This window comes from Anoplopoma fimbria, chromosome 15, assembly GCF_027596085.1.
Source record: "Anoplopoma fimbria isolate UVic2021 breed Golden Eagle Sablefish chromosome 15, Afim_UVic_2022, whole genome shotgun sequence".
In the NCBI taxonomy this organism is placed as follows: domain Eukaryota; kingdom Metazoa; phylum Chordata; class Actinopteri; order Perciformes; family Anoplopomatidae; genus Anoplopoma; species Anoplopoma fimbria.
In genome coordinates, this window is record NC_072463.1 from 2,281,742 (window position 1) to 2,425,920 (window position 144,179).

The following is a 144,179-nucleotide window of genomic DNA, read 5'->3' on the forward strand; positions in this document are numbered from 1 at the left end:
TTTCACAGGATTCCTGTTGCCTTCACTGAAGATCTGAGCACACAAAAGGAGCCTACAAGACCGTGTGACAAGCCTCAGGTCTCAGCTGAGGTAGGATTCACTTCCATTGAAACTTTATTCTCTTTATATTAAACTCAATGTTGTTGTTTTTAGAGAACATTTGCAGACAATGCTAGCACTTCTCCAGTTACAACTGTTTCACATTCCGATGTAATGTATACCTTTCAAGCATGTACTGTCTCATACAGACCTCCACTGATCAGCTCCAGAGGTTTGAAATAACAGAGAACATGCTCTTACTCTTTCTTCAGGTGTTTCCAGTGACAATGAAGACAGTTGTTGTGGAGAGGAGGGAGGTTGAAAAGCAGGCGTCTGTAGAGGAAGAAATCGCCAAAAAAGAGACTTTGGAAAGGTAAACTGAATTCAGCGCAGTATAGGCTTAAGGAACAAACAGTGCATTGATCAAATAGTTAGCAGATCATTATATTAAGTCATTAATAACATGTTGTCTTTGTTTGTTTTAACTTATAAAATCTCCAGATATGAGAATTGTAAGAGGTCTCTGCAGGCCCAACTGGCTAAAAATGACCAGAGCATCAAGGATGTCCCCTCTGACTCCGTCTCTCTGAAAGGCCTTCACACACGGCTCCAGGAAATACAGGTACAATATACTGTATGCTTGTGTATCGAAAACAGATATAGACCACAGACTGTATATAAGGAGTGCAAGCTCTAATTACCAGGTAACGGTAATGCTAGCTCGCTTGGTTAGCAAATCAAAAAGTACTTTTGTGCCGACTCCTTCAGAGTATCTTCTAGTGCATAGCTGTGGTAGCGATGCCATCAATCACAAGGTAGCCCCGCCCTAAAGCATCCCCTGCTTTATGGTCTGTTTGACTCTAAATGGAGCATCATTTACTAAATGAACATCATGCTGTATTGAAGAAGACTTGAAACTAGAGATTGAGACCATAAACTCATGTTTACAATGTTTACTGAGGGAATAAATCAAGAGAGAAGTAGAGTCATTTTCTCATAGACTTTCATACAATGGAAAGTATATCAGTCCCCATGACATGACAGTAATCTCGAGTTGACTCCCTTTTCTTCCCAGTTCTTGAGGCAGGAGACAGAGTCTCTGTGGTCTGAGTATGCAAACCAGTGCTCCCAGTTGAGCGGCACCACTGGTCTGGAGCAGAAGAAGGCAGAGCTGCAGGAGCAGTGGCGCGACCAACAGTCCAAACTCCAGAGAAGGGGCAGCTCGCTTGGCGCCGCCCTCAGACAGATCGACTCCACCGAGAACCACATGGTGGACTTCACGGACCGTCTGGACCGCTACCTGAGACAGCCCAAAGACATCACAGCCTTCACACTGGCCAACACCAACATCCTGAAAGATATCAAGGTCTTCTGTCAGCCATGAATACTTCTCTTTTGGGTTTTCAGTCTGTCACAGAAAAGTCATGTGTAGATATTATTTACAGAGAAGGGTATGCAAAAAAACAAAACTATAAGCAAAAATATATACTTTAAAATAACCAAGTCAGAAAGCTAAACTGATCCCTTAGAATAGCAATGTGATGATTTAAACTGAAGTGATAAACTTAACACATCTCGCACATTTCCATATGAGTCCAAAATTGATACATTTGAGTAAAAACATTGGTGCAGAAACAGATACAGAAACTCTGAAAATGGCAATTTTTGGGAAAGAACTAGAGTTAATTAAATGAAACAAAGGCTACAAAACACTTAAACACAGGTAGAAAGATGTGCACATTGACCTTGTAAACAAATCTCACACCTAACAGCCATCTCATCTCACACTACACTTTGTCTCCTTTTGCAATAGGAACTGGATGACAACATCCAGAGCGAGCTGGACCAGCTGTCCCGTCTTGACCCTGAATCCAGCGATCTGGACGCCAGAAACTGCCTCCCTCTGTCCCGTGAGGTGGAGACTCACAGATCCAGCCTGGACCAGCTTCGACAGCAGGTCCGGAAGAGTGAGGCAGCAGCCCGCGCCCTCGACCGCTTCCTCATGTCTCTGCGTACCGTGGACGAAGACATCTCCGGAGTCCAAGGGGCCCCCTGCAGCGACACTGTGGTGCTGCAGGACTGCCGCTCCAAGCTGGCTCTGACCAGGCAGAGCATCGACAGTCTGAAAGAAAAGGCTCCTCAGCTGGACGTGCTCCTGCAGGGGGCCAGGCTGACAGTCACCAGGGATGGAGTCCCGGCCTCCTGCCTGGACATGGTGACCACCCTGCTGAGAAGGCTGGAGGAGGCTGACGGCGGGCTGGCCGGCCAGCAGAAGGGCCTCCAGAAGGAGACGCAGAGCAAATCACTGGGCCTGAGGAAGAGGACGCTGCTGGGGGAGCTGAGGAAGCTGCAGGAAACAATCGAGAAACAAGGCCTGAAGGAGCCCACCATACCTGCTGTGCAACACAGGTGTGTGTTTTGTATCTTTATGCTGATGCAACAACTCTTAAGCTTTCTTTGTTGTTTCTAATTAGAGATGCACTGATTACAATTTTCTTTGCAGATTCAGATATTTTTAAAAGTCTGACATGCCAACTCCAATTTTCTTTCTAAGAACTTTAACCGACAGCATACACAAAATGTTTTTGTGGAAAATGTAATTGTATGTATATAAATTCCAAATATGAGAGAAAATCTGAGAAAATATAATTTAATACTGTGTCTGTAGGCAGTTTATAAGGAATCAACATTTTATTGTCCATGGATTTATTTATTTATTTATACAAAAACATTTAATGAATCCATATCCATTCACAGTAATGTAAATGTATTATATTATATTATATTATATTACAATATCTCCCAGCATCCTCCTGATGATGAATTGCAATATAATATAATTTAATACATTTTTAGATAAATGTGTCCTGAAATAACATCTTGATAATAATCCTGTAATATTTTACAGGCTTCGTGCGCTGTCAGATTTGGAGGGTCAGCTGCAGGCCCAGCACGCAGATCTCCAGAACCTCCAGGAACTTCAAGAGAAACAGGGAGGAGAAGAGCACCTCCTCGAAGAGCTGGAGACTCAGTGGAAGGACACCCAGAGAGCTTTTTCTGACAGGTGGGTTAGGCAGGGGAACCATGTTCAGCTCAAGTAACTCAATAAAGGGTGATTAAATAAATGAAGCTCTGTTTAGATGAATGTATGTCCGACAGCAGGCGAGACGTCACTTAAAGTCCCTATTGTTACTTTCTTCCTCTTGCAGGAAGAAGCAGTCCAACGTCCTGTTAGAGCTTCTGAAGAAGTTCCAGAGTTGCCGCAGTCAGCTGAGCAACACAATGCAGAAAGCAGAGCAGACCATCAGCGACCAGGCTTCCTACCTGAGCAAGGACAACCTGCAGAGGAGCACAACCAGGGTTAGTGCACAAAACCAACAATGTTTGTCTGCAGAAGTCCTTCATGTACTGTGGAAAGGATTCACATACGAGTGTATGGACACACAAGGTTTAAGTTTAGGTTCATTTATTATCATTGTACACAGGGTTCCACAACAAAAGGCACTTTTTAAATTTGCATCAGACAGAAGGTAAACAGTCTCAGGCCACATAATAAGGCCGGCAGCTCACATAAAACAAACAACATTAAGGAGACCTTGTCCTTCGACTACGTTTGAGACTTTAATTATAAAACACTTCTTTACAAACATGATTAAAACAGCTTAAGATAATGAACAAGAAACAACACGTAAAATACAGCAGTTTGGACAGTGGCCTCTAGTGGCTGTAGTTATGGTGGAAGTAAATGGGGGAAGTCGGGTGCAGTGATATAAACCGTGATAGAGGCTGTAATGGGAAGAGGTAGGGGTGTATGGATGGGTCAAACAAACACAAGACTTTAGACTTTTTAAGTCTTTTTGAATTAAAAAGTTAACTTTGACTAATTTTAAGTTATGTACCTTACAGAACTTAGCTGGCGTACGCAACATAGCCTACTTAACAAAGGTACTTATTCAAATCAAAAAATATAATGTTTCCCCAAACCTAACCAAGTTGTAACACAGATGTTTATTTTGTAAAGACAGTATGTACAAGTAACAAGGACAAATTGAAACCAAAGACATTAGAGAAGCACATAGAGTGTCATAGTTTGAACCACTGACCAAGCTGCAGTACTGCCTAAGACCTGTTACATACACAGTAAATGTAAAGAACCAGTAGATGGACACATTCTAAAATAAGTGTGTTACAGGTAAACTCTATGTTCACGTGTGTGTGTGTGTGTGTCTCTCCAGGTCAGTGATATTAAGGAGGGGCTTGGTGGTGTTATGGAGATCATGGACGAGATGAGGGGAGTTTGCAGACAACTCCAGTCCCAACTGAAGAAGTTCCCAGACTGCAGTGAGACTCCCTTTGAAGCCGAGGCCGACGCACTCATGGACAACTGGCTGGATGTAAGAATCTACACGTCTCCTATCCCTAGAAATGAGTTAGGAACTTATAGATAGTGTACTTGTAAAGCTTATTAACATAAAGGTTTGTACATATTCGACTGAACTTGTAGTGGGTCCAAGGAAGAAGCAAGATCAAAAAATATTGTTTTATTGTTAAATCTGCGGCATTCAAATTATGATTACTACAATTAATCACATTGCTTTATCACCAGCTCTGTCTGTGATACAATTGCAAAGCTGCACAAGTAAAGAAAGGGACTAAAGTCTTGTTTTGGAACTTGGATTGGAACACTGAGTTGACTTTTGCTGGACTTTTTCAGGTGACAGAGAAGACAGATGCCTACATGGACAACCTGAAGGTGGGGCTGGAGCTGTGGGAGAAGCAGCTCATGATGGGCGGAGAGGTGGACAGCTGGGCGGGGTCCAAACTGGCCCTGTTCTCAGAGAGCCATCCCTTCCACAACGAGCAACAAGTGGTCGCGATGAGGGTGAGATTCCCATAGATGTAAAACTCTTAATGCTCCAGCGCCAACATGAGAAACCTCCTAAAAAGTGTCTGCGTCAGTGATATAGATGGAAAACCTTCAACCATTGTGACATTTTAAGATTTAACAAGATTAATTTACTTTGTAGGATGAGATCAAAGCCAATGAGGAGAACATTGAGCATTTCCACAAGAAGTCTGTAGAGATCCAGGAGATGCTGCAGAGTCCTGAATCACCACTGGAGCTGCAGGTCAGTCTGAAACATTTCTGCTATTATCTCTAAAACATGATATCCACATTCAATGCTCACAGTACTGTGTTCTCACCGTGTACCCATTCTACAAATGTGTCAATTAGGTGATGGAAACCCAGCTGAGGAAGAGGATGGAGCAGGTGAAGGAGCTGTTTGCCGACTGCACCGACGTCTTTGAGGAAGTGGTAGCTGTGAAGAAACACCTGGCGGAGAAGATAGAGGAGTGCCAGTCAGCTGTAGAGAGCTTCCAGTGTTCTGTCAGTAAAGTCGATGCTTCACATGCAAAGTTTGAAGTCCAGATACAGGTAACGACTGTAGCTTAGTTTGGTTTAATGCCTTATGTTATAGAACTTACTATGGAATTAAGCCATTATCTAGAAGTCACGTATACCCTTCAGTATAGTACTGTGATTCCATACCTTCCTGACTTTCAGATATCAATGTTACTTTTGCACATTTTTCACAATTTGATTTGGTTAGAAAAAAGGGACATAATAAGGTCCCTAATTTCACAAAATGATATGTCAAATGGGTTCACTGTCATTGGCCCTTTGCACTCGTGTTGTATGTCAGTATATCAGCATCTACATTGAACCACTGAAGTGTCCTAAAGGGAGACACTGAACCCAAAGTTTCTCTCTGGGTGCTTCACAGCAGCCCAGGGCTCCTGAGTTGCTTAGAATGGGTTGAATGCAGAGGTCAAATTTCATGTATGCAACTGTATGTACATGACAAACTTGTTTACGCTCTTAGGGATATACAAATACAAATAAAAATGTTATTCAGAAAAGGGAAATTGGAATGTAGTTTAAATACGTTTTGAGCTGATTTCATTCATTTCAGGTCCTTTCAAATAGGGCTGGGCAATTTGAAGTAGATTAAATATCGTGATCAGAATATTTTTGACGGAATATCATGTTAACAATATTGCGAATATATTGAGCATTGGTTGTTTCACAAAATATTTACACAATGAAATGAGATTTTTGAGTAAGTAATGTGGATATAATGACTAATAAGTAATAATAATAGAAATAGAACAGCCTTTAAAACCAGGAAAAGAAAACACTTATGACATATCACGATATTCAAAATCTTAAACGATATTTAGTCTCATATCACAATATCAGTGTTATATCGACCTACTTTTAAATCAGCTTTACATTAGTGAGTTTGACTCTGACTCTTTTCCTTTGGTCCTACTGTTCAGTATCTCACACACTGTTTGATCTTTTGTCCTCGCCAGCGTCTGTGTGATGACCTGGAGGATCAGGAGGAGCAGGCCGACGCTGTGCTGAAGGAGGTTGATCTGATTTCCAGTGTGGCCAGTCCTCAGGTGCTGGAGGTGCTGTCTGTAGACTGCTGCAGGCTGAAGGAGGCCATCGCCCGCACCAAGGACATGATCCACCTGAAGAGAGAGGAGCGGGACAAAGGCCTGCTTAAGGTTATCCAAGGTCAGTGTGGAGTTTGTGTCTCCTGTTTGAGCAGATGTTATCTACTTATTTTATTTTATTTATTTTATTTATTTTATTTATTTTATTTATTTTATTTTATTTTATTTTATTTTATTTTATTTTATTTTATTATACTATACTATTTTATTTCACTAAACTATATATTTTTTTATTCTATTTTTTTTATTTTAATTTTATTATCTTAGTTTATATTTTATGTCATATCGATTGTTTTTATTTTTTCATCTATTTCATGTTTTGTCATCATATATGGCTCTTATATTGTTCTCATTTCCCTCCAGATGAGAGGCAGTCGTTTGAGGAATGGTTCCAGGACTTGCAGCTGTCAGTCAACGAGTGCTTTGAGCACCCTGAGAGCAGAGCAGACGTGGAAACGTCCCTGCAAAGACTCACTGTAAGTGGATGTTATACATTGATGTCTAGATAGATTGTTGGATGATGAATGAGTCCTCACAGTGTCTCTCATGTCCATCAGAGCTTCTTAAAGTCCAGGGATGCAGAGAGACGTCTGGACCAGCTGAAGGACCAGCTGGAGAGAGGCAGCCAGCAGGTTCCTCCACAGCAGCTCTCCGAGTTCAACGACTGGCTGAAGGAGCAGCAGAAGGAGGTGGGAACGTTCAGTGCACACTGCCACAAAAGGCAGAAACAAATGGAACCCCTCCTCAGTGACTTGAACAGGTAATGGCTTCTTTTGGTTCCCTAAACATCAAGCAAGCAAATTAAGATTAAAAGAAAGAGGAGTGTAAAATCTGCCATTTTGAGCAGGAATCCTACAAATGATGTGGGAATTTTAAACCGCTATGAAAACGTGTTTATTTGACCTGTGTCTTTTGTTCTCCAGTCTGCAGAAGCAACACGATAGCTTCAGTGAGTGGCTGCAGAACAAAGAGAAACAGTCTGTGGAGCCGCACAAAGTCAAACGTCTTCTCAAAGACCTTCAGGATGAGAGGTGATCATCATTCTGATACTGAAAACTCATTAAAACGTTGTGAAAAAGATATTTTACGGATAAGACAACAGTAAATGTTCAACAGGTAACTCACCTGGCAATAAAAAGATTATATATTCAATTATTAATGAATCAAAACACAAATGCAACAACACATTAAACTTGAATCATAGAAAATGTGTTGAAATGCAAAACATGCAGCTTGTAAAACATTTCTGCTACCAAATACACCAGTATTGATAAATTATAGTCATAATTGGACAATAAAATTGTCTCACCATTGTAATGGGTGGTTTAAAAAATTGGAGACACATCAAATGATTACTTATTATTATTATTATTATTATTATTAAATACTTTGTGTTGATAGGTTACATATTTTAAATAGGCTTAACCCCCAAAAACTGGAGCATGAAGCCTAGTTTCCACTTGTCTTTTCTTCCTTCTATCTCACTTTTAATGTGTTTTTATATTGCCTTGTGTTTCCTGTATATCTGGTCACTTGACCTGTTGTCGTAAAGCCTTTTCTCCATGTGACAGTGGCAGAGCTGACAGCCTCAGTGATCTCTTAGCGTCCGTACGCAGACAAGGCGTCAGAGCTGAGAGCCTCCTGAAGGACGGCGATAACTTGATTCAGCGCTACAGAAACCTGGAGAGCAGACTGCAGACACAAGCAGACACCCAGAGCGCTCTGGAGGGGGAGTTTGAGAAGTTTAACAGCCAGGCTAAGAGCACCAGGACCTGGATAACTGACCTTGTTCAGCCCCTCACCTCCCCAGGCAGAGACACCCAGGCAGAGGAGATGAAACACAAAGCACAGGTGAATGAAACGCCTTTCTTTGACACCTCTGGTGGGGAATTCCCTTTTTCCCCACTTTTTTCTCTTTCTTTTTAATCTAGTGATTTATGCCACATTCTTGATTTTGTAAATATAATTTAACTAAACAAGAATAGGCTGAAACCAGAAAGTATCTATGAGATTATTGTAGTATGAAATGACTATGTGACAAGCTCATTTGAATGAACCAGAACATTGAATGTGGAAGAAAGAAAGAGGAAATAAATTGAAAAGAATAGACATACAATTGTTAACTTGCACAACCTCACTCATATTCATGTTAGCATATTAGCATAATAGTTTTAGCATTTTTCCCAAATTACAGAGCGCCTTAGGGGCAAGTGAGAAATGCTCCATTCACTTTAAACACAAGGTACATATATTGTGCAGCTAAAAAACTATGTTAATTAAACTTCCTTTTCAGAACATGGAGTAGTCATACAAAGTACAATTGAGGCTGAAGTAAATTAAGACATCGGAAGTATTTCATCATAAACAAGTTAAAGTGTTTTGACCTGTTCGTTGCATTAGATAAAGTCAGGGATCATCAAAGTCATTAGGATGCCTAATTTAGAAGCCTCATCCTCTGAGGACCATGGATGTCAGTGACATATTCCATGGGTATCCATCCAAAATTGTGTTGAGATATTTCAGCCAACAGACTGACATGCTGATATTTGTACGTCAGATAGACAAATGCTTAAATCTCATTTCCTTTCTTTTTGTCACCAGGCCATCCTGAGCTCCAGACCTGAGGGAGACTCTAAAGTGAACAACCTGAGAAGACAAAGTGAAAGTCTCTGTGAGCAGGAGGACCTGCAGGAGAGCAGGAAACAGGAAGTCCAGCAGACGCTCAGAGAAGCGGAGGAGCAGTGGAGGACGGCTCTGCAGAAAGCTGAGGAGAAAGTGAGCAAGGCGGAAACACAATCCCTGTTACACAAAGACTTGGATGCCGTCAAAACCCAGAATGAAACCGTCCAGTCCTGGATTAGAGACCAGGAGCAGAACATGCAGGCGCTAGGTGGTTGCATGCAAGTTAAAGAAAAGCTCCAGACTGCACAGGTAAGTTTAAAATGTGCATCAGTTTGTTTAGTGTGTCGGGTTCTCATGTGTGGAACATCTTGTAGAGGCTTGGTTTATGAGGATGGAGGCAAAATAGTCTCCTAAAGGGATGTTTGTTCTCTTCAGGCTACTCTGAGCTCCAAACCTGACGGAGATTCAAAGCTGCAGGATCTGAAGAGACAATGCCAGAGTCTGTGTGACAACCAGGGCTTGGACGAGAGCAAGAGGCGAGAGATCCAGGATGCCGTCAAACAAACGGAGGAGCAGTGGAGGAAATTGTTGCAGGCCGCCGAGGAGGGTCTCAACAAGGCCGAGACTGAAGCTGCAGCTGAGAAGGACTGCGACGCTTTCAAAACCCAAAGCGAAAGCATCCAGTCCTGGATCAAAGAGCAGAAGCAGAAGCTGTTGTCTCTCGGTAGTCACATGCAGTTTGAAGAACGGTTACAGGTCACACAGGTGAGTTTACAAGTCAGGGTCAAAATCACAGGTTTTGTAGGGCTCTAAATTGTTTTTCTTCCTGTGTTTATGACTTGAAAACTATCAAGTTGTAGGACGCATTTCAGCCACAAGAGGCTAAATTGCACCACTACTCCATGTTCTGAATAGGACTAAAAACATTCATGTTTTCTTCCTGGTGAAAAAAACATCTGGAAGAAAACATTTATGCTTTTAGTGCAACAGATTGTGTTTAGAGCGTAGGGTAGTGGGGCCTCCTGTGGCTGAAATAAGTATTACATCAGGCAACACTTAAATTATCCTGATTAGAAACAAAAACATGTCGCCCTTCAAAACTATTTTTTTCTCCACATATTTCAAAGATGGAAAAAAATAAAGAGGCTTGGAAGGATTATCTTGGGGAAACTTTTGTTTCCGAACAAAAGAAAACACCTTCGATCAGACTTAGAAAATGGATCACCAGACATTTTTCTCAACATGCCTCTCTTGGATTCCGTATTTTTTTACACAAGCCTTTTTCATTTTGCAGATACTGCTCAGAATATTCTGAAGCATCAGATTTGATAAAATAGTTACATTTAAAATGCTCATAGCTGAATTTCATTATCATTATTTTGTCAATTTCCGTGAGCAGAGTTCATTCTAATCTCTTAATCTATTAGTTTCACTACAACAAAGAACACTGAGCTGCTACTCTTTGCACAAAATATGCTACATCATGTTTGACTTTCTATCTATCAGTGTTGACTGGTGACGAGCTTGTCGTTGGAGTAAAATCTAAGGCAACTTCTAAATTGTTCCCACACCTCCATTTCTGGTTCTTCACCTTCAGGCTGTTATGACCTCCAAACCTGAGGGAGAGTCCAAGGTGCTCCAGCTGAAGACACAAGGTGAAGGTCTGTGTGAGCGTCTGGAGGAGAGCAGGAAACAAGAGCTTCGGCAGTTGGTAACAGACACAGAGCAGCAGTGGAGAGGAGTTCTTCAGGCCGCCAGACAGGCAGAGCTCCGGACGCTCTCAGACGACTTCGACACTCAGAGTAGAAACACTCAGTCCTGGATCAGAGACAGACAGCAGCAGCTACAGTCTGTGGGCAGTCACACACCACCTGACGACAGATGTCACACAGCTCAGGTCTGTTTGAACTTATTGTCCTGAATATGTTTTCTGAATATTGGTAATTGGGGGATATGGGGATTGATAGTCAGATTAAATGCTCAGTATCTCAATCAAAATATTAACAAAAGACAAAGTTTGGGACGTTGTGTAGAATCATGGGAGTTGACTTCGCCACCATATCTGTCAGATTCTCCCGATGAGGATTCCTTCAGTGTTCATTGGTCAAGAAGTTTTGCAGGGAACCGCAGAGGTCACCTCCTCTCCAAAGCAAACAGACCAACTAATTAAAACCACTAAAAACACAAAATAAAGCACCTTGGAGTTAAAAATCAGTGTTTCTCTAACGTTCTTCGGCAAACAAAGGCAACCTTGAGAGGCTGCGAGCTGATCTACCGCTAACGTTTGCTCAACTTGTTCCTCTGATAACTTAGGATCTAGACATTTAGGATGTTTTTAACGAAAGCTGAATTAACCGCAAAGGTCTCCTCCTCTCTCCAAAACAATCAGACCCATTGATTAAAACTAACAGAATAAGCAGTATCGTGTACATTTTATTCTGTGTTTCTACGACACACTGTGGACATTTGAAGTCTCTTTGAGCGACTGCAGCTCACATTTGTTCAACTTGTTTCTCTCATGACTTAAAAATCCTTCAGCCGATTAAAACATATAGTTATAGAGAACCAAGAAATATAGTTGTATCATAAAAAATGTGGCAACAAGATGAACTTTACTTTTTTCATTCATCAATTTGTTGTATAATTACCTAACTCTTTCTTTTTAATGTTAATAAAGTTTGAATGAATCAACTTTTGCATTTAATGAATATTTTGTGTTTTGTTCGCAGACCATCTTGAGCTCCAAACCTGACGGAGACTGTACGGTGAACAACCTGAGGAGGCGAGGCCAGAGTCTGTGTGACCACCAGGACTTAGACCAGGGCAGGAAAGTCCACGTTCAGAAGACCATCAGAGACACAGAGGAGCAGTGGAGGACGGTGCTGCTCGCTGCTAAACAGGTGGACGCCGCTGCAGGAGCTGAGATCAGCCAGAAGACCGAGACCAGAACGATGGAGGTAAGATCCAGACGGACTTATACCGAGTGCTGCAATAGTATAAAATCATGTGATCTTTTATGGTTTTTTTTAGTCCATAAGGTAGAACTACTAAAAAGTGCACAAAGCATGTTTTTCAAACTATAAAACATTCTTAATCTTGATCTACAGTGAATGCATATTTCTAAGATTATCTTTAATAACTGAATGGCAGTGGGAGTGAACGTATGATGAAGTGTTCTGGAATCTTCTCCTCTTCAGCTGAGAGGGTTTGACACCCAGCAGCAGGACACTAGCAGCTGGCTCACAGATCTTCAGAAACGACTGGACTCTCTGAAAAGCCAAACCAAAGCTGAGGACAGACTGCACGCCGCTCAGGTGAGCTGATGGGTCATGTGACAGGGAGAGATGACATCCTCCTTATTAACACATGTTAATAATAATGTTTTTTTTACAATTTTCACTCTCAATGTCAGTAAACAATAATGCTGTGTGAATTCAGCGACTATATTAATGACTTCAGCCAGACAATATAAGTCTTAAAAGGAAGTTTCGGTATTTTTCAACCATGTTTTCTTGTCTAAGTGACTAATGGGGACAACAATATTTAAGTTTGGTCCACTGTTAAAGGTGAACGCTGCAGACAGCAGGACGTAAATCACCATTAATGTACGTCCACTAAAAGAGCTTGTTGTTGCCACTGACTTTAATAATTAGATTGTCATTATAGGAGTCTGACAACATTATGGAAACAGAGAAATAAAACCTCTTTATTAACCTTAAAATAATCTGCTCTGTTTGTTATTGTGTGTTACACTGAGAAGCCTCCTTCTGAAATTTTGCGTCTCATCCATTTAGTTGAAATCAGCTAAATATTCAGCCATGACATTGAACATCTTTTTAGATAACACAAAGCTACATCAAACACCAGCTCTCCTCTCTCCAACTCTCATTCACATTCACACCGTTGTCTTCCGGCAACAAGTCACATGACACAATAACAAACAGAAAGGTAAATAAAAAATGTTGGATTTTCCTGTAGGGTTCTTTTCATAATGTTCTCAGACTCTTATAATAACAATATGAGCCTGTCGGGGGCAGCAACAAGCACTTTAAGTGGACCTATAGGACATAGAAAAACCCAGTTTGTAAAATACAGAAGTTAACATTAAACTATAAGATGATATAACTATGACTTCCGTTTCTAATCCCCAGACCATTCTGAGCTACAAAACTGAAGGAGACTCCAAGCTCCAGGAGCTCAGGACACGAGGCCAGACTTTGTGTTCTCAGGACCTCGAGGAACCCAGAAAACAAGAGGTTCAACAGAAAGTGAGAGGCGCTGAGGAGCAGTGGACCAGAGTCCTGCATAATGCCAAAGACGCCGTGGATCAGGCCGAGAAGCTTTGTGCTCTGGAGGGCCAGCTGAAGGACTACGAGGCCGCGAGAGACGACACCAGAGCCTGGCTGCAGGACAAGCAGCAGAGCCTCGTCTCTCTGGACAGTCAGACCGACCCAGAGGAGACGATCAGCACCGCACAGGTCAGTGTGAGCTATGAAAGGGTTGGCAAAAACATATCACATGTGCTGATCCCTTCACTTATGGAGGATGCATGCTTTTTGATCATGAGAAAAATAGGTTTGTTTTTCTTTTAGTCTTTTTGATGAATTAATATTAATATTTAACCACCACTGGTCAAGGTGATTGTAGGTATTGCCCTTGTTGGCTCCTTTTACAAAAATGTCAGGAGCACATTTCAGCAATATTCAGTCACTAGATCTCTATTTTTTAAGAATATATTTTTACAAAATGAGTTTTAGAAGGTAAATTTAATTATTATTATTATAACTAAAACTGAAATCCTTAATTTGAGCATTCATTTTTTCATCGAGTGACTATTTAATCACAAAAGACTGACATTTTTCTCTATATTTCGTCTATATTTTATTTAACCGGCCTTTTAACAGTATTTATTTTGTTTGCAAAACATTTTCCGATGAAACTGTGTGATTTCTACCTCTATCCTCAGACTATCCTGAGCCGTAAACCCGAGGGAGACTCCAAGCTGACAGAACTGAGGAGGAAGAGCCAGAGTCTGTCTGACCAGGAGGAGCTGGAGGAGAACATGAGGCAGGAGGCTCAGCAGACGGTAAAGGACTCTGAGGAGCAGTGGAGGACGGTCCTGCAGAACGCCGAGAGCACTCTGAAGAAAGCCGAGGTCCACTACTCGCTGTCCAGGGAGCTCGAGGCGTTCCGCTCCAAAGCAGGGAGCACCAGAACCTGGATCACCAAGCTGCAGCAACAGGCCAAGTCCAAAGGGAGCGGCACTGAGGGCAGCCGGGCTCAGATAGAGGACCGGCTGAACACAGCACAGGTGAACATCTAATACCAGGGCTCTTTACCAATAATACATTATATGTTTTAGTTTGTGTAGCTAAATTTCATCTGTCATTGTTTCCAACAGGGACGTTCATTCAAAAATATAATTTGCTTAAAGGCTTAGAGCAAAATTGAATCATAATAAGATGATTTTTCAGATAGTGGATATTGTCTTTTCATAACACATTTGTTAAATCTGGACCGTGGACACATGAATGCTGTTTTACAAAACAACATATAAGTAATACATTTGTTCATTATTGTGTCTTTAGGCCATCTTGAGCTCCAAGTCCAGGGGTGAGGCTCAGGTGATGGAGCTGAACAGACGAGCTCAGAGTCTGTGTGAGCAGAAAGACCTGCAGGGAGACAAGAAACTGGAGGTGGAGCAGACGGTCAGAGACAGCGAGCAGCAGTGGAGGACGCTCCTGAAGGATGCTGAGGACACACAGAGGTACAGGAAGCTGCTTTTTAAGCTTTTTTAAGGGGAAACTTTATATCTGTTTTTTCTTTTAAAACAAATATAATGTATCCATATTTGTTATCTCTTAAATTTGAAGGTTGAAATGAGACTGAATAATAGTTGGGTCGATCGTGGAGAGCTTAAACCGGTTAGATTTTTTGCAAACAGGCTAATTTGTAAAAAGTCATTATGACACATTCTGGCAAATAAAAAAAAATGACCTAAATCAACAATGTGTGTTGACGGCTTCACGGCACTAAATCCAGATTGTATTGCATTAGTAATAAGCAATATGACAACGCCACTAACATGATATATGATGATGCTGGCCTCGGCTGTAAGCATAAAGGAGCACATATTTCAGTAGAGGTGGGAGGGGGAAAGTTGTGTACATGTTTTTTGAGGTGAAGACACCAGACATGAGTTAGCCTCAAAGAAAACTGAAACTTTTTGAATTTGAAGCCAATGAAAGAGGTGATCCGAAAAACAGAGGAGGTAACGAGTTGCTTCACTCTCATTCTCATTCTTTTACACGTCAAGTGCGACACCTAGTGCTGAAATTCTGTAGCTCGGTCGGGTGATCAGTCAAACCAGTTAGAAATGTTTACACCGACCCATCCATAGGCTGAATTAACTGTGATGCTCATTTCTAACGTTACCCATCATCCCCTGTCACCCATCAGGCAGCTGAAGGGTGTCGTGGAGCGCATGGTGTCCTGTGAGTGCCAGCGAGGCCAGACTGAGGCCCGTCTGTCTGAGTGTCAGAAGCAGACCTCCAACCTGCCGCGTCTCTTCCCCTGGCCGGGCCTGGGAGAGCGGAGGCAGGCGGTGGAACAGGCCCGGACCCTGCTGGACCAGAGCACAGCGTTGGCCCCCGTCCTCTCAGCCCTCCGCACACAGGTAGAGATCCTCACAGTCCACCACATGTTTCAGAGTGTTATTTATGATGAGGTCAAAACAAAACGGGTGCTTTGATGAAGCTGAAAGAATGTGATCACAAGTAAAGAAGGTTGAGTTGACTGTGGTTCACTGTTCTCCTCCAGGCGGCAGAGATGTTTGAGACCACAAAGGATCCCAGCTGGTCAGATCCGTCCTGGTCATCCAAGGAGGAGAACATTCCTCCTCTGCTGAAAGAGCTCACTGTGAGTTCAGCTCTTGGTGGTGACGAGATTTACAGTAATGAAGTGTGAAGGAAATTATAAGGAGTGTTTTTAAGTCTTAATGTGTTGATGTAATCATGTTTAAATGAGACATAACTATTATGAATCGGTAGTTGCTAAGGGATAAAATGTTTTTTATTCATAATGTCTACCTTTTTTAAATCAACATATCAATTTCTAACATCTTTTACACTTCATTACTAGTGTGCCCTTTTATTTATGGGCACTTATTGCTTCCTAACACTGGAATGATATATCATAAGACTATGTTTGCTCCTTTATATTCTTGATAAAAGTTAAAACTCTATTTATAAACTTCTGTATTTAGCACAACCACCACATCATCATTTCCCCTCCTACTCCATTATCCCGTTGTGTCCCTTTATCTTCCCTTTTTAAAAGTAGAGCACTTGTTTGACAAATGGCCGAGTTTCTCTGTAGAAACACTGCTGTTGTTTTCAGGAGGCGGTAGCGGACCTGGAGCGGGGCATGCAGACGGAGAGGCAGTGCACCCAGCTGGTGGAGCAGCACGAAGCAGCCCAGGACTGGCTGAGGGAGCACGTTAAAGGACAGGGAGCTCCTCCAGAGGACAGACGGGGTCTGCACAACGCTGTCAACACGCTGAAGGTCAGGAGATGAATCACATACACACATTGTTAGTTGCAATTATGAGAAAACCCAGTGGCACCGATTTTGATCTGACAATGACATCATTCATGTTTTATAGCACCAAACTGAAGGAATCCCTTTAACAAACCAATACATTTCAAGGACATTTAAGGAAGACATGATGATTCATGTTTGGACGGTGTAATAATAAAAATAATACATTTGATTTAATAATCGCTTTTCAAAAAAAATTGACATTTTACAAAGGGGATAAAATATAGAGAAATATTTTAAAACATACACAGATGTGTATGCATGTTCAGTTTTTTACCACTTAAAACATCACCAACTCTTTGACTTTTCTCACAATTGATATATTGTCAAACAGTGGAAATCCAACGATCAATCTCATTCTATGAGTTTTTTGACAGTCAAACTTACACACATGTGCTTCATGATGGTTCTACGTCGAGCACATAGCAACAAAAACAATAACGTCACCCACACACACACACACACACACACACGCACGCGCGCATCATGTCGTCGGGTGGATGTTCCTCAGAGTAAGTGAAGAAGATGTAAGGTTTGTTATTCGTAACACCTGCAAGTCCAAAATAAGCCTTGGAGGAACAACCATAAAAACATTTGTAACAAATCTCAGTGAGAGAAGGTTATTTAATGGTCATTGAATTTGAATTTACCATGAAAGTAAAGTTACAAAATGTTTTTGTTTGCTGTCATTTACGTTCTTAGAAAGAAAGAAAATCAGGTCAGACTTTAAAAAACATTTGGTGCATTGCTAAGAAAATATAGTTTTTTTTTCCATTTTTAACCAAATAGTCAAATGCTCTTTCATAGGATGTGAAAATTGTTCTTTCTGCATTCTAATAATCCAGTTCTCCTTATTCTCTCTCCTGTAACCAGGCTTTGCTCCAAACGGTGGACAGGGAGAAGCGGGAGATGAAGGAGCTCGACGCTGCCAGAGACAGTTTGCTGACCCTCTGCACCCCCGGAGGTCAGGATGCCCTGACCCTGGAGGTCAGCCATCTCCACGACCTCTGTGCCACCTCGGAGAAGGAGGTGAGGGAGCGCCTGGCGGCCTGTGAGACACGGCAGGAGGAGCTGGACGGTCGGCTGGCGAAGAAGGCCCAGGGGCTGAAGGACAGAGCTGCTGCCCTGCAGTGGGAGCTCCGCTCTCTGGATCAGGCGCTCAGCTACAGCGAACCGCAGAACATCGCTCAGCTCCAACAGCACTGGCACAGCCTTCAGGTTATTACTACTTTAATTATCCTGATCTTAAAACTAATGTAGCTATCCCTTTTATTATTTAGTATCATAGTACATACAATGATTGCTCACATCAGAAATGTAAAACTGCTGAATATTACTGCCGTGACATTGTTGTATTTCTTCTGTTAGAACTGTGAGAAGTCCCTAAAAGGTTTGGGCGTGAAAGTTCATGACCTTCTCAATGACGTTAAGGATACACCAGCCACTGACGAGCTGCCGCCAGAAATAATGAGTGTGGTGCAGTCCCTATGCCAGCAACATGACAGGTACCACGTCTCACAACTAATGATATGTTCTTATTGTTGCAGTAGAGCGGTCGCAAATAAAAACAAAATATGACTGATTGTTGCAAATGTCACAAGACAGCCAGCAGTTCTGTTTGATTCTTATATTTTAGTTTCACTCAAGTTATAAAACAAGAAAGAGGTGGTCCGACACAAACCTGACATGCGGTAGCATCTGTCCACTTCACCACTGGTTGTTTTTTTAAACAAAATATAGCTCACTTGAACAGATTCTACAAGACAAATCCTCAGCTGGCATCCTTCTATTTCAATTTAGTTTTCAATCATCCTTACATACCAGAAACATGCCTTAGCGGATCATTCTGCTCTTGATAAATGACATGGAAACACAGAGTTCTCCTGATTTATAACCTGTTTGAAACATCCAGGGAATCTATGTTACCTAATGCCTGTTTCTCTTCAGCAATAGGACTCACATTTATACATAAATATTTATCTGTTGTTATTTGTTCTGTGAATCTGTCCTTCTGCACACTGTTTTATGCAGCAAGAAAGTACATTTTAGCCTCTTTTTCGTGTTTATGTCATCTAGTATAATGCATGCAGATACCATAAAAAATCTTGTATATACAATAAATATGATTCATTTATGTCTACAGTCTCAAGTCCAGGCTGGGTGAGCATAAGGAAACCTGCTCTATAAACACAGCTCGCTGTCTGATGGACTGTCTTCACGGCCTGCAGGAATGGAACCACAGCAAACCGTCAGAGTCCATTTCTTCTGTGCAGGTCTCTTTCTTTTAATCCAAGTACTGTTTTGCCAGTCAATGCAAGTACTTTTTTCAGTAAACATTTGTGGAGTTGAATACAACTGAGAGCTGCCTAGTTCATCTTGTCTTCTACTGTTGTTGCATCTTGCTGGGAGATGTTTGACACATGAAGAGTGTTATTCATTCTTTCAGTGCCCAGATTTTCTATTGTCACCCTTAACTATAATCAGGTAAAATTATGTTGCAAGTTAGTTCTGAAAATATACATTGAATGAAAAAAACATTTTAACTCTAAAGTAGAATTTGTCAGGGGCTTATTAATGCTCACTTGGCAATGTGTTTCAAACGTTGTTACGACATTGTCATCACTACACACATTATTTTCTTCCTGGTGTTAGGCGACCCTAGAGGAAGGTGAAACGTTGCAGGCCAGCCTGAGGGAGGCGCTATCCCACCAGCTGTTTCTTACAGAATCCATGATGCCAGTCTTGTATGAGAAACTGAAGAGCGAGGGTTCAGAGACACTCAGAAAAGCAGACACACAAAAGGCTTCTCTCAACCAGAGCCTAAAGGTATTGAAATCATGATTAATTTCATATTTAATTCATTAAATGTTATATTTAAGAAACCGTTAAGTAACTCTGTAGTAATTAATGCTGTTTTTACTTTTTCATTCAAGGATCTTGAGGGAAAGAGCAAACAAAAGCTGCCTGATGTCCTTGATGGTAATCAAGAAGAGACAAAGACATCTGTAGTGGCACCACCACGAAAAAGCAAGCGCTCACCTGAGAAAAAACATCAAGATAAACTACAAAAAAACATTCCCTCAACAGAAAAATCTACATCTATCGTGGATGAATTGTCAGTTTCAGCTGAGCTGCAATTTGAGGCTAAATCATTAAAGCCTACTGTGACAGCAGTCATTGAAGACATTACAGTTACTGGTGTGGAGCAAACCAGAATCGAACCAACAAAAGATAAATCTCTGATTCAAACCAATCCTTCAGAACTTTTTACAGCTCAAGGTTACAACCCTACTCAAGACGCACCGTTCAAAAGTATAAAGATAGATACCACAGCCGAGCCAGTTGGTGCTGAGCAACCTAAACCTTCTGTTGAAGAACCTGTACTGATCCAAAAGGTTATTGAGCAGTCTGCACCTGGTGTAAGTGAGAATACTACACCTGTACCATCCAGGAGAAAGTCCAAGAACTTGGCCACTGGTAAAGAGCCTTCCCAGACTAAGGTGGAGCCCAAAGTGGTGAAAACTATTATTGCTCAAGGTTCACCCAGAAATCCCATCGGAACTGCTGCTGTGGAAGAAACAAAGTGTGTCAAAACCATTACCCTAGATGTATCAGATTCATATACGTCTGTCCCTGTAACAACTGATGTTGCAGTTGAACTCACCACTAAGTCAGTCACAGAGCAACCTGAGACCAAGGTTGTTGAGCAGGCCAAGCTTGGACCTACCAGTAAAGAGTCAAAGAGTGCAGACGAGTCCTTAAAGATCACTGTTGCAAAACCTGAACAGATCAAAGGTGACGCTAAAAATCTGATGTCTCTTCAAACTTCAGCGCCTATTACTGAAACAGATGCTGAGCAACCGAAGTCTGGACGAAAAGGGCAAGAGTCAAAGAGTTCAAAAGTCTCCACAACTTCGAGTAAAGCTACTGAATACTATGCAGAGTTTGGGGAAACTAAGAAAGAACCTGAGAATGGGAAGACTTCTTCAACTGCTCAGGGGATCACACAGCCAGAAGAAAGTAAGCTCTCACCAACCAAAAGAAAGTCAAAGGGTCCAAAACTTTCCCCAGAATTTTCTAACAAGGAGAAAACACACTCCATGGAAAAGTCTGACAGTCAGATATCTTTACTGAGATCCAAGGAGCAAACTGAAGCAGCTGTTGTGGAGGTAGAAGATAAGGTGATACCAACTAGAAGGAAATCAAAGGGTATTGAGGTTTCCACAGTTCCAGAGCCATCATCTCCCCTTGGTAACATTACTGGTGTGGAGCGTAAGGAAACAAAACAAGAACCTGAAAATTTTCCAGCAACCCCAGAGTTTGTTCAAGGGCAAGCCAAAACTGCTGTTTTTGAGATTCTACCACCCGGGAGAAGGCCAAAGAATATAGAACCCCCTTTTCATTTTGCCACTGAGACACCTCAGACAAACATAGAAACTGAGAATCAAGGTTCCAATGACCAAAACAAAAGTGTTGTTAAGGAGGAAGCAAAGTTTGTACCAACTAGAAGAAAGTCAAAGAATGGTGACCTTTCAACAACTTCCGAGACAGTTGTTACCCATAGATCACCTGATGTGGAGCCTGAAAAAAATAAGAAAGAACTAGACGGTCAAATGTCTTCAACTCCTGATGTGGTCAAAGGGCCAACTAAAAGTACCGTTGTGGAGAAAGGAGAGCTTTCACCAACCAAAAGAAGGTCGAAGGGTCTAAAACTTTCTCCAACGTTTGCTACCACAGAGCTGACAAAGACCGCGGAACAGCCTGACAGCGAGAATCAATCTTCAACTAAAGAGTTTATCACAGGAACAACTGAAATTACGGTTGAGGGAAAAGGAGAGCTTTCACCAACCAAAACTAAGTCAAAGGGACTGAAACCCTCCCCAGAACATGCTACCACAGAGCTGACAAAGACCGCGGAACAGCTTGACAGCGAGAATCAATCTTCAACTAAAGAGTTTATCACAGGAACAACTGAAATTACGGTTGAGGGAAAAGGAGAGCTTTCACCAACCAAAACTAAGTCAAAGGGACTGAAACCCTCCCCAGAACATGCTACCACAGAGCTGACAAAGACCGCGGAACAGCCTGACAGCGAGAATCAATCTTCAACTAAAGAGTTTATCACAGGAACAACTGAAATTACGGTTGAGGGAAAAGGAGAGCTTTCACCAACCAAAACTAAGTCAAAGGGACTGAAACCCTCCCCAGAACATGCTACCACAGAGCTGACAAAGACCAAGGGAGAGCCTCACAGTCAAAAGCCATCATTAACTGTGGAGGTGGTCAAAGAAACTACTGAAACACCTGTTGTGGAAAAAGGAGCGCTTTCAACTACAAAAAGAAAGTCAAAGGGTCCTAAACGTTCACCAGAACTTGCTAACACCGAGTTGACAAGGACAAAGGAAGAGCCTGCCAGTCCGAAGACATCTTCAACTCCAAGGGTGGTCACAGCAACAACTGAAGTTACTGCTGTGAAACAAGGTGAACTTTCACCAACCAAAAGAAAGTCAAAGGGTCTGAAAGTTTCCACAGAACTTGTTTCCACTTCGCTGACAAAGACTAAGGAAGAGCCTGACAGACAGAGCCAATCTTCAACTCCAGAGATGGTCACAGCAACAACTGAAGTTACTGTTGTGGAAACGGGAAAACTTTCACCAACCAAAAGAAAGTCAAAGGGTGTTAAACCTTTCACCGAACCTGCTAGCGTGGGTTTATCTGAAACTAAGAAAGAGCCTGATAGTCAAAATATCGCTAAACATCCACATTCTGAGTTTCAGGAGCCTAAAGCTTCATCTAAAGAGGCCCAAGAACAAGCCGTTACCCAGTCTACAGAAAGAGACTTAAGTACAATGCCTCAAACACAACCACCTCTCACCAACAAGCCCAGTGGCTTGACAGAGTACATAGACAACTTGTGGGAAAACACAGTCGAGAGTCAGAAGAGATATCTTGTCCTCGATCTGGCTGAGATGGGTACCACCCAGACATGTGAGATAAAGCAAGACCAGCAAGAGGCAGAGGGTGTGGCTGAAAGTGACACCACTCAACCTAACACGACCGTTATTGCTGTATTACTGCCTCATAAGGTAGAGACAGAATTTTCAGAAAGGAGCTCATCCAAGCAAGACATAAGCAAACCAAGTGAAACTGTGAGTAAGCGGAGGCTCACGCAGGAAGGACCCAAAGAGAAAAAGGATTGTGATGTCAAGGAAAAGCTTGGTAAAGTGTCTACATATGATGTGCATGATGCACCTAAGAGTCTGGATGAAATGTCTGTTAAGAAAATCCACCTGGAGCCTGAAGTGCACATTTTACAACTAGATATACAGACCAGTCCAAAGGAGGGTGAAAATACATCCTTCACAAGAGCAGACACAATTAAATCACTTCAAACAAGTATCCAGAGTGAACGAGTATCAGAAAACAAAGATATGACCGCTGCTGATGTAAAGCCAGAGAAGGCTGCAGTTAAGATGACTACCATAGAGGTGCGAGAAAGTCAAAATGAATATCAAGACAATGTTGCTAAAAGGGACTCGGCCCAACCCTCTCCTGCTTGTGAAGCGTTGCCCTCAGATGAAGCCGGGACAGAATTCGTTGAAATAAGCATATCTGAGCAAGATCTGGTGACACCAAGTCAAACAGGGACTCAAAGAGGGCTCTTAAAAACCACACAGGAAAGAACCAAACCTGTCAAGGACGATGGTGTCAGTGAACAGTGTTCTACACTCTCGACAGATGGCATAAACAATGAACCCAGGAGCTTTGATGAAAAATCTGTGAGGTTGGAGAAACTCCCCATGGGTACTGAAGTGTGCATCCTACAACTAGATATACCGACCAGTCTGGAGAAGGATGAAAAAACATCTGTCACAAGAGCAAAAGAGCTAAGAATCGATATTGTTCAAACAAGTATCCAGAGCGAAAGAGTGCCAGAAAACAAAGATATCACGACCACTGATGTTAAGCCAGAGAAAGCTGCAGTTGAAATTACTAAGATGAAGGTGCAACACAGGAGTACTGAACATCAAGACAATGTGACTCAAAGGGGCTCTGCTCAACCCAAACCGTCTGGTTCTGAAACATTGCAACCACATCAGATGGAGACAGAATTCATAGAGATAAGCTTATACGAGCAAGAAACGGTAAATCCAAGCCAGTCTGAAGCTAAGATGGAAGTCATGAAAACTGCACAAGATAGACCTACAGAGGTCAAGAGACATCCCAAAGCTTCAGCAGGTGTTATCCACGATATACCCCTATGTCTGCATGAAGAGTCTGTTAGGATGGAGAAAATCCACATGGCGCCTGAAGTGCGCATACTACAAATAGATTTACCGTCCAGCCTGGAGAAGGATGCAAACACATCAGTCACAAGAGCAAAAGATGCACCCGAGAGCCCGGAGGAAGAGTCTAAGATGTCTCAAGAGTTGGTCAAAGCAACAACTGAAATTACTGTTGTTGAAAAAGGAGAGCTTTCACAGACAGAAACTAAGGCGATGGGTCTGAAACTTTCCACAGAACATGCTACCACAAAGCTGACAAAGACCAATGAAGAGCCTGACAGTCAGAAGCCATTTTCAAGTCCAGAGGTGGTCACATCACCAACTGAAATTACTGTTGTGGTAAAAGATGAACTTTCACCAATCAAAAGAAAGTCCAAGGATCTGCAACTTACCCCTGATATTGCTACCACAGAGCTGACAAAGACCAAGGAAAAGCCTCATAGTCAAAAGCAATCTTCAACTCAAGAGGTGCTCACACCAACAACTGAAACTGCTATTGTGGACAAAGCTGAACTTTCACCTACCAAAGGAAAGTCAAAGCCTTCTCCAAACGTTGCTACCACAGAGCTGATGAAGACTAAAGAAGAGCCTCACAGTCAGAAGCCATCTTCACCAACCAAAAGAAAGTCCAAGGTCCTCAAACCTTCTCCAGAACTTGCTACCATGGATATCGCAGAAACCAAGGAAGAGCCTGACAGTCAAAGGCCATCTTCAACTCCGGAGGTGGTCACAGAGACAATTGAAATTACTGATGTGGGAAAAGTAAATCTGTCATCAAGCAAAATAATGTCAAAAGATCTGAAACTTTCCTCAGAATTTGCTACCAAAGAGCTGAGTGATGTCAAGAAAGAACCTAATGGTCAGAAGTCATCAGAAGATTCCAGAGAGCCATCTGAATGTCCAGTTTTGGAGGAATTTACCATACCAGCCAGAAGGAAGCCAAGGTGTGTTGATGTTTCCACAGCTGTGGAGGCAGTCTCTGTTCTTGGTGGAAGTAGTGATGTGGAGTCTAAGGAATCTATGAGTATGAAGTTGTCAACTGGACAGGTAAGCACAGGAGCAACTAAAACTGATGTTGTGAAAGAAACTAACCCTCCCCTAACCAAAAGAAAATCAAAGACTGAAAAGGTTTCTTTAGATCTTTCTAGCCAGGAGCTTACAAAGACCAAGCATGAGACTCATAGTCATAAGCCATCTTTAAGTCCAGAGGTGGTAACTGCAACAACTAAAATTACTGCTGTGGAAAAAGGAAATCTTTCACCAACCAAAAGAAAGTCAAAGGGTCTGAAAAGTTCCTCGGAATTTGCTACCACAGAGCTGATGCATGTCAAGAAACAACCTGTTGGCCAGAAATCTTCAGTGGATTCCATAGAGCAAACTGAAGGTGCACTTTTAGAGAAAATTACCATGCCAACCAGAATGAAACTTAGGGGTATTGATGTGTCCACAGCTATAGGGGCAGCCTCTGCTCTTGGTGGAAATATTGATGTGGGCTCTAAGGAGTCTAAAGAAGATTTAGACAGTGGGAAGGTTTCAACTGGACAGGTAAGCACAGAATCAATTAAAACGGATGTTGTAAGAGACACTAACCTTTCCCCAACAAAAAGAAAATCAAAGGGTGCAAAGGTTTCATTAGAACTTTCTAGCAAAGAGCTGCCGAAGACCAAAGAAGAGTCTCACAGTCATAAGCCATCTTTAAGTCCAGAGGTTGTCACATCACCAACTGAAACTACTGTAGTGGAAAAAGGTAAGCTTTCCCCAACAAAAAGAAAGTCAAAGGGTCTTAAACCTCTCGTGGAACCACAATCCCCTGATCTTGCTACAATAGAGATGACAAAGCCCAAGGAAGAACCTCAAAGTCAGAAGCCATCTACAACTCAAGAGGTGCTCACAGAAACAACTGAAATTACGGTTGTGGAAAAAGGAGGGGTGTCTTCAACCGAATCTAAGGTAAAGGGTCTGAACATTTCCAAAGAATTAGCTCCCACTGACCTGACAAAGACCAAGGAAGAGCCTCAGACTCAAAAGCCATCTTTAACTCCAAAGGTAGTCCCAGAAACAACTGAAATTACTATTATGGAAAAAGGAGAGCTTTCACCTACCAAAGGTAAGTCAAAGAGTCTTAAACTTTCTTCAGAACTTGCTAAGACAGAGCTGAAAAAGACCAAGGAAGAGCCTGACAGTCAAAAGCCATCTTCAACTCCAGAGATTGTCACAGCAACAACTGAAACTCCTCTTGTTGAAGGACATGAACTCACACCAACCAAAAGAAAGTCGAAGGCTCTGAAACTTTCCCCAGATCTTGCTACCACAGAGCTGACTCAAACCAAAGAAAAACCTGAGAGTCAGAAGTCCTCTTCAAATCTAGTTGTGGTAACAGCACCAACTGAAATTACTGTTGTGGAAAAACCTGCTCCTTCACCAACCAAAAGAAAGTCGAAGGGTCTGAAACTTTCCACAGAGCTGACTCAGACCAAAGAAAAACCTGACAGTCAGAAACCATCTTTATCTCCAGAGATGGTCACACTAACAACTGAACTAACTTTTCTGGAAAAAGGAGGCCTTTCACCTACCAAAGGAAAGTCGAAGGGTTTGAAACATTCCCCAGGCCTTGCTACGACAGAGCTGACTAAGACCAAGAAAGAGCCTGACAGTCAAAAGCCATCTTCAACTCCAGAGGTGCTCACAGCAACAACTGAAGCTACTCTTGTGGGAGAAGATAAACTTTCACCAACCAAAAGAAAGTCAAAGGGTCTTGAACTTTCCCCAGATCTTGCTACCACAGAGCTGACTCAGACCAAAGTAAAACTTGAGAGTCAGAAGCCATCTTCAAATCTAGTTGTGGTAACAGCACCAACTGAAATTACTGTTGTGGAAAAACCTGCTCCTTCACCAACCAAAATGAAAGTCAGAGGTCTTGAACATTCCCCAGATCTTGCTACCACAGAGCTGACTCAAACCAAAGAAAAACCTGACAGTCAGAAGCCATCTTCAACACCAGAGGTGGTCACAGCAACAGCTCAAATTACTATCTTGGAGAAAGGAGATCTTTCATCTACCGAAATAAAGTCAAAAGGTTTGAAACATTCCCCAGAACATGCTACCACCGATCTGACAAAGACCAAGGAAGAGCCTGACAGTCAGAAGTTATCTTCAACTGAAGAGGTGGTCACAACAACAACAACTGAAACTACTCTTGTTGAAGAAGATACACTCACTCCAACCAAAAGAAAGTCGAAGGGTCTGAAACTTTCCACAGATCTTACTTCCACAGAGCTGACTCAAACCAAAGAAAAACCTGAGAGTCAGAAGCCATCTTCAAATCTAGTTGTGGTAACAGCACCAACTGAAATTACTGTTGTGGAAAAGAGATCCTTCACCAACCAAAAGAAAGTCAAAGGGTCTTGAACTTTCCCCAGATCTTGCTACCACAGAGCTGACTCAGACAAAAGTAAAATCTGAGAGTCAGAAACCATCTTCAACTCCAGAGATGGTCACACTAACAACTAAAGTAACTATTCTGGAAAAAGGAGGCCTTTCACCTACCAAAGGAAAGTCGAAGGGTTTGAAACATTCCCCAGAACTTGCTACAACAGAGCTGACAAAGACCAAAGAAGAGCCTGACAGTCGAAAGCCATCTTCAACTCCAGAGATTGTCACAGCAACAACTGAAACTACTCTTGTCAGAAAAAAGCAACAACTGAAACTACTCTTGTACAAAAATAAAGTCAAAGGGTCTTGAACGTTCCCCAGATGTGACTACCACAAAGCTGACTCAAACCAAAGAAAAAATTGACATTCAGAAGCCATCTTCAACACCAGAGGTGGTCACAGCAACAGCTCAAATTACTATCTTGGAGAAAGGAGATCTTTCATCTACCGAAATAAAGTCAAAGGGTTTGAAACATTCCCCAGAACATGCTACCACAGAGCCGACAAAGACCAAGGAAGAGCCTGACAGTCAGAAACCATCTTCAACTCCAGGGGTGGTCACAGCAACAACTGAAGCTACTCTTGTGGAAGAAGATAAACTTTCACCAACCAAAAGAAAGTCAATGGGTCTTGAACTTTCCCCAGATCTTGCTACCACAGAGCTGACTCAGACCAAAGTAAAACTTGAGAGTCAGAAGCCATCTTCAAATCTAGTTGTGGTAACAGCACCAACTGCAATTACTGTTGTGGAAAAACCTTATCCTTCACCAACCAAAATGAAGTCAGAGGGTCTTGAACATTCCCCAGATGTGACTACCACAAAGCTGACTCAAACCAAAAAAAATTGACAGTCAGAAGCCATCTTCAACTCCAGAGGTGGTCACAGCAACAGCTTGAAAATTACTATCTTGGAGAAAGGAGATCTTTCATCTTACCAAATAAAGTCAAACTGTTGTGGAAGGTTTGAAACACTTTCCCCAGATCTTGCTACCACAGAGCTGACTCAGACCAAAGTAAAACTTGAGAGTCAGAAGCCATCTTCAAATCTAGTTGTGGTAACAGCACCAACTGCAATTACTGTTGTGGAAAAACCTTATCCTTCACCAACCAAAATGAAGTCAGAGGGTCTTGAACATTCCCCAGATGTGACTACCACAAAGCTGACTCAAACCAAAGAAAAAATTGACAGTCAGAAGCCATCTTCAACACCAGAGATGGTCACACTAACAACTAAAGTAACTATTCTGGAAAAAGGAGGCCTTTCACCTACCAAAGGAAAGTCGAAGGGTTTGAAACATTCCCCAGAACTTGCTACAACAGAGCTGACAAAGACCAAAGAAGAGCCTGACAGTCGAAAGCCATCTTCAACTCCAGAGATTGTCACAGCAACAACTGAAACTACTCTTGTCGAAAAAAGAGAGCTTTCCTCTACAAAAATAAAGTCAAAGGGTCTTGAACGTTCCCCAGATGTGACTACCACAAAGCTGACTCAAACCAAAGAAAAAATTGACAGTCAGAAGCCATCTTCAACACCAGAGGTGGTCACAGCAACAGCTCAAATTACTATCTTGGAGAAAGGAGATCTTTCATCTACCGAAATAAAGTCAAAGGGTTTGAAACATTCCCCAGAACATGCTACCACAGAGCCGACAAAGACCAAGGAAGAGCCTGACAGTCAGAAACCATCTTCAACTCCAGGGGTGGTCACAGCAACAACTGAAGCTACTCTTGTGGAAGAAGATAAACTTTCACCAACCAAAAGAAAGTCAATGGGTCTTGAACTTTCCCCAGATCTTGCTACCACAGAGCTGACTCAGACCAAAGTAAAACTTGAGAGTCAGAAGCCATCTTCAAATCTAGTTGTGGTAACAGCACCAACTGCAATTACTGTTGTGGAAAAACCTTATCCTTCACCAACCAAAATGAAGTCAGAGGGTCTTGAACATTCCCCAGATGTGACTACCACAAAGCTGACTCAAACCAAAGAAAAAATTGACAGTCAGAAGCCATCTTCAACACCAGAGATGGTCACACTAACAACTAAAGTAACTATTCTGGAAAAAGGAGGCCTTTCACCTACCAAAGGAAAGTCGAAGGGTTTGAAACATTCCCCAGAACTTGCTACAACAGAGCTGACAAAGACCAAAGAAGAGCCTGACAGTCGAAAGCCATCTTCAACTCCAGAGATTGTCACAGCAACAACTGAAACTACTCTTGTCGAAAAAAGAGAGCTTTCCTCTACAAAAATAAAGTCAAAGGGTCTTGAACGTTCCCCAGATGTGACTACCACAAAGCTGACTCAAACCAAAGAAAAAATTGACATTCAGAAGCCATCTTCAACACCAGAGGTGGTCACAGCAACAGCTCAAATTACTATCTTGGAGAAAGGAGATCTTTCATCTACCGAAATAAAGTCAAAGGGTTTGAAACAGTCAGAAAAAATTGACAGTCAGAAACCATCTTCAACTCCAGGGGTGGTCACAGCAACAACTGAAGCTACTCTTGTGGAAGAAGATAAACTTTCACCAACCAAAAGAAAGTCAATGGGTCTTGAACTTTCCCCAGATCTTGCTACCACAGAGCTGACTCAGACCAAAGTAAAACTTGAGAGTCAGAAGCCATCTTCAAATCTAGTTGTGGTAACAGCACCAACTGCAATTACTGTTGTGGAAAAACCTTATCCTTCACCAACCAAAATGAAGTCAGAGGGTCTTGAACATTCCCCAGATGTGACTACCACAAAGCTGACTCAAACCAAAGAAAAAATTGACAGTCAGAAGCCATCTTCAACACCAGAGGTGGTCACAGCAACAGCTCAAATTACTATCTTGGAGAAAGGAGATCTTTCATCTACCGAAATAAAGTCAAAGGGTTTGAAACATTCCCCAGAACATGCTACCACAGAGCCGACAAAGACCAAGGAAGAGCCTGACAGTCAGAAACCATCTTCAACTCCAGGGGTGGTCACAGCAACAACTGAAGCTACTCTTGTGGAAGAAGATAAACTTTCACCAACCAAAAGAAAGTCAATGGGTCTTGAACTTTCCCCAGATCTTGCTACCACAGAGCTGACTCAGACCAAAGTAAAACTTGAGAGTCAGAAGCCATCTTCAAATCTAGTTGTGGTAACAGCACCAACTGCAATTACTGTTGTGGAAAAACCTTATCCTTCACCAACCAAAATGAAGTCAGAGGGTCTTGAACATTCCCCAGATGTGACTACCACAAAGCTGACTCAAACCAAAGAAAAAATTGACAGTCAGAAGCCATCTTCAACACCAGAGGTGGTCACAGCAACAGCTCAAATTACTATCTTGGAGAAAGGAGATCTTTCATCTACCGAAATAAAGTCAAAGGGTTTGAAACATTCCCCAGAACATGCTACCACAGAGCCGACAAAGACCAAGGAAGAGCCTGACAGTCAGAAACCATCTTCAACTCCAGGGGTGGTCACAGCAACAACTGAAGCTACTCTTGTGGAAGAAGATAAACTTTCACCAACCAAAAGAAAGTCAATGGGTCTTGAACTTTCCCCAGATCTTGCTACCACAGAGCTGACTCAGACCAAAGTAAAACTTGAGAGTCAGAAGCCATCTTCAAATCTAGTTGTGGTAACAGCACCAACTGCAATTACTGTTGTGGAAAAACCTTATCCTTCACCAACCAAAATGAAGTCAGAGGGTCTTGAACATTCCCCAGATGTGACTACCACAAAGCTGACTCAAACCAAAGAAAAAGCTGACTCAAACCAAAGAAAAAGTTGACAGTCAGAAGCCATCTTCAACACCAGAGGTGGTCACAGCAACAGCTCAAATTACTATCTTGGAGAAAGGAGATCTTTCATCTACCGAAATAAAGTCAAAGGGTTTGAAACATTCCCCAGAACATGCTACCACAGAGCCGACAAAGACCAAGGAAGAGCCTGACAGTCAGAAACCATCTTCAACTCCAGGGGTGGTCACAGCAACAACTGAAGCTACTCTTGTGGAAGAAGATAAACTTTCACCAACCAAAAGAAAGACAATGGGTCTTGAACTTTCCCCAGATCTTGCTACCACAGAGCTGACTCAGACCAAAGTAAAACTTGAGAGTCAGAAGCCATCTTCAAATCTAGTTGTGGTAACAGCACCAACTGCAATTACTGTTGTGGAAAAACCTTATCCTTCACCAACCAAAATGAAGTCAGAGGGTCTTGAACATTCCCCAGATGTGACTACCACAAAGCTGACTCAAACCAAAGAAAAAATTGACAGTCAGAAGCCATCTTCAACACCAGAGATGGTCACACAACAACTCAAATAACTATCTTGGAAAAGGAGATCTTTCACCTACCAAAGGAAAGTCGAAGGGTTTGAAACATTCCCCAGAACTTGCTACAACAGAGCTGACAAAGACCAAGGAAGAGCCTGACAGTCAGAAACCATCTTCAACTCCAGAGGTGGTCACAGCAACAACTGAAGCTACTGTTGTCGAAAAAAGAGAGCTTTCCTCTACAAAAATAAAGTCAAAGGGTCTTGAACGTTCCCCAGATGTGACTACCACAAAGCTGACTCAAACCAAAGAAAAAATTGACATTCAGAAGCCATCTTCAACACCAGAGGTGGTCACAGCAACAGCTCAAATTACTATCTTGGAGAAAGGAGATCTTTCATCTACCGAAATAAAGTCAAAGGGTTTGAAACAGTCAGAAAAAATTGACAGTCAGAAACCATCTTCAACTCCAGGGGTGGTCACAGCAACAACTGAAGCTACTGTTGTGGAAGAAGATAAACTTTCACCAACCAAAAGAAAGTCAATGGGTCTTGAACTTTCCCCAGATCTTGCTACCACAGAGCTGACTCAGACCAAAGTAAAACTTGAGAGTCAGAAGCCATCTTCAAATCTAGTTGTGGTAACAGCACCAACTGCAATTACTGTTGTGGAAAAACCTTATCCTTCACCAACCAAAATGAAGTCAGAGGGTCTTGAACATTCCCCAGATGTGACTACCACAAAGCTGACTCAAACCAAAGAAAAAATTGACAGTCAGAAGCCATCTTCAACACCAGAGGTGGTCACAGCAACAGCTCAAATTACTATCTTGGAGAAAGGAGATCTTTCATCTACCGAAATAAAGTCAAAGGGTTTGAAACATTCCCCAGAACATGCTACCACAGAGCCGACAAAGACCAAGGAAGAGCCTGACAGTCAGAAACCATCTTCAACTCCAGGGTGGTCACAGCAACAACTGAAGCTACTCTTGTGGAAGAAGATAAACTTTCACCAACCAAAAGAAAGTCAATGGGTCTTGAACTTTCCCCAGATCTTGCTACCACAGAGCTGACTCAGACCAAAGTAAAACTTGAGAGTCAGAAGCCATCTTCAAATCTAGTTGTGGTAACAGCACCAACTGCAATTACTGTTGTGGAAAAACCTTATCCTTCACCAACCAAAATGAAGTCAGAGGGTCTTGAACATTCCCCAGATGTGACTACCACAAAGCTGACTCAAACCAAAGAAAAAATTGACAGTCAGAAGCCATCTTCAACACCAGAGGTGGTCACAGCAACAGCTCAAATTACTATCTTGGAGAAAGGAGATCTTTCATCTACCGAAATAAAGTCAAAGGGTTTGAAACATTCCCCAGAACTTGCTACAACAGAGCTGACAAAGACCAAAGAAGAGCCTGACAGTCGAAAGCCATCTTCAACTCCAGAGATTGTCACAGCAACAACTGAAACTACTCTTGTCGTAAAAAAGAGAGCTTATCCTCTACAAAAATAAAGTCAAAGGGTCTTCAACGTTCCCCAGATGTGACTACCACAAAGCTGACTCAAACCAAAGAAAAAATTGACAGTCAGAAGCCATCTTCAACACCAGAGGTGGTCACAGCAACAGCTCAAATTACTATCTTGGAGAAAGGAGATCTTTCATCTACCGAAATAAAGTCAAAGGGTTTGAAACATTCCCCAGAACATGCTACCACAGAGCCGACAAAGACCAAGGAAGAGCCTGACAGTCAGAAACCATCTTCAACTCCAGGGGTGGTCACAGCAACAACTGAAGCTACTCTTGTGGAAGAAGATAAACTTTCACCAACCAAAAGAAAGTCAATGGGTCTTGAACTTTCCCCAGATCTTGCTACCACAGAGCTGACTCAGACCAAAGTAAAACTTGAGAGTCAGAAGCCATCTTCAAATCTAGTTGTGGTAACAGCACCAACTGCAATTACTGTTGTGGAAAAACCTTATCCTTCACCAACCAAAATGAAGTCAGAGGGTCTTGAACATTCCCCAGATGTGACTACCACAAAGCTGACTCAAACCAAAGAAAAAATTGACATTCAGAAGCCATCTTCAACACCAGAGGTGGTCACAGCAACAGCTCAAATTACTATCTTGGAGAAAGGAGATCTTTCATCTACCGAAATAAAGTCAAAGGGTTTGAAACATTCCCCAGAACATGCTACCACAGAGCTGACAAAGACCAAGGAAGAGCCTGACAGTCAGAAACCATCTTTAACTCCAGAGGTTGTCATGGCAACAATTGAAACTACTCTTGTCGAAAAAAGAGAGCTTTCCTCTACAAAAATAAAGTCAAAGGGTCTTGAACGTTCCCCAGATGTGACTACCACAAAGCTGACTCAAACCAAAGAAAAAATTGACATTCAGAAGCCATCTTCAACACCAGAGGTGGTCACAGCAACAGCTCAAATTACTATCTTGGAGAAAGGAGATCTTTCATCTACCGAAATGAAGTCAAACGGTTTGAAACAGTCAGAAAAAATTGACAGTCAGAAACCATCTTCAACTCCAGGGGTGGTCACAGCAACAACTGAAGCTACTCTTGTGGAAGAAGATAAACTTTCACCAACCAAAAGAAAGTCAATGGGTCTTGAACTTTCCCCAGATCTTGCTACCACAGAGCTGACTCAGACCAAAGTAAAACTTGAGAGTCAGAAGCCATCTTCAAATCTAGTTGTGGTAACAGCACCAACTGCAATTACTGTTGTGGAAAAACCTTATCCTTCACCAACCAAAATGAAGTCAGAGGGTCTTGAACATTCCCCAGATGTGACTACCACAAAGCTGACTCAAACCAAAGAAAAAATTGACAGTCAGAAGCCATCTTCAACACCAGAGGTGGTCACAGCAACAGCTCAAATTACTATCTTGGAGAAAGGAGATCTTTCATCTACCGAAATAAAGTCAAAGGGTTTGAAACATTCCCCAGAACATGCTACCACAGAGCCGACAAAGACCAAGGAAGAGCCTGACAGTCAGAAACCATCTTTAACTCCAGAGGTTGTCATGGCAACAATTGAAACTACTCTTGTCGAAAAAAGAGAGCTTTCCTCTACAAAAATAAAGTCAAAGGGTCTTGAACGTTCCCCAGATGTGACTACCACAAAGCTGACTCAGACCAAAGAAAAAATTGACAGTCAGAAACCATCTTCAACTCCAGGGGTGGTCACAGCAACAACTGAAGCTACTCTTGTGGAAGAAGATAAACTTTCACCAACCAAAAGAAAGTCAATGGGTCTTGAACTTTCCCCAGATCTTGCTACCACAGAGCTGACTCAGACCAAAGTAAAACTTGAGAGTCAGAAGCCATCTTCAAATCTAGTTGTGGTAACAGCACCAACTGCAATTACTGTTGTGGAAAAACCTTATCCTTCACCAACCAAAATGAAGTCAGAGGGTCTTGAACATTCCCCAGATGTGACTACCACAAAGCTGACTCAAACCAAAGAAAAAATTGACAGTCAGAAGCCATCTTCAACACCAGAGGTGGTCACAGCAACAGCTCAAATTACTATCTTGGAGAAAGGAGATCTTTCATCTACCGAAATAAAGTCAAAGGGTTTGAAACATTCCCCAGAACATGCTACCACAGAGCCGACAAAGACCAAGGAAGAGCCTGACAGTCAGAAACCATCTTTAACTCCAGAGGTTGTCACGGCAACAATTGAAACTACTCTTGTGGAAGAAGATAAACTTTCACCAACCAAAAGAAAGTCAATGGGTCTTGAACTTTCCCCAGATGTGACTACCACAAAGCTGACTCAGACCAAAGTAAAACTTGAGAGTCAGAAGCCATCTTCAAATCTAGTTGTGGTAACAGCACCAACTGAAATTACTGTTGTGGAAAAACCTTATCCTTCACCAACCAAAATGAAGTCAGAGGGTCTTGAACATTCCCCAGATGTGACTACCACAAAGCTGACTCAAACCAAAGAAAAAATTGACAGTCAGAAGCCATCTTCAACACCAGAGGTGGTCACAGCAACAGCTCAAATGACTATCTTGGAGAAAGGAGATCTTTCATCTACCGAAATAAAGTCAAAGGGTTTGAAACATTCCCCAGAACATGCTACCAGAGAGCCGACAAAGACCAAGGAAGAGCCTGACAGTCAGAAGCTATCTTCAACTCAAAAGGTGGTCACAACAACAACAACTGAAACTACTCTTGTTGAAGAAGATACACTCACTCCAACCAAAAGAAAGTCAAAGGGGCTTGAACATTCCTCAGATGTTACTACCACAAAGCTGACTCAAACCAAAGAAAAAATTGACAGTCAGAAGCCATCTTCAACACCAGAGGTGGTCACAGCAACAGCTCAAATGACTATCTTGGAGAAAGGAGATCTTTCATCTATCGAAATAAAGTCAAAGGGTTTGAAACATTCCCCAGAACATGCTACCACAGAGCTGACAAAGACCAAGGAAGAGCCTGACAGTCAGAAGCCATCTTCAACACCAGAGGTGGTCACAGCAACAACTGAAACTACTCTTGTTGAAGAAGATACACTCACTCCAACCAAAAGAAAGTCAAAGGGGCTTGAACATTCCTCAGATGTTACTACCAAAACTCAAACCAAAGAAAAAATTGACAGTCAGAAGCCATCTTCAACACCAGAGGTGGTCACAGCAACAACAGCTAAAATTACTATCTTGGAGAAAGGAGATCTTTCATCTATCGAAATAAAGTCAAAGGGTTTGAAACATTCCCCAGAACATGCTACAGATCAAGGAAGAGCCTGACAGTCAGAAACCATCTTCAACTCCAGGGGTGGTCACAGCAACAACTGAAGCTACTCTTGTGGAAGAAGATAAACTTTCACCAACCAAAAGAAAGTCAATGGGTCTTGAACTTTCCCCAGATCTTGCTACCACAGAGCTGACTCAGACCAAAGTAAAACTTGAGAGTCAGAAGCCATCTTCAAATCTAGTTGTGGTAACAGCACCAACTGCAATTACTGTTGTGGAAAAACCTTATCCTTCACCAACCAAAATGAAGTCAGAGGGTCTTGAACATTCCCCAGATGTGACTACCACAAAGCTGACTCAAACCAAAGAAAAACCTGAGAGTCAGAAGTCATCTTCAAATCTAGTTGTGGTAGCAACACCAACTGAAATTGCTGTTGTGGAAAAACCTTATCCTTCACCAACCAAAATTAAGTCAAAGGGTCTTGAACATTTCCCAGAACATGCTACCACAGAGCTGACAAAGACCAAGGAAGAGCCTGACAGTCAGAAGTTTTCTTCAACTCAAGAGGTGGTCACAGCAACAACTGAAACTACTCTTGTGGAGGAAGATAAACTTACACTAACCAAACGAGAGTCGAAGGGTCTGAAACCTTCCCCAGATCTTACTTCCACAGAGCTGACTCAAACCAAAGAAAAACCTGACAGTCAGAAGTCATCTTCAACTCTCGATGTGGTAACAGCACCAACTGAAATTACTGTTGTGGAAAAAAGAGAGCTTTCCCCTACAAAAATAAAGTGTCTTATACCTTCTCCAGAACTTGCTGCCACAGAAAAGACAAAGGTCAAGATGAGCAAGGTCGAAGTGAAGACTAAGGAAATGCCCAAAGAGGTCAAGGATCTTGATTTGCAAGAAGTGCTTGTTAAAGTGTCTGCAAAAGACATGCATGATTCACCTCTGAGCCTGGATGAAAAGTCTTCTAAAAAGGGAAACATCCAAATGAGTGTACATGAACACAAAACTGTCACAACAGCAAAGGAACCAAGTATTGAATCAAGTATTCAGTTTGAGACAGTTTCAGAAAGCAAAAAGGTTACCACCACTGACCTTCAGCCTGGCAAGTCTTCAGTTAAGATGACCAGAGTAGAAGTGCAAAAGAGCTTTACAGAACCCCTGTCTGAACCCAGTGTGGTACCTAGCCCCCTAATGGAGAGACACACAACAGATGCAAAGGAAATTAAGAAGGAAGAACAGAAGGAGGGGAAGAAGAAAACCATTCAGAAAGAGGAAAGGGAAAGGAAGGTCAGTGTAGAAACACAAAATGTTCCACTCTCAGGGGCTGGCGCTGGTGAAGTGAGGCTGCAGAGAACTGATAATCAACAGGTGAGACACATTAGCGTACTTATCTGCTGTATTATTGAAAAAGTGAAATTACTCTTTGAACTATTCACATTGAGGCTACTATCTTTAGTTTGTTTTATGGGGATCAACTTGTACATTTTGGCACAGTATGTTAATTCCAAATGGAATACGGTCCAAAGAAACTCTTGTGAAACTAATGAAACATAATTAACTCACCACTATGATGCATGTTCATTATCTGTCCTGTTTGATACCGCATGCATCATCACTGGTTTACCTACTCAAGTCAAATGTTTCACTGTAACAGAGAAATGGACAACCACTTCTCCTCTTAATCTTTATTTTTTCCCCCTCCAGGAAATGTCAGTTAAACAATGCAGCATACTTTTGTAACTAAAATAGAAGATTATATTACATACTCAAAGACAAGTTGAGTAGACAGAGTGAGAGAAAAAAATATCCAGTGAAATGGAAGATGAATATCAAGTATTTCTTGCTCCAGGGCAGTTTTATAGATATATAAAGCCTCTAATTGGCTCGGTTTCTTGCATTTACCTGTTTGGACCTGCTCCAACATTCTTTACAGGTGTATTGATGTCTTAACAATGTACCTTTAAAAGTACCTGTAAAAGCTTTCAATTCTTTAGTTCCTCATATTAAGGGCTGTACAAGTGGCATGCACCGCTACATTTTATTAGCATTACATGGAAAGCAAAGACATTTACACCTGTGCTGTCAACGTATTCAGTGCCTCAGGGTTGTAACATGAGCCTCCTTATAAATGTTATCACTGACAATCAAAGACAGTCAGGCTTGGTGACCTTCCAGAGAAAAACATAGTATTCAAAAAATGAGAATAGACTTGTTCCACAAAGAGTGACAGAGTTATTTTCTTAGCCCAGTCAGCATTTTTCCTGCATTAATGCAGGAACGTGGTGTTTTGTTTCCGCAGTGGGAGGAGGTGTGCAGCGCTGACAAGATACCACCTGCATCACTGCAGGCGGTTGAGAAATCTTCAACTGACGTTGTCCGGGGGGAGGTAACTCTGGTGGAAGGATTGCCCTCTCGGGAAAACGAAGCTCAAGCAGAAGCAAGTGTCGTGCAGACTGAGGAGCTTCTCCTGGAGGAACCAGAGGGATCAGCCATGAGGAACATCTTCCGTGAAATACAGCTGCTCTCTGGGACAGGACCCAGCAGTCAACTCATTGAGGTATTATTATTACTGTGTGCCACAGTGTCTTTTTTTAATCTGCCACTAGGAGTCCCCATAGATAGAATTTGTCAAAACTTGCACATACAGGCTTTACATGCAAGGTATACTTTTTAGAAAACCTGTCTAACTAAGATACAATTAGTTTTGTGCATGTGCCCTAAATGGGCTAAACAGACTAAATCCACATTGCTTTTTGTATTGATCATGCTAGGGCCTCACAAAAAAACCTTTTTAGGCCTCCACTGGATTTTTTTAACTCATGGATCTTATGTGCTTCTGTGTAAACAGTTGGAAGATGCTCCAGAGGCTCTGATAACATCCGCCAGTGATCTGGACAACCGTCTAAGAAGGCTTGTGTCTAAAGTCCTGAGCTGCAAAAACTACCCAGCTGAGCTCAACCCAACGGCGATGGCTAAGCAGCTGGAGGAGGTTCAGGTGAGATTCAAAATGACAGTGTGCATTACTCACTAGATAATCAAAAAAAAAAGATTTATGGTAGCAGATTTATAGATACTGGTGGAGTTGGACAGCAGGATGGGTAACAATGCCAAAGTACATCCTAAATTGGTCGTCTCTAATGCTCCTCTCTGCCAGCCTGTTCCAAAGAACATTTGTCCAAATAATAAACAGTTGAACTAAGCCAGGGATTATTACTAAACACATTAAAACCTCATGGTCACACTAACATTTTCATTCAAACCACAGGATTTTAATAATTATGTTTACCTCTGCCTGCTGAGTTACAGGAGTGCAAAGAGACCGCCCAGGCACAGGTGTCACTGCTCTCTCAGCTGAGAGGAGCTGATGCTGAGAACAAGGATGCTGTGGAGCAGCTGGAGGACCAGTGGAGTACCGCTGCTCAGGATGCAGCTGCTGTCATCCAGAGCAAAGAGGCCCAGCTGCAGCTGGTGAACGATTACTGCAGACAGACCCAGGCAGCTAAGACCACGCTGCAGAGACTCACAGCAGAACTGGAGGCTGGCAGAATGTGAGTTGTCATCTATGGTTTCCTTTTTTAATTTATTAACTGAAGGTTGCAGTTTAATGCTATACAATATGTTGCAATTTGAAAGCAAGGAGGAGCAAGACTGGGTCAAGGCCAAAGGGGGTCAGAGACCAGAATAACACAAGTTTTAAAGCTTTTCTAAAGCTATATTTTATAGATTAACATGGAATGTAGTTTAAATTTAACGCTCCTGCTCAAAATTACATCTTGTACAATCTGTAACATTGTAAATGCAGAGACTTGACTGTTGTTCTTTCAGGTCCCCGGATGAGAGCAGCTCCAAGGAGGCAGAGCAACTATGCTCCTTACAGAGAAGTATGGAGGAGAACAGAACAGTACTCGGGGAGTTGCTCCTGACCCATATCAAGTTATGCCCCCACCTCAGCTGGTCTGAGCGAGTGAACGCACAGACTGAGCAGAAGAACCTTCAAGAGGGGTGGAGAGACCTGGACAGAGCTGTGGAGATGACGTTGTATCTCACAAATGTCCATTCTCACAACACCAGCAGCCTTCTGTCGACGATATCGGGTCTTCAGGAACATTTGGAGACAATCAGCAAAGATCTCGAGTCTCCTTCAGATACTCAGTGGACCTGCAAGAAGGCGCAGACGCTGATGGTGGTAAATGCTGAGGTTAAAGCTGCCCGGCAAAAATACCTCTATTTGCAGCAGCTGTCTGAGGCGTTCCTCCTCAGCTCACAGAGGGAGAAGGATACATCAGAGGTACAGCAAGGTCTTCAGAGAGTCAAAGACAAACTTTGCCACACAGAGGAACTAGTGTCCTCTCAAACTCAGAGTAGCAGCAGCCCCATCATGGAGAAAATTATCCTGGTGATGAGGGATGGCCTTGCTTGGGCGAAGCAGACAGAGAGTGACATCGAAGGCAGGAGGAAGAGGGTGGCTCTCCTCCCTGAGGAGGTGCACCGGCAGCTCAGAGATCTGAAGAAGCTGCAGTCCGAGGTCATGGCCAAACAGGGCCAACTGGAGTCACTGGCGGAGGAGGTGACGGAGCTCCTTCCACAGCTGGACGAGGCCGAGGAGGTGCCCATGGTGCGCTCCTCTCTGAAATGCCTCGAAGAACTCTCAAAGTCAACCACTGAGAAGCTAGCCAAGGCTGTGAGAGAGTTAGAGTCAGGACTGCAGACCAGAGAAAAACTATCAGAGCAGATTGTCGACCTGGACTCCTGGGTTTTGTCTCATCTGCACAGAGAGGTCTGCAGGAGTCCAGACAGTGAGCTCAGGAGCCCGTCTGAATTTGATCGAAGAGTTCGTCAGATCCGAGACACCCTGGCCGAGGCTGAGAAGCAGGCCGCTGTCTGTGAAGCTCTTTTAATGAAGAGCAAAGACATTGCCCCTGAACTCAGCATCAAGGAGAACCGTCAGCTGTTTGACAAGCTCACCAACCTCCAGGAGGACATCAGAGCCATCAGCAGCTACGAGAAGGCCAACAAAACAGAGCAGGACGAACGCACCCAGACTGTGGATTCGAGCAAGCAAAACATGGTCACAATCGAAACGAGCTTGAGGCAGATGTCAGGAGATCTGATTAGACACAGATTCCCCATCACGAGCGAGTCCCTGCAAGCTTTGGAGCCTTTCAAACACGTCATTCTGGAGCACAAGTCCCAGGTTGATCTTCTGCAACCGTGGATTCCCAGAGAAAAGACGAGGGAACTGCACTCAGTCATTTCAGAACTTCTCTGCAATATTGCCACTCTGGAAATGAAAGCCAGGTGTCATGAAAGGTACCTGAACAAGAGGCAGTGTGTGGAGGACCTCAGGGAGAACGTCCAGGAGCAGGTCTGTCAGACCAAAGACGACAGCAAGGCGCTGGAGGAGAAGTACAAAGTCTGTCAGAGCCTCCTGGTCCAGCTTCCTCTCATTAGGTATATGTCTGGTGAGGCGGGCCATGAACTCCAGGTGATCTCTGCCGATCTTTACCCCTCACAGCTGACCACAGAGCAACAGAGACTGAAACAAAACGAGGAGACCCTCGCCACGTTGGAGATGACGCTCTACAACAACCTCAGCATCATCGAGTGGAACCTGCTGAAGGAACTGGACCTCGACGCAGAGAGGGCAGCCACTCGAGCCTTCCTCGGGAACACCAAGCGGGAGCTCCAGAAAATCCCCATGCTGGATCCCAACGAAACCGTGATTAACAACCAATACCAGAGAATCATGTCTCTGAAAAAGACTGTAGAGTCAAGGATGAAAGCAATGGAGGTTCTAGAGAAGAAGAAGGGAAACAGACAAGGAAGTGGATCCAAAGATCTAATCGACTTGAAGAATGCAGTCTTCAGGGAATGTGACACGCAAATGGCAAGTTGAATATTTTGTTTGTCTTGTTATCCTTTTTTGTGATGTTTTTTTATGGGTTTGTCAATGAACTTTTCAATAAGTGTAGACAATCATGTTCTGTGTCTGAAAACGTGCATTATTTTAATCATCATGCTAAAGTGAAACACACCCTTCCTACACTGTTGTTTCAAGATCATGTTCAAATCATTTGACACCAAGTCAGAATCAAAGCAGGACCACATTCAAGTCATGACAAAGATAGAATTCCTGCAGAAATCTTGATTATTAGAAATCTGTAATAAAAAGATTATGTTTTTGACCTTCAGTATTGATAAACGTGTAAATCTGAGGATGTGTCAACACTGCTAGGACAGGAAGAAGGTACAAGTGGTTTTATAATAACTTGTACAGTTATAATACAGGACGGGCCAGGGCTAGCTGGTTAGCTAGCTGGTTAGCTAGCTGGTTAGCTTGCTACAATACATAGATGCCTTTGGCATAACGTCAACACTGTAACCTCTTCATGTTCTGTTGATAATGTTTGTTAAATCTTTGAATGTTTTAAACTAAAACTTTTGCCAGATTTTTTTTCAAAAACATCTCGAAAAAGGACTGAAAAACAAAACTGGAATGCTTTAGTCCTACAATATAATTGGAGTATGTAGTAAAGTTGTGTTTATATATTTTAGGAGAACATCACTCAGGCCAAGGAGTCTCTGAGAAGCTACACATGCGCTGTTAGACAAGCAGCGCAGTTCCTGAGGGACGTCGAAGTCCATCTGCTGCCGCCGCAGGGCTCTGCTGGACTCTGCTCCGAGAGGCTGGAGGAGACCCATCAGGCTTTGGTCTCGCTGCAGCAGCAGTTCCAGACCCACGTGGAGCAGCTCCAGAGCCAGGACGCCCTGCATCCTTACCTGTCCCCAAAAGGTGGAGCAGCTCCAGGAGAATATTCTGAGCCAGCTCCTGGTGAGGATGTCCACTCTGCAGGCCAAGGGACACTTGCGACTGGAGTCTCTCAGCAGGTATCTTCATCATGACATCTTCATAATTGTATGAACAGAAGCAATATCTCCTTTCTTATTGGATAACCGGTCAAAATTTCTGTCTTTCAGTTGTGCAGAACATCACAGAAAATACACCAAGAGCCAAGATGAAATCATCCTGAGTGTGAAGAGCGCAGTGAACAGCCTCTCACAGTTCATCTGTCAAAAGGTCACCTGTCTCAATGACTGCACTGACCAGCACACCAAACTCAGAGTACGTATGAGACTGATGCTCCAGGGACCTGTACTTTTAACCACTTTGTTATGTTTTGAAGTTAAAGTTATGTCAGAACATGACAACAGTAAAGCATTTTGTTGGTTTTTGTTGAGGTTTTCTTCTTGCAACTGTTGATTTCTTTCTCTTTTTTAGATTTTAAAGTTAGATTGATTCCGGTTGCTCTTTACCCACGACGGCATATAAGAGCCACTGTAGGGAAAAAAAAGAAATTATTAAAATAATAATTAAAAATGTTCGCGATAAAAGTTGTAAATTTACGAGCAAAAAACACAAATCTGAATTTTGTTTCTTTCTAATTTGGCCCAATTCACATCAACGTCTCTTCAACGTCTTGATTATAATGCTTATAATGTTATGGTGATTCTATTCAAAAATCCCAAATATTACCTTATTGCTTAGTCTGATTTCAAAGTATAATTTTAGTTTTTTGTCACAAAATTATGACTTTATAATCTCAGAGAATATTTATATTTTGTTTATTTACATTTCTTAGAAATTCAGATTAATTTCCCTGAATTATGCCCCAATCCCCCGGCTCTGTATTTATTATCTTTTTATATACAATGGTCCCAATACGCTGTCATGCTTACCACTTAATCTCCATTTAAAAAAAAAAAAACATTACTTTGATTGTGCAGGTCCTGTCTGAGGAGGTGGAGTCCCTGCAGGGGCGCCTGGAGGAGCTGAAGGAGTGGTGCCCGGAGCAGAGCTGTCGTGGAGGCCGGGAGGCCGCCGTGGCTTCTGTCTGGAAACGAGTGTCAAGACTACGTCGCTGCACACGAGACCTGGCGACTCGTAGTGAACAGAGGGTCGAAGAATGGATCCAAATCATCAACAGTGTAAGTGAAACTGCAGTACAGTAAAAAAAATGGGATTATAAATAAAAAAATGTAAGCAGTGACTGATTTAGTGAATATTCAGTAAGATTTAAGAATAAAAAGCATGGATGAACCATTTTAATTAAACTAAAATAACATTTTATCATGCAAACGTCAACATTCTCTTTAAACTATTATTATGAAGAGTGTTAAGTCTGTGTGTGGTCACTCCTCTCAGGTGGAGAAGGCCTCCGCTCTCCTGGAGCAGGTGGAGGCAGAGCATCCCGATGGCTCCCGGGTGAAGGCCTCCACCGAGGACCTCCAGGACCTGCTGCAGTCCTGGGAGCAGTACCAGGACAGGCTGGACTGCGAACATCGAGCCCTGTCCGCTCTGGAGCTGCGCGCCGCCAGGCTGCTGGGTGTCCCCGCCCACCTGGAGAGGGCTCCACCCGCTCCGCTCTGTCAGCAGCTGCAGGAGATGCAGGGTCGATACGGCAGGTAAGATGGAGTTTTTGAGGTTTCACATCGTAACTGTATTTACATTAAATTCGTTATAGAGGATCATTCTCCAAGTGAAAATGTCCTGCATCACAGCCCAACAGTCACTCTCTTTGTTATGGATAATAGACCCTGTTCATAATGATTTCCACTCTTAAAAGATGTACATTTAGAGGAAAAAACTCAGTTACCCATAAGCCCTGCTACGCCCGAATAAGCAATCAGAGGAATGTGGGTCACACATTGCAGTGCCTCTGAGGTGCAGCATTTAAACCAACGATACATGAAGCTCTGTGCTTTAAATTGAATGGTTTTTTATTTTATTCTGAATGCAAAACTCTCCCTTCTTCATGGATTAAAGGTAAGAAGCTATAAAGTTGTTAAATTGTTGGACTTGTGTTTTGTGTGTGTTTTTTTTTTTCCCCTAGTGTGAAGCAGAGGAGCAGGGAGGGTTTGAAGGCGGCCAGGATGGAGCTGGAGGAGAGGGAACGGGTTCGGAAGGAGCTGCAGGGCGTCCGGGTTTGGCTGGAGGCTGCAGATGATCTTCTGTCAGAGATGGAGCAGAGCAGCAGCACACAGGAGCTTCAGGTGGGACGCTGAACCAGGGTTCATCAGGGTTTCATCACACCTGTTTCTTTTCTTTGGTCAGAATCTTAACGAAAAAGTCTCATAGATACTAGTTTAACACAAAGTATTTTGTACTACCAGATGCTTTTGCCTTCATGACGTTGGTGTGTTCATACATTCAGTGCAAATGTTGTTGCTCTCCGAGATCAATTCACAAGGGCTCACAGAACGTCATTAGTTTAAAAAAACTAAAATAAAAGAAATGACAGAGGAAGGGGGTTGATATTTAAAAACTCTGTTTGTTTTACACTGTTGTTTTCTTCTAAATTGGCACAATTCAAAGCAATGTCTCTTCAGAGTCAATATTTTTATAATAATATGGCGACTCTGAGTTAAAATCATAAGTATTTTGAGTTTTAGTTATTGCTAAATCCGATAAAAAATTATTATTTGATTAGGAAATCCACTGCGGGCATAAAACACAGCGAGCGTCAGCGTCTGTGGAGCCATGAGGTTAATTAAACCTTTCAAATTGGAGCAATGTGGTTCAGTTTTCTTGTTTTTTGGGGGGCGGGGTTTGTCTCTTTAAACTAAGAAGATATTGGAGATTTTTTTTCTCCCAAATTTACAACTTAAATCTGGGAAATTGAATCCAGTTTTCCTTCAATATCCCCCGACTCCGTAATGAGCTCATTTTTTACCTACAATGGCCCCAATACGCCGTCGAACAGATTTGTGTGCTGTAGCATGAAAAAAATAATTTCTGTTGAACTTTAAGCATTTCTCAATAACACTTGAGGACCATCTGAAGGTCCTCTGAGTGTCGCCAGGTCCCACAGAGGTCCTTCATCCTAACAGCACATCACAGTGTGCTCAGAGTTGGAGTGTGTCTCTCCCTCCACCCAGTGGAGTGTAAATAACGAGTCTCTAATGAGAGAGGACAGTTTCATCGTCTGAACTGAAAACACAATGAAGCATTTGTACTCTGGTCAGCATGATAGCTCATTGCTATTTTTATAAACAGCACATGAAGTACACTTTTGCAGTGAGAAATGTCTAATATCTTCTGAAAATGATGCATTATAAACATTGTGACAGTCTCAATACAGTTAGTGTTAATGATTCTCATGTGCTCAGCTGGTAGCTAGCTTACAGATACTGCAATTAAATGTTTTGCACAGGTTTTGGTCCCAGTATTGCCATTGAATATTTAAAAAAAACTAGTGGAATGAATACACAAGGCTCCTCAGATCTGCAGATCTAAAGCTTTTAATAGTTCTGCAGAGGGAAAGAGGCTGCTGACCAGTAAATATGAAACGTCTGAATCTAACCGTCGGCTTGGCCTCACGCCCGAGAGGCTCGTTGGTGTTTGTGTTCACTTCCATGAACCCACCAACCCGCAGAATCACTCCGCCCTTTGTCCCCAAACCTGAGCAGAGGCCAACATCTCCCCATCCACTCCAGCTCTCCCTCCAAACACACACACATTCCCCTTCCCCTTTTAGAGGGTCTGTGTTGATGAAAGACCTGAACACTCCCCTCCATCACCCCAACACCACCCTCACCCCTCCTCTTGTTCCACCTTTTGTTCAGTGTTCAGTGTAAGTGGATCTTCCAGGTGGCCTTTGTAGCCGAGTCATTCCATAGACACACACCTACACACACACACACACACACACACACACACACACACACACACACACACACACACACACACACACACACACACACACACACACACACACACACACACACACACACACACACACACACACACACACATTTCTACGGTACTTGTGAGGCCACTCATGGACATAATACATTCTCCAGGTCCTGACCGCAATGTAAACCCTAATTGTAACCAAGTCTTAATCCTTAAATAACACTTTCAAGAAGTGAGGACCTGAAAAATGTCTTCATCTTCATAAAATGTTTCTAAAATCTTCTAAAAACATATGTTTAATGTACCCACCTTCTTAAAATGGACAGACTCTCCTAAAATATCCCCACTTTATTCAAATGTACAGACTTGCCTTAAATGTCCTCAATTTCATAATAATGTTCAGATTTTCATAAAATGTCCTCACTTTATTAAAATGCACCAACTTACTTAAAATGTCCTTGTTTTTTTTTTTTTTTAAATATACCCTATTTGCCCTACCTATATATGCCCTCACTTTCTTTAAGTTTTCATAAAATCTACTCAATTTCATAAAATGTTCCTTCACCTAAAATATCCTCTCATTGATTATATGTACAGACTTTTCTAATGCGTTCTAATTCTCCGTTTTTTTTTAATGCAAATTGGTCCTCACAAAGATAGACCGACATACAAACACACACACACACACACTTTGCCCTCACCATGTCCCACTCTCTCATGCAAAACAAACCGCCTCCCCATACCCGCTCTTCCTCCCATCCTTTGTATCTCACACACACACACACACACACACACACACACACACACACACACACACACACACACACACACACACACACACACACACACACACACACACACACACACACACACACACACACACTCTCACTTTCCTGTCTTGATAACAAGATGAACCTCCCTCTTCATCCGAGCATCGGACGTATTCAGACCCAGGTAGTCTCCTCTGTTATTATCTATCATCATTTTTACACATCTACATTTAAGTCAGGCTGTTGTTGTGAAGTAGATTCTGGTTGACGTGACTCACTGCTGTGTAATTGAACTGCTTTGAAGAGGCCGGCTCTGTTTGATGAAAGCAGCAGAGGAGTAAAAAGAGCTGACTGCTAAACAAAGCACTGAGATCTTCCAGGCGGTTAGATCCATGTCTGTGTGCTTTTGTTCCAAACACCATTTGAAGTGAAACTGTTACATTCAAATTACAACCGTCCTGACTAAAGTGATGCAGATGTTGATGCTTGTTGGAATATGTTTGTTAACCATCCGCTTACAAGTTAGTTTTTTTGGAAGAATGATTGTTTCTTTTCAGTGTTTGCCCCCAAAACTACTAAAGGACAAAAAAATAATCTAACTGTTTTAAAAATTGTTTTCTCTTCTGCGTTTACTAAAGAGAAAAGTAGAAGGAAAACACTTTTTGTTAGTACATTTTTTTCTGAAATTCCTTACATTATTTAATCTGTGAAACAATTAGGTAAAAAAAGTGTTGGCAGGTGAACAAAGATGCCTTTTTGTTTGGATAAATGTTTTAAGGGAATGTGGTTGTAGTACTCATTTAGGCCACAAGAGGCCAAAGTGCACCACCGCCCCATGCTCTAAATGGGACTAAAAATAGGATTTAATTCACATAACTTGCTAACACACAATATGTGTACTGTTTTGAAGATGAAAAAAAAATTAAGGAACTTAAAAAGATCATCCTGTCAAAGACCTTTTTTTTACCTGTTAAGTCATAGAGAGAGAAAACATCCAAAAGTGGATCACCAGATTTTCTTTTCTAGATTTTCTCCAAGGGCTTCCTCACAAAAAACCCCAGAAAATATTGAGATTCAGACTTTAGACTCATGTTTAATTTTCCGTGTCCCTTTCATTAACACAAATCTTCTCTGTCTGGTTTTAGGAGGTTCACAGCCAGCTGTGTAACCAGAAGGCTTTGCTGCAGCGCATCATGGAGAGCCTGAAGATGAAGTACTCAGACATGTACACTCTAGTCCCGGTGGAGATCGACAGCCAGCTGCAGGAGGTCAACCAGTCGCTGCAGCAAGTGGAAGTAAAGGTAGAGAAGCTGATGTAAAGATTCAGAATGAATTGGCCTTCCAGGGAAATGTGGTTTTAGCAATAAACACAACACGATTAATCACAGAAAACAAAGTATGGAAAGCAGAGTAGTAGGTTTGATATTACAGTGTTTGTACTGTAATACAGGGAGGGGTGTTTCATATTAGAACTACTGCACAAAGTACTTCTTTTATTATACTTTTGGTAGCTTGAGCCAATAATCTGATGGGATCACATCTGTATATGGCTCAGATATGACTAAGAGAGAGAGAGTAATTACTATGGAAACATCCTGGCTTAGAAATCATAATAAATTCTACTTAAAGTTAAAGATAATTACAAACAGACATTATTTCTAATACTGGACACACAATAAACTAATAATTAACACATAAACATGCATTTTAACAGTGTGAACAGGAATAAAATGATTGATAATCAAAAGTTTGGGACAATAATAGGACTTTTATAGACCTGACTGCTAAAACAAAAAACGTTTTTTCCTACTGTAATTGTTGCTGTTTGTACTCGATTCATCCGTCAGGTGGGGGAAGCTGTGGAGAGGAGCGGCCCCGTCTACAGGCTGGGGGCAAAGCTGTCTGAGATCATGGCTGGACTGACGTCAGTCCAGAAAAGACTTGAACAGAAGAGTCCCAATGTGATTCAAGCTAAGATGTACCAGAAGGTGGGCAGCTGATTATTACCACTTGTTTCAGATAAGAGAATGAAACGACTTGTAATGTGTAAAGTGGTAGATAATAAGGTGTAGAGACAAACTTTGATTTCAGATGCTGACATTTATGTCATCAAAAACTTCTATCAAGATAGAAAAAGCTGCAAAAGATGAGGAAAGTTGAGTTGTTCGAAAGGCCATGAAAAGATTTATACTTGGTACGGATATTTTTACAGGGCCAATAAAGATTTCCATTTGGTTTTTGTAGTGTATTTTGGAGGCTTTGTCAAGAACAAATAGGAACATCTAATACGGGACATTGGTTTGAGCACAGAGTGCACCTGATTCTGTTTGAAGAGGCTCACATTCTCCGGCTGTTAGTCATTCATACCAACATGGTAATACAGGAATCCTCTCCCAATGCTGTCTGCTTGAGTTTAATGTTTACCTTATCGAATGATTTTATAGGTTTGTGATCAATAACATGACTGATTCTTTATTTTTGTGCCCAACCCTTGTGGGTTTTATAAGACACTAAAGACATACCTTGAATGGTCAAAAATGTCTTTACATTACAAAATGATATGTTATTTTACTGCTCGGACTTTAACAAAATATTCTGCCTTCTCTCCCAGACTTGGCTAATAAAAAAAATAAAATAAAATGAGCACAACTCAAGTGTTTCATAGTCATTCAGCCAAAATAAATCAACATAAATATAAGCTTACACATAAAACAAAGAATGTAAATGCTGTGTAAGAGCCTTAAAGGGATTTTTTTGTTATTATAAATGTAATAAATCCTGATATGTGGTCGTGTGTTTGTGCTCAGCGTGCGTGGGACGAGCTGGACGTGTGGCACTCGTGTATTGCGGCGTTGGAGGTGGACATGCTGGACTTGGAGAAACCGGAGGAGGTTCTGATCCTCACTGAGAGACTGGTGGAGGTCCAGCAGCTCCACTCCCTGCTGGCCAAACAGGCGGAGCAGAGGACCACCCTCCTCAGCAAGGTCAGGAGGACCTCATATCCCATCCGTCCTCTGTCTTCTCATCTATACTGCTTGTGTTTAATGTTATGCTTCTAAATCCCTGCTTATGATTTCTGAGTCTGTCGAGTCTCCAGGACTTTGGGCTGATTAAGGTTTGAAACTGACTCTTGTCTTTTGTTCGTGGTCAGATCCACACGTGGCTTCAGGAGCATAAGGAGATGATCAGCAGCTCCAAGAGCTGGATGACCGAGGCCAAGTCGTGGCTCGCTACGCCCTACACCTACACCACCGCTAAATGTCTGAGCAGCCATGTCCACACGCTGCAGGTTGGTTCACTTCACCTTTCTTCTCCACCCTTTTCTTTCTACAGAACTATATTTTTCTCTATTTCTAAAATATAGCACATTTTGCAGAAGAATTACTAGCAGAAAAAGTAATACTTCTCGATGGATTTTTACTGATTATTAACACGTTTCTCAACATAAATCCATGTCTTGCGTTGCAGATGGTGCTGGACGACTCGGCACAAATCCGAGCCACGCTGCATGGCTTCGGCTCGGTCCTGAAGGAAATGTCTCAGGTCTGCGACGTCACAACTCTCCAGGAGCAGCTGGACGAAGCCGATCAGCAGGTGGCCGTCGTTCAGGACGGCTTCACTGCTCCTCTGTCTCACCTGGGCGACGCTGCTGCTGTGAGTCTCCCTTTTTATTCTTTTTTTAAAAAATCCTATTTGAATCTTACACCGTGAGATGTGTTGCTCACCCTCTCTGCTCGATCTGTTTTTTTAATGGTCACATTTAATGATGGATGTCTAGGAGGTGGAAGCCATCGAGAGTGAAGTCAGACGGATGGAGAACGATGTCGTTGAGGTCAAGACCTTATTAACGTCTCCGGAGACTTTCCCCAGCCCCAGAGAAGAAGGTCTCAAGGTGAGACATTCATCAGAGGTTTTCATTTTATATCATTTTATGACCCAAACTGCAAATTCCAAATGGTGGCGGTTTGCTTTAGGACAAAAAAAAGGCAGGTTTCTGAGCTTATTATCCAGTTTGTGAGCCAGAAATACCAAAGAATATCTGTTTTTTTATATATCTTCTCATGTGCACAGGTCATTGAGCAGAGGATCCAGTCCATGAGGAGGACCATAGCTGAGATCCAGAAGTGTAAACCAGGCCTTTGTCTTCCAGAGAAGGCTGAAGAGACTTTGGTTGTCTTCACTGTAGTGGACCGGCTCCAGACTCTGCTGCTGGAACTGGAGAAGGTCAGTCAGTCAGTTAGTCAGTCAGTTAAGTACTTCAACTAGAAGTAGCCTTCACTGAACCTTCTGCTCTTACTCTATTTGTAGAAGGTCCCTGCTCTGTTCATCCAGCAGCCTCAGACTCCGGTCCAAGCCAAAGCCCAGTCAGCTCAGAAGACGACCTCTCCGACCCAACTCCTGAAATCCACCTCACAGGAGGCTGAGGTGAGTTTACTTCACTGGCACAGTGTTTGAGGGGAAATATCAAATTGGGATTTTTGTAATGTGTCTTTTTCAGTCATCCAAAGTGTTCTACAATGACTGTTTTAGTAGTTAACGGTTTTCTAGATGACATTTAGAGCATTGATATAGCAGCAATAACTATTTGCTATGGAAAGATTTAGTGGATGAATGTTCACCTGAGCAGAGAATGAAGTCACGCTACCTATTTGTGTGTTGTAATCTGAGCTTTTCTTTGGCTTGGCATAGCATCCACCCTCAGGTTAAAACTGTTAGCTCTGACAGCACTGTTAGCATGGTTAGCTGCAATCGCTGGCTCAGCTGTTAGCGTGTTGAGAGCTCTGTATGGAGGCAATCCCTCAATCATACATTTGCTCTAAATGACATACTTAAGGGTCTTAAAATGATTTATTGCCAAGATAATGGGCAGCCCCAAAGTCGTCATGTGCAGAAAACAAGAAAAAAGAAATTTAACAAAAGCTGCACTGTGTGCTGTCTCTCGGAAGGAGGACGTGGATCAGGGACAAATCACAATTGTCCACGTTAAAGAGGATGTTCTGACGGGATCCGGAGCCTCACTGCTGACTGTGGAGCAGTCCTCGCCTGAACAGAGACAGACCTGGACACCTGACAGCCCTCAGGTAAGGAAGACAGAGAGCCATGCTTCTTCTTTAACTTGTTTTTTGTTTTTTTATGAAGCACTTAACAACCAATCGTGTGCCACCAAAGCACATTTGCTCTCACTGTTTTATTTAAACATGAAGTTAACATCACGGCCAAAATAAAACCTGTGATTTGAATATCAAATACTCACCACCTATAGTGTTGAAACGTGACTCTCTAATGGTAGAACAAAGTGGAGAGTGATCGATACTAACATTCCTGCTAACCCCTCCCTCCTTGTGTTTTTAACAAAGTTATTTAACGAATTGCAAATGTTGTGTTTTTCCCCTGCGTGCTTAATACCTCTACATTAATCTGTCGAAAATCTTTAAGGGTGCTCCGATCAAGTTGACGATTTTTTAATTTATTTTTAGCTTTTATTTTGAAAGGACGTTTCCCATTGAGATTCAAACTCTCTTTTTTTTTTTTTGAGGGAGTCCTGGGCAAGAAGTTTTTACATAAAAGAACAAACATCGGACTTTAAACAAAATAGAAAAAAGTTGCAAACAAACATTAGAAATTTCACATATAAGAAAGAAGAAACGGACTAAAAACAAACAGCAGATTACATCAAACAATGAATGACGCTTTATGTCTTCACTGGAGTTATGAGTCTTAGACAGAGAAAAACTTTCAATAAATAATTTGTTGTTAATTCATGACACTTTTTCATTTCTTATTTTTTATACTTAATTTACAATGTTGTTTAAAATAGTTAGATAATTAAATAATGCTACATTATGAACAGAATGTGTCAAAACAACCCATGATCGGTTTCGCCACCCAAAAATCTTAATCGGAGCACCTTTAGAAACAATTTTGAGTATGTGTTGAGTCCGTACTGGTAAAAGTGCAGATAGAGGGACACCGAGCTGAAGTTTGTGGTTTTCTTCATAAGCAGAAGGACATTTCTAGTGAGATTCTAGTTGAGATCTCAGAGTTTAAAAAAACAAACAAACAAATATTTCAGGCTGCATTTAGAGGAAAATAATTCAAAAACTATACTCAAGATATTTAGAAAATTTCAATATATATAAAACACTCTCAGGGAGTGCATGAAAAAAACCAACGTTATTTTGCAGGACATTTGATTTCTATAACTTCCTTGATTGGCATTTAATGGGAATATATTTATTTCCTCGGTCCAACTGTTTCTTTAAAATATCCTTGTTATTGACCATCAAACAAGCATAACGTCTCTTTCAGAGGTTATAACGCTTAAAAAACACACATTATAGCTGCTTTTAGTTGAAAAGTATCAGCGACCAGCTTGCCGCTCAGTGTCCCAAATTGCACTTTTGACGCCTCCCCTGTGACTCTGCACATGAGCGTGTTTCCGTGTCAGCAGAGGGAGAATCCTGGGGAGAAAACAGGGAGTCAGGAGCAGAGAGAGGAAGAAGGTGGAGGAGGAGGTGTTATGTGGTGGCTCTGGGATGCTTTCTTGGCCGCTTCGCCAGAGGTAACCGAAATCTAGAGCTGCTGTGGAAAAAAGAAACTTTCATCCATTTTTGTCTTTCTCTGTCCTACCTCTGTTCTTTTGGTCACTGCTATACTACCCCTCCTCCCCCGGAGTTCCTTGTGACCCAAGGTCAGCTACTTACTATGTAGGTGGGAGGTTTTAACCACAAAGGATGATGTAACGAGTTTTAGAACAAATTATAGGAAAACAATCATTTAAATTGGTAATACACCTGAGACCATATGACTACAATCTGGTTCCAATTAAATCAATTATTTTACGACCTGGGTCACTCCGTTCTCCACATCACTGCTAGGAATGTGTTTCCTCACCTTCTACTACCATCTCACTACTTATCCCATCAGCTGCTTCCATAAAACCCCTCCCCTAAACCTGAATACATCTCCTCCATCACTGCAGCCTCTTTTTCTACTTCCACCTCTCTCCTCACGTGTTTCTGGATTTTGTTCTGCCTCTAGAGAGCAGTATTGAACAGTGATTGTAATTTGTGTGACAGCGCTGTAAATGATTGAATTATGTTAGCATCGTCGTTTTCTCTTTCAGCCGTTAAACATATTGGTGTTGTTGTGTATATATAGTTAAGTATATTATCATTGTTGGTGTTAGGTACCTGTGGTTCTTCACCCAGAAGAGGCTGAAGGTGCCTCTGGACAAAACACTGAAGAGACTGGAGAAGATAAACAGGTAACTCAACATTCAACCCTGTCAAACATCCTCATTGGCTCCTATTTAAATTATTCATTATAATAGGATAAGTCTGGTGATATTCTCTATTTTCATATTGCCAACAAATCTATTCAAAAGACCAAAACCAACAATGAATTCATCCTACTAAAAATACTCTCCTGTGTTTCTAAATCCTGTCTATAAAATTCCATTATAATCTTAAAAAACTGTTAAAAAAATCCTTACTGTTGTTCCTTCATCACCATGAACAAACACACTGTAGTTCATATTGACTCAGTCCCACATACACCATCCCGCTGCCACAAATGCTCACAATAGTGCCCAATAACTTTTATTCACTCCTGTTTGTTTGCCAAAACCTACAGTTGTTAGCTGTTTAAAGATCAAATTTGCCTCCTTTTATGTGCTGGTCCAATCAGTGTTGATGGTAAATGTAGTCGATTGATGCATAAATTCCTCAGTGCTGCAATATTGAGCCAGAAAGTGGAGGCTGCAGCTGCAAAATCTGTAGTTCTTATTACGTCTACAGCCGTCAATGATGTGTGACAGCGACGTAGTTGGAGGCAGGAAGAACTACAGGCTTTTTCAGCTTGGATTTCTAGTCTCCGCCTCTAGGGAGCGCTCTAGATGTCGCTCAAAAACAAAACTTCCTAAACCTTTTCTAAGTTCTATTGTGTCAATAAACTTTTTTTTTGAAAAACACGGAAGAAACGGAACTTTCTTGTTCTCTTTGCTTGGATTGAAAACTAGCTACGTTTTCCAACAGAGAAAACCAAAAACGAGTGCAGAGAACGCATTTTACAGGGTTTTGCATGACTTGGATAATCAGCCAAATATATGATATGGGCTGAAGCTGCGAATGCTTTAGCTTTGCCAGAGACCGACGGGACCCTCCAGGTGTCAGAAGCTCATGCACAATGCATCCTGGTACATGTAGGCACTGCCAAGCCAAGAGCAGGAGAACTCAGCATCTCAGGGTCAAAATAGCAGCAATGAAATTGGACATTCACTGATTGGACATCCACTTACACAGTGGCAGATTTTTCAATATGTAAGCTTTTTTCATAAAGGAAATGCCAGACGGGGTATAAAAGTCAGAAAGAAATGGAGTTTAGTTTCAATCTTTTTATTGGATTTACTGACAGTAACAAAAATATAGAATATCACCAGTTTTATCTTTTAATTTATCTCAATTATAGGTTTTGGTGGACTTTTGTTTCTTGTTATCAGTTACTTTTAGTATTGTGAGTTGATTGAATACCCACCAACTTCCATATTGTTGGAAACATTTTTTAATAAGTATTGAAAACCACCAATAAGAGCCAGTGAATTTGTTTTGCAGTACTGCAGATTATACAAGATAACAATAACATTAAGTAATATATAATAATTTAATTCCGTAACAGATTGTATCAGTAACTGTGTGAACCCTTATCTGGTGGTGACCCTGTTGACTAAGTGATCCTCGTGTGTAACTGACCTGACTGATCTTCTAACCCTGCTCATGTTTCTTCAGGATGTTGAGGGCTCCGCTGAAGCATCTTCACCTGAAGCTTTATCAAACCCCGCGGCCACAGTCACAACTCAGTCACTGCCTGCGAGCATGGTAAACACAGCCTCCACCGTTAAGGTCTCCAAACCCGACTCGCCCCAGCAGAAATGTGTAGTCTCCTAGATCTAGAACTTGTATCGCTAGAACTTCTCGCTTCTTCTTGTTCTAAGCATTGGACTTCAAGCTTCTTCTAGAGCTGTGTGCAGAAAAGGAGCAAGCCTAGATTGATGTGGCTTCTTCTAAATCAATATTTTTACTATTTGTTTCTCTAGAGCCAATTGAAATAACTCCCATTCATCCTGAAACCAATTCTAGAGCCCCCAACCTCTTCTAGAACCTACCCTAGGATCCCCATTGTGTTAATACCTGCCATTCCTTCTAGAACCAAGTCTAGAACACCAATGTTTACAGCCTATCTTAGATCTCCCACCTTCATCTTGAGCCAACCCTTTAAACTCCTCTAGAATTGGAGTAGATTTCCTTTAAAATCCTGAAGAGCACACTTAAGATCTCCCAGGTTCTTCTAGAACGAACAAATGCAGTTTTTTTTCCAGAGATCCAAGTCAATAATTACCACTTCTCCTCCTAGACACAAGGCCAGAGCTCAGTTGTCTATTGACAGTACAACCTGCTATAGGTTCTCTTGTAGACCTAAATATAGAACTCCCAAAGTCTTCTAGGATGAAGCCTAGAATTCAAGGCTTCATTAACAAAATCTAGAACAAGAACTCCCACTTAGTGTTGAACACTGTGATTCCCTAAATGTTCTGGGCCAGTCAATAAGCCAATCTTCTACACTCAATTCTAGAGCCGAACATGTCCAGCTGTAGAGCTCTTGATGTCTTTCTAGAACCAATGCTTCTTTCCAATACCAAACTTCTCACATGTTCTAGAACCAAACCTACATCCCCATTTTCTTCTAGTGTCTAGAATCCTTGTAGAACAAGTCCTTCGCTTTCTTTCTAGAACCGTCCTCTTTACAAAGAAACTCTTATAGCCTTCTAGAACTAAACCTAGAACCAAGTCTAGAGCACCTGAAATATTCTAGCACCGAGCCTAGACCTTCAGGTTCCTCTTTAAATGTCTCAACCCTCAGTGCATTTACATGGCAGAGATATTCTAGATTTTGGCCTCCAACAGTTTTGAAAATTTGAATAAGTGTGTTTTACTATATTATGAAAAATAGAGTTGAAAAATCAGCTGTGTGCCAAAGATATTACATGTGTGTTCACTTGAAGAACTACTGAGCTTCATCCTCCAGGTGGTTCAAGATGACAAAGCACATTATTTTGCAACTATTCAGAAAGTGGTTGTCGAGGTGACGGTTACTATTTTCCAAAACCAGAAAGCAGACTGGTGCTAATTAGCATGTCGGGTGGATGTTTTTTGGTCTGTAATAAGCTTTTGCATGGACCTTAATTCTGATGGGTTAAAATGTTTTTTATAAAAGGCAGAAACAAAGTGTACTATTAGACATATTTTGTGAACCTTGTTTTATAATGTATCATATAGGGAATGGTGATTTTAAACTAGTTAAACCTTTTTTGATTGTTGACCTTTCATTTACCAGCGAATGCAGAGCATTATCTGTTAAAATAAAACGTGCTTGCTTACCATTTTGATTTCCATAAGCTGAACATGATAATGAATTGTTGTTTACAGAGTTTATTGATTAAATTGCTCAGTCTCTGCCGGGCAGCAGGAGAGTGTGGAGAAAGGATTCCCGCTTTGTTATGAATCAGAAGATTTAGTTTCACTCTCCACAGCACAGATTTTATACTTTAAGAAAGTTGCCTTTTCTTAGATGACTGTTGGCCATGAAAATGCACTGGTTTGACATGATCACTGATTAACACGCTGCTGTTGGCAGGTGAAAACCATGTAACTCCAAATTAATTTAGTTTAGAATTAATTCATTGGGAATAATACAAAAGAACGTTTTTCTTGCTCTTGTGCAGATGATTTTTTTTTTAAGGCTTATTTATAATTTCATCAATATCAATCTAAGAACAATAACACAATACGAGGTTTTCACCTGGAAGCAGCCGTACTGAGATGTCTTACGTTACACGGCATGTGCTGTACTTTGTACGTTGTTCCACTTTTGTCTTTCCATTCTGTCTACATATCCAAACAAGAGCATCAAATCACAAATAAACCCTGCAGCAGTGATCCACTCCTCCGTCTCTCTTTCTCTTGTGTCAGGAGCTCATGAAGGGACAGAGGGGGCTTGCATGGAGGGGGGAGGAGCCAGAGGGGATGAAGACAGTAGATACACAGCGAGCACACACACCTGCAGGCTGCACACCTGTCCACAACACACTCACTCAGGAGTCGCACACACCTAGAGAGGGACTCAAAGCTTTAACAGCTGTAGGACCAGGAAGCAGTGAGGTGGACAGACGTATGCGATCTGTGGAGACGAGTCAAAGCACGGCCGGAGAAGAAGAAACTGTACATGCACACACAACATCTCAACCGTATATGACATCAGCAGAAGATTCAGAGGCCTCAGAGCCTCCATCCTCCCCCAGCCGCTCATTCAGACTGCAGCATCAGGACCACAGTGAGGGCCGGCGTCCTGCAGCTGCTTCGGTGAGCAAAGAGATAAAGAAACGATCACACTCAGAGCCACAGTTTCAGCATGACACACAAACAAAAGCACCGTCCTCCTCCTAACCTTCTAACTTAAACAGCAGTGGAAGCAGAGTTGGGACCTGGTTGCACATAAATAACTCACTGAGATGAAAAAACAAAATGGTGTTTAATTACAAGATTTTCATGTTTAACCTATAATACATTGGTTGCATCATCAACGCCGGTGAATGCTGTACTTTTTTTATAACTTGCATTTCCCTTCAATGCATTTTTATTGCATTTTGGATTAACATCTGTAAACGTATATTCACACAGACTATAGGAAATATCAAGATGAGCACATTTTTTCAAAACAAAACTTAAAATTTATGATTTGTGAGCTAAAAATGAATAATTTGTGGTTGAAATATACTTATTTTGTGACCTAAATTAATTTATTTGTACTCTTAACAGGTGAAAAAAAGATAATTCTTCCAAGTTTTTGAAGTTTTTTTGTGTCAGGATCATTGTTGGTTGTTGTAATACACATTTTGACCACAAGAGGCTGAAGTGCACAACTCCATATTCTAAATAGGACTAAAATGAATTCACGTGTTCGTTAATGCAAAACAGTTTTTCACCGCCTGTTTCACAGATGAAATTTAAATGGAAGGAAACTCGAAAGATTTTCTGGCAAAACTTAACTTCACCTGTTTTTAAGTCATAAACACAGGAGAGAAAACTATTTAGATCATAATTAGAAGATTGATCACAGGAATTGTTTTTCCCTCACTTGCCTCTCATGGCTTTCGTAATGAATTGATGTACCATAAATTATTCTTTCAAATGATTCATACAAAATTAGAAGTCAGTAAAAATGTTTCCTCTGAATATATATAGATATATCTATATCTATATATCTATATATCTATATCTATATCTATATCTATAGATATATATATAGACTCAGTTTGGACAACAGTGTTCTACTGTGATAAATATAGACTTCAGTCAGTGACATCACAGAATGTTTGAGCCAAATGACGTTCTAAGCAGGTTTGTTGACTCTGGGTTCACCTCTAATCCTCACTAGTTCCATGGCAACTGTATGTTCATTTCATGGGAGTTTGAACTTGCATCGTGCAAAAAATGCTCATAATTCACTCTTTAAAAAGTTTTAACAAGATGAGAACAAAAGAAAAAGGACATTGAAACCTTTAGATGATTGACAGCTATGAGTGTTTGACCCAGCCCTCCGTCTCAGCTCCACCTCTGCAGCCTGAGGCTCTCTCTCTCTCTCTCTCTCTCTCTCTCTCGTTCTTCCTGTGACAAAGAGTCGCCGTCACTGGATCCCTGCCAAACCGCTCCAGGAAGTGGTTTCTGCCTTAGGTGGGTGGAGCAGAGAGGGAGGGAAAGAGAAGAGAAACTAAAGAGGGAAGCAGAGGAAAGAGACTGGAAGTTGAGGTGTGAGAAGCAGACTGATCTGTTCGGATCAACGTTAGAGCTTCAACTTAAAGCTACAGCCTCTCAGGAGCCGGTGCAGCCTTCTACCTGTTGACCCCGGAGCAGAGAGGTTCAGACAGGTGTGTTGTGTTTTATGTCCCAGGATCCGGAGGAGCCCCAGCTTGGGTCCCGCCCCCAGGAAGGTATCCTCCATGTGTGCCTGCAGAGGGTCGGCCAGCTGGAGCTGTGGCTGCAGGAAGCCCAGAGGAGCCCGGTACTTGGTGGGGCCGCTGGTTCATCCACCATGCAGGACCAGCTGGAGCAGCAACTCCTCACCTGCCAGGTAAAGCCCCGCCCACCTGGGTAAACAGGTCACGCCCAGGATTTACAGGTTACAGAGCTGCAGTGAGTTCAAACTGGGTTAAATGAGGCTGAGAGGTTTTTATATATATAGGTTATATATAGATGTGTTTCAAATCATTAAAATAAATATATTTCAAGGTTTTAACTTACATTCAAAAGTCTCTGTAACAATTTTATTTAGATGTCTCATAGATTTTTGTTTCAGTTAATGTTTGAACTTTTTTAATATTATCATTTTTTATTTTTTTTCAATTTTGTTGTTTTTGAACCTTTCTTTTGCAGAATCAGTCAATTTATTTTGTAATGTTTTGGGGGGTTTATTCAATCTTAATTGTCCCATTAATAACTATATTTTATCTTATTTAATTATTGTTATATATTGATCCCAGAAAGACTAGCAACCACTATGTGAAGCTAAGGATCCAAAAAAAAGTTCTGTCAGTTGAAAAGACTTCTAAATATGACTTTAAGCATTAACTTTTTCCCTAACAGCAGTTTTGCGTAAAGTAAAATACAATTCTAGCCAAAAGTTAAGACATGACAGTATTGTCATATAATATGCTAACACACTATATTTTCACTTTGTGCATAGAGTGAACAGAAAAATTAAAACTCACCTGGAAGAAAACATTAATACTTTAAATCCTATTTAGAACAGGAGCTGGGCCTGTACTACAGCCTCTTGTGGCCGGAATGAGTATTACAAAAACAAACAAACACAAATCTTTTTCTCCACCTGTTTCACAGAAATTTTGAAAAAAATTATCTTGGCAAAACCACCTTTGACATTTTTTTAGAAACTCAGATAAATGATTTTGCCTGATCTCAAGTCACAAAGACAGGAGAGAAACTATTTAGATCACACTTAAACACATATTTGAACACACTTTCCTCTCAGGTCTTCCATAAACTTGACTGAAATACAATTTAAAACATGCATATAGTGTCAGTGTTTGATTGAAAACTGATGCCAAATACCAAAGCAAAGATTACTTTTATTTTGAAATGTCTTGAAATATCAGAGACAATCCTGCTGCTTCTGCTGCAGCTAACAATAGTTACAATCACCGGTCACTGGACGAGTCATGTGACCTTATAAACACTTAAAGTAGCACAACGTTTTCTCAAGCGCAAAAGATGACTCATGGATCATTTTCAAATTATTGCTGACTGTTTCAGATCTTGCTAAATGTCAGCTCGCCACAAGATGTGACGTTTAGGAAACTGGAGGATGTGTTTTGCAGCTCAGAGGTCAAATTTTTAATTCCTGTGTTGGTTTGTTGACGTCTCATATATGATGTAAGATCTTAAGAAACATCTGGATCTGTTCATGGACGAGTCAAAGTTAAGTGAGTTAAAGTTGAACACATTCACGTCTGACAGCTTCCATCTTTAGATAGATGTTATAGATTTGACTCACAGGTCAACAATCTGTTTGTTTTTACCATCTCAGTGCTGATAAGGCAATAATGCCGACAGTGTCTTGTTGCTATAGAAACAAGTGTCATGTCAATATATTTAATGCTTCCTTATTGCTCAGAAGGGGCAAACTTTGCAACAACGGCACCCGATTGTAAGATCAAAAGAAAAGAAAAAAAACAATTGTTAACGTTGACACAATCAATTTACACAACGATTTCTGCATTTTGCTTTTTGCAATTTTCATGATACCTTTTACAAATTAGTTCAAATTATTCTTAATTACGTTACATGATTTTAATCAGAATGTCAGCGGAGCATTAATACTAAATTACATTTAGATGAAGGTTTCTATCAGAATTCCTGGACATTAACTGCCACGTGTTCTGATTTTATTGCCTATAAAGTTTGCTTAAAGTCTGCTTGTTAACGGTAACGTGTCCATTCAAATAAGAACTTGAAGTGAAAGAACGACCGTCTCACTAAACATTAACTCAAACATCAGACGTGTTCACTGCGACTGTCTCACTCTTTGTGAACGTTGTGATGTATGGTAGAGTAATGCTTTATTAAATATCTCCAGTTTTCACTGTGTTTACCATCAACCCATAAAACAAACCACTTGGCGAGTTCACAGATTAACAATCACTGAGTGTCAGCTGCTGGTGTTTGCACTGAGGGCGCAGAGGTGGAGACCAAACAGGCAAAGATCTGAGACATCAACCAATCAGATGCTGTAGTTTTAAACTCTGCCAAGTGTCCATGACAACGAAACAAACACATGAAACCAAACAGCAGAGACGCCGCTACTATAGTCACTTTAACTCGAATGAATTGGGTTTTATTATCAATTTATATGGAATATTTGTATCCGTCATTGACGCTTCTGCTGTAAAGCTTCAACTTTTACAGGAGTTACAAAAAACCTTTTTTCTTTGCTGCGGCAGAACATTTTCTGATAATCCAAAATAATAATTAGTTTATGATTAATTAAGCACTGATTAATTTAGAGATTTTGGTCCATTTTGCTTCCACAACATGTCTTCCTTTAAGACAGAAACATCCAAAATACACATTCAGGTGTTTATTTTAATACTTTGTTTATTTGCGTCTGTAGATTTTTCCTAAATTCAGCATTGATCTTTAGATAATGCCTCATTTGCATATTTAAACGTAACATTTTATAAAGCTTGTAATGTAAAAAAATAAACGTCTTTAAGGAAGTAATCAACTGGGGAAGTTTCATGGTCATATATTATATTATATCTATTAATTTGGATCCTTAATCACCTGTAGTGTCTTTCTTTAAGATGTAGCAGAGTTATAGTAACCCAGAAATGATTTAAATTCACCAATTTAGGAGACTTTTTTTTTCCTGGACAGTAATAAAATCTGAAAACTTATTTAATAAATGAATTCAGTTGAAGGTGGGACTTTATATAAATTACTATTTTGCAAAAACGACAATATCAAACAATTATCTTCATATCTTTTTTTAATGTTGTTGCTTCCAGAAGAATCATCCTTCAAATCATAGTATAAACATTCATTAAAAAATCCATAAAGTTGCACATAAGTTTGGCAAAAACCCTCCTGTTGTTGTGGGATTTCATACTTTCAGTTGAATGATTAAATAAGTACATTTTCTAAAACTCCCTTAAAGCCAACATGTTGAAATATTTTGCTCTTATCTCATGTTGAATGTTAAATATGAATATAAAAAGTAGCTGTGGAGAAAAACAGTGAATATTTGCACAATAGAAATACTCATGCAGAGTATAAGTACCTCAAAACAGTACTTAAAAGTTCTGCACATAACTGGATGTACTTGGTTATTTTCCATAAACGTAATCTTGCTGTTGGACTTTAGTTTATATGGATATTTGTTTGTTTCAGTCTGTTAAATAACAGTTTTCAGAGAATAGTGAATTGTGTCTTCACTTCACTCTACCTCCCCACTGACCCAGAGAGTGAAACCAGAGCCTCCATTAAAGTTTCAACACGTCACACGTCACATTTGAATGAAGCTTTGTGGGCAAACAACCATCAGCTGATGAGATCTGGTCTCCTATTCAAAGTGACTGAAGAGGACGCCTCACGCATGACCAGGATCTGACCTAAACATTATCTATGAACCCTTTTGCTGCATCATTCACACCTGACCTCAGATCCAGTCGCACCAACTCAAACTATTTCCACACCAACGTCACAGAAACAAACACACAGAGAAGATAAAAGCCTCTCTGTGCCATGTATATGTGCAGAAAAAATAAGATTCTGAATCTAAATGGTTTCTTACTTTTGTTTATGACTAAAGAATAAGAGAAATGTAATTTGTCTGTTTGTGGTTGTTGTTGTTGTAATACTCAGTTTGGCCACAAGAGGTTGAAGTCCGCCACTAAAACTAACTAAAAGCATTTAAGTCTTCCTTTACAGCAGATTAGCGCAGATTAAAATACATTTCTAGCCAAAATTATTATTATTATTATGATATTCCTTTATTGATCCCCATGGGGGAAATTCGGGTGTTGCAGCAGCTCAACTACATAGAAACAGATAATAAATACACAACAGTAATGTTACATAACTCGTAACATCCAATGCAACGTATCCTCATACACAGGTTTGTATGATATCTTACAAAAAAGTTTATTTTCGTGCTTTTTTCTATGAATGTCCAGCAACACACGTCAATTTCTGCTCATAACATCCATACCGTTTCTAAAAATAAACTTCCATCTTCACAAGACATTCAGTTAGGTTTAGGCAACACAACTACTTAGTCAAAATAACTAAAAATAACTACAGTAGTGTCGCTACTGAAGTACGCAAGTTATGTGACAAAAACACCACCTTTCTCTTCCTGTTTCATTTTTGAAAAAACTCTAGTCCTCTGGCTGAAAGATCACATTTTTTTGGTTCCATCCACCTCCTTTTTTTTTTTTTTGAAGAAAACATTTTATTTATTTATTTATTTTTATTTTGTACATCCTATTTAGACAGCACCTCAGCCTCTTGTGGTCGAACTTAGTATTACAACAATAAATCCTGGGAAAGAAAAATTAGAGAGACCTTTTATTTCACCTGTTCTTAAATTATAAACACAGGATAAAAATAAAAAAATTAAATCAGAAAATACATCACAAGAGTTTGTTTTTCATCAAATGCCTCTCAGGGCTTCACATCACATCCGTCCTTGTAAAAAAGATGAAATGCTTTGACACAGTGTGTGTGTGTGTGTGTGTGTGTTAATGTTCAGGAGATGTTCCTGGAGATCGAGCAGAGGGTTTCCGGCCTCTCGGCGCTCGTCGAACCAGCTGACCAGCAGCAGGACCAGGCGGCCGAGATGCTCTCCTCCAAACTGGAGCTCCTGAAGTCCAACCTGGTCTCCTTCCAACAGCTGCTACAGGACCGCCAGGAGGAGGAGAGGAGGGAGCCTCAGGGACAGGTACAAGACATCTGTATGACGGGATATGAAGTGAAACAATACTTAACAATAAGTTTAACAAGGTGTAGTGACGGGATAAATATGCAGCTAAAGGTTAGAACATGTAGACAAATGGCAAGATCCCTCTTTTGACTTATGGATCAGTCAGAATCAGCTGACTGTCCCACAATATATTACAATTTAGTCATTTTATTCATGTTTCTTTTGTCTCTCTTACTCTGTGTCGACAGTATTAGGTTTTCTTAAATGGAAGGAAAACCAAATGTAGTTTTTAACAAAGACTGAAAGAATGTGGTTTAAAAATGTGCACCAGCTGCTCTGCTGTCAGAAGCAGGAACATCTTTTTAAACATGTAAACTGAAAAAAATTGTCTCAGTCAAATGAGAAAGAAAAGGGAATGAGATCATATCAATTTTACCCTAGTGATTGGTGGGAAATATGATTTTTGAACCAAGTTTATCCCCCTAAAAAAAAAGGAAATTACTGATTTTACGTGAACTTTAAAGATCCACGTCAGAGTTCAGAGTAGGTCAAGTCTCAAGTCCTCTTTTCTTGTGGGAAAAAGGATGATCATTATCAGTTATTCTTAAACTGATAAATGATTTTCTTTTCACATATCTCCTTCCCTCCCTGCGTCTCCTGTTTCTCGTCCCTCCTCAGACGTCGGCTCCTCGTGCAGAGCTCCACCCTCGGCTGAAGCGCAGCAGCAGCGTTCAGGAGTTCTTCTCCTCTCCGAGGAACAAGCTGCTCAGACAGAGCAGCCTGCAGCAGCAGAAGGTACCGGACTCCACTGAGGCTTAGTTAAAGGGTTCAACTGATGTGACCTTTGGAAGGATTAAATACTGAAGTCAATATCAATACATCAACGTCATATCTTTAAATATGACAATCCCTTTTGAGCTTCATTCGGCCATCATGAGACAATGAAACCACTACATTGATACACACTGAAATTCAGATGGTGGAAGTTAGACTTTCTCTTTTACTTTTACCATTTTTCATTCTTTCCAAGAATTCAAATCAGAAACTCAATATATATTCATCAACAGGAAAACTTAAGAGTCAATTGAAAAAAGACAGATATGAATCTGAAGTCAAACCTGTTGTGTTGACTCAACAGAACTCATAAATTAAGAAACTAAAGAATCAGAAATATATAATCCTGATGTTGCTATGTACACATGTTCTGTTCATTTAACTATAAAGGTGGAGGAATGTAACTTAGAACATTTACTGTGCTGTACTTAAGTACAAACTTGGAGTCTTTTCTTTTCAGGCCACTTTTACTTCACAACAATTTAGCACTTTTTATTGCATTACATTTATTTAGAAACATTTATTTAGAAACTTTAAAAGTTAAGAATTTTATACCCAAAACATATGAAAAACTTATAAAAGATAAAATATTTGCAACTATTTTGATTATTGTTTTGTATTTGTGATGCAAAACCTTTAATGAAAAATGTCATCATTTGCTGCTTTTTAAATAAATAAAAAATGTAATTATTCTTAAATAATGTTGAGGTTCGGGTCACTTTGGTTTCTGGGTAATTGTGACGTCAATTCTCAACAATCAATTTATGGAGAAAATAATCAGCAGATTAATCCATAATTAAAAAAACAAAACAGTTACTAGTTCAAAATGAGCCTCAACTACATAATGCATGAGTAAAATATTCTAAATGTATAATTTATAATAGTTTAACAGTCACAGTTTTAACTCTGTCAGTACATTTTCCTGGTTCTACTTACATACTTTTACTTACAAAACTTTTGCAATGACTTGTGCTTGTATTATTACAGTGTGGTATTATTACAGTGTGGTATTATTACAGTGTGGTATTATTACAGTGTGGTATTATTACAGTGTGGTATTAGTACAGTGTGGTATTATTACAGTGTGGTATTATTACAGTGTGGTATTATTACAGTGTGGTATTAGTACAGTGTGGTATTAGTACAGTGTGGTATTAGTACTGAAGATAGAGTATTACTGCTGACATTAAGAGGTGAATACTTCCTCCATTCAGACTAAACTGCTGGCTGCCGTTGTTTGTTTCCAGGAGTTGGAGCAGGAGCTGACTGAGCAGAGAGGACTGACTCAGGCCATCGCCAGGCAGGGCAGCAGGACTCGACTGCACAGCCAGGACCCAGAGGACCACAGCCGGCTGTCGCCACGGTAACACACCGTACCATCACATTATTATGTATATATATTTATATATAGACTAAATGTATATTACAGAGGGTAAGGGATTTGTCTCTTCTTTCCAATTTGTATTTTTTCGCTACACAATAATACAAACTTTAACAAGTGCTTTTATGGAGACCTAATTTATGTATTTTATGTGAATATTTCTAAACAAATGTACTTGTTTTCACTTAAAAAAATGCGAATAAGTATTTGTTACACAACAGGACCAAATAAGGCTGCAGTAGAATTATAAAAATAACACAAAATATTAGAAAAGTTCTGTATCGAAAGTCAAATTTGGTTCTATATCTTCTAACTTCTTACATAGTTTAATTAGATTTGTCAAATCAATTAAGTTATATCTGGAATTACTACATTTTGAAGAGACAAACGGACCTAAGAGATGATCATAGGCATCAAACAGAGGCCTCCATCTCCCCCATCGAGAGAAAGAGAGATGAAGTGTTAACTCTCAGCCTCTTCTCTCTCCCTGCAGGCCGCCTCCTGCTGAGGCTGATGTGGAGGAGGACTCCGCTCAGAAGAAGTGGGACGGCCTTCACAGCCGGCTGCTGGCTCTGGAGGAGAGCCGGCTGCTTCCTCCCTCCGAGGTAAAGGCCGTCAGCGTGGCAGCTGAAGTGCTTGATTATCACTTTTTTTTTTTCAAAAGAGAAAAAATAAAAAAATGGATGCTCCCGCAGCGCTTGATTATCACCTCCTTTGAGCAGGAGGCACTTTGTTGTGTCTTTGGTGTGATGGGGAGTCCTGCAGGGTTTGATAGGAGTCGTGTGTGTCTTCATCATCTTCTTCTTCTTCTTCTCTCTCTGAAGGTGACAGACTCATCTACGAGGCGTAGTGATGGAACAGCGGGACGCATGATTGGCTCACAGACCCTGAAAGAGCTCCAAACCCACATCAGCCACCTGAGAGAGCTGGGACTCACGGCGACGGAGCCACTGGATCAGGTACGAGCTCGTTGTCATGGCGATGTGTATGTTGGGACGCTGAATGTGATGAGGCCTCTAAATGATTACCTTTATTTATAATCCTTAACCCTTGTGCATCACTTTGAAGAAGTTGCTCTGATGTCTTTAGCAGTCGGCAAAATCCAGTTCTGAAATGTAAACCTGCATTCTGTCTAATGTCCAGCAGGGGGCGACTTCATAAAGAGGTCACGAGCCTGAAAGGTTGCGACCTCTATCTGCAACCATAACCAAAACATTTTGGAAGATGAGGAATTGAACCTAAACCCAACATTTCAGACATGATGATTGATATGAATTTCAATATTTTGAATCTCAGTCATAAAGGTGTTGAGGTCAACTGTATATTTTTTAAGAGACGGACAAGTTGACCTTTTTGCGATCCGCCATCGATAGATTAAGTGAAATATATATTTCTCCTGCAAAGTCACAGACTGTAAGTGATGGATAGTAAAGACGGAAAAAAGAAACTGGAATCAATCTGATGAAAGAAAGAGAAACCAAAGAGTTTGTGAAATACAGGATGGATTATTGAAAAAGTAGAAAACACAACTTATTCTAGAGTTTTCAAAATCGAGTTTCAAACCATATTTCTTTGTTTGATTAGAATGAAAGATGGAATCCCGGTTTGTTGTTGTTTTTTTCATCGCTCACCACGAGAAAACACATTTTGACATCACACTTTACAAAAAAATAGCAGGAAACAACAAACATGAAAGACAAGAGAAGAGTGATCATCCTCTTCCTCTTGAGTCATAATGACACAAAATGTATCATGACAACAGTCAGAAAAATCAACAATATTCCCATCTGACTGACTAAATACTTGCGTGGTATGAATTCATCTTCTGTACGTTTTTTGTTAATACTTTGACTCACCTGTCCGTCTCCCAGGCCTCCCCTGTGGACGGCCTCCATCAGACTCTGGACGAGGGTTTGTTTCATTTGCTGCATGGAGCGTCCCTGTCTCTGTCCTCCATCAACAGTCTGCTGCACTCGACTGCTGGGGCGACACATGAGGGGGAGACGGAGCGGAGGCAGCTGCAGGTGGGACTCACTACAACAAACACTCAGCAGGGTTTCATTATTTTGGGTTAATCTCATTAAAAATGGAAAACTTTGGTCCAGACGGAAATATTTTAGCAACTGCAAAAAGTTGACATTCATGGTTCCTAGAGGATGGATCATACTGACCTCGGTGATCCCTTGACCTTTTCTCTAGCGCCACTATGAAGTTCATTTGTTGTTTTTTTGCAAAATATCTCATATACAGACATAGATATTCCCCTCAGGATGAATGGTGATAACTCTGGTGATCCTTCTGATCACTAACTTTTAATTTTACGCCATCATCAAGTCAAAAAATGTTAATTTATCCAATATGAAATTCAAGCAAATCAGAGCCTCACAGAGGTAGAGCTAGCATGGGTTTAGACTCTGAGCGTTGGTTACGATATTTTACATTTTATAAATCAAATAATCCACAATCAATTAGCTGGAAAAATGACTTGGTGCCACCAGGCGGCAACCTCGGGGTCTGAAGTGTCTTAAAGCTGCATTCTCTCTTCTGTCCACCAGGGGGCGACTCCTCTGGTTGTATAGAAGTCTATGAGAAAATGACTCTACTTCTCTCTTGATTTATTCCCTCAGTAAACATTGTAAACATGAGTTTATGGTCTCAATCTCTAGTTTCAAGTCTTCTTCAATACAGCATGATGTTCATTTAGTAAATGATGCTCCATTTAGAGTCAAACAGACCATAAAGCAGGGGATGCTTTAGGGGCGGGGCTACAACTCCCTCTAAAAAGGACTCCCTTGTATATTCCTTTTCAGAGTCTGTCTGCAGAGCTGGCCACCCTTGGCAGCGAGCTGGCCTCTCAGGGGTCAAAGGTCAGCCATGTCCTGGGGTCAGAGGGTGCTCAGCAGTGTGTCCATGTGTTGTGTGGTGTGCTTCCTGCGGTCCGGTCTGCTCTGACCAGCAGAGAGAGGCAGATCACAAACCTGCAGGAGGAGCTGACCAAGCAGCAGGTCAGATATCATAACTAACACACAATTAATCCTGAAATACTGAAATAAATAGATTTTTAATCAATTTTTTTTCTCTTAACTGTATGTGTTTATGATCTGTGTGAGTTGTAACTGTATCATTCATATAGTAAGTCCCCTCCTCTGCATAATGAATCTCATAACTTATCTAATATAGTTTTATTGTACAATTTTTTAAATGCAAAAAATAACCTTTTCCTGTTTTTTCAAAATAAAACACTTGTTTGCATGAACAGTTTCAAGAAGCAGTGTTGTGTGTTTAACCTACAGATACGACTTAATGAGTTGCATGCAGCCTTCACCTCTAACCAGACGACGGTTCACCAGATAGTTAATGGGTTCAGTGGAACCCCGGACCTTAACACACAGCTACAGGTACCGTTTCCATGGAGATACTTCACTTTAATAAGCTCCTCATATTCTGAGGGATTTGAGTGAACCGCTGCTGATGTCTGATGGTTTAATCAATTGATTGACTCTAGCTATTTTGATAATTACTTCTCTGGTTCTTACTTCTCAAAAGTGAGAGTATTTAGTTTTTCTCTGTTTCATATCATTGAAATAAATTTGATTTAGTGTATTAAATTTGAATTCAACTGAATATTTGAAGATGTTGCATTAGACGTTATGAAAATGACTAAATCGGTAGAATTTTAGTTTAAACTTAAATTGAAAAGTAATTGTTAGTAGCAGCGTTTGATGGTTTTAGGTTTCAGCCGTTCTCTTTAACACTCGATACAAAGAGAACAGTAACAGACATTATTAGCAGAACTCAAACCTAAAAGGTCAAAGGTCAGGAATATAGTCTACCTTTCTGCTTTATGTCTAGAGATTGCATTTTATCTATAAGTTAGCAAAAGTTTAATATAAAGCTGTCAAAAGGAAAAATACTATGAGTCACATTTTGCTTTCCCAACTTAGAGATACTGAAATGGTTCTTTATATAAACAACGAGAGAAAAAGGATGATAAACGTAGATTTATGAGGTAAAACCCTTCTGGAGTTTATTTATTACCTTCACAGTTAGGAACAGAGGAACAGCCAGAAAAGCAGATGTTTTCAGACGAGATTTAACAAGTTAAAGGTGTGTGTGTGTGTGTGTGTGTGTGTGTGTGTGTGTGTGTGTGTGTGTGTGTGTGTGTGTGTGTGTGTGTGTGTGTGTGTGTGTGTGTGTGTGTGTGTATTTTCCAGGCTCTGGTTGAGATGCAGGAGTCTCTGCAGCAGCAGGTGGAGCAGGTGAGCTCTCTGCTGGAGGAGGCTGAGCGACACCACCTGCCTGCCTCCCTCATGCAGCAGGCCTCACAGCTGCAGGTATGCTAGCTGCCATACGTCATATCTGGAAAGCACAAAGACATTTTGGAAACTTACTTCCCAAAGATAATCCTAAATAACCAGGTGATTCAGTTGCATGTTTAAATCTTTGTTTCCCTCCTGTGTGCAGGATGAGCTGGACGGCTCTCTGGGTGGTGTTCGCTCCCGCTGTGAGGAGCTGAAGACCAGTGTGGAGCTGCAGCAGCAGTACGAGCGGCTGGTCCACAGCCTGGAGGAGCTTCTGGCTCTGGGCTCAGAACGCCTCGCCCAGCGGCCTGACACCGAGCTGCACAGCAGAGCTCAGCTCCAGCAGCAGCTCAGCAGTCACACGGTAACATCTGCCGGATACAGAAGAGACAATAAAGTTACTTTTGTATCTAAATATCATCTTTAATAGTATGTACCCTCTCTGTTATCAGAAGTTCTTCCAGTTCCTGGGCCACCATTTGAAGATCCTGCAGCAGCTGACCAAGAGAGTCCCAGAGAGCGCCCTCCAGAGGTGGGAGGGTGTAGTGATGGGCCTGCAGGACGAGGTGGTTCGACTGCAGCAGCAGGGACTGGAGAAAGGGACCAGGATGCAGGAAACGCTACAGGTAGAGCATCAACATACAGTGTATTTAACTGACGAGGAGGTAAGATGAAATAAAGCAATAAAGGATTATTTAAACAGTGCAAGAGTTAGATTCTAAGAGAGCAGAATGGATTTTCCCACAAGTGCATGAATGGATCAAAATCAAACTCATTTGCAAAACAGTAAAAAATTCAGTTCCAGAAATGCCTCTTCTCTTCTGGATCATCAAAATGTAATCTGCAGATCTTTCAACCAATACTTCTCTGTTCACCAAAGTTATTAACTTTTGCAGACACACATATGCACATATTTATTTAAATCAGTTGCGAATTTAAAGAATCACTAAAAAGCAATCGCAGAATTGATTTGAAAAGACAGAGACGTCTCTTCTGACCCTCATCGCCTCTCTCCATCCGTCTCAGGTGTGGTCGCAGTGGGAGGAGGACAGCGCCTGGTCAGACTCCCTGCTGAGAGCCATTGAGACTTCGTTTCCCAAGATGCACGAGGGGGGTAACTCTGAGAATCAGATATCAGAGAGGCTCTCTGTTTACCAGGTAATTTTTTTATTATTAGTACATATGTTCTTTTCTGACTGTCCGGGGATGATTGTGATCTTTCATCAAGCAGCCGACCGGAGGACGGAGCGCATTTTGCAATGTTCCATTCTGCTCATTTGGAGACTCTACTTTGTGCATTGGACTCAAAACCTAATTGGCTCAATTAAATACAAGCAAATGGGTTGTTTTCTGTCAGGGGAACACGATGTTCCTCGGCTTCGATGTGAGTTATTAGCCGAGCGGAGGCCTCCAACTGGAATTCATTTTGGTTCGTGTTCTGTGTGGCTCTGCTGTGGGATTGGAAATGTGTCTCTTATTCATCTGAAATGTGCCAGAAGGTGCAGCAGCTCGCTCAGTGGTCAACAAAGTGTGTGTAGAGGTGAAGACTTCAGAGCTCGGCCAGCTGTTTCTAAGCTAAGCTGTCATCTAACGCTCATAAAGTAAGCGGATAAGCGTTTATAAAGCGTTGTCTTTCTGACAGGAGCAGCGTGGGGTTCTGGAGCAGAACGAGGCCCGGTTCAGTCGGATGCTGGAGGCGGGGCTCTGGCTGCAGGTGGAGGGCTGCAGACGGGTGGGTGTGTCCACCAGCGAGATGGAGGCCCGATGGAGAGGCCTGCACAAGAAGGTGGAGCAACAACGCACCGATGAAGAGAGGAGCAGGAAGCTGAGGAGCAGGTGAGAGACTTTCACTGCAAAACTAGAACTTTCTCCGACTAAATAAGTTTTTACTTTTTTATTTTTCATTGAAATGTTGGAATGAAATTATTCTCCATATTTCTGACTGGTTGAAATATTTATTCTTGATTATTGGTATACTTTTTTAGCTGGGTGGGTCATATTTGTGATATGACCATAGTAAAATATTAATTAAAATATTTTTAAATAATAAAATATAATAGAAAAACTTGATACGAATGGTAAAGTCTAAATATATATATTATATATATGTAAAAATGTTCAGGGAATATAAATTCTTCTAAAAACTCCCAAATATATATATATATATATATATATATATATATATATATATATATATATATATATATATATATATATACAAGCAACCTTTCTGAAGTATAGTTTGCTTTAATCACAATAAATAAATACAAATTATTCAGACAAAATGTTATTCAGGTAGGTTGCTTAATTAAAATGGGCTATTTTACACCAATAAACAAGTTTTTTCTTGTATCTTTTATACAATAGACAGTCCAAATTAATTTAAATCCTAAAACAATGTTTACCTTTAAATAGAAAATTAATATTATATCCTAAACATTGTTTTGTTGTTTTTTTTATATATATATATATACATTACCGTTTGCTTTAACAAAATAAATGAACATAATTTTTGCATAAATTCTGCTTAAATAAATTGTACTTTTTTTCCACCATTAAACAGGTTTTCTCGTGACTCGGCTGTGCTAACTGACTGGGTGGGCCGGGCCAGAGAGCTCATTGACAAATACAGTCGGCTCTCAGCTGAGGAGGAGATGGATGAAGAGCAGAGGCGTGACCACTTCCTCCAGTCTGTGGTGAGAAGGAGACTCCAACCAACTCACTCACTGTTCATAAGCAACTCCACTGACAAAAACACTCATTTAAACCTGCACATATGCGTAATCATCAGTGCATTTCCAGTTTAATTAAATGATGAATCTCTTTTTCATTTATAAGTTACAAGTTTGTTTTTTTGCATTTTTTTAATAAATAACATCATTTTAAGTTACCTTTCATATTGTAAAGATAAAGACTTCCTGAAGCTATTTCATTAACTGCAACAGTCCTAACTGCACATTTAAATGCTTCTTGAGCACCCTCTTGTAATTGCAAATGGCAACATTTTCGTTTTTATTAAAACATCAATTGTATTTTTTTTTATCATTTTTGCAATTGTGGGGAAACAAATATAACAAAAAACATTTCTATTTTTAGGCTTTGACCAAAGAGTTGGAGGCCAAATCTGGACTGAAGGTGTCTGTGATCGGTGCTGGAACCCAGCTGGTCTCCCATAGACATCTAGAGGACAAAGAGAGTTCACTATCTCAGCCTTCAGACCCGGATCTCTGCTCCGTCCAGTCCCAGCTCAGACAGATAGAGCTGGACTGGTCCAGTCTGCAGGCCGATGTTCCTGTCGTCCAACAAGCTCTGCATAAGGTCAGGAGATTCTACAACTCATTCTACTTTGTTACAGAGGCCGAGAAGTTTTGAAACAAATGCATAAGCCGGTACGCAAATAGCTCTGGAGAGCAGCTGTGGTGCCTGAACCAGTCTGGATCAAGTCACACACAAATCTAACTGGGTTGCAATAAGCGCCGATTCCCTGTGATCGATTTTGCAAAAGCACATCTGGAACAAACCTTGCAATATTCAGCAGGTTTCAAAGTCAACCTCTGCTGCTTTTGCATTTATTTGACACTTCTCGGCCACCGTAGTATGCGTCTTTCATATCGTTGATGGTTTTCTTAGCCTTTCCTACTTTTTCTGAACATTAATTTACTTTTTACTGTATTATTTTAATTAAAATAACAAAAAGAATGGAGGTTTTTGTCCTTATGTGTTTCTAAATATCAAAATGTGGACCAATGTTTGCTTCTCCGTGCTCACATATGTCGTGTAGAGCGGTTCGGTATTTCAGAACCAACGCTGCTGTCTTCCTGTCACCAATTAGTTGTGATCCCCGTCGTGCAGCACAATACCATCCTCAGGAGCATTCTCGCCCTTATCGGTGTGAAACCATTCTCCTCTGTCTGTCTGTCTGTCTGTCTGTCTGTCTGTCTGTCTGTCTGTCTGTCTGTCTGCCTGTCTGTCTGTCTGTCTGTCTGTCTGTCTGGATCTCCTCTTTCTTCTGCTCTACTTCCCTCTCTCTTCCGATCTTCCAAAACTCCTCTCTTCCTCTTCCTCATACCCCCCTCATCTTCTCTTCCTGCTGTTCTCATTATTTTCCATCCTCACCTCTATTTTCTCCTCTGATTCACAGCCTTTTCTCTCCCCTCTCTCACCCACAGTTTGCACTCTCACTCACCTCATTTTCAAGTTAATTCTCAACCTTATTTCAGATGAATTCATCTCATAGTTCTCTCACAAATAAACAAGTAAAGACACAATTTAGAAAGAAAACCTAAAGCTTTAAATTTCAAAACCAGCCCAGATATGTGCAGACTCATACGTTACAAAAATCTAATATTTGACCTCAGAGCACAGCCATTTAGAGAATAAAAACATTATTTAATTTGTTTTAATCTTCCTGAAGCTTACAGGTGGAGATAGTATCAGACTGGAACTATATTTTCCAAAAAGAGCAGAACATTTCTGGATTAGCTGAATCTGTTTTTGGTTTTTATGAGGAAGTGCAAAAAAGTGCTTTTTTTTGCCTCCTTCTCCTCAGCGATGGATAGAGACGTTGACCCAGCAGGGGGCGCTGCTGGAGCTGCAGGGCTGGGTGGAGGCTGCTGAGTCCCGTCTGGAGGAGCATCGCAGCAGAACCAACCAAACCTCCTCCACCAACGCTGATCTGAGTCAGCTCCTGAAATACTGCAAGGTAGAGAAGAGCCGAGTGACAGAACCATTGTGCTCTAATGTCCTTAATGCTAGAGTGTTTGTGGTGGGAGGCTTTTAGTGCACTCATTTAAGTGCAATCTTGATTTCCTGGTAGAAGTCGTGTATAACTTCCATTTTCCTCAGGAGTGTCAGACAGAGATGGCCATCCATCAGGCCACACTGGACTACGTGAGCCAGCCGTTACAGACCTGCAGTACTGAGGACGGACAGAGGTGGCGCAGTGAACACAACCGGTTTGCAGAAGAGCAGGGTCAGCTCAACCATCAGTGGCTCAGTCTGCAGGAAACACTCAACTCTCAGGTCAGAAAACAAACAAATAAAGGTCTACTTATCGGCTTTTTTTTCTGGAACTTTCAACTTTCAAAGACATCCTCAAAAAGTCCTTCACCCTGAGAAGAAATATATCTGACCTGTTGTTGTTGTTGTTTGTGGTGTTCAGCTCCAGGAGGTGGAGCAGGAGCTGAGGAGCAGAGTGGAGCGGGAGGCCCGACTGCAGCAGATCAACAGCTGGATCACAGATCAGAACCTCTGGATGGACTCGGCTCAGAAACCCAGCAGCCGGACGGAGCTGCAGAGGAGCATCAACACCTGCCAGGTCTGTCAGAACAGTCAGAACACCTGAACCAAAGCTGCTGCTTCAGGTTTGAATATTTCATTTGTGAAGCACCACATAGCTCAAAGGACTTTCCTTGTTTCTTTGTGTGTGTGTCAGGATCTTGAGGAGAAAATCAGGCAGAAGTCTGCAGCTCTTCAGGAGTTAAGGGACAGACTTGATGGAGGTGGAGGAGAAAACAGCGGCTGTCATTTCATCTCTCAGACGGATAAATCCATCCAGGCCTGTGCAGCTCTCACACAGCAGGTAAAAGATGCTGAGTAAAGCTTTGATTTAGTTCGAGACTCTTTGAATTTGTTCATTTATAAAACTGTCTTTGGTTTTGATTTCAATATAGCCACAACTAGAAAAGATGTGAGGTTTTGTCCACCAGATTTAACTTCTTTTTTTCTCCGTATTATCGGAACAACCTGTCTGTTCTTTAACAGCATGACTCAGTAATGAAGAGGCTGATTCAGGCCCAGCAGCTGTGGGACTGTGTCCAGAAGCGACTGAGTCAGATGATGCAGAAAACAGCGACGGCATCTCAGACTCTGGATCATCACAGCGGCCCTCCGCTCTGCCTGCAGGAGCACAGAGATATCCACGAAAAGCTGCAGGTAGAGGAGGACTGGTGCACCAGCTTGTTCTGGAGTAGATAAAGTTGGACAATACTTTGCATGCAAAAAAGCCTCTGAGGTTTCTGATTTGTTTGTGTCGGATGCAGCTTCTTCATGAGGAGTCAGAAGCTTCAGAGACAGAGTGGGACGAAGTGAGTCAAAGCACCTCCTCCCTCAGAGACACCGTCAGTCCTGGTGCTGCTGCCGTCCTCACAGAGCAGCTGGACAGACGGAGAGACAGGTGAGACAGACGGCAACCAAACCCACAAACATGGAGTCTACCACCGGTCTTCTGGTTGAAAGTCCTGTTTGTTGGACCAATCCAACTCCCCTCCCTTCTACCAATAGTCGTCTTTTTGAAAACGAATAGATTGCATAACGAACTGATACTGGGCTCTACAGTCACACTTCTTAATCAACCAATCTCCCTCCAGTTGGACGGCGGTGTCCACAGCGTTGGACCAGCGTCTCCAGAGGAGTCGGGGCGTCCTTCAGGTGTGGGAGGTCTACGACCGGCTGGCTGCGTCTTCCTCCCAGACGCTGCAGACGCTGCAGAGCGACGTCAGGTCTTCACTGAGAGGAGCGGCTGCAGACGATGACACTGTGGAGCAGATCGCTGAGAAGATACACCATGTTCAGGTGAGGAAATCAAGAAAAACAGGAAGTGAACATCAAAATCCATATCCTGTCTGAATCTACTGAATCCTTTCCTCCAAATATGCCTTTGCGTTTATGTTTTTAGAAGGAAGTTTTTGTTTTGTTTTGATATTTCCCCTTTTTTTTGATTAAAAAAAACAATTGCTTGTAACTGTTTTAGACGGATAACACCTTAAAAGTTCATTCTTGACCTTTTGAAAAAGAATCTCAAAACAAGATCCCCTTTTTTTGCCTTTTCTGGAGCTTTCAACTGCATCTCACTGACTTCCTTTAGAGGATGGGGTTTGCAATGACAACTAAGACATCTTTACCCCCTGAGGAAGACGGTAGGATGTGGTTGAAAGTCCTGCACAAAGATAGTAAGGGACCTTGAGTTCTTATTTTTTAAATCACATTAATAGATTTTGTTTTTCAAATAGCACTTGAACCTGTAATTTCAAAGCATTTACCTCATTAACAGAGCTTAAGGTTTGAGCTGTTTTTATGCTCATTCACTTCCCCAATTCTATTTCTATTTGTTCATTTCTCACTAGTTCTACTTCTTGAGCTGGCAAATATTAAATGAAATATAAATCCAGCCCTCCAGTTTCAGAACAATCTCAAGTCACTACTCCAGTCCTCTTATTCCTTCACCTAAATGTGTATCCCTGTTCGTCCCGGTCCACCTCTGCTCCCCAGAGTCTCCTGGAGAGGACAGACACTCTGCAGACCGACCTGCAGGGGGTGCTGGAGGCCTCCAAGGACTTAAGTGGCCACCTGGAACCTTCAGCTGCCGGTCTGGTCCAATCAGAGAGCCGGCTGCTGTCACGTGGTGTTCATCAGCTCAGTCAGAGGCTGACGAGGAGGCGGAGTCAGCTGCAGGTACAACCAACATGAATTAATGAGTCTATTTATAGGAGGTGGAGACAGTGTTTGATGTGAGGTCGTCATGGAAACAGGTTCTTCTGCTGGAAAAATCCAATAGTTGTTACTTTTTGCTCTTTAAGCCTTTTACTGTAACCTGCTGCTGTTTTGTTTTGTTTGCTTTGTCACCATTTTCATTACATAACCCAATTTTTTTTTTAATTACTTTATGATTATTATGTTCCATTGTTTTGTCATTTAAGTTTTTAATTAACTTTTAAACATAAAGGCACACAAGTTGCTACATGAGTAATAAGTAACAGAACTAATGGAAGAAAACAAAATAAATCTGGGCACAAAATGAGCTACAAATACAGTAAAAACAAACAAACTGTAACAGTGAACTGAAAGGAAATAAATAAACAGATACAGGGGCACCATGTATCAATACATGGGTTTGCATATATTCCTTAAAAAAAATATATATTATCTGATTTCCTGTTAGGTTCCTTCCTTTATAAACATCTGAAACTTAGATCAAACTTCATAAAACTTTACTTGGTAATTTATAATAGAGCTTCAACAGAGGCGATTTGTCTGTCATCAGTTTTAGACCTGGTTTTCTCTGGCTCTTCCACTGATGGAGAACAATCTTTGAAGCGTAAATTGAAGCCTGACAGTGCAAAGTTCAAAGATATATTAAGGTTTACATGGTGGCAGAAGACCATAATAATTAAAACAGCTGTGGAGATTCTGGCAATGCAACCACTCACTGAAGGAGAAACACATTTAAAATTCCAACAATAGTTTCAACCATGGATCTATTTATTTAAACTGTGTATAAATAAACCTGTGGACCATTTTGTAATGTGTCAATTTGCCCATCCAACATCTGCCACCATATTATTGTTTATAAAAATGTTATAACATGTAAAGTTTTTCACGTTTCTTCTGCTCTAGTACACATTCTAAGACCTCCTCTGTGATGTTTTCAGAGGACTCATTACCTGTGCATTGTGTAACCTTCCACCTGCGTGCACTCAGTGTCCCAGTGACCTATAAATCAGGAGCCAGATGGCGGCGTGTCATGTGTCTCCTCTGCTTGCAGGAGGAGCTCGAGCGGCTGCAGGAGTTTGGAACCGTCCTGGAGTCTCTGGAGGGAAAGCTGGAGCTTTGGCAGGAGCGTCTGCAGGAGGAGGCGGCTCGGACAGCGGAGCAGGTGAGACGGGGGAGAGGACTTTATGAATGAATGCAGTGCTGCTGATTCTCCTCTGGTTTAATCCACTGAGCAGGTGACTTCTGGATTTGGCATTTGGTTAAATATTTTGTAGCTGCAAATGTTTTATTTGGACAAGTTGGAAATTAGAGGTTTTGGAGCAGTTTGTAAAAGGATTGAGTATTGTTTTATAACTGTTTTTGGTACAAATCAACGTGTTTTTGCGTTTTCTAAAAACAAGTATATATATTTTTTTTATGATTTTAGGGATTTCAGTGTCTCAAATTAGGATACTTCATGATCATTTCTACAAAATCTGTCCAAACAATCTCAGCACAAAGTCCATTTAATAGCTACGCCTGGAGCTTTTGTATCACAAGATCCTCATTTTCAGTCTTTTTGTAATTGTAGATGTTCAAATTCCCATTTTTTTGTGAGAACTTAAAGGACTTCTTATCTATGTTTGTGTACAGAATGCAATTTAAATCTCAGTTTATTTATATTCTATTCTCTAAGACCTAATGACGCGTGAAATGGACAATATTTCTCTGTAGATTTAATGTTAAATATAGGTATTATTGGTAGTGACTTCAGGCCATGAATAAGGAGTTTGTCTCCACCTTGGAGGAGAATTTACAGAACAATGAGTGGAGAAGAACTAGAGAAGTGAATGCAGCAGAGGAGCACATGTGTGGATCATGTAGTGTTCCTGTGTGCAGTAGTCCAGACTGTTGTGATCCCATGTGACCACCATATGTTTCCAGTCCGGCCTCCTGGAGCTGAGCGGCCTCTCTGCTGACCTGGACGTTCTGAACGAGCAGAGCTGCAGCTTGTCGCTCGGTGACGCCGCGGCACGACGCCTGAGACGCCTCAACCAGCGCTGGGCCGACGCCTCCGCCAGAGCCGAGGAGGCCTGCAGGTCAGATCTGAGATCAGTGCACGGATATATGAACCAGAGGGGTGAGGAGGGAGTGGTTGTGGGAGAGGAGAAACAATATATGGAAGCAAATGGTGACACATACAGAATCTATTTATGGCTCCTAAAGGTGTTTTTAGTTTTATACAACAAATACCACAAATTGCTTCTAGTCTGAATGATTGTAATATTTATGTGTAGTTTAAAACGAGGATATTGATCAGTGACAGCGGATTCAGGATCATTTACCCTGGAGCAAACACTGAAAACTTTCTGGTGCTACATTTTGTTTCAATACAAGAGACAAGACACTCTTAATAAATCTAAAAAAGTATCATGTTAAAAGGCTAAAAACCTTGTTGTCGTGGTAACGAGAGAATACAGAGGAGGTAGTCGTGTAACAATTCACCTAAATTGCGGTTTGATTCAGTACGTGACAGTGAAATTTGTATAAAATGAAACATTAAAGTACAGTTTTCCTTTTATTTTTAATTTTTATTTTGATTGTTTCCTTTGTTTACATTCAAAAAGACCAATGCATTTTATAGATGAATAAAATAATGTACATATTACAAATAAAATAGATATAATTAATACAAAATAAAGACCTAAAACCCAAAACAGCAGGTACAAAAAAAAGTCAATTAAAAAAATACACAAAAATAAATAATAATAATATGATATAAAATAAACACATAAAAGTGTAAAGAGTAGTTGTGCACTGTAGGTTTGATTTTACATCATGAATACATCAGAATAAACTCCTTTATCTGTGTTAGAAATGGCTCCCAGATTTCTGTATAGCTGTCCATTTATTCTAGAAGAGGCTGTTTCTGATAGGACTGTGGACCAATCAGAGAAGGTCGGGTTGTTCTCCTCCATCCAGTGCCTTAGTCTGACTCCCAGCGGTAGCAACCTCTAGCACGCCAGTTTCTATTGTACCCTAAAATCCATTGAAGTTAAAGTGTTGATCTCTAACCGTGTTTGTTGTCGTTGTGTTTGCAGTGAGCTGCAGGCGGAGGCCCTGAGGCGGCAGAGCTTCCAGCAGAAGTGTGAGAGCTGGATGTCTTTCCTGCAGAGGATGGAGGACAGCCTGGCTGTGGACGTCTCCGGCTCGTACATCGGCCTCAGACAGCAGCTCTGCACACACAAGGTACCGTGTTCGATTCACACACACACACACACACACACACACACACACACACACACACACACACACACACACACACACACACACACACACACACACACTCAACAAAAACACACACACACAGGTGTTAACCCTGATCTCTCCTGGTGTTTCAGCGGTTTCAGGCCGAGCAGTCCACCGGTCACCAGATCCTTCACTCTGTCATCACTGAAGCTCTGCATCTGCTGCAGAAGGGAGAGGTGGAGGACAGGTAAGATAAAACAAGATAAAAGATAAAGGGGGCGGGGCTAACACAGTGTCTTACCTGCGTTTAAATGTGTCCAGGAGTGACTTCGTCCTGAAGCTGGCCCAGCTCAGGGAGCACTGGCAGGGCGCGGTGCAGCGGGCCGACCAGCGGCACTCCCTGGTGGAGGGGCTGGTGAAGCACTGGCACCTGTACAGCCACAGCCTGAGGAAGCTGCAGAGGTTCCTGTCCGAGACGCAGACGCTCCTCCCCCCCGCAGGACCCGCCCACTGCAGCCTGCAGCAGCTACGGCGCTCCCTGCAGGACCTCCAGGTGAGACGGAGGGCACAAAGGCGAGGATAGGGAATCTAGAGTGAACTCAAAACAGGGAAAATGAAATTCTGAATTTTGTGATGGATTTAAGGGACATTCATTTATTTATAATAGCGTCATAAGAAACTGCGTCGTGACAAACCCTCTTTGCATTTAATGGAAGATTTCAAGTTTTCTGAGATGAAAAATAACAATAAACATCAAAGACTGAATATTCTTTTGTAAATAAACAGAAGTCTATAAAACAGATGAGTTATTATCGTGTTGGATTTTTTTTCCAACCAGATTTCTTTTTTTGTTTAGAGAGTATGAATAAAAAAATGTTTAGTATTTATTCTCTTTATTTTCTACCCAAGATCTTCCTCATTGTTGATTTTGATTTTTTTTTATTATTTTTTTACTATGTCTCTTGTTTGCACTATCCTCTCTGCTGCTGTAATCCTGCAAATTTCCCCGCTGCGGGACTAATAAAGGATTATCTTATTTTATCTTATCTTATTGTCATTTTACCTTTTGTAAAATGGAATAAATAATGTAATCTTAGGTAAAGAGGTTAAAATGAAAAGCCTAAAGTATCCTTTACATTTTCTACTACCTCCTCATTTGCAAGTGCATGAATAATGTTATTTCTGTTATTCATGTTTTTCCATCTTTAATATAATTCACAAAATAAAAACTGAATACATAAATTTAATATGTGTATCGGTATGCATGTGTGTAAATGCATAAACATGATAAAGATGAGATTCATGTTTTAAATGTGAAACTGTTCAGACTTTACAGAAACAACCAATCACTTTTACTCTACAATTTTTCAGGACTGTAAAAGAGAGTTGATGGACTATAAAACGGTTGTTTATTCGGATTATGATCATGAATGATCTTAATACGAATCAACAACCATTTTATAGTCATCACTGCAGGCAGAAAACAAAACCGCTTCCTCTGAGCTGATAGGAGATTTAAGAGAAAGAACCCACTGCTGCTGATTACATTTACAATCAAAAGACCAGACAGAAGAGGAAGAGTGTTTCCTCTCTGATTATTTGATTACCATGAAAAGAAGAGATGAGATTTGAACTGATTGTGAGTGAAGATACAATAAACTGCTCCTCAATAAAAGGCACCAGTAAGCCCTTCACTAACAAAGATCACAGCTCATTCTCTCCTTTCCTTTTTAAAAAAAATAAATCCTCTTTCAGCACACAGAGCTGTTGTTCCAGAGGTATCAGTGCAGCTTCATCCACACTCTGGAAGTGGGCCGCCAGCTCTTCTCCATGGGGGACGAGGAGACCCAGACCGGGCTGCAGACAGACCTGGCAACCCTGCAGGAGGAGTGGGACAACCTGCACAGCCTGCTGGGCCGGAGGACGGAGCTCACCGAGGCCATCGTCAAGGTACTCTATCGCTCCGTGTCAGGCTCACTGGATTCTATGAAATGTTTCCACTGTGACAGTCAGGATTCTCCACTGTCTTTACCTTTGTTTGCTGCCTGTTTTGGTTTTTATTGGGGCCTGACTTGGTTTTAAATGACCTTATTTGGATTTGATGTGGGCTATAACACCAAGGTCCTGATCTTGGAGTGAGCCTGAAATCAATCAGTTTTAATGGTCTGCTGTCAAGGCAGAGAGTAGAACATCTGGTGCTGCTCGAAAACACTGTTTCCTTCTGCTTTACTCTGACTTATATCATAGTGAGTTTGACATTTGGGGGGTTTTGGACTGATGGTTGGACTGTAATACAGGCTCTCTGTTTTCTGACATTTTATAGACAAATTATTAATTGTTTAATGGGAAAAATGTATCAAAAATAAATTGTCAGTTGCAGCCCTAATTACATTTTTGCAATAACAACCCTCTGTAATTGATGTTTTGATTTTGAGCGTTTCTAATCCATCTATTTTTGTCTTATTTTCAATATCTCTTCTTCTCTCTATCTTTAATGTCTCTTTTTGAAGTAGTTGTATGTTTCTTTGTGGCCATGTTGAGTCTCTTTGAAGTAGTTTTGGTCTTTTTGTTGTGTTTTTGTGTCTCTTTGTGGTAGTTTAATGTTTTTTCTTGTGGTCATTTTGTGTCTCAGAACTTGTTTCTCCCCTTTTCATAATCGTCGTGAGTCTCTTTGTGTCTCTTCGTAGTCTCTTTGTGTCTCTTTGTAGTTGTTTTGTGTCTCTTTGTAGTTGTTTGTGTCTCTTTGTGGTCATTTTGAGTCTCGTCCTGGTTGATACGTTTCTCTTTGAGTGATATTTTGGATTTGAACTGTAATCCATCGGTCCCCTTTAGCCTCTGACAGCTTCTGTTTCCCTGACAAGTTAATCCAATCTGCTCTAATTAATGACAGTGGTCTGTTTAGGAAGTCACAGACAAAGGAGTGTAACGGCCCTCTGGTCACTCCCAAAGCCAATCAGCTGTTTAAGAACCCAGAGCACTGATCTGCATGATTAATACCTCTTTAAAATGTTTGTTTTTGTTTATCGTGTCTCAGAACTGGGATCTGTGCGAGGCCGGACTAGCAGACCGCATGCTGCAGCTGAAGGACGTGAAGACCAGAATGAACCAGTCGATGCCAGAGTTCGACGATGAGCTGCTGAGTGTCGAGAAATACAACAAGGTACGTCTGCAAACAGATGGTCATATTAATGAAATACATTTTGAATTGTTCTGTGCACTGGCAGAGATTTTGTTTGTGCTAAACACTCAGTGGAGGTTCAGAGCCACTCTGCAGGCAGCAGTGCTCTCATTGGCTGAGTTAAACCTCAGTGGGCGGAGCCATCGATAGTTTGAAGAAGGTTTTTAAGATGGTTCAGAATTATTAACATTTCATCAAATTTACCAGGATTTAGTTTTTTTTAAAGCATGAAACAGAGAAAATTTACGTGTTTGCAAAAATGTCAAGCTACTCTTCTTTCGGGTTTAAACTCTTTTGTGCATTGATTGTATTGGGATTATTATTATGTATTAGTATTATTTTGAACTGACCCCAAGGACTTAAAAGACAAGAGTCTAATATATCAATACATATATCATTTTTAATGTTAATAAACCGTCATAAATGCCCCTTTTTTTAAAATATACAAACTAAAAATAATGACTGTCATTATTTTTAAAAATATTTTTAAAAATAATGACAGAAAGATACTTTATTGCTCTCAAGGGAAATGTATGCATCTAGTAGCATAATATTAGACACATTGCAAATTTCCCTGCTGCGAGACTAATAAAGAATGATCTAATCTTATCTAATCTTATTTTATACAAAACACACACACACACACACACACAGGAACAAAGATGGAGGTAATGCAGACGTAGACGTTTGATCAGGTCATCAGGAAACAGTAGAAGAACAACAAACAGACTCGTAGCTTCTCTTTGTTCCAGGGGAGCAAAGCCAAGTTTGGAACAGGTTTGACTCAACAAACCCTCTCTGACCCATCACAGCCCTGATCCTCCCCTCCTCCTCCTCTCTCACCCCTCCCCCGGCCCCGGCCTGCAGCCTGTGGCCCTTAATCCTCTCTCTGGGCGGAGAGAAAAGAGAAAAGAGAAAAGAGTGTCAGGGAGAGAAAGAGAAAGGGGCCGGACAGAGAGAGAGACATTTAGGGGGTTCAGTGTTTGAGAGACAGAGAGAGAGAGAGAGAGAGACACACAGAGTGAGTTGAGGGGGGTCTCTGACAGTTTGTTGTGCCGGTCGGTGTGTTATGGTATGCAGGAGAACGAGGACTCGCTGGAGGACTGGGCTGAGAGCCTGACAGAGCTGAGCACCATGAAGACGGATCTGTCCCAGTACATCATCGCCGACGACGTCCTGCTGCTGCAGGAGCAGGTGGAGCACCTGCACCGTCAGTGGGAGGAACTCTGCCTCAAGGTGAGACTGATGACAAACTACAGCTGAACACAGACGGGACGCAGGTTTGATCAAGTATCTGAGGTCGTCCTCCAATCACAAGCTGCTTCTGCTGTTTAAATGCTTTTATTTTGACCTGATGTTTAAAAAATGTTCTTTAAGTGTAATGTGTGATCCGGCTTGAATCATATACAGTTAAATCACACAGTGAAGTGAACTTAAGAGAATGTTTGTGCAGAGTTTCATAGAAAGTCTTGATGAAATTTTTTGTCTTCCTTTGGGACCCATTTTTAACACCTTATCATGCAGTTTCCTTAAATATTCCCTTTAAGGATCTTTAAGGTTGTAAAAATCTGCTTATTCCACAATATCTGACGGAATCATGTATATATTTCTTCATCATTTTATACACATTTCTATAATTCTTCCAGCCATATTTGCTATTTCTGGAAACTGTGGACTCTCAATTGAGATTGAAGTTCTATGACTTTGCAGGATGTTTTGCTGTGTGTGTGTGTGTGTGTGTGTGTGTGTGTGTGTGTGTGTGTGTGTGTGTGTGTGTGTGTGTGTGTGTGTGTGTGTGTGTGTGTGTGTGTGTGTGTGTGTGTGTGTGTGTGTGTGTGTGTGTGAGAGAGAGAGTTTTGAGTTCCTTGTAGAAATGTTCTTTATTAAATCAAAGTTTGCTTTGGGAGACAGCAGTCATCTGACATGTTTGTGACAGTTCTGCAGCTTGTTTGAGCCACAGGGTTCACCGTCTTTTAGTCTGTTTTCTGGTCGTTAGTGTTAAAAGTCTGAGCCTTTAATGAGGAGTTTAGTTAGTAAATCTTGTTGACCAACAGGTGTGGGTGTGGGGGTCATTGTGGGGAACAGATGGTGATAGGAGACACTTCAGGATGAAGAGCTTTTGTATTGAAATGAGTCGGGGGGGGGGTGTCATACTGACTTTCACTTTTACTGTCTGTGTTTGACCTGAGTGTTTGTTTATGTATTTGCACTGCTCAACACTGGAGGAGGGAAAGTTTACCCAATATATAGTTTATATATTATTTTGATATTATATATATATATAGTTAAGTTGTAGTCTTTGATTAGGTCCTCTTCCCTGAAGACTTCTCTCCTTTAAATGTTAGACATATGTTTTAACATTCTGTGTTAAAAGTGTAAAACCATTACACCCGGGGCATTTCCAGTTTCACAGTTTCCTCGATTCCTTTCCATGCCTCCTCTCCTCGAGTCCTAGGAGGTGAGGAAAGAGGAGTCGAGGAAACAGGCCTTTAACAACATGACACATAGGTTGCCCTGGAGATGTCATTTTAAAATGTCAACAAAATATGACGTTTGGCGCCTCTTTTATACGTAATGGGTGCCAAAAGGACTTCTGCATCCCTGAATACTCGCCTCTATCTCCTCCTGCAAGCATCCTCGCTCCTCTAGGTGTTGTTTTAGGAATTGGGATGACCTCCATGATGTAGCGCTGAGATTGTTTTTGGGGTCACAAAATCCAGAGATGAGAAAAGTCCCTCTTATGTTTTTCGAATGCAAAGTCTGCTTCGCTTCGTTCTGGTTGTTACAATTAGTGATGAGCTCAGTGCTGCCCCCTGTGTTTGATGGAGGTGGTCTTCAGTTTGGTTTGTTTGGGGTAGCAGGGTCGTCTGAATTTCTGTAACTTTCTGTAACGGGCAGTTCAACAGACATGCTGTACTTCAGGTCTCTACAGTGTTTGTCCAGGTGTGTTGTGGAGAGGTAGGTTTGACTTTCTCTCTTAAGATCAATTTTTTCTTTCACTTCTTGTTTACAACTTTTTTCAGCAGCATGACTAGTTCCAGGAAAGAAAGATTAAAGACCAGACTTTAAAAAGATTAAAAAGATTATTGTATCCCCCCCTCTATAATGGCAGTTTTTTTGCTCCACCTTTGGACACATTTGTTCTTGCCATCAAACTTCGTAATCTCTTCCAACTCTGTCCACGACTCACAATCTGATCCAGCACAATTGAAATTCAAATGAATTAAATGTATTATGACAGTGATAAACACACTATAGATTAGCTACACACAGTAGGACTAAGCATCTTCTCGTGATAAAGCTCATTTCTTCCTCTCCTCTTTGTGTCAGGTGTCCCTGCGTAAACAGGAGATCGCAGATCGCCTGAACGCGTGGATCATCTTCAACGAGAAGAACAAGGAGCTGTGCGAGTGGCTGACGCAGATGGAGAACAAGGTGGCGCACAACTCCGACCTCAACATCGAGGAGATGGTGGAGAAACTGAAGAAGGTAGGAGGCTGCAGCACAGACACACAGCCCTCTGTTTAACAGTGTCAGTGTGCGAACAATGGATGCTCAGCCACTGGTTACAGGGAGGATTAGATTAAAGTTAAGATGGTCGTGAATTCATCATCCATCAGAGCTGATGAGCAACGTTTACTGAGTGAATGAGACTCAGTTTGATGAATCAACTGAGAAAGATGTAGCTTCACCCTGGGTGTAAATGCAAGAGAGAACATTTATAGAATACTGACACTTTAAAGTATCTTTGGTCCCATGTGTCCGTGTTTTTTGTCAACAGGATGACTTTAAAACTTTGACATGAGCCAAGAAACCAAGGATACATTTTGGCTCATCAAATAAAAGAATACAGACAAATGTATCCCAAGATTGGATGAATATCCAAATGCAGCTTCAACCTTTTCTTATTGTTTTAATAATATATTTAGCAGATAGTGCAGCCAGAGTTATGAGCTCTGAAAGTGAAAGTTATTTTGCTCCGTCACTCTTTGCTGCTGTGTGTGAGGACATGTTGGCCTTTTCATAAAGCTGTGAACACTCCCTCTGATTGTTAAAGAGACGACAGCTGTTTGAGCCCCACGAGGGGCCACGAGGGGCCACGAGGGGCCACGAGGGTTTGTTTTGTGTCAAAACGCTTTTATTTGTTTCTTATTGCCCTGATGGGGGGGTTAAACCTTTTCAGGCACCAGAGCTCTAAATTTAGTGTCTTCCGGCACACAGACTCCTGGCAGGAGTTGTGCTTTTGTTTCTGGCAATAATAGGTTACATGGAGTTTTAATAAAGCAAACTCTTCAGGAGACATGAAGACTTTCTTTAAGTGAGGTTGATTTTTGTTGGATTTGTTGAAAGTTACATATTTCTTTATCCTTACTTTAACCGTTGAAGCCTAGACTTAAAGCAATGATAATATGTTAATTTACTAAATCCTGGATCTGGTTCTTATTTCTGCTCTTTCTTCTGTGTCTCTCCGTCAGGACTGCATGGAGGAGATCAACTTGTTCAGTGAGAATAAAACCCATCTGAAGCAGCTCGGAGAACAACTCATCTCAGCCAGCAACAAGACGAAAGAGACGGAGGTCAACGACAAGCTGAAGGACGCCAACGACCGCTGGAAGCATCTGTTTGACCACATAGACACCAGGTGAGAAAAGAGAAGGTGGTGGGAGGAGGAGGAGCGGACCGGGGAGGAGTTAAACCTGCAGCTGTTTGAGGAAGACTCTAGCTGAATGAGTTCATGAGTTTTCATGTTTTGGAAGGTGTCGTACTAGCATTCTGCGTGATATTAGACAGACCTGCTGAACTCTACATCCAGTAGTTGTTGCCATGCATGCTGCACGCTGACTGAAGATACTTAGCATGCTTGGGATGGCAGTTGGCATAGCAACATTAGCATTCACCCTTAAGCCCGGATGAGTCAGGTTCAGAGGTAGCATGTTGTCTTCCAATATGAAGATACTCCAAACTGTCCCATGACAGTTTTTCATCATATTGTCCCGAGACATTTCTGTTCATCTACAACTTCAACACAGTTACCATCAATAGCTACGTGTTGGTTTGTCCTTTAAGTTGCTCTAAAATCATGAAGGGTAAGGTAGAATATTTCTATGAATGCCTCTCAATTGTAAAAACTAAATATGTCTTCATTATAAGGCATTACAGGCTGTTTAGGAGGCCAAACTGCAGTCCGACCTGTGCAGCTTCATCTGTGTGTTGTCTGTGTCTCCTCTTCACACAGAGAACAGCTGTTGTCTTCTGCTGTGGCGGCAGATTAAAATCATAAAGCTCAGAGCCGACAGAGGATAATACGACATTAATATTAATCCATAAGTGCAAATCTCATTCCTATACACAGAGCAGTGGTGGCTGTTTGCTGGAAGCTGCTGGATGCTTTGCTGCTATTCTATATGAAGCAGCATAGTGCAATGGGACTGATAGGTACAAAGTGACTAAACAGTCAATTGTGAGACTGACTTGAACCCATTGGTAGATAAACCAGCCTAGTATCAGTTAGTGAATAGTCTCTAAAGCAATCTATTGGTTTCATGTAAAGGGACAGGAAAGCGCAAAAATAGAGCCAATGGAAAGTAAATTAGGAGTCTTAATTGTGGTGGACACACTAATTAAATAAATCCTCTTGACTAAGCAACAATTAGAGCAAGTGACGGAGGTGGATGAGTCCAACAAACAGGACCTTCACCCAGCAGACCAGTGTTTGATACCCGCATTTTTATTTAACTGTTGGTGGTTTTGTTGCCTAAACCTAACTTTGTGGCTTTTAGCCTAAACCTAATAAGTGTTTTAGTTGCAAATCATTTTGTAAAAGAGGTGCGATTGTTTAAATATTGGGTTCTTAAAGTTATGGAAATTGTTGTTTTGATTGTGGCTGTGTTTAGCCAGCGACAGGGAGCAGGAAAACAAGCAATACAATGTCACAGATTTGGACTTTGTCTCAGTCACACTGTGACTTTTGTTTTCTTCTTTGAATTCATACCATAATATGAATCTTCTGCTTTAGTTTGAATGTTCTGATTTGATTTTCTGGATAATTATGTGTTCTCAACACTTACAAAGTTGATCCCAGAAACTCTTTGCTCTCTTTTAGCCACTTGGCTTTGTCATAGTCAAACGGCACAGTATAATTATTATCACCGCGTCCTCGCTGTGCAGATGAATGGATGCAGGGTGGCCGAGTGCAAAACAATTACTGCTAAATCTCTGGTGAAAGAACAGCACAGCGAGTTTTAACGGAATTCTGCTCCTGATAATTTGTCTGGTTAGTGACCTTGAAGGACTCTATGTGTAGTTGATTCATAAAATCCACATTGAGTGGAGCTGAGTGGACTGTTTTCATGGAGCCAGATGGGTTAAACCACTCAGGGTTGGGGGGAGGGGGGGGATTTATCCTCTATGGGAATGACTGACTTAGATGGACCATATGGTTGCTGCTTAGTGACCGCGGTGACTCTGCCTCTCCTCAGGCTCCGTTTCTCTCACACATTTTAGCATGAAGTTCATCTCAATACATGTTTGTTTAAAGACTCTTTTAAGAATCTCTGATATAAATGATCATTTATACGCAATAAGATGCAAAGAGCCAGCCTGAAGGTTGTGGTTATGTCTGTGTTGAGCATGTGATTTAACTCCAATTAGACAGTTATTTCTGAATGATGCCACTCTTTGTAGTTCCTGTCACATGTGGTGCATCTCCAGCCACTCATGATGGTTTGTAGATAGATGGATTCCTTATTTTTTCTTTTCCAAGGAAATTGGCAACAGTCTGTACTGGTTACCATACTGGAATTTCTAACTTTGATACAATACCTTGAAAGACATCAATATTCGATACTTTTATTTTTTAGAATAAAGATAAAGATAAATGGTGATGTTTCTGTCAGGTCACTGTTGGAGAGAAGAGAAAGCAGAAAGTGCAGCTGGTACCTGTGTATCAATACTGGGGGAAATGATTGATGAAACCATTTCAAATCAGGTTGTTTACTAGTCTGTAGAGCCTCACATAGACACATAAAAACATAAATACATTATGCACCACCACATAAATACTAGAATATATGCTACTTTTATTCATATAGAAGAAATGCTTCTACTGGTGAACTCTGAGTTTTCAGAAGTGTTTTGCTAAATACCATACCGTTCCAACTGACTCTTCTGGAGAACACAAGTTCATATAATGACCTCTTTAATGTGGATTGAAGCATAAAAAAAAAATCCCATAAACTGTGGACACGGCCTGAGAAGGACTTGACTGAATAAAGAGGATCTCCAATCAATGCATTACATTACATTACAGTCATTTAGCAGACGCTTTTATCCAAAGCGATTTACAAAAAATGTACAAAAGTGCAAATATTGCAAATATTGACAGAGAGGGACAAGAGGGACGAGGTCGGGGGATTGCATCATGACAGAGATGTGCCCTCCGTCTTAAACAATAGGGGGGACCGGAGTGGAGAGAGGGAGCGAGACATACAACGGTGGATTTGCCCCCCCGTCCCCTCAGAGACTGACCAGCATAACGAGGCTAAGCCTGTTAATGAGCCGCTGCTGAGGCACGAGCCTCCAGTCTGTGATGGAATGTGCCGTCGTCACACTGTTTGATTTAGATTTTATGATGCCAGAGCTGTAGAAAATACCTGTTTCTGTTTGAAGGGGTCGGGGGTCATAGCTCTGTGGAGGCCAGTACAGCTCTTTATGGAGGCCATTGTCAAGATCAAACAGGAGAAGGGTCTTCCTCAAAATGTTGACACGAAGTTGGAAGAACATTGTTGTCTAAAGCATCATCTGGCATCTACATTGGAACTAACGGACTCAAGTCATGAAAACGTTGATGGACAAACGTGTAAATTCCTCTCTTATCAGCACTACACAGAATATGTGTAACATGCTTCATATCTTAATGATCATCTTGATTATTGTGGGATTTGAGGCTCAGGATCTACAGTAGACAGCAGCCGCTAATCTGATGAACATGGGGAGTCTTCACAAGCTGATTAACACGATGAGGGAACCGTTTCTCCCTCGTATCCGGTCCATGTTGTTCACCTCTAAACCCCCAGAGAAATGTTAGGTGCAGATAAAGGATGACATTAGATGATTCAGTGTTTACAACTAACCCCACCAATTCATTAATCATGACCAGCTTTAAAAAAATGTAGAGCCAGGACTAAAAGAAGCTTTTTTTAGATATTTTGTACCAACAAAACCACCACTGTGACTATGCAGTACCAGTAATGGACACCAGGTGAAAAAGAAAAACAATCTCAGGCTGGAAGGGATGATGTATTTCTGTAGGCCAATAGCATTGCAGGTTCCCTCAAAATCAGCCAATGGGAAATTTACATAGGATTTTGGATTATTGCACAAACAAATTTATGATACTTCCAGGTTTTGTTCATCAAGATAAACTCCACTTTTAGGATGTTTGAAGTGTGAAGTAAAAAGCTAACGTTATAAAGGAACTCCACCACGGTCACATGACCTCACGTCTCCACCACTAAGCTAAAGGAGGACTAGAGTTCTAGTGAGGACGTTTAGTCGTCTCATTTAGACACTTTTTTAAGACACGTTAAAGCTTCTAAATTCCTCAGAGGGGTATTTATTGACCTATTTGATATCAGAGAACAAAACGTTAAAATCTCTTTAGCTTGAGTTAAAAACAGACCTTATTTCAGACATCTTCACAAAAACAATATTCAAAAAATCACATTGACCTTGAGACAAAGGGAACCTGAAATGCAAACTGACTCATTTCCTGTTGAAGTCAATTCATAGAATCTCTCCCTAAACATTTACACTCTTTCATTCTGAACCCCGTCTCCATTTCTCTATTTCTTTAAACCTCTTCTACCAAACACAAAGAGAAAAAGTCCACTTCACAGACATGACGTGAGTCAGTGTTTTCATTATTCTGCAGTAACGTGTCGCGCGTTTTTGTTAAGCGCTGACGGAGCTGCAGAAGAGCTGATTCAGAGTCAGTGACGACTGCCCCTCGGCCCTTTGTTTGCGTCTCTCCAAACTAAGTGTCGTCAGATGACTGCTGAGGTCTGACTCTCCGAGGGGATTAGACGCGTTGACACTGGACCGCCGTTCGCCCGCCGCTCGCCTTTGTCCCCCAAAACAAACCGGGTGCTCCGTCACCCGGACCAGCAGCTGCCGTCTGCTGACACCAGGCTTTGTGCCGACGGGCCCTCAGCCTTTAGGGGGGCCACCGCGGGGCCACCGTCCTCTCTCCTCATTGTCTGAATAAGACGCACACGAGGCAGATGTTTGTCTTTTAAAACACAATGTTGCTGCTCTCCTGCCTCCTCCTCACACCTGGCACAGCAAACGTACTTCTTTTTGTTTCTAAACTGCAGTTTGTCCGGTCGTTAATTTCACGTGGAGCTTTTAATAGATTATTTAGTGTCGTGTCGTTTGGCAGTTTAATGCTGATTAATTAAGACAATGCAGTTCTTACTTACGGCTCTCTTTTCAAGCGGTTGTAGATCTTGTCGTCATGGTGATAGTGCTGCACGTGTTGCTGTAACACGGTGGTTTGTTTGAGTTTGAACAAGAGACAAAGGATGAATTTGCCTCAGAGTTGATGTTAGTGTGTGTGTGTGTGTGTGTGTGTGTGTGTGTGTGTGTGTGTGTGCGTGTGTAATGGTAAAATAATATGATTTAAATTCCTGGTAATTAAAAGAGATGATGAGGACTGAAGGATATTTGATTTATTAGCTGACACGCAGATGTTTTTGGAGTAAAGCTTCCAACACATCTGGATCCTGAAGCTACTTTCAGACGTTCAGATTGTTAAACAAATGTTTCGACGGCGGAAAAACTTAAAAGTAAAACTCAGGCTGGTAATCTGTCCAATTTGCCATCGTAGTTGAAAAGTAAAAAAGACGCTATTTTTATTTATGGATGTATCTTTTATTTATGCAGAGGGACCTTGTGATTTATGATTACCCTGTTCATGACTGTTTGATCGTTTGTTTTGCACACAAAACATATCTCCTATCTGTGATGCAATAATGATATTTATTTCTTAACAAAATGTAAGGTAAAGGGACAAGGAAAAAGTGCATATTTTGATTATTATTGGCATAATGTCGTGAGTTGCAACTATTTTTGCCAGGATAATCGTCCCATGAATATTTTTTCCTTTAAGTCTATGCTTGTGCACTGTATGGACATTATGAAAGAGGCTGCAGAACTCCCTTTCATAAATGATGAAATGTTAGATTAGAAAGTGCGTCAGGTGATTCACGGTGAGAAGCGGTTGGCGAGTGTCCTTAGGGCTCACAATGGTCATTAATTAAGGATTCAACAGCAAAATACTTTAATTAAATGAACTTTTTCAGCCTGTGAGAGAAGAGAAAACACGTTTTTTTATACCTCGCTGACGTGAAACCGCTCCGTCTTTCGCACCAGGTGCCAAATATCACATGATCTCTGTGGCTCATGTCTGAATCAAACCATTACTGTAACAGGCAGATGGAGCCGGATAATGTAATGTAGGCTGTTTCATGTCTGAAAGGAGCTTTAGATTTATGTTTTCTTTCTCTGTACTTGTCCTTCATCATTCTCTCCTGCTGATATATAACTTACTGTTAGTGCGTTGAACCCCAGGCTGGTTTATTTGAAATAGAAGAAGAAGAAGGAGGCAGATGGAGGTTTGTCCACTCTGAGGTTTCCCCGCTGGGCCTGTCTGTGTCAGCACCGTCGGATCAAATAACGGTAACCACGATCGACAGCTGCACCTGTATCTGCTCCAGACCTGGACTCACTCTGACGGGCTTCTGGTTCTTTGTTGCTGCTCGTTGTTGTTTAAAGTGATGTCACAGTTTTACAGATGGTTTGTTTCCTGTTTGTGTCTTTGGTCCTGCTTTTAACATTCAAACATATAAAGAGACAGTTTTTGATATAAACACACCAAATGTATGATTGGTGCATTAACAAGTACATTTTTGTAGCAATTAAATGTTCTTAATTATCATTTTGAATTGTTTTCAAAAGTGGAATTTGATTATATTGAACAAATCCTGCACAGATTTACATTTGCTGAGCCGAAGCTTTATTAATTCTGTGCTTTCTGCTTTTTAAAACACATAACATTCATCTTTCTCGAATGTTTAAACTCTCAGATTAATTCACTAACTGAAAGAACAAAACAAAAAAGAAATATTTCAAAGAAGAGGAGAAAGAAGCCGTAATGATAAGGGACATTTTAGACCTAATAGTTATTATATTAATTGAACAAATAATCAACACATTCGTTAAAGGAGCTCCTGTTGCTGTGTGTCCTTGAATGAACCTGTCCCTGCATCCAGATGTTTGGAGAGAGGGGAGGAGGAGGAGGAGGAGGAGGAGGAGACAGGCGGACTGCAGAGGAGGAAGGGGAAGGGAGGGATGGAGAAGGTGGGGGGGGGAGGGTAGTGTTTGCTAGCGGAAGAGCCATCGCCATGGAGTAGCCTCCTCTCACCAGCTCGTAAGTACATTGAGCCGGATAGCAAAAGTCTGAGGAGGCAGGAGGGTGAATGGGGAGCAGATCGGGTGTTTTGTTGTGATAAAAGGAGGAGGAGGAGGAGGAGGAGGAGGAGGAGGAGGAGGTGGAGGAGGAGACACAGAGAGCCGGAGTGGAGGGGGATGGGCTGGGCTTTGTCGGTGCAGACATGTAGACAAGACGAGCGCATGCAGAGTCATTCAGAGCAGAATTCATTGAGATCCAGTCCTCTTCTGTGTGTGTGTGTCGGAATTTAGGTGGCAGCTCGGACAGCAGGTGTGTGTGTGTGTGTGTGTGTGTGTGTGTGTGTGTGTGTGTGTGTGTGTGTGTGTGTGTGTGTGTGTGTGAATGCAATGAACACTACATATGTCCATCCATGACCTCACCAGCATGTTCTATATGTTGCTGATGTTGCTCTTCACGCCTCCATTTACTGCCACATCCTCACATGCTGTAGAGACATGCAACCGGGAGCTCACTGCACACACACACACACACACACACACACACACACACACACACACACACACACACACACACACACACACACACACACACACACACACACACGTGCAGCTGTCAAAAATAGGACGTGAACATCCCCCTACAGTCTGTTATTGCAGCATCAGCATCTGAGATTGTTTATTTGTTCGTCTCATTATTCAAATCACCAAACCAGAGAGTAAAGCAGCTGCAGTGACGGTTGGATGACAGCTGCTTGTTGCTGATTGTTGCATCGTTCTTCTGCTGTGCTGGATGACACGGACACTGAATAGCATCTGAACTAGCATGAAACTTTTGAAATTTGAGAGTGCTTTGAATGGGTTTCTATGGAAACACTGTGAACACATCACATGGTAGCACATGCAGGTTGGATGACATTACAGTTTAGAAACTCAGAATAATGTAAAAAAATGATCATTCAAATGTAAACATTAGTCACTGCTGGCTCATAACTGGTAGTTTTTACTAAAATACTACTTTATGATCAATTTGTCATCATTTCTAAGCATGTAAGATATGATTTCATGGGAGAGTTATTGCCATGGACAGCAAGTCTTTTAAATCAGAGTTCCTTGTCTGTCATAACAGCTCGATAATCATGAAAATGTCACAAGAAAGTCCTTGAACCCTGGTCCTCCTCTGCTAAAACTGGGATTTTCAGTGTGATTTTCACCTTAAACTATTTTCTTTTTATAGAATCACAAAAACATTCCACTGGTGTCACGAACAGAAGGACGTGACCTACAACATATTTATGTTTTTGGTAAATGACAGACCTCCAGACAGAGTGCAATCTGAACCACTCATCCACACACACACACACACACACACACACACACCACACCACACACACACACACACACACACACACACACACACACACACACACACACACACACACTGGTCCTCAGAGGAGGGTTTTGGTGGAACGCTCTCACCGGCTGCAGTCACATGACGGTGCAGTGTCACCCTCTGTGCATTGTGCTGGTTTGTTAGATGATGTAGGTCACTGACCTGAGAGCTGACCTGGAATGCAGCCTCTCCAAACAGACAACACCCGGCTCTCAGTCGGATGTAGGTCGGCTATAATGGCTCCTGTTGTGTCGTTACGTGAGAACGATAGCAGCACTTCAACCGACTCTGTGAGGAGCTGTGGTGATGGGTGTGATTCTCGCTGTGGACAACATACTGTATATGCATCGTGAAGTGAAGGTTGTCTTCACGCTGCAGCTCAAAGTGTCCCTGCTCTGATTATTTTCCTCTCTGATGAGACATACAGCACATCTGATGTGTTTAAACAGTGGAAATGTTGCTTTTCAAATCAGTTCAATTGTGTTTTTAATAGTTTATGGACAAAGGTGGAGCTCTGATACACACCCTATACTTGTTATAGATTAATAGAGGAAACATGTGATAACGCTGTTGAAAATAGCAATTCAGTTCTGCTTGCAATACATAAACGGGTATTAAAATGTGCTCAGTTCATGACTCAGACATGCCCCACCGTCTCTCCTGTATCCAAAATATCTAAAGTCAACATGAAAAAGATCTTCTTCCTGTGTTGTTAGGTGCTGTAAATAAAGGGGTTTAATCTCTTTAACATTACATTTAAAAATGCACAAGTTTCTTTCACCTGCAGGAAAGATGAAAATTGAGGAGATTGAGATGTAGAAACATTTGTAGAATGTTGATAAGTTGCCAAGTTTGTGCTTGTGCAGGTTTGTCTTCAGACTATTTATGTAGAAGAAAACCAGAGGAACAAAACGTTTTACCAGTTTTAGGTTTCACGATCCTTGACCAGCGAAACTCCAGCGAAACCTTCTGTAACGTGACCTTTTCCCTCTCTCTGCAGGGTGAGGAAGCTGAAGGAGACGCTGGTGACGGTGCAGCAGCTCGATAAGAACATGAGCAACCTGCGGACATGGCTGTCTCGCATCGAGGCGGAGCTGGCCAAGCCGGTGGTCTACAACGTCTGCCACGGCGACGAGATTCAGAGGAAACTGGCCGAGCAGCAGGTGGGCGGAGACGGGATGGTTTCTTGTTTTGTTATCGAGATGCTTGAGCTGCATGTTTCTCAATCATGAGAGTGTCAGTCAAATATCTTAGTGATGAAGACCATTGCTGCAAGTCAATGAGGTTCAATAGAGAAGCTAAGGGGGATTGTTTTTGTTGTAAATAGAGGCATTCACCAAACCACACGGGAAAAAATGGAGATCTCAGGAATTAACAAAAGATCCAAATGGTAAATCGCAGCGGTAAAAAAAATATGGAACCAATCAAACCTCAAACCTCATATTTACCTCTATAAAACAACTGAGCCCGGACATCTGTCAGGTCAAATAAAGGCTGAAAAAGCTTCACGGGGCAGAATGGAGACTCCACTTTGAGGGGAGATTTAGGGGCAGAGAGTAGCTTAGGGATCCACGCTCCTGCTTTTAAAACCCTTTATGTGACGGCCACCCTGTAGTGGTCCGCAGCATAATAACAAAAGAGTAGATGGAGCAGGCTGCAAAGTAAAATCTCAGCGGCAGGAAGAAGGGTGTTTGTGAAGGAGGAAGCTGTCACACTGGGCTGAGAGAACGGTAAATGCACTCCGGAGCTCGGCCCGAAGAAAGGAAAATGGACTCACCAGTTAGTTGATTTTGTATCCTGCCGAACTGCTACTTTCTCTAAAAGGCGAGAGGTTTCTGGCATGAGAGGGCAGTGGATGGATCAGGAGGTTTGGAGAGAGAAATATTCAGAATGAGGAAGAATGAGATTTGATCTTTGGCTTTCTACTTCACTGCCTTCCACCAATATCTTGATCAGATTTGTGTGTTTTGGTATAATTAAGGATGGAAGCAATCTCTGATCCCAACTGACAACAGATCTGGGGTCAAGGATCTATATTTCTGGTTTAGCCACCGTATATTCGGGCCAAGACTTCCTTTTCCTTGTGCTGCTCATTTGTTTCCAGTCTGTAGTAGCCAGTTTAGGGTGCCTTGTTTCCACGACAACAACAACAACTCATCTCACCTGTTGCCTCTGTTATATCTGATGTGGTAAAGACACTGGATTATTTAGGAACATTTAACTCTGAAACACCAAAGTGACCATGAACATGGCTTCTCCATCATGGGTCAATGCTTTTTTTTCTTCTTCTGAAAAACATTTTCTAAACTTTGAAAGTGCTCTGCAAAGTGCTTCATGCAGACTTTTTTTTTGTTCCTAAAAAAGCTGCTGACAGTTATGAAATGGTCAATTTTGTCCAGAAGCTGTTGGTGCTGTCAGAACCTGACGGCTCTTAGGAGAGTTTGGATATTTCTTGTTCCAGTTTTTATGATGGGTTTCTGTGGTCAGATGCTTTAATTTCACAAAATGTTAAGAAAGGAGAACGCTGACTAAATCATCTAATGCTAATCATTCTATCTCCTCTCAAAAATACTTAAATATTGCAAATGTGGGGAGTGACAGAAGAAAAGTATATATATACCTGGAATTGGTCTGGATTTGGACAGGTGACATATCTGAGGAAAGAAATGGTTCATAAAAGAGAAGGAGAGACGTATGATGGACGGACAGACAGACAGACAGACAGACAGACAGACAGACAGACAGACAGACAGGCAGGCAGACAGGCAGACAGGCAGACAGACAGACAGACAGACAGGCAGACAGACAGACAGACAGACAGACAGACAGACAGACAGACAGACAGACAGAAACAAGAAGAAAGAAAACTGAAGTGAAATTGGTAAAAAAAATAAAATAAGGGAGGAAGAAATACAGAACGACAGCCGAAAAAAAAAAAGCTGCTGCTCTCCATTAGTGGATGACGGACGGCTGGAATGACTTCTGTGTGGAGGCGCTCTTTAAGCTTTCATCTGTCACCATGGCAACCCTGAAGATTGGTAACTGTGAACAAATGAGAGCCGACAAAAGTGCTGTCAGGCCACACACACACACACACACACACACACACACACACACACACACACACACACACACACACACACACACACACAGCTTGTAAAATAACTTTTAAAGTGGTTGCCAGGCTTGTAATCAGTTTTTCGTCGCAGAAACTGAAAATATGGTTGCCATTTTCAGCCACTTTATTTTTTGAGTAATTATGATACTATGCCATATCATTAAAGTAAAAATGTGATATAAAAGAATAAATGCTTTTGTACAGTAACTGAGGAAAAAAGCCTTTGAAGACTGGGTTTTATCTGATATGAATCTTAAGTGTTATCAGTTAACGTGTTCGGTAAAAATGGTTCTATAAAAGATGACAGCAAAAGTTATCTTGTTCTGGTTCTGACTGTAACAAAAATATGTAAATAGCACTAATACAAGAATATATTAAAACTAACTATATAAGGTCCCTCTTTTTTACCTCAGCTCTTGTAGTTTTAAAGTTGTTGCTGTTACATCCTTGACCCAACGAGGATGTGATGGTGGACTTTTGTCCTTCCACTTAAGAAGAATAAGATGACTGGCCAGCAGTTTTAATTGGCTATTTGAAAGGGACACCTTCAAACAAGGACCAAAATGGGGCAATTAGCTGGTGGGATCACCCTGAGGGTTCAACCTTGGCGAGCCTGCTCCTGCAGAGATGCAAATGATGGAACACTTTGAACAGAAGTTTGTTTTCTCCTGTTTTCTACACCTTCACGGTCATTTTCAAATCTCTCGTAGCCATCATCTGTTGCTGTAATAAACAAAAGCTTGTCTAAATGATGTGTGGTTTATTCAGACTGACTCTACCAGGAAACCTTCAAATGTGAGCCTTGATTTTCTTCCAAACATATTGTTGCATACTGATGAGGCTGTTTTTGATCTGCAGGATCTGCAGCGGGACATCGAGCAGCACACGGAGAGCGTGGCGTCGGTGCTGACGCTGTGCGACGTCCTGCTCCACGACGCCGACGCCTGCGGGAGCGACTCGGAGAACGACTCGATCCAGCAGACAACGAGAAGTCTGGACCGACGCTGGAGGAACATCTGTGCCATGTCCATGGAGAGGAGGATGAGGTGAACATCAAAATACACAGAAACCTCCCTATGAAATCTGTATTATGTCAGGTTGGGTCATCACAACAAAAAACACCTGACAGGGGGATTACATACTCACAAACATAATATATATATATATATGTGAAATAAGATGTTAGCAATCAGTCAATCTTTATATTGTATGTTTCATAAAGAATAATTAGAATAGAGATCTTAATGAATTTATATAAATTAAATGTCTCATCTGCTCATCTTTGGTTCTGTTTCCTTCTCCAAAGATGCTCTAGTTTTCTCAGTTGACTTTCCTCATTACACATTCAAAAAATAAATGGATGAAACAGTGAAATGACCCCTTGTTTGCTGTTTCCAGGATTGAGGAGACCTGGCGTCTCTGGTGTAAGTTCCTGGACGACTTCTCTCGCTTCGAAGACTGGCTGAAGACGTCTGAGCTCACTGCAGCGAACCCGGACTCCGCCGACGTCCTCTACACCAGCGCCAAGGAGGAGCTCAAGAAGTTCGAGGTCAGGGGATTTTTCAATTGTTTGTTGAAGATTAGTTAAATGTCCTTCAGTTCGTGTTTGGGTAGCCTAAAACCCTGTGTTTGTCCTGATGATGATGCTCCAGGAAAGAGCATATGTTCATCAGAATCAAAAGAGTTATTTGGAGGGTAACATGATAAATATTTCAGTACGTCTTTGGACCATTGATGGTGCCAATGGTGTCCACAATCCAAAAGATTCATGCTCTGGGGAAACTGCCCAATAGAATCAGATCTCTTTGTGTGGTACTTTCACCATTGTTTGCGCTGTGGGAAAGGTTCTGGGAATGACCAAAAAACATTAGGATTTATCCTCTGGGTACAATAAATATTCACTGCAGATCTGATGGAAATCTGTCCAGATGTTGAGGACCATCATCACCATCCAAAGGAAAAAATAAAGATAGAAAAAGAAGAAAGGAAAAGAAGTAACTGTTAATTCAACTGTTAAAGAATTTAGATTTAAAGCTCCTCTTTAGTTTTTAACAGAGGTGGGACCACATCATTGTTTTACAAGTCACAAGTAAGTTTAAAGTCTTTGCACTCAAGTCTAGAGTCAAGTCCAAGTCAAGACTGGCAACTCTCAAATCAAGTCCTAAATCCTAACCTTAGAGTTTCAAGTCCTAAACAAGACATAGTTTTTTGTTGACTACTGCATAGTTTTTACACACAAATTAAATTATCTTTGGAATCACTTTTTAAACTACCACCCAGTGACATAATGTTAGTTCTTCATGTTTGACTTGCTGGGAATGAATAGCGTTAACGTTAGTTGATTGAAGGGAATGAAGGGATATTAATGATGAATGGTGACACAATGTTTTACAAGACAAAGGTTTTAATCTTTGGGGAGAGTGTCAAGTTTTTTTAGGGTAAAAGGCTCAAGTCCAAGTGAGGTCACGACTCATTGGTTTCAAAGTCAAAGTCGAGTTGCAAGTCTTCTTTGAATTTGTCAAGTGGAGTCTAAAGTCATCAAATTTGTGACTCGAGTCCAAGTCATGTGACTTGAGTCCACACCTCTGGTTCTCAAAGCCCCTCTTTTGTTCTTAAAACCCCTTAAGGCAAATTTGTGATTAGTGATATTAAGATTTTGGATTCAAATTGACTCGATTAGACTTTCTTATCTCGTTTAACAAAGTGGCATTTCCCTTAAAATATGTCCAAAAGTTAATATTTCCATCTTTACACGGTATAATTTGGACTCATATGTTCCAGTAATGGGCCTGTGGGAAGCGTCCAACATCTGGGACCAGTTTTCTGTTGTTTAACTCATGCAGAGCAGTTTCAGGTTCAGGTATCTTGTTGCTCTGAGACTCAGAGGAAACCTTTGATGTGTCATTCTGGATTAGAAACACAGATTAGTAATCTGGTAATTCTGGTAATCTGGATTTTGCCAAAGTGCCTTCGTCTCCACGGCAACAGGGATCCAGTGTGGATGGTGTTGCTGACCACTAAAACCAAACTTCGTCCTGTTGGGGACCAGTGACGTATACAGTGACGTGTACTGGGAGCTATGGGACTGGGAGTTATGGAAATTGGCGATCTAGGTTCAAAACCACAAAGGTTGTTAATCCTCCTGAGCAGCTTGTAGTGGAGGCTTTATGCTTATGGCAGCGTCAACTAGTCAGACTGTATATTTACCTTATTTAAAAAAAGAAAGGCATGTGTGCTTTGTTATTGATTTGATCTTTTCCTTACTTCCTTCCTCCTTTCCCAAACAATCCAGGCTTGGGTCTCGATCGTAGCCTTTGGTTGACCGTTGGCCTTTTGATTTCATAGTTTAGCTTTTTCGTGATTTTCGAGGTATTTGTGTAAATCAATCAATAAGTCAGTCAATCAGTTAAACATTCACATTCCCACTAAAGTACCTTTTTTATACGGTGAGATAGTTAAAAGTGTTTTACAAGCAAATGCATTTTTGAATAAAGAAACTCTGAATGTTTATAAGAGAAACACTGATCTAAAACAAGGAAAGGTTATAACAATGGAATGTAATGGACCTTAAAATTAAAAGTATAAAATGCTCAAAAGAATGAATAAATAAATGTGAAATACTTAATTCAGCAATTGTTTTGGGGGTTTCTTGCCTTCATCAGGGAGGTTACTGTCATTTTTTTACACCTTTTTTTTAGAGAACATTGTAGATCCAGACTGACAAAAGGGACTCATAGAAAAGTCGTAATTACAAATCCGTTTTCTACTTCAGCACCATGGACAGCGTCATGAATTGATCAATACACAGTAGGGGCTTTAGAGTCTTTAACGTTAGATTCAATAGCTATAAAGCTTTACTGCATGTTCACAGACAGTTATCTTTCTGCCCCTTTCAAACTAAAAAACAAAATGATTCTGTGGTTTCTAAACAGAGTAACTCTAATATTTCTTCTTTCCGTTCTCCTGTCAGGCGTTCCAGCGGCAGGTCCACGAGCGTCTGACTCAGCTGGAGCTCGTCAACAAACAGTACCGCCGCCTGGCCCGAGAGAACCGGACCGACGCCGCCAGCAAGCTCAAGGTCCTGGTCCACGAGGGGAACCGGAGGTGGGACAGCCTGCAGAAGAGGGTCTCTACTGTCCTCCGCAGGCTCAAGGTGAGACGAATGTATTTGAGCTTCAGTACCCAGAAACCCAGTATCAACAACCCGCACCCATGACAACGAGTACGTATGCCAATCAGAAGGCAAACATCAGCAGGCATCAGATCCTCCCAGCTGATCTGAGAAGCATCTCCCTGCTCTCCGCTCCGCTCTAAGCCGTCAGGATTGAGGTCACGTCTCAGACGGTGATGGAGCACGAGAGGCGTCCCGTTGGCAGGAAGCCCTTTTTTCATCTCAGCATTTGTTGCCTGGCAGATGGAGGATGTTTCTGTTGCTTTGTAAAAGGGTTGCATGTGATCAGAGAACTGATTGGTGCTGGTTGACCAAGCCATGTTTAAAATCTGCAGCAGACCAGAGTAAACATTGTTTCATAAAAAAGACAAAATGTACCATTAAAGTGGTTTATTCCCAGGCATGAGATGAAGGAGAGAAGGGTTCATAGTTCATGATACTGAGATATGATTCATTTAATTCATTCAAATGTATTTCTTAACCGTTTTGTGAGTGACTTAAACAGTTGAGCTCGGCGCCACAGACGGGGGAAGTAAAGTCTCGTTGTGTTTACACAGTGTAATGGTACCATAACTGTTAAATATGTTCCTTCATTTTATTTGTGTAGCCCAATATCACAAATCACAAATGTGTCTCAGAAGCCTTTACAATCTGTACAGCAAACGACGTCCTCTGTCCTTGATATAGGATAAGGAAAAACTTGCAAAATAAACGTTTTACGCCAGAAAAAAACAAAAAAACATCGAAGAACATAATCAAATTTCAATACATCAATTCGAATGACAGAAATCATTCGTATAAAGATGACTTAAATTATTTCTTATACTCTTAACTATACTTAACAGCATTTTAATGATGATGTCCGTTCCCTCCTCTGTGCTCCTGCAGCACTTTACCTCCCAGAGAGAAGACTTTGAGGGAACTCGCGAGGGGATCCTGGTCTGGCTGACGGAGATGGACCTCCAGCTCACCAACGTGGAGCACTTCTCAGAGAGCGACGTCGAAGACAAGATGAGGCAGCTCAACGTAAGAGTAGTCCCACCGACAGTTTGCACAAGCTTCTCATCTTAAACCTTGATCAAAGAGAAACCTTTGAAGCGTTCCTAGAAAGTAAGCGGAGTCTTTTCCTCTGCAGGGCTTCCAGCAGGAGATCACCCTGAACACCAACAAGATCGACGCCCTGATCGTGTTCGGGGAGAACCTGATCCAGAAGAGCGCTCCTCTGGACGCCGTGCTGATCGAGGACGAGCTGGAGGAGCTGCACTCGTACTGCCAGGAGGTGTTCGGCAGAGTGGCCCGCTTCCACCACCGCCTGGTCAACAGGCGCCCGGTCAGTACGCACACATGTGTCTGTTAAGCACTACTATGGTATTAGTGATTCTACTGACCCATAAGACCTAAACTATTCCTTAGCACATTGTATTTAAAACTTGGCTTCCAAAATGACATGAAATAATAATAATTACTATTTTTAATATTGTAATAATCAGTACACAAAAATCAGTGTAATTTATAAATTAAATTAATTAAATTAATTAATAATTAAAAATGAATATAATTAAAATTTTCATTACATTTTTTGTGGCATTTTTTTTTTTAAAGGTGAAATTTATCATAATTAATAGTAGCCACAGGTACATTTTTTAACATTTTGACTCTTTTTTTTTTGTTTTTTGTGTCTCTTTTTTATGTTTTTTCTTGCAATAAATAATAAATAATACTCAGTAAATAATAATAACAATAATAATAAATAAATACAAAATATCTAAAAAATAAATAATCATGATCCTAAAGTAACAGTTGTTAATACAGATGTTTTACATGTGTAAGAGATCCAGCAACAAAGTACAAGAAACAAGAAAAGAGAAATGAGACTAGTTAGTTGTTAGTTTTAATAATGGTTTAATCTCCCTCTGAAATAAATGTTTGACTTCTTATACAAATAAAAAAATAAATGTTTATGACCTTATGAAACCTTTTGTTTCAGAGAAAGACTCATTTAAATCATTTATTTCATAATTTCTTTTTCTTCTATGTTTTTGAAGATTCTGGAGGAGGAGAGGGAACTGTCGGACCAGGACGACCCACCTGATCTAACCAACAGGACGTCCTCCTGGGAGGATGCGAGGAGGAGGAAGAAGGAGGAGGAGGAGGCTCCATCAATGGGTGGAGTCTCAGCTGGACGTCAGGCCGTGTGCCACCTCCTGGTTCCCCCTCTGGAGCGGTCGGGACGAGAGACCCCCGTCAGCGTGGACTCCATCCCTCTGGAGTGGGACCACACTGTGGACGTGGGAGGATCGTCTTCACACGAGGACGACGAGGACGGGACGTACTTCAGCGCTCTGTCAGGTGACTACTGCTGAGTATCAGCACGACTTGGTTGAACTGTGGTTTTGTATTTATATAGTATTATGTACAAAAATGCTTAAAAGGTTTTTTTTTTTTTTAAAACCAAGCCAAATGACGTCAAACATTACATGAATTTAAACCTCAGAGCTTCCTTCAACAAATAAACAAAGAGATTTTAAAAGAGTTTTGCTGTGATTTACACACAAGTTTTAGGGGCCGGTTGCAAAAAACACTTCAGTTAAAATTTAGTCAGAGTTATGGTTTCTTAAAATACAAGTTGTTACACCAAAACCCTTTAGTCTTCTCCTTAAGTTTTCCTTAATGTTCACTCACATATTTAAGTCTTTCTTCTTGTCTTGGTCTTATACTTAAAGAATCTTTATGACAATTGTTTACCGAGATCAAAACTTTATAAAACATGCATGACGTGACAATGGATGCTAATTATCCATGTGTTTTTATGATGCTGTTTTTGCATGTGTTTGACAGATGCATGTGTCAGATCTTCTCTCTTCCTCTTTTTCTGTGGTTAACTTTAGAATTAACCTTTTTGGATTTTTAATTTTGCACCTCTCTCCTTTTATTCTTTCTTTCTGATTATTACACTGCTTTTACTAAACTTTTTCCTCCTCTCTCTCTCCTCAGTGAAGTCTGTGACCGACCCGCCCAGCTGGCATCAGCCCGACTCCCCAGAGAGGAAACGAATTCCCAGAGAAATCATCCGAGGCCTGAACCCGTCTCCCACGCACGCCACCAGCACTCCCTACCACCAGCAGGGCTACGTAAGGACACATACATCAAGATCTTTGAAGTGTCCATCATATAAAAAAATGTAAGTGTGTTTCTTTTCACTGAAGAGGAGTGTGTAATGCTGTGTGTGTGTGTGTTTGTGTGTCCAGGCTAAGCTGATGTCGGAGTGCAGCGGCAGCATCAACAGTGTGAAGAGAGTGAAGCTGATCCTGAACGACGAGGAGGAGCTGGAGGATCCGGGTCTGACCAGCAGCACGGCGGACAAGCAGACCAGCACAGGTAGATAAACTACAGCGGGAGAGGTCTCACTCTGTTTGGAATTTCTGGAAAACTTTAAGTCAGATAGGTACAGGGAAATTTAGCACTCAAGGTCCTGATGGGAATTTCTGTGAGACCAGAATTTTCCTTTCTGGATTTTGTTTTTTAAACAATGGCAGACAATGTAAGACAGGTATACAACAAAAGGATTCCTCTTATTAATAATTAATGCACAAATTACTGTTAGGATTAAGTGGTTTAATTGTTACGTTTTTAGCCAAAATACAGGCATTTTCACAAAAAAAAATAAAAAATTCCCTTCATGTTTTTTTGATCATAAGTCCAAAACACAAAGATATTTTGGATTATATAAAACAGATAAAAGCAGCACAACCACACATTCTGCTTTATGGTCTGTTTGACTCTAAATGGAGCATCATTTACTAAATGAACATCATGCTGTATTGAAGAAGACTTGAAACTAGAGATTGAGACCATAAACTCATGTTTACAATGTTTACTGAGGGAATAAATCAAGAGAGAAGTAGAGTCATTTTCTCATAGACTTCTATACAACCAGAGGAGTCGCCCCCTGGTGGACAGCAGAGAGAATGCAGTGTTTAATAACTGACTCTCGTGTCTCTGCAGGTGTGATCGAGCGCTGGGAGCTGCTACAAGTTCAGCAGTTCAACAACGAGACGGACATCAAGCAGGACCTGGAGCAGTGGCAGAAGCTGAACTCTGACCTCTGTGATGTCACTTCCTGGTTGGGACGGGTGCTGCCGGAGCTGGAGAGACTACAGCACATCACACCGTCCACCAACACCCGAGACATCGAGGTCAACATCAGGAAACTAAAAGTAAAAAAAACAACAACACCCGAAAACCTCACAGGACGGTTAGAACACGAAACACTTCATCTCATCACATCTGTTCCTTGTCTTTCTTCTTCTAGGAGATGCAGAAGACCTTCAACAGCTACAAGTGTCTGATGATCTCCGCCAACCTGAGCAGCCGACACTTCCTGCGGGGGGGCGACAGCGCCGAGCTGCGTGAGCTGCAGGACGCCCTCAGCTCAGCCAATCACAGCTGGACGCAGGCCTGCGGAGGCCTGGAGAGCTGGGAGAGGAGGCTGCACTCAGGACTCATGCAGTGTCAGGTCAGAACAAGAACCTGTTAACGGAGTCTCTGGTTCCACATGAACACATTTCAGTTTGAATAACTGCTGTGGGTCAGAAGAATGTGATGAAACGTTTAAAATACCCTCTTCTTCTTCTTCTTCTTGATCTTCTTCTTCTTCTCTTCTTCTTCTTCTTCTTGATCTTCTTCTTCTTCTCGTTCTTCTTCTTCTCATTCTTCCTTCTTCTCATTCTTCTTCTTGATCTTCTTCTCCTCCTTCTCCTTCTTCATGATCTTCTTCTTGATCTTCTTCTTGTTCTTCTTGTTCTTCTTGTTCTTCTTGTTCTTCTCATTCTTCCTTCTTCTCCTTCTCCTTCTTGTTCTTGTTCTTCTTCTTCTTCTTCTCCTTCTTCTTCTTGTTCTTGTTCTTCTTCTTCCTTCTCCTTCTTCTTCTTCTTGTTCTTCTTCTTGTTCTTCTTGATCTTCTTTTTCTTCTTCTTCTCGTTCTTCCTTCTTCTCCTTCTTGTTCTTGTTCTTCTTGTTCTTCTCCTTCTTGTTCTTTTTGTTCTTCTTCTCCTTCTCCTTCTTGTTCTTCTTCTCGATCTTCTTCCTCTTCTTCTTCTTCTTCTCCTCCTTCTCGTTCTTCTTCTCTTCTTCTTCTTCTTCTTCTTCTTCTTGTTCTTCTTCTTCTTTCTTCTTCTTCTTCTTCTCATTCTCGTTCTCGTTCTCGGTCTTTTCTTGTTCTTATTATTTTTCTTCTTCTTCTTCAGGAGTTTCATGAGACTCTTCACTCTCTGCTGTTGTGGCTCGCTCAGGCTGAGAACAAACTCAGTGTCGTGGATGTCAGCGACCGGTTGACGCCGCGCTCCGTCCTTCTGCAGCACCGAGACACGCTGACGGTGAGGCGACGACCGATGAATCATCATCACTGCTCTGACATCTTATACTTTAAATCGTTTTGTTTTTTATGGCGCCCATAAGGCGATTTGAGTAAAACGTGTTTCCTGAGTAATGCCGTGTTTTAACTTTAAATATATCTATTTGTTTCAATTATTTTGACACTGATCAGTTCATGGAATCAGGTAGAAAAAAAAATCTTGTCTCACTTTCTACAAACAAAAAAACCTCTGTTGACCATAAAGCTGCACCTCAAAAAATTGGGATGAGAGGAAATAATTATATTATATTATATTTAGTTGGAAATACATTTCCTACCAAATGAATGGAAGGAAATGGAAAAGCTATTTACGGACTTTTTGAAAAGTGCTCTTCTATTACCCTCTCAGCAACAGTGAGGACATCTATATTCTGACCAAAAAATACTGCTACTTGCTCAATAGAGTTGTTCAAATTTCATCACTGGCTTCTACACTAAAAGCTTCAACAGGGAACAAATATAAATATGCACATTTGCACTTTTATCATCATTAAAATACATTATTGCCTGCTCCAGATGTAAAAAGTGACTGAACTGAAACTTGTTCATTAGGATGATCAATGCAGGATGTCATACTGTTAGTGAGCTATAAGCTCTGTCTGTACATCAGACACTGGTAAACCCTGCTGTGCTCTCTGTTGCCCCCTGCTGCAGGCTCTGCAGGAGGAGCTGCGTGGCCACCAGCAGGAGGTCTCCTCTCTGCAGGAGATCTCCTCTCAGCTCCTCCTGGAGGCCACGGGAGAGGAGAGCCTGGAGGCCAAGGAGAAGGTCCACGTCATCGGCAACAAACTGCACCTCCTGCTGCGGCAGGTGGATGCTGACCTGAACACGCTGCAGGGAAGACTGGTACGTCCATTTTATGTTTTCACTTCAGTGTCGTTTGACTCTGCATGAAGGCTCTGCTGTGATACTGGTTTCATAAACTCGATGAGCAGCTGTTCTTCTTTCCAAAAAGTCAGAATTAGCAGGTGGTAAAAATTTGATAAGCCGGCTATAGACACATTTTTTTGCATTTGTGGCAACATTGTATTTTACTTACTTGGCTGAAGCTAAAACCCTTTATTTCCTTTTAAAAAACAAGACAAAGACAAATGCGTTTAGATGTTTAATGTAGAGCTGTGTAATAAAACATTGCATCAAATAAACAGAGCTATAATTTAATGCTCGACAGCAAATCCAGAAATTTTCTCAAGGCTCACTTTTTAAACTCAACTGTGCAGTATTACTTTATTGGCGTCTATAATTTCTGAATTATACCCGAAGAAGTTTCCTGGAAAGGAACGTAATTTGGTTCCAATTACACTGAAATACAGACACAGATCTCTGTCGCCTAGAACGCCACACTTTTAATGTTAAGTACGACTTAATTATCAATGCACCGCAGGTCAGCTGAACACAGAACATTGTAAAAAATGTGTTTATTATTCCAATCACATGAAACATTTGCAATACCAGAAGAGTAATTTTGAACATAATCTTGGGTTTAAGGGCATTCTTATTTTAACCAAAATTACAGAGAGTTCTTTCCGAGCAACCTTTAGGAAATTATTAGGAAACCATTTAGAAACTGCAGACCCGTAAAATGAAGTGTTACCGAAACAAATTGGTGATTTTGGGGTATAATCAGTAAAACCAGACCTTCAGTGCTTTGCTATTAGGTAATCGTTGCCACAGATATAATGTTTTATAACCTGCTCTATCTGCACCAATTACTAATTAGGAAGTTAAATGAATTATTATTATTTTTTTTACTTCAAATCAACTTGCATCACATAAAAAAAAGTGACCTGACTAGTAACAGTGTGTACAAATAATGTAATCCCTTCACACATCTGTTCAAATATCTGTGTCCATCATTGGAAATGCAAAGTACGTCACTCTAGTGTTCCACATTCCTCAAAACAAAAAGCATAAATGAGATGCTTGTGACCTCTGTCTGTCTAATCTGATGTTCTGTTTGCTGTCTGTGTCTCAGGAAACCAGCTCAACCAGCTCAGAGGTGGACAGCATTGGACTGGGAAGACTGGGCTCTCCTCCTCCTCTGCTGCTGCACAAGGTACACATGAACATTTACTTTAGACTCTCCACAGGCTGCAGGTGATCTACTCATGCAGTTAAAGTCAAAGGGTTTGGTTATTAGATTTTAAATTTTAGTGTCAAAGGAAATCTTTTAGTAATATTGCTTAAAAAAATATAGTGGTAGAGAAAGAATTCAGCTTATTTAAGTAAAAAAACAAAAACACTGTAAAATACTCAATTACAAGGGAAAAGTATACCAATAAAATGTAATAAAAACGTTAGTGTAGTATGTTGTTAAAAAGTCATAGTAGATTACACCCTAACAAAATGTAAAAGAATTAATAAGTCATAGTAAAGTATGCAATAAAAAAATGTGATAAATAGTTTATATTATAGTAAAACACTGGTAGGGAACATTTTACTGTCAAATTAGTACTTTATACTTCAAGTACATTTTATTGATAATACTTACATACTTTTAATATAGTAAATGCTCTGTTGGCTGTAGTGCTGGACATTTTTAAGAAGCCACTCTGACATTACATTTTCTAGAGATCAACCAGAAACCACTGCAGTCATTGTTTTCTGCAGATGATAGAAGATGTTTTGAAGGTAAACATGCGTGATTAACATCTGTGACTTGTTTGATGCTTTAGGAGGAAGCTGCAGGTCTACAGGCAGCTACAGCAGGACAACTGCTGACTAAAAGGTAACTTTTAGAAGCTGGAACTGCACTTTGTATATTGTTTAAGTTTTTAGGAAACTAGTTTAAGGGTTCAGTTTCTTCAAATTAGAATAAAAACAATGGAGGACAATGGAACAATTACATTTTGTTTGTAGAAATATGTCTGTTCTACTCAACTGTCAATAGTTTTCATAGGAATGATTTATTTGGTTTAAAGTAAAGTCATTGGATGGTCTGTGGATTAATCTGAGTAATAGGGTCACTTTTTATAGATATTTTAAATGTTATGTTTCAATTTTGGGAGAACATGGGATTCTCCTTATTGTGAGGAATAGGTAGAACTTGAGATGCAGTTGAAAGGTCTGAAAAAGCAGACTTAAGTGGACTTTAAGTGATTTCTTTTTGTTTGTGAAACTTCTGCTCCAAAGTAAAAAAATGAACATTTTAAAAAATCTTTCCCCATTCAGGGAGGAGAGGAGAGATTCTTCCCCACGGCGACCCTTCTTCCATCGGGTTCTTCGAGCTGCCTTCCCCTTACACCTGCTCTTCTTCCTGCTGCTGATTCTGGCCTGCCTGGTGCCTCTGTCTGAAGAGAACTACAGCTGTACACTGTCCAACAACTTCGCCCGCTCCTTCTACCCCATGCTGCACTACACCAACGGCCCTCCGCCCACATGAACACTGCCATGACGACCAGACGAAGAGAAACGTAATCCTGTCAGGTGGAAATCCAAAAATGGAGCCCTGAACAGTGTTAATGTTCAAGTTCAAAGACACTTCTCCCTTCCGCAAAAAGAAGAAGCCCCGCCCATCATGTCTGAAGGCCTCATCTTTGTTTTTTGATTCAAAATTTTATTGGTGTTTTTGAAAATATATTTATTGTTTGTGGAGTTCCACAGTTATAAAAAAAAAAAAGAAGCCATATCACTGGTTCGTTTGGAAGTTTTGTCATATTTAAATGTAGTTTTGCGTCCCCACCAAACATCAATATTTTAATATCTACAGAATATATATATATTCACTTTTGTACTTTCACTACAGACTGTTCCAAACTGAAGGAAAAAGGACAGTTTTAACCAAAGCATCCAGAAAGCGGAGCACACTAGCCATTTTCTACCACTGCAGCTATTTGTACTGTTTTCATAGAAGGAAGCCACATTTTGTACAGAAACGTTGTTGAATCAAGTGATATTTAAGAAGTGACGATCTGTAAGATATGGCGGTGTATCATCCTCAAACATGCCTTTTTCTAGCCAGCAGAACTACCATAACTTTATCAGATAATGTACTTTATTTGGTGTTATTGATGATTTTTGTATATAATGGCAAACTACTGAGGGATAAATACTTTAATTGTTGTTTCTGCATTTGAGTTTGAGTGTGGTACTGAAATCTATATTTAACATGGGGCAATAGTTAACATGCCAGTGGATTAAAATGACAGATATTTTCCTATGATTATGTTCCCTTTACTGCCAGTAAATATTTTAGCAGATTACTGAACTGAAAAGTTTTGCAAAAGAAGTCCTCAAATTAAAGCTGCATTAAGTGATTCTTGACCACTAGGGGGCAGAAAGAGTCTTGACGCACCCCTCATAGAGCAATAGCTAATAAACTTTAAAATATAGTTTATGGTTGATGCTGTAATAAACATGAATGATTTACCTGAACACTGCTTTAAAACACTTGTCAGTCATGTAGTTGAAGGACTGCTGTCACAATGTGACGAGCCAGAACATGAATGTAAGTGATCCTTTGGGCATTGAATGTAGCTGTGTATATGCACAATCAAAGATCTTTAAATGTTTTTCATTTATAATGTTAATATTATTGATCATAAATGTCAATAAGGGAGAATGATTTGATTTGAAAACTCAGTGTTTGATTCTATGTTGTACATAATCTCCGCCTCACACTCAGCAGAAAGAAACAACAAAAGGTGTGTAAAGTTTGATTTATTTTGTGAACTATTATTTATGGGATGTATAGATTGTCATTTTTGATTGACAATAAACTGTGGTTGCCATGATTTGCAGCTCTATGTTTTCTGTATATTTAGGCTAGAGAAGGACCTTGTCTAAAAGCTGATGGATTGACAGCCAAAACATTGCGGGATCTTAGATATGAATTTGTGTGTTGTGCAAAAATAAGAATATTTACAGCATCTGATTTGAATGTGTATGTGTGTGCACAGGCATATAAGCTAAAGACATCAGGAATTTAAATCAGTATATTAACAGTGGTAGGATAAACTGGCAATGAATGATAAATACATTTCATAGTACAGTATGTCGGAAATGTCATGAAAAAAGTCGTAGTATAGAATGATGAAAAAAGGGAAGAGTCATTGTATAGTATGTCAAAGGAAGTCACACAGTGTGTCAAAAAAAGTAATAGTATAGTATGTCGAAAAAAGTCATAGTATAATATGTTGAAAAAAGTGATAAAAAGTCAAAATATAGTATGTCGAAAAAAGTCATAGTATAGTATGTCGAAAAAAGACATAGTATAGTATGTCGAAAAAAGTGATTGTCAAGTCATATTATGGTATGTCGAAAAAAGTCATGAAAAAAAGTCATACTATAGTATGTCGAAAAAAAGTCATAGTATAGTATGTTGAAAACAGTCATAGTATAGTATGTCGAAAAAAGTGATTGTCAAGTCATATTATGGTATGTCGAAAAAAGTCATGAAAAAAAGTCATACTATAGTATGTCGAAAAAAGTGATTGTTAGTCATATTATGGTATGTCGAAAAAAGTCATGAAAAAAAGTCATACTATAGTATGTCGAAAAAAGTGATTATTAAGTCATAGTATAGTATGTCGAAAAAAGTGATTGTCAAGTCATAGTATAGTATGTCGAAAAAAGTGATTATTAAGTCATAGTATAGTATGTCGAAAAAAGTCATAGTATAGTATGTTGAAAAAAGTTATAGTATAGTATGTCGAAAAAAGTGATTGTCAAGTCATAGTATAGTATGTCGAAAAAAGTCATAGTATAGTATGTCGAAAAAAGTCATGAAAAAAGTCATAGTATAGTATGTCAAAAAAAGTCATAGTATAGTATGTCGAAAAAAAGTCATAGTATAGTATGTCGAAAAAAGTCATGAAAAAAGTCATAGTATAGTAAGTCGAAAAAAGTCATGAAAAAAGTCATAGTATAGTAAGTCGAAAAAAGTGATTATTAAGTCATATTATGGTGTGTCGAAAAAAGTCATGAAAAAAAGTCATACTATAGTATGTCGAAAAAAGTCATGAAAAAAAGTCATAGTATAGTATGTCGAAAAAAGTGATTATTAAGTCATAGTATAGTATGTCGAAAAAAGTCATAGTATAGTATGTCGAAAAAAGTGATTATCAAGTCATAGTATAGAATGTTGAAAACAGTCATAGTATAGTATGTCGAAAAAAGTCATACTATAGTCATAGTATAGTATGTCGAAAAAAGTCATGTATAGTAAAAAAAGTCATAGTATAGTATGTCGAAAAAAGTGATTATTAAGTCATAGTATAGTATGTTGAAAAAGTCATAGTATAGTATGTCGAAAAAAGTCATAGTATAGTATGTCGAAAAAAGTCATAGTATAGTATGTCGAAAAAAGTCATGAAAAAAAGTCATAGTATAGTATGTCGAAAAAAGTGATTATTAAGTCATAGTATAGTATGTTGAAAACAGTCATAGTATAGTATGTCGAAAAAAGTCATGAAAAAAAGTCATAGTATAGTATGTCGAAAAAAAGTCATAGTATAGTATGTTGAAAACAGTCATAGTATAGTATGTCGAAAAAAGTGATTGTCAAGTCATATTATGGTATGTCGAAAAAAGTCATGAAAAAAAGTCATACTATAGTATGTCGAAAAAAGTCATGAAAAAAAGTCATAGTATAGTATGTCGAAAAAAGTGATTATTAATTCATAGTATAGTATGTTGAAAACAGTCATAGGATAGTATGTTGAAAAAAGTCATGAAAAAAAGTCATAGTATAGTATATCGAAAAAAGTGATTATCAAGTCATAGTATAGTATGTCGAAAAAAGTCATGGAAAAAAGTCATAGTATAGTATGTCGAAAAAAGTGATTATTTAGTCATAGTATAGTATGTTGAAAACAGTCATAGTATAGTATGTCGAAAAAAGTCATACTATAGTATGTCGAAAAAAGTCATAGTATAGTATGTCGAAAAAAGTCATAGTATAGTATGTCGAAAAAAGTCATGAAAAAAAGTCATAGTATAGTATGTCGAAAAAAGTGATTATTAAGTCATAGTATAGTATGTTGAAAACAGTCATAGTATAGTATAAAAAGTCATAGTATAGTATGTTGAAAAAAGTCATAGTATAGTATGTTGAAAAAAGTCATAGTATAGTATGTCGAAAAATGTGAAAAAGTCATGAAAAAAAGTCATAGTATAGTATGTCGAAAAAAAGTCATAGTATAGTATGTTGAAAACAGTCATAGTATAGTATGTCGAAAAAAGTGATTATTAAGTCATAGTATAGTATGTCGAAAAAAGTGATTATTAAGTCATAGTATAGTATGTTGAAAACAGTCATAGTATAGTATGTCGAAAAAAGTCATGAAAAAAAGTCATAGTATAGTATGTCGAAAAAAAGTCATAGTATAGTATGTTGAAAACAGTCATAGTATAGTATGTCGAAAAAAGTGATTGTCAAGTCATAGTATAGTATGTCGAAAAAGTGATTATTAAGTCATAGTATAGTATGTTGAAAACAGTCATAGTATAGTATGTCGAAAAAAGTCATGGAAAAAAGTCATAGTATAGTATGTCGAAAAAAGTGATTATTAAGTCATAGTATAGTATGTTGAAAAAAGTCATAGTATAGTATGTCGAAAAAAGTCATGAAAAAAGTCATAGTATAGTATGTTGAAAACAGTCATAGTATAGTATGTCGAAAAAAGTCATGAAAAAAGTCATAGTATAGTATGTTGAAAAAAGTCATTAAAAAAGTCATAGTATAGTATGTCGAAAAAAGTGATTATTAAGTCATAGTATAGTATGTTGAAAAAGTCATAGTATAGTATGTTGTGAAAAGTCATGAAAAAAGTCATAGTATAGTATGTCGAAAAAAGTCATTAAAAAAGTCATAGTATAGTATGTCGAAAAAAGTGATTATTAAGTCATAGTATAGTATGTCGAAAAAGTCATAGTATAGTATGTCGAAAAAAGTCATGAAAAAAAGTCATAGTATAGTATGTCGAAAAAAAAAAGTCATAGTATAAAAAAGTCATAGTATAGTATGTCGAAAAAAGTCATGAAAAAAAGTCATAGGATAGTATGTTGAAAAAAGTCATGAAAAGTCATAGTATAGTATATCGAAAAAAGTGATTATCAAGTCATAGTATAGTATGTTGAAAACAGTCATAGTATAGTATGTCGAAAAAAGTCATAGTATAGTATGTCGAAAAAAGTGATTATTAAGTCATAGTATAGTATGTTGAAAACAGTCATAGTATAGTATGTCGAAAAAAGTCATGAAAAAAAGTCATAGTATAGTATGTCGAAAAAAGTCATAGTATAGTATGTTGAAAACAGTCATAGTATAGTATGTCGAAAAAAGTGATTGTCAAGTCATATTATGGTATGTCGAAAAAAGTCATGAAAAAAAGTCATACTATAGTATGTCGAAAAAAGTCATGAAAAAAAGTCATAGTATAGTATGTCGAAAAAAGTGATTATTAATTCATAGTATAGTATGTTGAAAACAGTCATAGTATAGTATGTCGTGAAAAGTCATGAAAAAAAGTCATAGTATAGTATGTCGAAAAAAGTCATGAAAAAAAGTCATAGTATAGTATGTCGAAAAAAGTGATTATTAAGTCATAGTATAGTATGTTGAAAACAGTCATAGTATAGTATGTCGTGAAAAGTCATGAAAAAAAGTCATAGTATAGTATGTCGAAAAAAAAAGTCATAGTATAGTATGTTGAAAACAGTCATAGTATAGTATGTCGAAAAAAGTGATTGTCAAGTCATATTATGGTATGTCGAAAAAAGTCATGAAAAAAAGTCATACTATAGTATGTCGAAAAAAGTCATGAAAAAAAGTCATAGTATAGTATGTCGAAAAAAGTGATTATTAATTCATAGTATAGTATGTTGAAAACAGTCATAGTATAGTATGTCGAAAAAAGTCATGAAAAAAAGTCATAGTATAGTATGTCGAAAAAAGTGATGAATCAAGTCATAGTATAGTATGTCGAAAAAAGTGAAAAGTCATAGTATAGTATATCGAAAAAAGTCATGGAAAAAAGTCATAGTATAGTATGCCGAAAAAAGTGATTATTAAGTCATAGTATAGTATGTTGAAAACAGTCATAGTATAGTATGCCGAAAAAAGTCATAGTATAGTAAGTCGAAAAAAGTCATAGTATAGTATGTTGAAAAAAGTCATAGTATAGTATGTCGAAAAAAGTCATGAAAAAAAGTCATAGTATAGTATGTCGAAAAAAGTGATTATTAAGTCATAGTATAGTATGTTGAAAACAGTCATAGTATAGTATGTCGAAAAAAGTGATTATCAAGTCATAGTATAGTATGTCGAAAACAGTCATAGTATATATGTCGTGAAAAGTCATGAAAAAAGTCATAGTATAGTATGTCGAAAAAAGTCATGAAAAAAAGTCACAGTATAGTATGTCGAAAAAAAAAAAGTGATTATTAAGTCATAGTATAGTATGTCGAAATAAAGTCATAGTATAGTATGTCGAAAAAAGTCATGAAAAAAGTCATAGTATAGTATGTCGAAAAAAGTTATAGTATAGTATGTCGAAAAAAGTCATGAAAAAAAGTCATAGTATAGTATGTTGAAAAAAGTCATGAAAAAAAGTCATAGTATAGTATATCGAAAAAAGTGATTATTAAGTCATAGTATAGTATGTTGAAAACAGTCATAGTATAGTATGTCGTGAAAAGTCATTAAAAAAGTCATAGTATAGTATGTCGAAAAAAGTCATGAAAAGTCATAGTATAGTATGTCGAAAAAAGTGATTATTAAGTCATAGTATAGTATGTCAAAAAAAAAAGTCATAGTATAGTATGTCGAAAAAAGTCATGAAAAAAGTCATAGTATAGTATGTTGAAAAAAGTCATAGTATAGTATGTCGAAAAAAGTCATGAAAAGTCATAGTATAGTATGTTGAAAAAAGTCAGTAGAAAAAAAAAAGTCATAGTATAGTATGTCGAAAAAAGTGATTATCAAGTCATAGTATAGTATGTTGAAAAAGTCATAGTATAGTATGCGAAAAAAAGTCATGAAAAAAGTCATAGTATAGTATGTCGAAAAAAGTCATGAAAAAAAGTCATAGTATAGTATGTCGAAAAAAGTGATTATTAAGTCATAGTATAGTATGTTGAAAACAGTCATAGTATAGTATCGAAAAAAGTCATGAAAAAAAGTCATAGTATAGTATGTCATAGTATAGTATGTTGAAAAAAGTCATAGTATAGTATGTTGAAAACAGTCATAGTATAGTATGTCGAAAAAAGTGATTGTCAAGTCATATTATGGTATGTCGAAAAAAGTCATGAAAAAAAGTCATACTATAGTATGTCGAAAAAAGTCATGAAAAAAAGTCATAGTATAGTATGTCGAAAAAAGTGATTATTAATTCATAGTATAGTATGTTGAAAACAGTCATAGTATAGTATGTCGTGAAAAGTCATGAAAAAAAGTCATAGTATAGTATGTCGAAAAAAGTCATGAAAAAAAGTCATAGTATAGTATGTCGAAAAAAGTGATTATTAAGTCATAGTATAGTATGTTGAAAACAGTCATAGTATAGTATGTCGTGAAAAGTCATTAAAAAAGTCATAGTATAGTATGTCGAAAAAAGTCATGGAAAAAAGTCATAGTATAGTATGCCGAAAAAAGTGATTATTAAGTCATAGTATAGTATGTTGAAAACAGTCATAGTATAGTATGTCGAAAAAAGTCATAGTATAGTATGTATGAAAAAATGAAAAAAGTCATAGTATAGTATGTTGAAAAAAGTCATACTATAGTATGCCGAAAAAAGTCATACTATAGTATGTCGAAAAAAGTGATAGTATAGTATGCCGAAAAAAGTCATAGTATAGTATGTCGAAAAAAGTCATGAAAAAAAGTCATAGTATAGTATGTCGAAAAAAGTGATTATTAAGTCATAGTATAGTATGTTGAAAACAGTCATAGTATAGTATGTCGAAAAAAGTCATAGTATAGTATGTTGAAAAAAGTCATAGTATAGTATGTCGAAAAAAGTCATGAAAAAAAGTCATAGTATAGTATGTCGAAAAAAGTCATAGTATAGTATGTCGAAAAAAGTGATTATTAAGTCATAGTATAGTATGTTGAAAACAGTCATAGTATAGTATGTCGAAAAAAGTCATGAAAAAAAGTCATAGTATAGTATGTCGAAAAAAGTCATAGTATAGTATGTTGAAAACAATAGTATAGTATAGTATGTCGAAAAAAGTCATGAAAAAAAGTCATAGTATAGTATGCCGAAAAAAGTGATTATTAAGTCATAGTATAGTATGTTGAAAAAGTCATGTCAGTCATAGTATAGTATGTCGTGAAAAAAGTCATGAAAGAAGTCATAGTATAGTATGTCGAAAAAAGTCATGAAAAAAGTCATAGTATAGTATGTCGAAAAAAGTGATTATTAAGTCATAGTATAGTATGTTGAAAAAAGTCATAGTATAGTATGTCGAAAAAAGTCATGAAAAAAGTCATAGTATAGTATGTTGAAAAAAAATTAAAGTCATAGTATAGTATGTCGAAAAAAGTCATGAAAAAAAGTCATAGGATAGTATGTTGAAAAAAGTCATGAAAAGTCATAGTATAGTATGTCGAAAAAAGTGATTATCAAGTCATAGTATAGTATGTTGAAAACAGTCATAGTATAGTATGCCGAAAAAAGTCATAGTATAGTATGTCGAAAAAAGTCATGAAAAAAAGTCATGTATAGTATGTCGAAAAAAGTGATTATTAAGTCATAGTATAGTATGTTGAAAACAGTCATAGTATAGTATGTCGAAAAAAGTCATGAAAAAAAGTCATAGTATAGTATGTCGAAAAAAAGTCATAGTATAGTATGTTGAAAACAGTCATAGTATAGTATGTCGAAAAAAGTGATTGTCAAGTCATATTATGGTATGTCGAAAAAAGTCATGAAAAAAAGTCATACTATAGTATGTCGAAAAAAGTCATGAAAAAAAGTCATAGTATAGTATGTCGAAAAAAGTGATTATTAATTCATAGTATAGTATGTTGAAAACAGTCATAGTATAGTATGTCGTGAAAAGTCATGAAAAAAAGTCATAGTATAGTATGTCGAAAAAAGTCATGTCATAAAAAAGTCATAGTATAGTATGTCGAAAAAAGTGATTAGTCAAGTCATAGTATAGTATGTTGAAAAAGTCATAGTATAGTATGTCGTGAAAAGTCATGAAAAAAAGTCATAGTATAGTATGTCGAAAAAAGTCATAGTATAGTATGTCAAAAAAAGTCATAGTATAGTATGTCGAAAAAAGTCATAGTATAGTATGTCGAAAAAAGTCATGAAAAAAAGTCATAGGATAGTATGTTGAAAAAAGTCATGAAAAGTCATAGTATAGTATATCGAAAAAAGTGATTATCAAGTCATAGTATAGTATGTCGAAAAAAGTCATGGAAAAAAGTCATAGTATAGTATGTTGAAAAAAAAAGTGATTATTAAGTCATAGTATAGTATGTTGAAAAAAGTCATAGTATAGTATGTTGAAAAAAGTCATGAAAAAAAGTCATAGTATAGTATGTCGAAAAAAGTCATGAAAAAAAGTCATAGTATAGTATGTCGAAAAAAAAAAGTCATAGTATAGTATGTTGAAAACAGTCATAGTATAGTCATAGTATAGTATGTCGAAAAAAAGTCATAGTATAGTATGTCGAAAAAAGTTATAGTAGAGTATGTGAAAAAAGTCATGAAAAAAAGTCATAGTATAGTATGTCGAAAAAAGTCATGAAAAAAGTCATAGTATAGTATGTCGAAAAAAAGTGATTATTAAGTCATAGTATAGTATGTTGAAAACAGTCATAGTATAGTATGTCGTAAAAATGGAAAAAGTCATAGTATAGTATCGAAAAAGTCATCGTATAAAAATGTCAAAAAAGTCATAGTATAGTATGTCGAAAAAAAGTGTATAGTATCGAAAAAAGTCATAGTATGTATGATGAAAAAGTCATAGTTAAGTCATAGTATAGTATGTCGAAAAAAAGTCATGGTAAAAAGTCATAGTATAGTATGTGAAAAAAAGTCATGAAAAAAGTCATAGTAAGTATGTCGAAAAAGTAGTATGAAAAAAGTCATAGTATAGTATGTGTCATGAAAAAAAGTCATAGTATAGTATGTCGAAAAAGTCATGAAAAAAAGTCATAGTATAGTATGTCGAAAAAAGTCATGTATAGTATGTCGAAAAAAAAAAGTCATAGTATAGTATGTCGAAAAAAGTGATTATTAAGTCATAGTATAGTATGTTGAAAACAGTCATAGTATAGTATGTCGAAAAAAAAAAGTCATGAAAAAAAGTCATAGTATAGTATGTCGAAAAAAGTGAGTATAGTATGTATAAAAAACAGTCATAGTATAGTATGTCGAAAAAAGTGATTGTCAAGTCATAGTATAGTATGTCGAAAAAAAGTGATTATTAAGTCATAGTATAGTATGTTGAAAAAACAGTCATAGTATAGTATGTCGTGAAAAAAGTCATGAAAAAAGTCATAGTATAGTATGTCGAAAAAAGTCATGAAAAAAGTCATAGTATAGTATGTCGAAAAAAAAAAGTGATTATTAAGTCATAGTATAGTATGTTGAATAAAGTCATAGTATAGTATGCCAAAAAAGTCATGAAAAAAAGTCATCATATAGTATGTTGAAAAAAAGTGATACTATAGTATGTCGAAAAAAGTCATGAAAAAAAGTCATAGTATAGTATGTTGAAAAAAGTCATGAAAAGTCATAGTATAGTATCGAAAAAAGTGATTATCAAGTCATAGTATAGTATGTTGAAAACAGTCATAGTATAGTATGCCGAAAAAAGTCATAGTATAGTATGTCGAAAAAAGTCATGAAAAAAAGTCATAGTATAGTATGTCGAAAAAAGTGATTATTAAGTCATAGTATAGTATGTTGAAAAAAAAAAGTCATCGTATAGTATGTCGAAAAAAGTCATGAAAAAAAGTCATAGTATAATATGTAAAAAAAAAGTCATAGAATAGTATGTTGAAAAAAGTCATGAAAAAGTATAGTATGTCGAAAAAAGTGATTGTCAAGTCATATTATGGTATGTCGAAAAAAGTCATGAAAAAAAGTCATACTATAGTATGTCGAAAAAAGTCATGAAAAAAAGTCATAGTATAGTATGTCGAAAAAAGTGATTATTAATTCATAGTATAGTATGTTGAAAACAGTCATAGTATAGTATGTCGTGAAAAGTCATGAAAAAAAGTCATAGTATAGTATGTCGAAAAAAGTCATGAAAAAAAGTCATAGTATAGTATGTCGAAAAAAGTGATTATTAAGTCATAGTATAGTATGTTGAAAACAGTCATAGTATAGTATGTCGTGAAAAGTCATGAAAAAAAGTCATAGTATAGTATGTCGAAAAAAGTCATGAAAAAAGTCATAGTATAGTATGTCGAAAAAAGTCATGAAAAAAGTCATAGTATAGTATGTCGAAAAAAGTCATGAAAAAAAGTCATAGGATAGTATGTTGAAAAAAGTCATGAAAAGTCATAGTATAGTATATCGAAAAAAGTGATTATCAAGTCATAGTATAGTATGTCGAAAAAAGTCATGGAAAAAAGTCATAGTATAGTATGCCGAAAAAAGTGATTATTAAGTCATAGTATAGTATGTTGAAAAAAATCATAGTATGGTATGTTGAAAAAAGTCATGAAAAAAAGTCATAGTATAGTATGTCGAAAAAAGTCATGAAAAAAAGTCATAGTATAGTATGTCGAAAAAAGTCATAGTATAGTATGTCGAAAACAGTCATAGTATAGTATGTCGTGAAAAGTCATTAAAAAAGTCAGTATAGTATAAAATGTCATGAAAAAAAGTCATAGTATAGTATGTCGAAAAAAGTCACGAAAAAAAGTCATAGTATAGTATGTCGAAAAAAGTCATAGTATAGTATGTCGAAAAAAGTCATGAAAAAAAGTCATAGTATAGTATGTCGAAAAAAGTGATTATTAATTCATAGTATAGTATGTTGAAAACAGTCATAGTATAGTATGTCGTAGTATAGTATGTGGAAGCAGTCATAGTATAGTATGTCGAAAAAAATCAGAGGGTATAGTATGTTCGAAAAAAGTCATTAAAAAAGTCATATGTCCTTGGGTAAGACGCTTAAAAAAGTTGCTCCCGAAGGTCATCATAGTATAGTATGGAAAAAAATGTTATTAAGTCATGATGGTATAGTATGCATGAAAAAAGTCATAGTATAGTGTGTGAAAAAGTCATGAATAGTATGTAAATACTACTGACTGTAGTCGTCTTTGGATAGTCATAGTCTGCTGAAAATGACTGTAATGTATGTATGTGAAAAGTCATGAAAAAAAGTCATAGTATAGTATGTCGAAAAAATGTTGAAAAAAAGTCATAGTATAGTATGTCGTGAAAAGTCATTAAAAAAGTCATAGTATAGTATGTCGAAAAAAAGTCATGATTATTAAGTCATAGTATAGTATGTTGAAAACAGTCATAGTATAGTATGTCGTGAAAAGTCATGAAAAAAAGTCATAGTATAGTATGTCGAAAAAAGTGAAAAAAGTCATAGTATAGTAAAAAAAAGTCATAGTATAGTATGTCGAAAAAAGTCATGAAAAAAGTCATAGTATAGTATGTCGAAAAAAGTGATTATAAGTCATAGTATAGTATGTCGAAAAAAGTCATAGTATAGTATGTCGAAAAAAGTCATAGTATAGTATGTCGAAAAAAGTCATGAAAAAAGTCATAGGATAGTATGTTGAAAAAAGTCATGAAAAGTCATAGTATAGTATATCGAAAAAAGTGATTATCAAGTCATAGTATAGTATGTCGAAAAAAGTCATAGTATAGTACAGTCATAGTACAGTAAGTCGAAAAAAGTCATAGTATAATATGTCGAAAAAAGTGATTATTAAGTCATAGTATAGTATGTTGAAAACAGTCATAGTATAGTATGTCGAAAAAAGTCATGAAAAAAGTCATAGTATAGTATGTCGAAAAAAGTCATAGTATAGTATGTTGAAAAAAGTCATAGTAGTATAGTATGTCGAAAAAAGTCATGAAAAAAAAGTCATAGTATAGTATGTAGAAAAAAGTGATTATTAAGTCATAGTATAGTATGTTGAAAACAGTCATAGTATAGTATGTCGAAAAAAGTCATGAAAAAAAGTCATAGTATAGTATGTCGAAAAAAGTGATTATTAAGTCATAGTATAGTATGTTGAAAACAGTCATAGTATAGTATGTTGAAAAAGTCATAGTATAGTATGAAAAAAAGTCATGAAAAAAAGTCATAGTATAGTATGTCGAAAAAAGTCATAGTATAGTATGTTGAAAACAGTCATAGTATAGTATGCCGAAAAAAGTCATACTATAGTATGTCGAAAAAAGTGATTGTCAAGTCATATTAGTATTTTTTTTTTTTTTAATAGTATGTTGAAAACAGTCATAGTATAGTATGAAAAAAAGTCTTGAAAAAAGTATACTGGTATAGTATGTCGAAAAAAGTGATTATCAAGTCATAGTATAGTATGTCGAAAAAAACAGTCATAGTATAGTATGCCGTCATGAAAAAAAGTCATAGTATAGTATGTCGAAAAAAGTCATATTAAAAAAAGTCATAGTATAGTATGTCGAAAAAAGTGATTAAAAAGTCATAGTATAGTATGTCAAAAAAAAAAGTCATGGAAAAAAGTCATAGTATAGTATGTCGAAAAAAGTCATGAAAAAAAGTCATAGTATAGTATGTTGAAAAAAACAGATTAAAAATCATAGTATAGTATGTCGAAAAAAAAAAGTCATAGTATAGTATGTCGAAAAAGTCATAGTATAGTATAGTATAGTATGAAAAAAGTCATAGTATAGTATGTCGAAAAAAGTCATAGTATAGTATGTCGAAAAAAGTCATGAAAAAAAGTCATAGTATAGTATGTCGAAAAAAGTGATTAAGTCATAGTATAGTATGTCGAAAAAAGTCATAGTATAGTATGTCGAATAAAAAGTCAACTATAGTATGTCGAAAAAAGTCATAGTATAGTATGTCGAAAAAAGTCATGAAAACAGTCATAGTATAGTATGTCGAAAAAAGTGATTATTAAGTCATAGTATAGTATGTTGAAAACAGTCATAGTATAGTATGTCGAAAAAAGTCATGAAAAAAAGTCATAGTATAGTATGTCGAAAAAAAGTCATAGTATAGTATGTTGAAAACAGTCATAGTATAGTATGTCGAAAAAAGTGATTGTCAAGTCATATTATGGTATGTCGAAAAAAGTCATGAAAAAAAGTCATACTATAGTATGTCGAAAAAAGTCATGAAAAAAAGTCATAGTATAGTATGTCGAAAAAAGTGATTATTAATTCATAGTATAGTATGTTGAAAACAGTCATAGTATAGTATGTCGAAAAAAGTCATGAAAAAAAGTCATAGGATAGTATGTTGAAAAAAGTCATGAAAAGTCATAGTATAGTATATCGAAAAAAGTGATTATCAAGTCATAGTATAGTATGTCGAAAAAAGTCATGGAAAAAAGTCATAGTATAGTATGCCAAAAAAAGTGATTAAAAAGTCATAGTATAGTATGTCGAAAAAAGTGAAAAAAGTCATAGTATAGTATGTCGAAAAAGTGATGAAAAAAGTCATAGTATAGTATGTCGAAAAAAGATCATAAGTCATAGTATAGTATGTGAAAAAAGTCATAGTATAGTATGTCGAAAAAAGTCATGTATAGTATGTCATGAAAAAAGTCATAGTATAGTATGTCGAAAAAAGTCATGAAAAAAAGTCATAGTATAGTATGTCGAAAAAAGTGATTATTAAGTCATAGTATAGTATGTTGAAAACAGTCATAGTATAGTATGTCGAAAAAAGTCATGAAAAAAAGTCATAGTATAGTATGTTGAAAAAAGTCATGAAAAGTCATAGTATAGTATGCCGAAAAAAGTGATTATTAAGTCATAGTATAGTATGTCGAAAAAAGTCATGAAAAAAAGTCATAGTATAGTATGTCGAAAAAAGTGATTATTAAGTCATAGTATAGTATGTTGAAAACAGTCATAGTATAGTATGTCGAAAAAAGTCATAGTATAGTATGTCGAAAAAAGTCATAGTATAGTATGTTGTAAAAAAAGTCATAGTATAGTATGTCGAAAAAAGTCATGAAAAAAAAAGTCATAGTATAGTATGTCGAAAAAAGTGATTATTAAGTCATAGTATAGTATGTTGAAAACAGTCATAGTATAGTATGTATGTTGAAAAAGTCATTAAAAAAGTCTTAGTATAGTATGTCGAAAAAAGTCATAGTATAAAAAAGTCATAGTATAGTATGTCGAAAAAATGATGAAAAAAAGTCATAGTATAGTATGTCGAAAAAAGTCATAGTATAGTATGTCGAAAAAAGTGATTATTAAGTCATAGTATAGTATGTTGAAAACAGTCATAGTATAGTATGTCGAAAAAAGTCATACTATAGTATGTCGAAAAAAGTCATGAAAAAAAGTCATAGTATAGTATGTCGAAAAAAGTGATTATTAAGTCATAGTATAGTATGTTGAAAACAGTCATAGTATAGTATGTAAAAAAGTCATGAAAAAAAGTCATAGTATAGTATAGTAAAAAAAAAGTCATAGTATAGTATGTTGAAAAAGTCATAGTATAGTATGTCGAAAAAAGTCATTAAAAAAGTCATAGTATAGTATGTCGAAAAAAGAAAAAAGTCATAGTATAGTATGTCGAAAAAAGTCATGAAAAAAAGTCATAGTATAGTATGTCGAAAAAAGTCATGAAAAAAAGTCATAGTATAGTATGTCGAAAAAAGTGATTATTAAGTCATAGTATAGTATGTTGAAAACAGTCATAGTATAGTATGCCGAAAAAAGTCATGAAAAAAAGTCATAGTATAGTATGTCGAAAAAAGTGATTATTAATTCATAGTATAGTATGTTGAAAACAGTCATAGTATAGTATGTCGTGAAAAGTCATGAAAAAAAGTCATAGTATAGTATGTCGAAAAAAAAGTCATAGTATAGTATGTTGAAAAAGTCATAGTATAGTATGTCGAAAAAAGTGATTATCAAGTCATAGTATAGTATGTCGAAAAAAGTGATTATCAAGTCATAGTATAGTATGTTGAAAACAGTCATAGTATAGTATGTCGAAAAAAAGTCATAGTATAGTATGAAAAAAAAAAAGTCATAGTATAGTATGTCGAAAAAAGTCATGAAAAAAGTCATAGTATAGTAAGTCGAAAAAAAAAAAGTGATTATTAAGTCATAGTATAGTATGAAAAAAGTCATAGTATAGTATGTCGAAAAAAGTCATGAAAAAAGTCATAGTATAGTATGTTGAAAAAAGTTATAGTATAGTATGTCGAAAAAAGTCATGTATAAAAAAGTCATAGTATAGTATGTATGAAAAAAAAGTCAAGAAAAAAAGTCATAGTATAGTATGTCAAAAAAGTGATTAAGTCATAGTATAGTATGTAGAAAAAAGTGATTATTAAGTCATAGTATAGTATGTTGAAAAAGTCATAGTATAGTATGTCATGAAAAAAAGTCATGAAAAAAAAAAGTCATAGTATAGTATGTCGAAAAAAGTCATGAAAAAAGTCATAGTATAGTATGTCGAAAAAAGTGATTATTAAGTCATAGTATAGTATGTCGAAAAAAGTCATAGTATAGTATGTCGAAAAAAGTCATGAAAAAAGTCATAGTATAGTATGTTGAAAAAAGTCATAGTATAGTAAAAAAAGTCATAGTATAGTATGTCGAAAAAAGTCATGAAAAAAAGTCATAGTATAGTATGTCGAAAAAAGTGATTATTAAGTCATAGTATAGTATGTTGAAAACAGTCATAGTATAGTATGTCGAAAAAAATCATGCTATAGTATGTCTAAAAAAAGTCATAGTATAGTATGTCGAAAAAAAGTCATAGTATAGTATGTTGAAAACAGTCATAGTATAGTATGTCGTGAAAAAAGTCATTAAAAAAGTCATAGTATAGTATGTCGAAAAAAGTCATAGTATAGTATGTCGAAAAAAGTCATGAAAAAAAGTCATAGTATAGTATGTCGAAAAAAGTCATGAAAAAAAGTCATAGTATAGTATGTCGAAAAAAGTGATTATTAAGTCATAGTATAGTATGTTGAAAACAGTCATAGTATAGTATGTCGAAAAAAGTCATGAAAAAAAGTCATAGTATAGTATGTCGAAAAAAGTGATTATTAATTCATAGTATAGTATGTTGAAAACAGTCATAGTATAGTATGTCGAAAAAAGTCATGAAAAAAAGTTATAGTATAATGTGTCGAAAAAAGTCATAGTATAGTATGTTGAGAAAATGTCATAGTATAGTATGTCGAAAAAAGTGATTGAAAAAAGTCATAGTATAGTATGTCGAAAAAAGTGATTATTAAGTCATAGTATAGTATGTTGAAAACAGTCATAGTATAGTATGTCGTGAAAAGTCATGAAAAAAGTCATAGTATAGTATGTCGAAAAAAGTCATGAAAAAAGTCATAGTATAGTATGTCGAAAAAAGTGATTATTAAGTCATAGTATAGTATGTCGAAAAAAGTCATAGTATAGTATGTCGAAAAAAGTCATGAAAAAAGTCATAGTATAGTATGTTGAAAAAAGTTATAGTATAGTATGTTGAAAAAAGTCATGAAAAAAAGTCATAGGATAGTATGTTGAAAAAAAAGTCATGTTGAAAAAAGTCATACTATAGTATGTCGAAAAAAGTGATTAAGTCATAGTATAGTATGTCGAAAAAAGTGATTATTAAGTCATAGTATAGTATGTCGAAAAAAGTCATGAAAAAAGTATAGTATGTCGAAAAAAGTCATGAAAAAAGTCATAGTATAGTATGTCGAAAAAAGTCATGAAAAAAAGTCATAGTATAGTATGTCGAAAAAAGTGATTAAAGTCATAGTATAGTATGTTGAAAACAGTCATAGTATAGTATGCCGAAAAAAGTCATAGTATAGTATGTCGAAAAAAGTCATGAAAAAAAGTCATAGTATAGTATGTCGAAAAAAGTGATTATTAAGTCATAGTATAGTATGTTGAAAACAGTCATAGTATAGTATGTCGAAAAAAGTCATGAAAAAAAGTCATAGGATAGTATGTCGAAAAAAGTGATTGTCAAGTCATAGTATAGTATGTCGAAAAAGTCAAGAAAAAATAGTATGAAAAAAGTCATAGTCATAGTATGGTATGTCGAAAAAAGTCATGAAAAAAAGTCATAGTATAGTATGTCGAAAAAAGTCATGAAAAAAGTCATAGTATAGTATGTCGAAAAAAGTCATGAAAAAAAGTCATAGTATAGTATGTGAAAAAAGTCATGAAAAAAAGTCATAGTATAGTATGTCGAAAAAAATTATTAAGTCATAGTATAGTATGTTGAAAACAGTCATAGTATAGTATGTCATAGGCGGCTAAGTAGTTGAAAAAAGTAGTTAGTATGTCGAAAAAATCATAGTATAGTATGTTCGAAAAAAGTCATAGTAAGTCGATGTGTCCTTGGATGAAAAAAAGTCATTAAAAGTATGCTCGAAAAAAGTCATAGTATAGTATGTGAAAAAATGTTAGTTAAGTCATGATGGTACCTTGAAAAAAGTCATAGTATAGTATGTGAAAAAAGTGATAAAAAGTAATATAGTATAGTATGTTGGAAAAAAGTCATGTAAAATGTAAGTCATAGTATAGTATGTGAAAAGTCATGAAAAAAAGTCATAGTATAGTATGTCGAAAAAGTGTTGAAAAAAAGTCATAGTATAGTATGTCGAAAAAAGTCATGAAAAAAAGTCATAGTATAGTATGTCGAAAAAAGTGATTATTAAGTCATAGTATAGTATGTTGAAAACAGTCATAGTATAGTATGTCGTGAAAAGTCATTAAAAAAGTCATAGTATAGTATGTCGAAAAAAAATGATGTCATAGTATAGTAAAAAAAGTCATAGTATAGTATGTCGAAAAAAGTCATGAAAAAAGTCATAGTATAGTATGTCGAAAAAAGTATTATTAAGTCATAGTATAGTATGTCGAAAAAAGTCATGAAAAAAAGTCATAGTATAGTATGTCGAAAAAAGTGTTATAGTATAGTATGTATCGAAAAAAGTCATGAAAAAAAGTCATAGTATAGTATGTTGAAAAAAGTCATGAAAAAAGTCATAGGATAGTATGTTGAAAAAAGTCATGAAAAGTCATAGTATAGTATGCCGAAAAAAGTGATTATTAAGTCATAGTATAGTATGTTGAAAACAGTCATAGTATAGTATGTCGTGAAAAGTCATGAAAAAAAGTCATAGTATAGTATGTCGAAAAAATGTTGAAAAAAGTCATAGTATAGTATGTCGAAAAAAGTCATGAAAAAAAAAGTCATAGTATAGTATGTCGAAAAAAGTGATTATTAAGTCATAGTATAGTATATTGAAAACAGTCATAGTATAGTATGTCGTGAAAAGTCATTAAAAAAGTCATAGTATAGTATGTCGAAAAAAGTCATAGTATAGTATGTCGAAAAAAGTCATGAAAAAAGTCATAGTATAGTATGTCGAAAAAGTGATTATTAAGTCATAGTATAGTATGTCGAAAAAAGTCATAGTATAGTATGTCGAAAAAAGTCATGAAAAAAGTCATAGTATAGTATGTTGAAAAAAGTCATAGTATAGTATGTCGAAAAAAGTCATGTAAAAGTCATAGTATAGTATGTTGAAAAAAGTCATATGAAAAAAGTCATAGTATAGTAGTCGAAAAAAGTATAGTAAGTCATAGTATAGTATGAAAAAAGTCATAGTATAGTATGTCGAAAAAAGTCATGTATAGTAAAAAAGTCATAGTATAGTATGTCGAAAAAAGTGATTATAGTATGTCATAGAAAAATAGTATGTTGAAAAAGTCATAGTATAGTATGTCGAAAAAAAGTCATAGTATAGTATGTCGAAAAAAAAAAAGTCATAGTATAGTATGTCGAAAAAAGTGAAAAAAAGTATAGTATAGTATGTTGAAAACAGTCATAGTATAGTATGTCGAAAAAAGTGATTGTCAAGTCATATTATGGTATGTCGAAAAAAGTCATGAAAAAAAGTCATACTATAGTATGTCGAAAAAAGTCATGAAAAAAAGTCATAGTATAGTATGTCGAAAAAAGTGATTATTAATTCATAGTATAGTATGTTGAAAACAGTCATAGTATAGTATGTCGTGAAAAGTCATGAAAAAAAGTCATAGTATAGTATGTCGAAAAAAGTCATGAAAAAAAGTCATAGTATAGTATGTCGAAAAAAGTGATTATTAAGTCATAGTATAGTATGTTGAAAAAGTCATGAAAAAAGTCATAGTATAGTATGTCGTGAAAAGTCATGAAAAAAAGTCATAGTATAGTATGTCGAAAAAAGTCATGAAAAAAAGTCATAGTATAGTATGTCGAAAAAAGTGATTATTAAGTCATAGTATAGTATGTTGAAAACAGTCATAGTATAGTATGTCGAAAAAAGTCATACTATAGTATGTTGAAAAAAGTCATAGTATAGTATGTCGAAAAAAGTCATGAAAAAAAGTCATAGTATAGTATGTCGAAAAAAGTGATTATTAAGTCATAGTATAGTATGAAAAAGTCATAGTATTGAAAAAGTCATAGTATAGTATGTCGAAAAAAGTCATGAAAAAAAAAGTCATAGTATAGTATGTCGAAAAAAAAAGTCATAGTATAGTATGTTGAAAAAAGTCATAGTATAGTATGTTGAAAAAAGTGATGAAAAAAAGTCATAGTATAGTATGTCGAAAAAAGTGATTATTAAGTCATAGTATAGTATGTCGAAAAAAGTCATAGTATAGTATGTCGAAAAAAGTCATGAAAAAAGTCATAGTATAGTATGTCGAAAAAAGTCATGAAAAAAAGTCATAGTATAGTATGTCGAAAAAAGTGATTATTAAGTCATAGTATAGTATGAAAAAAGTCATAGTATAGTATGTCGAAAAAAGTCATGAAAAAAAGTCATAGTATAGTATGTTGAAAAAAGTCATAGTATAGTATGTCAAAAAAGTCATGAAAAAAGTCATAGTATAGTATGTTGAAAAAAGTCATGAAAAAAAGTCATAGTATAGTATGTCGAAAAAAGTGAAAGTCATAGTATAGTATGTTAAAAAGTCATAGTATAGTATGTCGAAAAGTCATGAAAGTTATAGTATAGTATGTCGAAAAAATTATGAAAAAAAGTCATAGTATAGTATGTCGAAAAAAGTCATGAAAAAAGTCATAGTATAGTAAGTCGAAAAAAATTATTAAGTCATAGTATAGTATGTTGAAAAAAAAAAAAAGTTATAGTATAGTATGTCGAAAAAAGTCATGAAAAAAGTCATAGTATAGTATGTCGAAAAAAGTCATAGTATAGTATCATAGTATAGTATGAAAAAGTCATAGTATAGTATGTCGAAAAAAGTGATTCATCAAGTCATATAGTATGTCGAAAAAAGTCATGAAAAAAAGTCATAGTATAGTATGTCGAAAAAAGTCATGAAAAAAAGTCATAGTATAGTATGTCGAAAAAAGTGATTATTAAGTCATAGTATAGTATGTTGAAAACAGTCATAGTATAGTATGTCGTGAAAAGTCATGAAAAAAAGTCATAGTATAGTATGTCGAAAAAATCATGAAAAAAGTCATAGTATAGTATGTCGAAAAAAGTCATAGTATAGTATGTCGAAAAAAGTCATGAAAAAAGTCATAGTATAGTATGTTGAAAAAAGTCATGAAAAGTCATAGTATAGTATGTCGAAAAAAGTGATTATTAAGTCATAGTATAGTATGTCGAAAAAAGTCATGGAAAAAAGTCATAGTATAGTATGTCGAAAAAAGTCATGAAAAAAAGTCATAGTATAGTATGTCGAAAAAAGTCATAGTATAGTATGAAAAAAAAAAAAGTCATAGTATAGTATGTCGAAAAAAAAAAAAAGTCATAGTATAGTATGTTGAAAAAAGTCATAGTATAGTATAGTATAGTATGTGAAAAAGTCATAGTATAGTAAAAAGTCATAGTATAGTATGTCGAAAAAAGTCATAGTATAGTATGTCGAAAAAGTGATGAAAAAAAGTCATAGTATAGTATGTCGAAAAAAGTCATAGTATAGTATGTCGAAAAAAGTCATGAAAAAAAGTCATAGTATAGTATGTCGAAAAAAGTGATTATTAAGTCATAGTATAGTATGTTGAAAACAGTCATAGTATAGTATGTAGTATGAAAAAAAAAGTCATAGTATAGTATGGAAAAAAGTCAAGTATAGTATCTCCAAAAGTCATAGTATAGTATGTCGAAAAAAGTCATAGTATAGTATGTCGAAAAAAAAGTAGTATGAAAAAAGTCATAGTATAGTATGTCGAAAAAAGTGATTAAAAAGTCATGTATAGTATGATGAAAAAAAGTCATAGTATAGTATGTCTGAAAAAAAAAAAAGTCATAGTATAGTATGTCGAAAAAAGTGATTATTATGTCATAGTATAGTATGTTGAAAAAGTCATAGTATAATATGTCGAAAAATGTAATGAAAAATGTCATAGTAAATGTCATGAAAAAAAAAAGTCATAGTATAGTATGTCGAAAAAAGTCATGAAAAAAAGTCATAGTATAGTATGTCGAAAAAAGTCATGAAAAAAAGTCATAGTATAGTATGTCGAAAAAAGTGATTATTAAGTCATAGTATAGTATGTTGAAAACAGTCATAGTATAGTATGTCGAAAAAAGTCATGAAAAAAAGTCATAGTATAGTATGTCGAAAAAAAAAGTCATAGTATAGTATGTTGAAAAAAAGTCATAGTATAGCATGTCGAAAAAAATGATAAAAAAGTCATAGTATAGTATGTTGAAAAAAGTGATTATTAAGTCATAGTATAGTATGTTGAAAAAGTCATAGTATAGTATGTCGAAAAAAGTCATGAAAAAAAGTCATAGTATAGTATGTCGAAAAAAAGTCATGAAAAAAGTCATAGTCATATAGTATGTTGAAAAAAGTCATGAAAAGTCATAGTATAGTATATCGAAAAAAGTGATTATCAAGTCATAGTATAGTATGCCGAAAAAAGTCATACTATAGTATGTCGAAAAAAGTGATTAAGTCATAGTATAGTATGTCGAAAAAAGTGATAGTATAGTATGTCGAATAAAAAGTCATGAAAAAAAGTCATAGTATAGTATGTCGAAAAAGTGATAAAAAGTCATAGTATAGTATGTTGAAAAAAAGTCATAGCATAGTATGTCGAAAAAAAGTAATAGTATAGCATGTCGAAAAAAGTTAAAAAAGTCATAGTATAGTATGTTGAAAAAAAGTCATATTATAGTATGTCATAGTATAGTTTTAATGAAAAAAGTCTTTTCAAAAAAGTCATAGTATAGTATGTCGAAAAAAGTCATGAAAAAAAGTCATAGTATAGTATGTCGAAAAAAGTGATTATCAAGTCATAGTATAGTATGTCGAAAACAGTCATAGTATATATGTCGAAAAAAGTCATAGTATATATGTCGAAAAAAGTCATGAAAAAAAGTCATTGTATAGTATATCGAAAAAAGTGATTAAAAAGTCATAGTATAGTATGTCGAAAAAAGTCATGAAAAAAGTCATAGTATAGTATGCCGAAAAAAGTGATTATTAAGTCATAGTATAGTATGTTGAAAACAGTCATAGTATAGTATGCCGAAAAAAGTCATACTATAGTATGTCGAAAAAAGTCATAGTATAGTATGTTGAAAAAAAGTATAGTATGTATGAAAAAGTCATAGTATAGTATGTCGAAAAAAGTCATGAAAAAAAGTCATAGTATAGTATGTCGAAAAAAGTGATTATTAAGTCATAGTATAGTATGTTGAAAACAGTCATAGTATAGTATGTCGTGAAAAAAGTCATTAAGTCATAGTATAGTATGTCGAAAAAAAGTGATAGTATAGTATGTCGAATAAAAAGTCATGAAAAAAAGTCATAGTATAGTATGTCGAAAAAAAAAAGTGATTATTAAGTCATAGTATAGTATGTTGAAAACAGTCATAGTATAGTATGTCGAAAAAAGTCATGAAAAAAAGTCATAGTATAGTATGTCGAAAAAAAGTCATAGTATAGTATGTTGAAAACAGTCATAGTATAGTATGTCGAAAAAAGTGATTGTCAAGTCATATTATGGTATGTCGAAAAAAGTCATGAAAAAAAGTCATACTATAGTATGTCGAAAAAAGTCATGAAAAAAAGTCATAGTATAGTATGTCGAAAAAAGTGATTATTAATTCATAGTATAGTATGTTGAAAACAGTCATAGTATAGTATGTCGAAAAAAGTCATGTAAAAAAAGTCATAGTATGTATTGAAAAAAGTCATGAAAAGTCATAGTATAGTATATCGAAAAAAGTCAAGTCATAGTATAGTATGTCGAAAAAAGTCATGGAAAAAAGTCATAGTATAGTATGCCAAAAAAAGTGATTATTAAGTCATAGTATAGTATGTTGAAAAAAATCATAGTATAGTATGTCGAAAAAAAAAAAAGTCATAGTATAGTATGTCGAAAAAAAAAAGTCATAGTATAGTATGTTGAAAAAAGTCATAGTCATATAGTATGTCGAAAAAAGTCATAGTATAGTATGTCGAAAAAAAAAGTCATAGTATAGTAAAAAAAGTCATAGTATAGTATGTCGAAAAAAGTCATGAAAAAAAGTCATACTATAGTATGTCGAAAAAAGTGATTATTAAGTCATAGTATAGTATGTTGAAAACAGTCATAGTATAGTATGTCGAAAAAAGTCATGAAAAACAGTCATAGTATAGTATGTCGAAAAAAAAAAGTCATAGTATAGTATGTTGAAAACAGTCATAGTATAGTATGTCGAAAAAAGTCATGAAAAAAGTCATAGTATAGTATGTGATGAAAAAAGTCATAGTATAGTATGTCGAAAAAATGATGAAAAAAAGTCATAGTATAGTATGTCGAAAAAAAGTCATAGTATAGTATGTCGAAAAAAGTGATTATTAAGTCATAGTATAGTATGTTGAAAACAGTCATAGTATAGTATGCGAAAAAAGTCATGAAAAAAGTCATAGTATAGTATGTCGAAAAAAGTCATGAAAAAAGTCATAGTATAGTATGTCGAAAAAAGTGATTATTAAGTCATAGTATAGTATGTTGAAAACAGTCATAGTATAGTATGTCGAAAAAAGTCATGAAAAAAAGTCATAGTATAGTATGTCGAAAAAAAAAAGTCATAGTATAGTATGTTGAAAAAGTCATAGTATAGTATAGTATGTGAAAAAGTCATGAAAAAAGTCATAGTATAGTATGTGAAAAAAGTCAAAGTCATAGTATAGTATGTCGAAAAAAGTCATGAAAAAAGTCAGTATAGTATGTCGAAAAAAGTCATGAAAAAAAGTCATAGTATAGTATGTCGAAAAAAAGTCATGAAAAAAAGTCATAGTATAGTATGTCGAAAAAAGTGATTATTAAGTCATAGTATAGTATGTTGAAAACAGTCATAGTATAGTATGTCGAAAAAAGTCATGAAAAAAAGTCATAGTATAGTATGTCGAAAAAAGTGATGAAAAAATTAAGTCATAGTATATAGTATAGTATGAAAACAGTCATAGTATAGTATGTCGAAAAAAGTCATGAAAAAAGTCATAGTATAGTATGTCGAAAAAAGTGATTGTCAAGTCATATTATGGTATGTCGAAAAAAGTCATAGTATAAAAAGTCATAGTATAGTATGTCGAAAAAAGTCATGAAAAAAAGTCATAGTATAGTATGTCGAAAAAAGTCATTAAAAAAGTCATAGTATAGTATGTCGAAAAAAGTGATTAAAGTCATAGTATAGTATGTTGAAAAAAGTCATGAAAAAAAGTCATAGTATAGTATGTCGAAAAAAGAAAAAAGTCATGATTATGTTGAAAACAGTCATAGTATAGTATGTTGAAAAAAGTCATAGTATAGTATGTCGAAAAAAAAAGTCATAGTATAGTATAGTTAAAAAAAGTCATGAAAAAAAGTCATAGTATAGTATGTTGGGAAAAAGTCATGAAAAAAAGTCATAGTATAGTATGTCGAAAAAAGTGGATGGAAATGAAGTCATAGTATAGTCTGAAAAAAGTGGCACCTTGCATGGTAGCCTGTCAAAATGGGTGAATATAGTATGTCGAAAAAAGTCATACTATAGTAATGTTGAAAACAGTCATAGTATAATATGTAATGTAATGTAATGTGAAAAGTCATGAAAAAAAGTCATAGTATAGTATGTCGAAAAAATGTTGAAAAAAAGTCATAGTATAGTATGTCGAAAAAGTCATGAAAAAAAGTCATAGTATAGTATGTCGAAAAAAGTGATTATTAAGTCATAGTATAAGTATGTTGAAAACAGTCATAGTATAGTATGTCGAAAAAAAGTCATTAAAAAAGTCATAGTATAGTATGTGAAAAAAAAAAGTCATAGTATAGTATGTCGAAAAAAAAAGTATGAGTAAAAAGTATGTATGAAAAAAGTCATAGTATAGTATGTCGAAAAAAGTCATGAAAAAAAGTCATAGTATAGTATGTCGAAAAAAGTGATTAAAAAAGTCATAGTATAGTATGTCGAAAAAAGTCATAGTATAAAAAGTCATAGTAAAGTATGAAAAAAAGTCATAGTATAGTATGTCGAAAAAAGTCATGAAAAAAAGTCATAGTATAGTATGTTGAAAAAAGTGATTATAAAGTCATAGTATAGTATGTCGAAAAAAGTGATTATCAAGTCATAGTATAGTATGTCGAAAAAAGTGATTATTAAGTCATAGTATAGTATGTTGAAAACAGTCATAGTATAGTATGTCGAAAAAAAAGTCATGAAAAAAAGTCATAGTATAGTATGTCGAAAAAATGTTGAAAAAAAGTCATAGTATAGTATGTCGAAAAAAGTCATGAAAAAAAGTCATAGTATAGTATGTCGAAAAAAGTGATTATTAAGTCATAGTATAGTATGTTGAAAAAGTCATAGTATAGTATGTCGAAAAAGTCATGTATAAAAAAGTCATAGTATAGTATGTCGAAAAAGTCATAGTATATAGTATGTCGAAAAAAGTCATGAAAAAAGTCATAGTATAGTATGTCGAAAAAAGTGATTATTAAGTCATAGTATAGTATGTCGAAAAAAGTCATAGTATAGTATGTCGAAAAAAGTCATGAAAAAAGTCATAGTATAGTATGTTGAAAAAAGTCATAGTATAGTATGTCGAAAAAAGTCATGAAAAAAAGTCATAGTATAGTATGTTGAAAAAAGTCATGAAAAGTCATAGTATAGTATATCGAAAAAAGTGATTATTAAGTCATAGTATAGTATGTCGAAAAAAGTCATAGTATAGTATGTCGAAAAAAGTCATGAAAAAAAGTCATAGTATAGTATGTCGAAAAAGGTGATTATTAAGTCATAGTATAGTATGTTGAAAACAGTCATAGTATAGTATGTCGAAAAAAGTCAAAAAAAGTCATAGTATAGTATGTCGAAAAAAAGTCATAGTATAGTATGTTGAAAAAAGTCATAGTATAGTATGTCGAAAAAAGTGATTGTCAAGTCATATTATGGTATGTCGAAAAAAGTCATGAAAAAAAGTCATACTATAGTATGTCGAAAAAAGTCATGAAAAAAAGTCATAGTATAGTATGTCGAAAAAAGTGATTATTAATTCATAGTATAGTATGTTGAAAACAGTCATAGTATAGTATGTCGTGAAAAGTCATGAAAAAAAGTCATAGTATAGTATGTCGAAAAAAGTCATGAAAAAAAGTCATAGTATAGTATGTCGAAAAAAGTGATTATTAAGTCATAGTATAGTATGTTGAAAACAGTCATAGTATAGTATGTCGTGAAAAGTCATGAAAAAAAGTCATAGTATAGTATGTCGAAAAAATGATGAAAAAAAGTCATAGTATAGTATGTCGAAAAAAGTGATTATTAAGTCATAGTATAGTATGGTGAAAACAGTCATAGTATAGTATGTCGTGAAAAGTCATTAAAAAAGTCATAGTATAGTATGTCGAAAAAAGTCATGAAAAAAGTCATAGTATAGTATGTTGAAAAAAGTCATGAAAAAAAGTCATAGTATAGTATGTTGAAAAAAGTCATAGTATAGTATGTCGAAAAAAGTCATGAAAAAAAGTCATAGTATAGTATGTTGAAAAAAGTCATGAAAAGTCATAGTATAGTATATCGAAAAAAAAGTGATTAAAAAGTCATAGTATAGTATGTCGAAAAAAAAAGTCATAGTATAGTATGTCCAAAAAAGTCATGAAAAAAGTTATAGTATAGTATGTCGAAAAAAAAAGTGATTATTAAGTCATAGTATAGTATGTTGAAAACAGTCATAGTATAGTATGTCGAAAAAAGTCATGAAAAAAAGTCATAGTATAGTATGTCGAAAAAAAAAAAAGTCATAGTATAGTATGTTGAAAACAGTCATAGTATAGTATGTCGAAAAAAGTGATTGTCAAGTCATATTATGGTATGTCGAAAAAAGTCATGAAAAAAAGTCATACTATAGTATGTCGAAAAAAGTCATGAAAAAAAGTCATAGTATAGTATGTCGAAAAAAGTGATTATTAAGTCATAGTATAGTATGTTGAAAACAGTCATAGTATAGTATGTCGTGAAAAGTCATGAAAAAAAGTCATAGTATAGTATGTCGAAAAAATGATGAAAAAAAGTCATAGTATAGTATGTCGAAAAAAGTCATGAAAAAAAGTCATAGTATAGTATGTCGAAAAAAGTCATGTATAGTAAAAAAGTCATAGGATAGTATGTTGAAAAAAGTCATGAAAAGTCATAGTATAGTATATCGAAAAAAGTGATTATCAAGTCATAGTATAGTATGTTGAAAACAGTCATAGTATAGTATGCCGAAAAAAGTCATGGAAAAAAAGTATGTTGAAAACAGTCATAGTATAGTATGCCGAAAAAAGTCATACTATAGTATGTCGAAAAAAGTGATAGTATAGTATGTCGAATAAAAAGTCATGAAAAAAAGTCATAGTATAGTATGTCAAAAAAGTGATTAAGTCATAGTATAGTATGTCGAAAAAAGTCATAGTATAGTATGTATAAAAAAGTCATGAAAAAAGTCATAGTATAGTATGTCGAAAAAAAAGTCATAGTATAGTATGTCGAAAAAAAAAAGTCATAGTATAGTATGTGAAAAAAGTCATAGTATAGTATGTCGAAAAAAGTCATGAAAAAAAGTCATAGTATAGTATGTCG

The 144,179-nt window shown here is 38.3% G+C and overlaps 2 protein-coding genes across 2 annotated transcripts; both read left to right on the plus strand.

The window, feature by feature from the left end:
* Positions 1-49,858: 49,858 nt before the first annotated feature.
* LOC129103676 (nesprin-2-like) lies at positions 49,859-56,893 on the plus strand. The gene is made up of 11 exons (XM_054614258.1): positions 49,859-49,936; positions 50,756-50,932; positions 51,100-51,237; positions 51,417-51,602; positions 51,727-51,840; positions 52,020-52,172; positions 52,257-52,373; positions 52,895-53,029; positions 54,400-54,510; positions 55,138-55,215; positions 56,735-56,893. Exons 1-11 carry the CDS (start codon positions 49,859-49,861, stop codon positions 56,891-56,893), a joined length of 1,446 nt encoding a protein of 481 aa, XP_054470233.1.
* A 15,598-nt stretch (positions 56,894-72,491) lies between these two features.
* Positions 72,492-116,697, plus strand: LOC129103677 (nesprin-2-like). Its single transcript, XM_054614259.1, has 41 exons — positions 72,492-72,551; positions 72,682-72,882; positions 72,971-73,144; positions 73,545-73,676; positions 74,161-74,354; positions 75,082-75,214; positions 75,615-75,836; positions 77,068-77,220; positions 77,364-77,540; positions 77,680-77,835; positions 77,953-78,099; positions 78,282-78,452; positions 78,560-78,693; positions 78,887-79,091; positions 79,788-79,970; positions 81,061-81,171; positions 81,933-82,087; positions 83,090-83,237; positions 83,390-83,484; positions 83,559-83,790; positions 84,993-85,187; positions 86,272-86,397; positions 87,496-87,651; positions 89,746-89,904; positions 90,891-91,057; positions 100,275-100,437; positions 103,251-103,438; positions 103,791-103,941; positions 106,363-106,545; positions 107,452-107,589; positions 107,699-107,893; positions 108,609-108,912; positions 109,558-109,694; positions 109,812-109,941; positions 110,569-110,780; positions 110,876-111,079; positions 111,810-111,938; positions 112,631-112,822; positions 113,952-114,032; positions 114,652-114,704; positions 115,148-116,697. The coding sequence occupies exons 1-41, from the start codon at positions 72,528-72,530 to the stop codon at positions 115,356-115,358; spliced, it is 6,621 nt and encodes a 2,206-aa protein (XP_054470234.1). The 5' UTR covers positions 72,492-72,527; the 3' UTR covers positions 115,359-116,697.
* Positions 116,698-144,179: the final 27,482 nt, after the last annotated feature.

Bases quoted from the DNA above. Each gene is read 5' to 3' on its own strand.
- LOC129103676 (XM_054614258.1), top strand. From the start codon at position 49,859: ATGGCTGGACTGACGTCAGTCCAGAAAAGACTTGAACAGAAGAGTCCC. The intron at 51,238-51,416 runs GTTGGTTCACTT...CTTGCGTTGCAG, and splicing joins GCCATGTCCACACGCTGCAG to ATGGTGCTGGACGACTCGGC. The intron at 54,511-55,137 runs GTAACCGAAATC...TGTTGGTGTTAG, and splicing joins TCTTGGCCGCTTCGCCAGAG to GTACCTGTGGTTCTTCACCC.
- LOC129103677 (XM_054614259.1), top strand. From the start codon at position 72,528: ATGCAGCAGGCCTCACAGCTGCAG. The intron at 73,677-74,160 runs GTAATTTTTTTA...TCTTTCTGACAG, and splicing joins AGAGGCTCTCTGTTTACCAG to GAGCAGCGTGGGGTTCTGGA. The intron at 77,836-77,952 runs GTCTGTCAGAAC...TGTGTGTGTCAG, and splicing joins GGAGCATCAACACCTGCCAG to GATCTTGAGGAGAAAATCAG.